At 40.2% G+C, this 123,489-nt stretch overlaps 7 protein-coding genes across 10 annotated transcripts; 4 read left to right on the top strand and 3 right to left on the bottom strand.

Annotated features, from left to right (window-relative positions):
* Positions 1-11,859: 11,859 nt before the first annotated feature.
* Positions 11,860-13,019, bottom strand: txnl4a (thioredoxin-like 4A). The gene is made up of 4 exons (XM_089023562.1): positions 12,887-13,019; positions 12,501-12,682; positions 12,214-12,317; positions 11,860-12,138 (listed from the first exon to the last, which is right to left on the bottom strand). Exons 2-4 carry the CDS (start codon positions 12,651-12,653, stop codon positions 11,967-11,969), a joined length of 429 nt encoding a protein of 142 aa, XP_088879688.1. The 5' UTR covers positions 12,654-12,682; positions 12,887-13,019; the 3' UTR covers positions 11,860-11,966.
* A 663-nt stretch (positions 13,020-13,682) lies between these two features.
* On the bottom strand, positions 13,683-22,357 carry LOC148882747 (E3 ubiquitin-protein ligase ZNRF2-like). Of its 2 annotated transcripts, XM_089023560.1 has the most exons (5): positions 22,092-22,357; positions 21,585-21,992; positions 19,340-19,435; positions 18,047-18,152; positions 13,683-14,541 (listed from the first exon to the last, which is right to left on the bottom strand). In XM_089023560.1, the coding sequence occupies exons 2-5, from the start codon at positions 21,910-21,912 to the stop codon at positions 14,484-14,486; spliced, it is 588 nt and encodes a 195-aa protein (XP_088879686.1). In that variant the 5' UTR covers positions 21,913-21,992; positions 22,092-22,357; the 3' UTR covers positions 13,683-14,483. The 2 variants fall into 2 exon arrangements, with proteins under 2 accessions (XP_088879686.1, XP_088879685.1); XM_089023559.1 differs by having other exon boundaries at positions 21,585-22,357.
* Positions 19,365-48,552, top strand: LOC148882745 (SH3 domain-binding protein 5-like). Its single transcript, XM_089023553.1, has 12 exons — positions 19,365-19,502; positions 28,566-28,655; positions 31,164-31,225; positions 33,932-34,218; positions 35,688-35,750; positions 39,101-39,229; positions 42,776-42,940; positions 43,182-43,312; positions 44,363-44,405; positions 45,993-46,188; positions 46,284-46,577; positions 47,979-48,552. The coding sequence occupies exons 4-12, from the start codon at positions 34,135-34,137 to the stop codon at positions 48,137-48,139; spliced, it is 1,266 nt and encodes a 421-aa protein (XP_088879679.1). The 5' UTR covers positions 19,365-19,502; positions 28,566-28,655; positions 31,164-31,225; positions 33,932-34,134; the 3' UTR covers positions 48,140-48,552.
* Positions 24,142-33,330, bottom strand: mturn (maturin, neural progenitor differentiation regulator homolog (Xenopus)). The gene is made up of 3 exons (XM_089023563.1): positions 32,796-33,330; positions 28,564-28,686; positions 24,142-26,778 (listed from the first exon to the last, which is right to left on the bottom strand). The coding sequence occupies exons 1-3, from the start codon at positions 32,952-32,954 to the stop codon at positions 26,671-26,673; spliced, it is 390 nt and encodes a 129-aa protein (XP_088879689.1). The 5' UTR covers positions 32,955-33,330; the 3' UTR covers positions 24,142-26,670.
* Positions 48,553-49,055: 503 nt separating the features above from the next.
* On the top strand, positions 49,056-55,190 carry LOC148882744 (digestive cysteine proteinase 2). Its single transcript, XM_089023218.1, has 11 exons — positions 49,056-49,214; positions 49,752-49,811; positions 49,899-49,991; positions 50,196-50,368; positions 50,611-50,872; positions 50,945-51,140; positions 52,002-52,195; positions 52,287-52,378; positions 54,212-54,373; positions 54,488-54,677; positions 54,774-55,190. The coding sequence occupies exons 1-11, from the start codon at positions 49,166-49,168 to the stop codon at positions 54,959-54,961; spliced, it is 1,659 nt and encodes a 552-aa protein (XP_088879344.1). The 5' UTR covers positions 49,056-49,165; the 3' UTR covers positions 54,962-55,190.
* Positions 55,191-55,365: 175 nt separating this feature from the next.
* dennd3a (DENN domain containing 3a) lies at positions 55,366-79,915 on the top strand. 2 transcript variants are annotated; one of them, XM_089023217.1, is made up of 30 exons: positions 55,373-55,577; positions 59,062-59,155; positions 60,204-60,359; positions 60,439-60,574; positions 60,646-60,761; positions 61,749-61,879; positions 61,950-62,061; positions 62,156-62,275; positions 64,115-64,213; positions 64,303-64,422; positions 64,514-64,629; positions 64,707-64,862; positions 66,698-66,794; positions 67,271-67,374; positions 67,581-67,786; positions 67,865-68,024; positions 68,092-68,248; positions 69,428-69,644; positions 71,432-71,511; positions 71,761-71,940; positions 72,010-72,180; positions 72,255-72,384; positions 73,178-73,285; positions 75,937-76,034; positions 77,135-77,289; positions 77,382-77,448; positions 78,078-78,150; positions 78,236-78,354; positions 78,468-78,605; positions 78,697-79,915. In XM_089023217.1, exons 2-30 carry the CDS (start codon positions 59,075-59,077, stop codon positions 78,889-78,891), a joined length of 3,798 nt encoding a protein of 1,265 aa, XP_088879343.1. In that variant the 5' UTR covers positions 55,373-55,577; positions 59,062-59,074; the 3' UTR covers positions 78,892-79,915. The 2 variants fall into 2 exon arrangements, 1 of the variants encoding a protein (XP_088879343.1); XR_016118611.1 differs by lacking the exons at positions 78,236-78,354; positions 78,468-78,605; positions 78,697-79,915 and having other exon boundaries at positions 55,366-55,577; positions 77,088-77,289; positions 78,078-78,147.
* Positions 79,916-82,368: 2,453 nt separating this feature from the next.
* slc45a4a (solute carrier family 45 member 4a) lies at positions 82,369-122,304 on the top strand. Of its 2 annotated transcripts, XM_089023099.1 has the most exons (16): positions 82,369-82,525; positions 83,581-83,637; positions 95,246-96,291; positions 107,044-107,232; positions 108,366-108,545; positions 108,863-109,053; positions 109,110-109,296; positions 110,322-110,759; positions 112,716-112,987; positions 113,063-113,224; positions 113,989-114,088; positions 114,495-114,575; positions 114,676-114,806; positions 117,361-117,429; positions 117,528-117,679; positions 118,013-122,304. In XM_089023099.1, exons 3-16 carry the CDS (start codon positions 95,985-95,987, stop codon positions 118,167-118,169), a joined length of 2,616 nt encoding a protein of 871 aa, XP_088879225.1. In that variant the 5' UTR covers positions 82,369-82,525; positions 83,581-83,637; positions 95,246-95,984; the 3' UTR covers positions 118,170-122,304. The 2 variants fall into 2 exon arrangements, with proteins under 2 accessions (XP_088879225.1, XP_088879226.1); XM_089023100.1 differs by lacking the exons at positions 82,369-82,525; positions 83,581-83,637 and adding an exon at positions 86,845-86,989.
* The last annotated feature ends 1,185 nt before the right edge of the window (positions 122,305-123,489 follow it).

Raw genomic sequence — 123,489 nt, 5'->3', positions numbered from 1 at the left:
CACACCCTGCCCACCACCTTTTCCAGCTACTCCTCCAAGCTACTTATTAGCTCATTCACAAATTTCTTCCTGAATTGAGAATGATGTAGAGGACCATTCCCGAATTGGTTGGGTTTTGTTTTTTCTTACAAGGGGTGCCAATAAAGCGCTGGTCAGACCTCTTGCAATGTTTCCACGAGGGGGCAGCATTTGGCTTTTGTCCATGTTAGCGCTTTGTTACAGCTTCAGGTGTTGTTAAAGCGCTATATACTGCTGCTGTTATGTGGTATTATTAGCTGTCTGGCTGGCTATCAAGCTATCTAGCTGGCTATCTATTAGCTATCTAGCTACGTACCTATCGAGATGGCTATCTATTTTCTATCTATTAGCCATCAGGCTGGCTAGCCAGCTATTTAGCTGGCTATCTATTAGCTATATAGCTAGTTGTCAGTTGGCTATCTATTAGCTATCTATTGACTATCTGCTAGCTAGCTAGCTTTCTATCTATTTGAGTTACTTCTGGGTTTAGAGCATTCATTGCACTCATTACAAAAATATACAAACGTTTCAAAATATCAGTGCTTCCTTGCATAGCTAGCTAGCTATTCGCTATCTATTAGCTACATAGCTAGCTTTCTATCTATTTGAGTTACTTCTGGGTTGAGTGAGCGTGTGGCTGCCGCTGCTCACCCATAGAAAAACTGATCCTGTGACTGTAAAGTGACCTTGAGAGTTTTGAAAGGCGCTTAGAAATGAAATGTATTATTATTATTATTATTATTATTATTATTATTATTATTATATGTATTGTATTTTGTACAACCACCCCCATTTCAAGCTCAGATAACTCTAGAATCATGTAATTTAGGAATTAACTTGTTTTTCTGATGCAAGAAGAGAGTCCAAAGTATCTTACGCTGCATTGAATGTTTATGTAGTCCTAAAACTCAATATTCAGTGGGTCATGCAATTTCAGTGAAAATGATAAAAAAAACCCTGGCACTGGAGTTTTTTTGCACATTGTCTGGCAGTGAATGAGTTAAAGAAAAACATACATCATGACCAAGATTAATTTCGTGGCATAGTAGAGCTACGAGTTCATCACAATGTTTTTTCGTCCGAAAAAAAGAAAAACCCCTATACATTTCTTTGAAGGTGTCGGACGGTTCGCTTCACATCCAAGAGGCTTCGTCAGCGAACTAAAATTTTGCTGGTATATCCCTAATCATTGATGGACCACTCCAGTACGACTGAGAGCTTACACAGACGTAAAAAAAACCCTATATTTGCTTTAGTGTATCATAAAGTAAGCTGAGCAGAATCTGGCCCCTGATCCTCAGATTTGACACCAGTGTTTTAAATCAACAACCAAAAAAAAAAAATTCTCCCTGGACCCAAACACACACACATTGTTTCTGACTGTATGTGTGCGAAAGTGAATCACGATGAGTCAGAGATGTATTTTTGCGCACCGTGTGGGTGACTGCGAGCTATCACCCTAGCATAGTCGCATCGCTGGGCCCTTGCTGATGACTTTTCTGTCGTTGGCGAACTATAAACTCCAACAATGTGACATTTATGAAGCAAGTCAGCATCAAATTGGTTGGAGTTGAAGTTGGAGTTCGCTGCACTTGCTTTCCTTAATTAACTCATTCACTGCCATTCATTGTCATTATAACTTGAATATTGAGTTTTAGGACTACACAAACACTCAATGCAGCGTAAGAAACATTAGACTCTCTTCTATCTGAACAAAAAAAGGTAATTCCTATATTATATGGGTTTGGAGTTATATGAGCTTGAAATGAGGGCGGCTGTCCAAAATACAGTGCAATACATACATCGTGGTTTAGATAGCGCTTTAACAAGAGACAAAGTATAGTGGGAAAAAAAATCGCTTCAATGGAACAAAGAAATGCTACCCCCTTGTGGAAAGAAAAAAAACATTGCCATAAGCCATGGCCAGCGCTTTATCGGCACCCAAGCATGAAAAAACAAAACCCCAAAAAATCAGGAATGGTGCTCTACGTCATATTTTCAATTCCCGAATAAATTCGGTAGCCAAAATGGAACTGTATAGTGCCACTTAGCAGTTTTTTTTGACAACGATACTAGTGCAGCGTGTTCTACCGGAAACAAATTCCTTGTGTGTTCTACATACTTGGCAATAAAGATGATTCTGATTCTGATTCTGATTCCGGTAATGGCAGTGGGTTAAAAAAAGACAGTCATGCTAGCTACCTACATAGCTATCTATTTTCTATCTGTTAGTTATCTATTAGCTACCTATTAGCTATCTATCATCGGTCTAGCTGGCTGGCTAGCTATCTAGCTAACTATCTATTAGCTATCTATCTATTTGAGTTACTTCCGGGTTGAGTGAACGCTGGCACGTGTGGCTGCCGCTGCTCACCCACGAAAAAAATATCCCGTGACTGTAAAGTGAACTTGAGAGTTTTGAAAGGTGCTTATAAATTAAATATATTGTTATTGTTATAACTTCTACTTCTGGGTTGAGTCTGGCTGCCACTGCTCACCCACAGAAAAAATTATCCAGTGACTGTAAAGTGACCTTGAGAGTTTTGAAAGGCGCTTATAAATTAAATGTATTATTATTATTATTATTATTATTAGTAGTAGTAGTAGTAGTAGTAGTAGTAGTAGTAGTAGTAGTAGTATTGTTATTATTATAACTTCTACTTCTGGGTTGAGTGAACACTGGCGCGTATGGCTGCCGCTGCTCACCCGCAGAAAAAAAAGTTCTTATCCTGTGACTGTAAAGTGTCCTTGAGTTTTGAAAGGCGCTTATAAATCAAATGTATTATTATTATTATTGTTATGAATGAATTCAAACAAAATGGCCGACTTCCTGTTTGTTTTCAGAGATGATGATAGACATCCGTTTTTTTTGCATTGCTAGCTTCAACTCCTGTTTTTTTATTTATTTTTTTTTAATTGAGTGTTGGGGCGGAAGGTCACAATAGTGACCCTTAGTGTCTGACCACTGCTTTCACATTGCAAAAAAAAAAATGGTTGCTTCTCACTGGAAAGAACCTTTTCAACATTCTACTTATGTTGGATGTTGCTAACGTGTAACGTTTCATTGGCACACATACCAAGAATTAGTAGCCGCATAATTTGTGCCTAAGGACGTGTACTAAATCCTGACATTGTGCTCCATTTGTCACATGTATGATCATCAATTTCACACGTCATTCTATTTATACAATCATTCAGATCAGTGTTTCCCCAAATTTTACAGCTCAAATTAGAATTGGGGGGTGGGAGGCGGGTCAACAACATCGAAGACGATACTGGCCGTGACAGTTATAGTGTCCACTTTTTATCTTTTATTAAACTAGAACAGACTAAGTCAGGAATGGATGGCCCAATTCTTTCTGAACTGGAGACTCCAGAAGTCTTTGAATGCACTTGTGACCGACTCCATACGCTTTGGACCAGATGTTGGCTTGAAAGTGCATTTATGGCACACACAGAGAGGTCAGTTTAATGTTTTTTCTTGTGTGTGTGTGAAAAAAACACGAACCCGGGGGCCTTTAAGTCAAACCCATTTGACCAACTGCGGTGAACAAATCCATCCGTTCCAGGTCGCACCGTGCTGTGAAACCCAATCTGTACACGTGATGGTCATGTGACTATTGGGGTGTCAAAAGTCATTGTGTTTTATGGGAGTACAGTGATACCTTGGTTTACGAACCCCTTGGCTTACGAACTTTTCGGTTGACGAACGTTAAATTTATGAAAATTTTACCTTGGCATACAAACTTTTTTCGGGATACACACAGAGTGCCACAATGAGTGATGTGTCGTTCGCGAACAAGCCCGTTCTCTTAACCACAAAATGGCAGCCAACTGTTTTTGTCCTCTATTCCCACCCCCAGTCTTTGGTTAAAGCCACATGATTGGTCAAGAACGCAGCAGTGAGGGGATGGGGGTTACAGACAGAAAGTGAGAGAGCAAGTGGATAGAAAATAGTGAAATTTGGACTCGTTTCAACTTTGATAGTTCAAAGGCAGAGTGTAGACTGCAAGGTTCAAATATCCCATCAATCAGGCTCCACAAATAACCCGCACGAGCCATCTGTACACTTGATGCAAAAAGTTATCAACCCAGATAAACAGAACACAATTGATGAGGAACTAGATAAAATTATCACAGAGACAGCACCTACAAGGGATCATTCCTCAAGATGGTGAAAGAAGAAGGTTACGTTCCTCATCAAGTGTTTAATGTTGATGAAACCGGCCACTCCATTCCATCAAGCCATCGACCATCACAAAGGTCATCATCAAAGGTAAATAAAACGACTTTATTACACAGTACAGTTTATTTCTTTAATTATAATACCATAGCACATTTATTATACATAAAATAAGGTATATTTTGTGTAGTTTTAAGACTTAAAAAATTAGAAAGTAGAAAATTATGTTTTATAGGTACCTGGGAACGGATTATTCTCATTTTAATGGTTTCCTATGGGAAATTATTTTTTGGGATACACACTTTTCGCCTTACACACTCTGTCTGGGAACCAATTAAGTTCATAAGCCAAGGTATCACTGTACAACTAAACAAACCCTGGTAAAAATATGAATATAAGTCAAATCCTAAAATCTTTTATTTTAGCAAGTGCGTTGCAATGTATGGAAACCAAAGTAAACGTGTCTATCTGAGGATACTGCAGAAGGGAGTTCCATTTGCATGAGATTAGCAGGGGAGTTGTGCCTCCAGAGATACTGTATATCGTCACAGCGCAGCACATGCATAATTATGCAATAATAATGCGATGCAATTTGCTAATTTGAGGTCCTTGTTTGCACAAAGTTCTGCATCAACACGTCGGAATCATTCGACGTAGGCAGGTTTCCTTTGTGTGGGGAAATGAGGCAAAATTATTTTTATATTGACTAATATGACGATATGCAAAAATATATCCACTCCAGTGCCAGGGTTTTTGTCATTGCCACTTGAATTCCAGGATCCACAGAATATTGAATTTTATGACTACATAAACATTCATGACAGCATAAGAAACTTTAGACTCTCATCTTTCATCAAAAAGGAAAGAGTTCATTCCTAAATTATATGGTTCTGGAGTTATATGAGCTGTGAAATGACGGTGGCTAAAAATAAAATGAAATCTATAGATATTAGTTTAGATAGCACTTTAACAACAGCTGAAGCTGGAACAAAGCGCAAACATGGAAAAAAAGGAACTGCTGCCCTGTGATGGAAGTGAAAAAAATCAGTCAGAGTTTTGACCAGCGCTTTATCGGAATGCAAGCTGGAAAAAACAAAACCCGAACAAATTCAGGAATGGCGCTGTGCGGCATATTTTCAATCCCCGAAAAAAGTAAACATTTTCAAACTTTTCTGCAAAAAACGGAAATACATTAAAGTCTCGTTATATCGATATCGGTTATATCGATAGTACTGCTTATTACGATACTATTTCTATGAACTCAAGGAGAAAATTACATGCCCGCAGGATCGGATATATCGATAGTCCGGTTATATCGATATTTTTTCCGACTCCAGAGAATATCGATATAACGAGACTACTGTATATGGAAATGTGTTGAAACTTTTTTTTAAAAAACAACTCTCTGTGCTTTTACTTAAAGGACAACCGATACAATGTTTTTTTTGTTTCCTAACTTACATCAGAAAAACTTTTTATAGCATCTAAAATACCCAAAACATGCAGGCTGATATTTTTAATCAAATGCAAAACACCAATAAAAATGACTTAAAGTGTCCCAAAACTACTTCAAAATGACCCTGGAAATTGCAAGTTTCAGAAGGTCCCGCCCCCTTGTTTGTTTGTCACGCCAGGACGTCTTTGCCTTGCTCTAGAATCAAAACAATGGCTTCAGATTCGAGGAAGATGCTTTCTTGTCACTCGTCCAGTTATGAATATCAGAATCAGAATCAGAATACCTCTATTCGTCCCGCAATGGGGAAATTTGAATATGATGCAAATAGTTCTGAGGAGGAAAGCATAAATGTTTGCAATTGATGAAAGAAGTACTTGCGTATCATTCGAGCCATCAGAACTCCAATGCAGTGTCCCAGAAAATGAACAAGATCAGAATCAGAATCATCTTTATTGCCAAGTATGTAAAACACACAAGGAATTTGTTTCCGGTCGAACACGCTGCACTAGTATCATTATCAAAAAAATGCAAAGAGGCACTATACAGTTCCATTTGGGCTACTGTTCAAAGAGTTAATGGCTTGGAGGAAGAAGCTGTTTAAATGTCTGCTGGATTTGGTGCGCATGGATCGGCGCCCAAACTCCGTTGAAAATGGGCTGATTTGTCTGCTGGGAATTTGTGTCAACGAGTATCAAATAGTAGTCTTGGTGCAACACACAACGATTCACCATCGTGTTATTTATGTGTTTTCCTTCTAATTTCGCCATCGACACAGATCAACACAAAGTTTTCAGACCAAACAAAGTAAAGTACTGTACTGTAAAATGCATTGTGTGTCGCTTTCTCGGTCAGGGGTGTTCCCTCCGTGACGTCACGGTAGGCATCGTCATCAACTCGAAAACAAGAATTTCTGAATAGTCAGCGTGAGTCTTAAAACGTAAAATATATTTATATGCAGTGGAATCTTTGTAAAATACGCTCAGTAGAAGTCATTTGAAGTGATTGTCTCCGGGCATGTTGTGTCCATAATTTGTAAAATGGCTTCAAATGACTTATACTGAGTGTATTTTACAAAGATTCCATCGCATATAGCTATATTTTACGTTTTAAGACTCGCGCTGAATATTCATGAAGTCTTGTTTTCGAGTTGATGACGTCACGGAGGGAACGCCCCTGACCGACAAAAAGACACATTGTAGCAGTCCTTCATCGCGTCAATGTATTTTTCTGTACTGTTTATCTGAAAACCTTGATGTTACATCCAAAAGCCGCCAGCAGAGGGAGTCCAAGCTCCATGAAAGGAATCTATCAGCCTGTGGAGACGGGCTGATTCATTCCTCACGGGACCTGGTCGCCATTTTTGGGTGCGACATTCTCCCCTGTCCGTTTGCCTCAAAATTACACGGAATAAATTCTTTAATCGATTGCAAACATGTATGCTTTCCTCTTCAGAACTATTTGAATCATATTCATAACTGGATGTGTAACAAGAAAGCATATTATCCCAATCTGAAGCCATTGTTTTTATTTTCCAGCAATGCAAGACGTCTTGCCGTGACGTCATGAACTGGGGGCGGGACTTTCTGAAAATGCCCAATTCGCAGCTCAATTTTTTGCAGATTTTGGACTAAGTCATTTTTATTGGTGTTTTGAATTTGAATAAAAATATCATACTGCGTGTTTTGGGTATTTTAGATGCTACAAAACGTTTTTTTCTGATGTCAGTTAAAAAACAAAAAAGTGACGTTGCTTGTCCTTTAAGAACCAGTTGTGAGTCCTTAACCCCCGCCTCCTGGTTAATTTACCTCAAAGTGAAGTTGCAGTATGCGGAGAGAGGTGTCACTATGATTTAAACACACACATGCTGAGCAAACATTACACCAGGTTTTCCTCCCATTTTCATCGGAGTCCAATTAGCACCTGCTTGCACTTCTCAGACAGGCCAGTCGAGCCTCCTGCAGCACGGGAGGTGCGATACTGACAATCGCTGCAGCTGAACTAACACAGTCACCGCTCACGCAGGCACACGCAGGCTCAAATTGGGGACAATTTTTTTTTTTTCCATTTCAAGCGCAGGGGCATGAAATCAGAATCACAAGTGAGGAGTTGCAAAAATAGTTTGGTATGTCAAGGCGAAATCGCATATACAAAAATGATGCGTTAAAGCAGGGGTGTCAAAGTAATTTTTTGCCGCGGGCCACATTGTAGCTATGGTTTCCTCTCGAGGGCCGTTATAAATTTGGGGAACCCATTAGAATGTTTAAATCCCTTCAAATATTACATATAGAGCACACAGCAAATTAATGAATAACTCGTTTTCAAATCTGAAGTCAAGAATAATGACTTTTATTGTGGTTGACATCCAAAAATATGAAATTTTGGCACAGATTTTAGCAATCATCATGGAATTTAACAAATTTGATTTGCTTTCGCGGGCCGAAAAAAATGATGTGGCGGGCCGGATTTGGCCCGCGGGCCTTGACTTTGACACCTGTGCGTTAAAGAAAACAAAAGCATTCTTAATTCATTCACTGCCTGACGGTGTACAAAAAAATGTATCCACTCGAGTGCCAGGGTTTTGGTCATTTTCACTCAAATTGCAGGACCCACACAATATTGAGTTTTAAAGGACAACCGATACCTGCGGACAAGTTGCATCCATAATTTGTAAAATGACTTCAAATGACTTCTACTGAGCTCATTTTAAAAAGATTCCACCGCGTATAACTATATTTTACGTTTTAAGACTCACGCTGAATATTCATGAAGTCTTGTTTTCGAGTTGATGACGTCACGGAGGGAACGCCCCTGACCGAGAAAACGACACACAATACATTTTTGGGTACTTTGTTTTCGTCTAAAAACACAGTGTTGGTCGCGAAATTAGAAGGAAAACGACATAAATACCGCAATGGTGAAGCGTTTGTTTTTCGCAGCCAAATGCGGTAACACGCATAGGTGTAAGTCTTGTGCATTTTCTGTGCGCTACATTGGAGTCCAGACGGCTCAAATTGATACGGAAGGACTTCTTTAATCGATTGCAAACATTTATGCTTCGTCTTCAGAACTATTTGAATCATATTCATAACTGGACGAGTAACAAGAAAGTATCTTCTTCGAATCTGAACTCTCTGAAGCCATTGTTTTGATTCTGGAGCAAGGCAGTGTGTGACCAATAGTGATGTCAAGAACAAGGCGGCGAGACTTTCTGAATCTGCCCAGTTTTAAAGCTCATTTTGTGGCAGTTTTGGGACACCTTAAGTCATTTTTATTGGTGTTTTTGCATTTGACTAAAAATATGAGCCTGTGTGTTTTGGGTATTTTAGATGCTATAAAACATTTTTCTGATGTCAGTTAGGAAACAAAAAAATGGTGTCGGTTGTCCTTTAAGACTACATAAACATTGATTTCAGTGTAAGAAACCTTAGACTCTCTTCTTTCATCAGAAAAAGTTAGTTACTAAATTATATGGCTCTGGAGTTATTTCTATTCTCCCACTCGGCATCACCAAGTGGGAGAATGACTCCCGGTTAAGAAAGGAAGCAATGCAAATCGGTTCGGTCACAGTACCTCGAGTGAACGGCAGACGGGTGGCATATTAAGCCAACTGCTAAGTGTGTCACTGAGAATGGAAAGATGGCATTTTATCTCCTCAAAACATCTTTTTAATCTCCTTCGACCGAGAGGCAAACATTCATAACCCCCCCCCCCCCCAACCGCTTCACAATATTATATTTGAACCCTTCACTGCGATTCCAGTTTATCTTTATTTGAAGGCATGAGCAAAACTAATGGCGCTTGAGATCGTTCCCTGGTATGTGCTTCTTACGTGAAGATTGGATCAAACAGCCTAAGAGATATGGCATTTATTTTTATTTTTTAATTTGTCAACTCTCCCTCCCGCCCTCCGTGTTGAGTTTAGTGTCCAACTATAGAAGCATGCCAACATGTTTCTCCCTAGAGTGCGCCTCTTTGCAGTTTTACGGCACCCCCCTATCAATTGAAAACAGATCACGGATTATCCCGGATTTTGAATGTCCACAGAAAGACTGAAGGCGCACTAAAACACGTTTCCGATTGACTCTGTGCATTTTTAACTGAGTAAAAAAACATAAATATCACACCGTTTTATGATGTACAGCGTGTAATTTTGGGTATCAAGATTCTTCTTTTCTTTTCGGCTTTTCCCTTCAAGGGTCCTCCATTTTTACAGGTTTGATCCACATGTTTGTTTTGGCCAAGCTTTTACGTCGGATGCCCTTCCTGACGCAACCCTCTGTGTTTATTCGGGCTTGGGACCGGCACAAGAAGACTTATGTTGCTTTGTGGCTACAGAACAAGCAACTCACTCAGTCACAAATATTTAAAAAATGCAGCATATTTCCCAAAATGGCGGCTTGTGACAACACTATTGCGCAATCATGTCAGCCATTTTGGGAATAGCGTCTTTTTTTCAACTTTGGGATGAGATGTATTGTATCTATGTAATTAGAATTGTTCGTGGCATTTGTTAGAGAAATCAATTCTTTACAATAAAAATTCGGTCATCAGGATCTGGACAAAACTCCAAATATATGTTCATAAGTATAAAAAAGTAGCATATTTCTAAAATGGCGGCCAGTGACAACACTATTGCACAATCATGTCAGCCTTTGTGGGAACATTGTCTTTTGGAGGAGGGCCTTAAACTTTGGCAGCCTTAATTCGAATGAGGTGTATCAATTTAAATTTTTAAATAAATAAACTACACCTGTCTGTCAAATGATGACGAAAATCACAGAGACGAAGACTGACATTTTATCATTATTACAAATCATAAATAGTTAAGCAGAGGAATAAACAAATACGTCAACAAATTAATTACGAAATAAATAAATAACATAAATACACACGGTCAAACGACAGTGAGGTGATCTTTAGCTAACATTTTGACGACAGTGAGGTTAAAATCTTAGCTAACAAGATTACACTGCTTTTCTAGTGTATGGCGTCCTCTAGTGGAATATTTGCGACAATGCACCTGGATTCGAGGTCAAACCTAATGCACACTGAAATGTAGTTTGTAGTCATCAGTTATTTAATTCATTTTGACGATTGTTTTGTTCCAAATTAAGTTCATTTTCATTCCATTTGGAAGCAGTTTTCACCCCAACTGCTTCACAATTTCATTTAAGTCATAATATGGATTTTTTTGTTTTGTTTCAAGCACTTTTGTTTTTAGTTCTTTTCTCTGGTAAAATATTTTCTTAGAATTTTGCTTCATTGCTAGGTTTGGTTAACTAGCATGGATTAGGAAAGAGATAACTCAAAGTGACAAACGTGAGCCACTTATGTTTTAAAGGACAACCGACACCATTTTTTTGTTCCCTAACTGACATAAAAAAAAGTTTTATAGCATCTAAAATACCCAAAACACTCAGGCTGATATTTTTAGTCAAATGCAAAATACCAATAAAAATGACTTAGTGTCCCAAAACTACTTCAAAATGACCCCAGAAAGTTTCAGAAGGTCCCGCCCCCTTGTTTGTGATGTCACGGCAGGACGTCTTGCCTTGCTCGAGAATCAAAACAATGGCCTCAGATTCGGAGAAGATGCTTTCTTGTTACTCATCCAGTTATGAATATGATTCAAATTGTTCTGAAGAGGAAAGCATAAATGTTTGCAATCGATTGAAGAAGTCCTTCCGTCTTATTTTGAGGCATCTGGACACCAATGTAGCGTCCAGAAAATTCACGAGATGCCGCCCAAGCTCTGTTGGAAATGGGTTGATTTGCCTGCTGGGAATTTGTGTCAACTAGTATCAAATAGTATTTCAATTCACCATCGCATTATTTATGTTTTTTCCTTCGAATTTCGCTATCAACACGGATCACCACGATGTTTTCAGACCAAGCAAATTACCCAAAATGCGTTGTGTGTCGCTTTCTCGGTCAGGGGCGTTCCCTCCGTGACGTCACTTAGGGCATCGTCATCAACTCGAAAACAACACTTCCTGAATATTCAGCACAAGTCTTACAACGTAAAATATATCTGTATGCCGTGGAATCTTTGTAAAATACGCTCATTAGAAGTCATTTGAAGTGATATTACAAACTATGGACACAACTTGTCCGGAGGCATCGGTTGTCCTTTAAGTGAATAACCTGTATCTGATTTGATGACAAATCAGCCTTTTTTTGTTAGGCACAAAAAAAAACCACATTGTTTCAGTTTAAATCAATGGAAAAACTTTATGAAACTAAACAAAATACGACATATGTGAAAAACGATAACCAAATGAGTCACACAAAGTACTACAAAAAAAAAAATCAATATCTGTATTTCGTGGAGTAATCCTTGGGTGATACCACCAGGCCTCGTCCTTTTCTTGCTCCTCTGTACACTGTCTCCACAATGTCTATCATCTCCTGCTTGTCCTCCATCGTCCAATTGATCTTGTTGTTGTTGCCGGTACCCAAATCAATCATAATGTGCTTGTTCCTTGAGAGGAGTGAGAATAAATGACTATGAGACAAAAAAGTTAGACAAAAGAACATCAGGGAATGAGGAATTTACCTAAAAAAGAACATGACGGTGCAGGGATCGTACAACTCGTACATCTTGTTGAAGTCAGGCACTTCTGTGATGTCCACCAGGTAGATGACGGCAAAGTTTTTCACCTGTTGGAGCAGAAAAAAAATGATTAGTGGTTAGGGCATTCGCTGATTTTACTTCCGTTATTGAAATACGTCCAATTTTTAAAAAGACGTTCCACAATGTATTTACAATCGCGCTTGTTATTGCTAATGAAGCTGTTTTTGACTCGAGCCGATTCGAACCGATGCCAGTTACATTTCACGAACCTTTTCGGCAATGCTGTACAGAACCTCGTCCATTTTCATACACGTCGGGTCCCAGTCGTGTCCGAAGCGGATGACGAGGACTCTGTCCTCCTCGGACAGGATGGCTTGGTCGACCTGCCAGCCATTGTGGAGATGCGGTAGCATGTACGACATTTTTAAACGTCGGCGTCCACTCCCCGTTCCTTAAATCAACAACCGTATCAGATGGATGCAACATATATTCTTTGTCATTTTTTTACAATCGGTTTGAAATGTACAATAATTTGGCGAAAAGGGAGATTGTTGAACTGTTAGCACGATAGCTAAAGAGTTATTGGGTTACCATTATGAATGTCTAAGACATCGAATCAAAATCTGTTAAAATACATTACAAATTACACACTTACCTTTGTATACTAGAAAAAAAGTGCTATCCCACAAAAGGAATTGTTTAAATGTTTACCGCAATTGCAGATTGACGCTTTCTGAGAACGTCGCTGCTCGTTTTTTGACGTAATCAGCAGGCGACGGAAGCACATCGCGGTGACGAGTTGTTTTGATTCTACGGTTTGTGCAAAAAAAATTACAAGTTTTTATTCCTCGTGGGAAAATGCATGTTGTTGATGTTGTTTTTCAAATGGGATAAAAAAAAAAGTATTAAAATAATTTCGATAAGAAAATGAATTATAACCTAGAAGTGCCTTGCTTTCACATTTGCTTAAAAAGTTAACTAGAATAATGCAAGTGTTTTTTACGTAAAGAAAATGACATAATAGACCGATCAAAAATGGGGATAATGTATTTGTTAAATGTTGCTCATAGTCGAGCAAGGAAGGAGCCATAAGGAAAAGAAACTCAGTCGAGTGCAAATGTTCACAAAACAGCCAGATAAAAATGTGTTGAAGTGCACCCAAGGTTTAGAAATGCTCCTTAAAACAAAATTATTGTCCGTCTGGCAGTGTTCTTACAAACTGTTGGTGGCTTTACTTGTTCTCTATTACAGAATTACCCCATGTAAAAAATAACTTTACTATTCCATTTGTTTTGGTCAGGCATAGAGTAGTAACTGGAAATGTATCCTCCGAGAGAATGAATATGAGCCCCATTAGTGTGATTTTTTTGTGATATTCTTTTTTTTAACTAAACTTATTTGACATTACATAGACACCGATTGAATAGCTTTCAACGCCACGTCACATTCCATAAAGAGACACAATAACAAAACATTTATTCTCTTGTGCAATTCATTACAGTACAAATAGAAATGACACTGAACAAAGATCCAATGGTTATAGGAAACGTTCCAGTCTATGACATAGCAGCATATTATTACACTCCTTTTTAAAGAGTATACAAATCACCATTTAAGATATGTCCGAGCCCATCGTCAATTCCACTTTCTACATGCTACATAATTGCATGGATGTGGTTCAGAATAGCCAAGCATGAGCTATTTCATGTTAAGACTATTTGGCCTATGACGTTTGTGTGAATATTGGGGAGGGGAGAAAATAAACTACTGCCATCAACACTAATCATCCCTTAAAGCTGATAGAGGCATCTTGTATTCTGTATGGCTGTTTTTTTCTTCTTCACATTGTTCAACCAGTCCAGAACAGGCAACGACAACAAGAAAAATCTATTGAAATGTCACATGGCTTTCCCATCGCAACACAGTTCCTTCCACCGGATCCCAGCTTCTTGGGAAAAGGCTCGAACCAGCACAGGGCCCGATGAACATTCACTTTGGAGACGCAAATGGACTCCCATCAGTAGTTTCCCCCCCTACCAACCCCCCCCTGCACATTCCACAACTCCCTGAACAAAAATAAAATAACATAAAATCCATCCAATATCCATCGACGTCCCTCTTGCGAGGCTGCACGAATAATCCGCTACAAAAATCATGTTTTACAATCCCTGATGAGCACTTCAACATAATTACAACACCGGAACATACAGTGTTAAGGTTGGGTACGGTAGATTGATTCACTGTACTCTTTGCTAGTCGGAGGGGTGCTCCGGACACGAGCGATTCACTTCGAACCACTCGTCTATACACCTGGTATACAAAGAAAAAGAGAGAAAAATATTACATTTGCAACATAATTCAGTAAAAAAGAAGCACAAATCTATTTTAGTAGCGACGGGACAAATTTGACTCCGAACCTCAGTTTACACAAACTCTGAAGTCTCTGTAAAAATAAGATTTTTAGTAGACCATATTTTCCGGTGTATAAGGCGCACCCAAAAGCCTTCATTTGATGACCCTGTGCCTTATACGCCGGTGTACCTTATATGTAAAGTAATATTGAGCCACAAAAGAGTCACAAATTTGTTCGATTTAAAGTCACAAATTTGCTAGATTCAAACTCGCAAATTTGCTAGATTTAATGTCACAAATTTGAGAGATTTAGAGTCACAAATTTGCTTGATTCAAATTCGCAAATTTGCTAGATTTAAAGTTGCAAATTTGCTAGATTTAAAGTCGCAAATTTGTTAGATTTAAAGGCACAAATTTGCTACATTTAAAGTCACGAATTTGCTAGATTCAAAGTCACAAATTTGCTAGATTTAAAGGCACACATTTGCTACATTTAAAGTCACAAATTTGCTAGATTTAAAGTCACAATTTTGCTAGATTTCAAGGCACAAATTTACTACATTTAAAGTCGCAAATTTGCTCGATTCAAAGTCACAAATTTGCTAGATTCAAAGTCACAAATTTGCTCGACTGAAACTCTCAAATTTGCTAGATTTAAAGTCACAAATTTGCTAGATTTAAAGTCGCAAATTTGCTAGATTCAAAGTCACAAATTTGCTATATTTAAAGTCGCAAATTTGCTAGATTCAAAGTCACAATTTTGCTAGATTTCAAGGCACAAATTTGCTACATTTAAAGTCGCAAATTTGATGGATTTAAAGTCGCAAATTTGCTAGATTCAAAGTCACAAATTTGCTAGATTTAGTCACAAATTTGCTCGACTGAAACTCAAATTTGCTAGATTCGAAGTCACAAATTTGCTAGATTTAAAGTCAGAAATTTGCTAGATTTAAAGTCACAAATTTGCTAGATTCAAAGTCGAAAAATTTGCGAGATTTAATGTCACAAATTTGCTAGATTTCAAGGGACAAATTTGTGCCTTATATTTGGAAAACCTTTTATATATTTATATATCATATTTAGAAAACTTATTTATTGAAGGTGCGCCTTATAAAAGCATAAAGTTTGAGACTACACCATTCATTGTGGGTGCGCCTTATACTCCGGTGCGCCTTATACACCGGGAAAATACAGTATTTCATCAGCTTTCGTGATTTAAAAAAAAAAACGTTTCTATTCCTGTCAAATGTCAGAACTTGTCAAATTCGTGGCAAATGGTACGTACGAGGTGGTGTGCCTTATATTTTGAAAATTTTTATCTATTTCTATTCAGTGATACCTTGGCTTACGAACTTAATTGGTTCCCAGGCAGAGTGTGTAAGGCGAAAAGTGTGTATCCTAAAAATCAATTTCCCATAGGAAACCATTAAAATGACAATAATCCATTCCCAGGTCCCCATAAAACATAATTTTCTACTTTCTAATTTTCTAAGCCTTAAAATTACACAAAATATACTTTATTTTATGTATCATAAATGTGCTATGGTATTATAATTAAAAAAATAAACTGTACTGTATAATAAAGTTATTTTATTTACCTTTGTGACGGTCGTTGCTGGCTTGATGGAATGGAATGGAACTGATTTGCATAAAATGTCTGTGGGTTGTACATCTTGGAAGTTGTGATATTGCGACAGATGCAAGCAGACACACTAGAAACATCATTAATAGCATTGATCATTAATAGCTGCTTCCCTTGCTTGTCTTTTCATTTCAAATTAAACAGATGGCTAGTGCGGGTTACTTGCGGAGCCTGATCAATGGGAATTTTAATCTTGCAGTCTACACTCTGCCTTTGAACTATCAAAGTTGAAACAAGTCCAAATTTCACTGTTTCCTATCCATTTTGTCACTCTCTCGCTATCGTCTGACTGTCTCTTTAATGTTTAACCCACCTCCCCTCACGCTGCGTTCTTGACCAATCACATGGCTTTAACCGAACACTGGGGGCGGGTAATAGAGGACAAAAAAAAATGTCTTTTCTTTTCGCAGAACGGGCTCGTTTGCGAACGACACATCACTCATTGTGGCAGCTCCGCGTGTATCTTGAAAAATAGTTTGTATGCCAAGGTAAAATGTTCATAAATTTAACATTCGTAAACCAAAAAGTTCGTAAGCCAAGGAATTCGTAAATCGAGGTATCACTGTATTTGGAAAACGTTTTTATTCATTGAAGGTGCACCTTATAATGTAACAACTTGTCAAATTTGTGGGAAATAGTACATAAGAGTTAAGCGGTTTGGAATCTGAATGTTCTGACTCAATGTTTGCTTGCAAAGGAAAATAACATTTTATGTGTCATAGCTTTCAGCTATTCGAAGACAAGTTGGTCCAAAGTTAAATATTACAGTCGTGAAGGATGGTTATGAAACGAGTGACCGAATGCTGCGTTTAACGGCAATATGGTAGAATAAGTATTCGGCAGCATGATGCCTTCGTGTTAGCTTGCTCGTTAGCTGTCTTAAAGGACAACCGACGTCTCCGGACAAGTTGTGTCCATAATTTGTAAAATGGCTTCAAATGACTTCTACTGAGCGTATTTTAATAAGAGTCCACGGCATATAGCTATATTTTACGTTTTAAGACTCGCGCTGAACATTCAGGAAGTCTTGTTTTTGAGTTGGTGACGAGTCCGTACGTGACGTCAGAAAAGGACCGCCTCCTCACCGTAAAAAAGACGCATTGTAGCGTCTTTCCATCATGTCAATGTATTTTGCTGTACTGTTTTTTTTTTAAACCATGTCTTACACCCAAAAGCCGCCAGCAGAGGGAGGCAAACTCCATGGAAGGAATGCATCAGCCTGTGGAAACGGGCTGATTCATTCCTGACCGGAGCTGGTCGCCATTTTTCTGCTTTTTTTTTGTGAGAGATTGTCCCCCAATGTTGCCTCAAAATGGCCCAAATACATTCTTTAATCGATTGCAAACATGTATGCTTTGCTCATCAGGACTATTTGAATCATATTCATAACTGGATGTGTAACAAGAAAGCATATTCTCCGAATCTGAAGCCATTGTTTTGATTCACAAGCAATGCAAGACGTCTTGGCGTGACGTCACGAAATGGGGGCGGGATTTTCTGAAAATGCCCAATTCGCAGCTCATTTTTTTTTTACAGATTTTGGACACTAAGTCATTTTTATTGGTGTTTTGCATTTGACTAAAATATCATACTGCATGTTTTGGGTATTTTAGATGCTATAAAACGTTTTTCTGGTGTCAGTTAAAAAAACAAAAAAGTGACGTCGGTTGTCCTTTAAGAAGAAGCATTTAAAGGTGACCAAGTAAGTCTTCATATCAACCCAATAGAAAACCCGTTAAAGAAGCTCTAGCGTTAAGTTGTGCCAACTCTGGATGCAGTATTTTGTGTGTGTGTGTGTATGTCTGTGTGTTAATAAATTACCCTTTATGGTAGATACAGAGGCAGGGGAGTCTGGCAATGGTGTCGCCTTGCTCCAGCTCCTCTAAGCAGATGGTACATTCCCCAGAATCTCTGGACAGGATGTCCTCTGAGATGACAAAAAATACGTAAAAATAAAAGCTACATATACACAAACCAAACAGAATCAAATGTCAGATGAGGGACTGGACCCTTGGTCTTTGTAACTTGTGAAAGAATTTCAACATCAGCATCCTTATAGTCTGGTGCGCATTATATATGGAATATACTTAAAAATATGAAAATACACAATTAATTGGTGGTGCGCCTTATACTCCGGTGCACCTTATACACAGATAAATACCATATATTACAACAGTATGTTTTTGGTCAAGTACAATCTGAAGGAGTGCCTCCATTCAGATGAGATGTACAGTGATACCTTGGCTTACGAACTTAATTGGTTCCCAGACAGAGTGTGTAAGGCGAAACGTGTGTATCCCAAAAAATAATTTCCCATAGGAAGCCATTAAAAAGAGAATAATCCGTTCCCAGATCGCCATAAAACATAATGTCCTACTTTCTAATTTTCTAAGCCTTAAAACTACACAAAATATACCTTATTGTATGTATAATAAATATGCTATGGTATTATAATTAAAGAAATAAACAGTACTGTATAATAAAGTCGTTTTATTTACCTTTGTGATGGTCGTTGATGGCTTGATGGAATGGAGTGGCCGGTTTCCTCAGCAATAAACACTTGATGAGGAACGTAACCTTTCACCGTCTTGATGAATGGTCCCTTGTGGGTCCTTTCTCTGTGATAATTTCATCTAGTTCCTCATCAATTGTGTTCCGTTTAGCTGGGTTGATAGCGTTTTGCCTCAAATGTGCAGATGTTTGTGGAGCCTGATTGATGGGATATTTTAACCTTGCAGTCGACACTCTGCCTTTGAACTATCAAAGTTGAAACTCTCTCACTGCCGTCTGCCTGTCTCTTTAATGTTTAAACTACCTCCCCTCACTGCTGCGTTCTTGACCAATCACATGGCTTTAACCGAAGATAAGCAGCGGGGAATAGAGGACAAAAACAGTCGGCTGCCATTTTGTTGTTAGAAGAACGGGCTCGTTCGCGAACGACACATCACTCATTGAGGCAGCTCCGTGTGTATCCCGAAAAAAGTTCGTTTGCCAAGGTAACATTTTCATAAATTTAACGTTCGTAAACCAGTTCGTAAGCCACGGGGTTCGTAAACCGAGGTATCACTGTATTCCTTCCCCCCTTTCCTAAAGGCATCATGGCGTCTCTCTTACTGTTGTAGGTGAGGCGCGATTTGCTGAAACACATGAGTAGATGTTTCTCGATTTCCTCCGACGCCATGAACTTGGAGCAAACGGGACAGTGGAAACCTGCACAGGAGAATAAACACAGAGAGCAAGATGAAGAGGACCCCCAGATGTGGTCTCCAAGTGACAGGTACAAAACAGATCATGTGATCGATTCGGTATGCAGCGCATGCTATGTACTCTTGGACTCGATTATCTGTCAGTCATTCTTTTCATTTCAATTGTAAAAAGTCAAAATTTACCTCGTAACACGTTATTGTGGAAAACACACTGCGTGTGAGCGAGCGGTTTAGTGTTTAATCAAGTCATAATTTGAAGCCCATATATGTGGACTCGGAGCAGCTTCTGCGCCAGATTAACCGGGCAAACGTCCATTCGCTTGAGTTTGATAAAATCCAAATCGGGAAATGGCGTCCTCGTGCATCATATGCGCACTGTGTGCCTCGAGTTAGGCTAGGGAAAAAAAAGAGGAACAGCATGTGGACGCCACGACAGAAGACCTGCTGCTCATTAACTCATTCACTGCCAGACAATGTGCAAAAAATGTGTCCACTCCAGTGCCAGGGTTTTTGTCATTGTCACTCAAATTCCAGGACCCACAGAATATTGAGTTTTAGGACTACTTAAACATTCATTTCAGCGTAAAAACACTTTACACTCTCTTCTTTCATCATAAAAAAAGAGTAACTTCCTAAATTATATGGATCTGGAGTTATCTGAGCTTGAAATGGGGGCAGCTGTACAAAATACTAAACAATAAATAACAATACACATTCATATTGATTTATATAGCGCTTTAGCAACAGCTGAAGTTGTAACAAAGCGCTAACATGGACAAATGGAAAATGCTGCCCCCTCGTGGAAGGGAAAAACATTGCCAGAGGTCTGACCAGCGCTTTATCGGCACCCTTGTAAGAAAAAACAAAACCCGAACAAATTTGGGAATGATGCTCGATGTCATTTTCAATTCACGAATACATTCGTGAATGAGCGAATAAGTAGCTGGGAGGAGTAGCTGGGAAAAGGTGGTGGGCAGAGTGCGCAGGGTTCCAGTAAGATTTTTAAATAAATTAGTTAATGGCAGTGAAGGAGTTAATGATTACACTTCCTCGTCGGGGAAAACACCATGGTGGGGTCGTATCAGGAGAAGTCATAATAAGGAAATGGAAGTACTGTAAAGGCTTTGTTTCAATTATATGTGATGGGGGGGAGGTGAGACACTGTTTTGAGTCAGTTATGTTTTGTCTCCTTTAGGACACACCCCGCCAGGGTGTGTGTGTGTGTGTGTGTGTGTGTGTGTGCGTGTGCGTGTGTGTGCGTGTGCAAATGTGTAACTAGCAGCTCTTATCTGCTGACCTACATTGCTCTTCCCTCTCGCGGTCGCCGCGAAAAACAGGCCGGTTTTGCAAGACGGTTAAAGCGAGTGGGGGTGGAGGGGAGGGAAGAAAACTCTTAAACAAAACAACCACCTGTGGCTGCAATCTAACAGCGGCGGCTGTTATACTGAAAGCGCCATATGTCCCGCTGGGGAAAATAGAAGCAAAGCAAGTAAGGTCTTGTTAAAAAAAATGCAGACGGGAAGCTAGCATTAACTTTTGATAGCGCACGTGCGGTAAAAGGAAGCCATATTGGAGGTGACGTGTTTGTCAGAGGAGAACAATGGATAGGGGCACAGCAGGTGGGTGTGGGTAATATGTGACATGTGGGCCCTGTGTGGAGTTATTTTCCATTTTTGGGTCATGGCATGGACTACCGTATTTTCTGGAATATAAAGCGCACCCTCAACGAATGACATGTAAAAATATTTTCCATACATAAGTCGCACCCACCGCATTATGAGGCGCATGGTCAGCTTTTGGAAAAAAAAAAATACTTTCTGCCTTAGAGTGCAGAAAATACGGTAAATCTTTTGCTGGGACACAAACCTGGACTGGTTTCGGCACATCATTGGGCGCAATAAAGACAAGCAGCCATTTTTACTTGCCTATAGTAAATATATCAGAACGGCTTTTGTGTCAAATTCCGTCCTTGCTTTAGACCCTATTGAGCATCCATTCACCCCTATAAACCTTTCAGTTACCCTCACTGGCGTTTTTAAATGGTGATCACCCTCGAGTATGGCGAAAATGTAGAGAAAGGGCACCCAAAAAAAAATCAAACTCAGAACTTTTTGCACAATATTTACAATCAAGGGAAGTGATCTTGAGTTTACCTGTCAGCAGGCGCGGGGACAGATGAGCCGGTAGGGACCCTATTAGTAGCCTGTGGCCCTCGGGGGTCATATGGCCGTCGTCGTCGCCATCTGTGCCGTCCAGACTTTGATTGAGAGCGTGCGAGCCCGGCCTGCCCCCGGCCGGTATACTGAGGCCTGAGCTGGTGGGGCCCCCGCCCGTGTACCTGATCCGGGGTCCCTCGGGTCCATTGGTATACCTAAAACCTGCGAATCTTTCCCCTCCGCCGGTATTCCCGGACGGCAGATCGGAACTGGAATAAGCTCTGGTCCTGCCGTCGTACACGGGACTGCTTTGTTTGGCCCCCATGCTGCTTTTTGTCGATTGTTTCGGTGATCAGAGCGAAGCTCGTCAAGCTCTTGAGTGGGGCTTAACACATGCTTACCGTCCTGACGGGGTGACAGCAACAAAGAAAACGCAAATCAAAGCGACATTGCCGCGTCGATACAACATCTTAAAGTTCCAGTGTTGAGCGTTAAAGTGCGCACCTGCTGACACGCAACTTTAATTTCCCAAAAGAGGCGTTTTTGTTGTTGTTTTTCTTTTTCCAGCTGGGCACAGAGCCCTCCCCCTTCGCTTAACCCCGAAACAAAACAAAGGTTGAGGGGGGGAAAAGGTAAAATCTTGTCAACTGAACACCATTTGTTGATCCTCTTCGGGCAAACGAGCGTATGATTAAGAGTTGTCACGCATTCCACGTAGTTGAAGTTTGTTTTTGTTCTCGACTGTGGACCGTCTGCAGAGAAAAATACAAGCAGGGATTGCCCTCCTCCTTTTTCCGGAATCTGACGCCAAGGGGTGACTTTGTTGCCTTCAAAGTAAAAGTGAACCTTCCAGCCGCGCGTAAAATCGCCATATAATTTAACATTTACTTTTTATTTTATAGTTTCACGATACCGTAATTAATATACTCAAGTGAGATGGATTCACTATTGTGCACTCGGTTGCATAAATCGCAAAAAGTTCTTATTTTGAAAGACGTAAACCCTTTTTCCTCATTTCCAACTTTTGCTTGACTCCCAGATCGGGCACCTGCGTCAGCTGGTGGCTCGTGACGTCAAATTCAGATCCATTGAGCCCCGCGGCCTGTTGCTGGTTCAGGACTTGTTGCCATTGTCAATCACAGGCTTTATATCGACAATTATATTTATATTTACTTGCAAATCCTCTGCCCCACGACATATTTTAGCACAATCTACGTGTCACTGTAATTCTCAATTTAGAACAGGCAGAATATGCATTCATATTCACCAACATGGGAAAATCTGAGTCTTTAATGAATGCCACATCGATGAGAAGGTTTCTTCAGCCGTCATCTGTACTTTTTGAAGGTGTCGGACGTTTCGCCTCCTATCCCCCCTGTCCCCCCGTGAATGCCACATCCATATTTTTGGAATGTCAGAGGCACTCAGTGAAGATATGAAAACTCTCCATTGAAAGACCTGAGTCAAGATTTGAACAAAAACTTGTGATTGTGAGGCAGACATGCTAACCGCTATTCGACCATGCAGTTTTTTTTCCAATGTAAAAAAAGCCAAAAATTGGGTTCACACACTTTATTAGAACAATTGCACACACGCACGTCTCAAAGGGGCAAACGCATTAAATATACATTGCGTGAAGAGCATCAAAAGGGGCCAAGGATGACACTAAAACAGGTTTAATAGAAACCATGAAATAGGCGGTGATTGGCAGGGTGGCTCTCGGCGGCAAATAACAACAGAAATCAGATTTGAAAAATCTGGGGAGTACAACTGGAGTCCATTTTGTGCCTTTATGTACAACAAATATTTTTTTCCGGGACCAAAAAATGTGCATATTGTACTCCCTCTATATTGGTTTTATTCTGCTGTTTACATCTGCGTTTGGTTAATGTTTGCAAAAGTTAGTTTTATATGAACGGCTTGTGCTGGGGGAGGCAAGGCAACAACGGGGAAGACCACAGTTAAAAGATCAAGATAAATAAGGGTTGTCATGTGACACTGCAACCAGGAAGCGCGTCAAATGCAGCATAGGGCCTTTTGTTGTGACAGTCACAAGATAGCAAAAAAAAGAGAGGGGGAGAAAAACAAACTTTTCTTATTGTGACGTAAAACTAGATATTCTCCTTATAAGCAAACATGACTTATGCTTTTTTAGAATCATACTTGAAAAATTTGAAGTTCACCTCAAATCGCCTAGTGTTAAAATCTCCAAGCTTCGCCTCATATCACGTGTTTATTTATTTATTTTCACTCTGGTGTTTACGCGTTGTCACCAGGCGAGCGGAGAAAATGGGTTAATGGTCACATTCGCCTCTCTGGAAGTTAAAGTCTTGCCGTAACCGCTACCGTTGCAGTGGAAGGTTAACCGAAAAAATGGTGAATGATTATGACGATTGCGCGTCGGCGCAGGTCACGTAAACCCTGTTATGTTATGTGCAGCGGGACTGAAAGGGACCAGGGTTCAACCAGGTGCAGCAGAGCGCGCGCCTTTAGAAAGCAAAGCAACATTCAAGAACATGTTGGTGCATTTTTTTGTGTAATTTGGCCCTGTGCATGTGTGTGTGTGTGTGTGTGTGTGTGTGTGTGTGTGTGTGTGTGTGTGTGTGTGTGTGTGTGTGTGTGTGTGTGTGTGTGTGTGTGTGTGTGTGTATGCCTGTATGCCTATTTTCGTGAGGCCCACTTAAAGGACAACCGATGTCACTTTTTTCTTTCTTAACTGACATCAGAAAAACGTTTTATAGCATCTAAAATACCCAAAACACTCAGTATGATATTTTTATTCAAATGCAAAACACCAATAAAAATGACTTAAAGTGTCCAAAATCTGCAAAAAATTGAGCTGCGAATTGGGCATTTTCAAAAAGTCCCGCCCCCAGTTTGTGACGTCACGCCAAGACATCTTGCATTGCTGGTGAATCAAACAATGGCTTCAGATTCAGAGAATATGCTTTCTTGTTACACATCCAGTTATGAATATGATTCAAATAGTTCTGAAGAGGAAAGCATACATGTTTGCAATCAATTAAAGAATTTATTCTGTGCCATTATAAAGCAACATTTAGGGGAAATGTCTCATCGAAAAAGAGGTACAACATGGGTACCTCCTGTGGCCACCTCCGTTTCCACAGGCTGATAAATTCCTTATATGGAGCTTGGACGCCCTCTTCTGGCGGCTTTTGGGTGCAACACAATGTCCCCAAACCAAACAAGTACAGCAAAATACATTGACGTGATGGAAGGACCGTGACAATGCGTCTTTTTTTTTCGGTCAGGGGCGTTCCTTTCGTGACGTCACATACGGACTCGTAACCAACTCAAAAACAAGACTTCCTGAATATTATAATATATAGATGCCTGACATGACGTCACGTCTGGAACGCCCCTGACCGAGAAAGCGACACACAATGCATTTTGGGTACTTTGGTCTGAAAACTTCGTGTTGATCCGTATTGATGGCGAAATTAGAAGAAAAACACATAAATAACGCGATGGTGAATCGTTGTGTGTTGCACCAAGACTACTATTTGATATTAGTTGACACAAATTCCCAACAGACAAATCAGCCCATTTCTAACAGAGCTTGGGTGCCATCTTGTGCATTTTCTGGGACACTACATTGGAGTCCAGACGCCTCAAAATAACACGGAAGGACTTCTTTAATCGATTGCAAACATTTATCCTTTCCTCTTCAGAACTATTTGAATCATATTCATAACTGGATGAGTAACAAGAAAGCATCTAATCCGAATCTGAAGGCATTGTTTTGATTCTAGAGCAAGGCGAATATGTCCTAGCGTGACAAGGTCCCGCACCTTCTGAAACTCGCAATTTTCAAGGTCATTTTGAAGTAGTTTTGGGACACTTTAACTCATTTTATTGGTGTTTTGCATTTGAATAAAAATATCAGCCTGTGTGTTTTGGGTATTTTAGATGCTATAAAACGTTTTTCTGATGTCAGTTAGGAAACAAAAAAAAATGGTGTCGGTTGTCCTTTAAATTTTATACCATACGTCAGGGGTGTCAAACTCATTTCACTTCGTGGGCCACATATGGCCTCGGTAGATGTCAAGTGGACCGGACCATTAAAATGATCTCATACATGCTATAAATAACCAATATATTGTGTCTTTCATTAGTTTTGGTGTAGAGAAGCACAAGAACATTAGGAAAATGATGACATTCAATGAACATTCCTTTTACACAACATTTCGTTTCATGAACAAATGCAATTTACTTTTATCATTCACATATATGCATTGCAACTGATCCCAAAGATTCTACAACGGCACAAAACTTTAACAATAAATTAGTATTGAAAAATATAGTAATGCACTTTAAGATTAAATGAGATTCATAAAGAAAGGAATTTTTAAACCATTGTTTTTGTTCCTGATATTTGGCATCTTTTGGCCTGTACAAGTGCATCAATACAAGGTGGCATGTCCTGACTAGCTGACACTTTTAGAATGTCATTTGCATGCTTGTTTGTGAGCTTTGAACACATTTTTTAATGATATTTATTACTGAGAAGATTTGTTCACAAAGGTAGGTTGTTCCAAACATGCACAAAACTTTAGCAGTTAGGGTTGTTAATTTGGGGTACCTTGGTAGTAGATGCTGATAAAATTTGTCCGGACCTACGGAGGCAAATTTGCCCTTCAAATCTGCATTTTGGCGAATGAGGGTGTTCAAACCTCGGTTGAAAAAAAGACAGCGGTTAAAAAAAAAACCACCGCTGTTTTCTTCTATGTTGCTTGAAACAGCACCACTCTGGCCCCCTAGTGGACAATCCTTGAATTGCACCTCGTTAAAAATATGAATTCCACTTCGTTTGTGCATTTTTTCCACTTTTAAATTATCCTGCTGGCCTGATCAAACCACCTAATGGGCCGGTTCCGGCCCGCGGGCTGTATGTTTGACACCCCTGCCGTACGTGGTGGGGACATTTTTGACAAGTGGGGACTTTTTGGTCGGTCCTCACAAGTGTATACATATGTATATATGCGTGTGTATATATGTATGTGTCAGTCAGTAGTGGGGCCCTTCCCCGGAATTGCTGGCCGGCATCCTCCCTCTTTTCTCATCACTGCTGGCTGACCCCCATCTGCTGATGGTCAGGTCCCGGCTCGCCTTCCACGTCGGCGTGGTAGTGCTCAAATGTCTCGTCTTCTATGTCAGGGAGCCCCAGCAGCTAGCGGGAAGAGATGGACAGTGTTTGAGTTGGGACACATTTGGGGGTGTACGGTGAGGACTGGTGTTACTAGAGTCAATATGCCTATGGTTTTTAAAGGACAACCGACGTCTCCGGACAAGTTGTGTCCATAATTTGTAAAATGGCTTCAAGCGACTTCTACTGAGCGTATTTTGGAAAGATTCCACCGCATATAGCTATATTTTACATTTTAAGACTAACGCTGAATATTCAGGAAGTCTTGTTTTTGAGTTGGTGACGAGTCCGTATGTGACGTCACTGAAGGAACGCCCCTGACCGAAAAAAGACACATTGTAGCAGTCCTTCCATCACGTCAATGTATTTTGCTGTACTTGTTTGGTCTGGCAACCTCGTTTTGCACCAAAAAGCCGCCAGAAGAGGGCGACCAAGCTCCCTGGAAGGAATTTATCAGTCTGTGGAAACGGGCTGACTAATTCCCTACACGGCTTTGTCGCTATTTTCCGCCTCCCTTGGGTGCGACATTTCCCACCCCTGATGCCTCAAAATGACACGGAATAAATTCTTTAATCGATTGCAAACATGTATGCTTTCTTCTTCAGAACTATTTGAATCATATTCATAACAGGATGTGTAACAAGAAAGCATATTATCCGAATCTGAAGCCATTGTTTTTATTCTCCAGCAATGCAAGACGTCTTGGCGTGATGTCACGAACTGGGGGCGGGACTTTCTGAAAATGCCCAATTCGCAGCTCAATTTTTTTTGCAGATTTTGGACACTTTAAGTCATTTTTATTGGTGTTTTGCATTTGAATAAAAATATCATACTGCGTGTTTTGGGTATTTTAGATGCTATAAAAAGTTTTTCTGATGTCAGTTAAAAAACAAAACAGTGACGTCGGTTGTCCTTTAAATTACTGTATTATCCGGTATATAAGGCGCACCCCAATGAATGGTGTATTTTCAAACGTTTTCCATATATACGGTACACTATAATAGCTATCTTTCTATCTATTTGAGTTACTTCCGGGTTGAGTGAACACTGGCGCGTATGGCTGCCGCTGCTCACCCGCAGAAAAAATATCCTATGACTATAAATTGTCCTTGAGAGTTTTGCAAGGCGCTTATAAATGAAATGTATTATTATTATTATTACTGTATCTATTAGCTAGCTAGCTAGCTTTCTATCTATTTGAGTTACTTCTGGGTTGAGTGAACGCTGGTACGTGTGGCTTCCGCTGCTCACCCGCAGAAAAAATATCCTGTGACTGTAAAGTGTCCTTGAGAGTTTTGAAAGGCGCTTATAAATGAAATGTATTATTATTAGTATTATTATAAGACAATGTTGGTGATTTATTTATTGAAAAATTTATTTGTTATTTATTTATAATACTAATACTAATAATAATAATCATAATACATTTTATTTTTCATTTCATTCATTTCATTTTACATTTCAAAACTCTCAAGGACCCATTACAGTCATGGGATATGACTTGTTTTTTTTCTGCGGGTTTTTTTCATTTATGTATTTATGTATTTATACACTATGTTTTTGACTGCTCTAGTTGTTGGATTTGATAGCTGTCCATGTTACAGCTTCGGCTGTTGTTAAAGCGCTATATAAATTAATATGTATTGTATTGTATTGAAATCAGCACATTCAACTCATCATGACGCCACTCTATGAATAATTCAATCTTGTTTATCTCTTCCAGTTTTGAGAGAGTTGCCAGCACAGCATTCTGAGCTCACTGCGCACGTGCGTGTGTGCATGCACGTTATCAACCACTGTTTATCTTACAGGCCTGAAAGACGTGAAGACCTTTTGCAGCACCTCCAGAAGGGTCTTCTTGCCACAGGATGAGATGTAATCCTGAGCCAGCTGTAAGAACGGTAGGCAATCCTCACTTTCGCTCCACACGTGCTGTAAACACACATCAAATTCATGAGAAATATAGGTGCCAACACCCTCCGTGTCAGAAAGAGAGATGTTTTTATGTTCCAGTGTTAATGTTGATGATAAAATTGGTGAAAATAAACCAAATTACAGTTTGTTTTTATCATACAGTAAAGTCTCGCTATATCGATATTCTCGGGAGTCGGAAAAAATATCGATATAACCGGACTTTCGATATATCCGATCCTGCGGCATGTAAATTTTCTCCTTGCGTTCATAGAAATAGTATCGTAATAAGCAGTACTATCGATATAACCGATATCACGAGACTTTACTGTATTTTACAAATGACCTACTCTATTACCTTGTGTTTATCCCGTTTATGCTTTAAAATAGTTTAAAAAGTGCTTTTAAAAAGTTGTTTTTCTAGACTTGGAACTGATTCAAATGTTTGACATTGATCATAATGGAATGTGTTGTTTCAGTTTTCAAACAAATCATTTTTTGAACAGGTTTTGGTACGGATTATGGTCGAAAGCCAATTTATCACTCCATTAGTGTCACGGTTTGCGAGGTGGTGATGGTGGGTGCGGATCCCAAAAAGCAGGCAGGAGGGAGCAGGAGGTTGTTTGACAAATTGTATTAAAATAAAGGTCAGCAGGAACAAAATGTAAAACATCAAAATGATCTGAATGGATAAAATACAAAGTAGCAAAAGAAGACCAAAAGTAAAAGTCTGCCAAGGTTAAACAAACATACACAATGCATGCAGCAAACAAGCAGCAAACAAACAATGAACCGGCCCCGGATGGTCGTGCCGGGTGTCCTTTTAAGTGTCAATGATTACATGACCAGCACTTGCGAGGCTGCAGGCAGGGCTGACGTCGCTACCCGCTGGTCGCCAATCTGATCGGGACGACCAGCACCTGTGCAGGTGTAGGCGGGGCCGACAGCGCCCCCCGTTGGTCGCCAACCAGATCATGACAATTAGTTTTCCCAACAATGGTACCAAAACTAAAATGCTCTGAATCAATTGGCCAAGCAACCTATCTAACTTGCCATCCATACAACGGAGCTAAACTAGCCAAGCTTCCAATGAATACAATTGCCGTTTCCAGCACGTCATTACTTTCTGAAGAGTGAATCATGAAGGTTTCGCAAGGTTGCTGTGTTTTCTCCGTGGCCCGTGCCAGTCGACTAAATAGCTTGGAGGCGATGTTTAAATAAAACAACCAAAAACGAGTAGATTTGAATATGTTGTCACATGGTTAATTGTGTTAAAGGTCGCCCAAAGTGTTTGATTTTAGTCAACTTCGCCACCTTTTATCTGACACACCCTGACCGCAAGAAAATTGCTTATGTCGTGGAGGCTCGGCGCTCCCCCATTGTGCAAACGGTACTTGAGCAAGGCTGCCGTTTGACTCACTCACAAGAGTGAGAAGTGAAACATCCACAAGGTCACATCCGGTGACCCGCTTGACCTCTTTCATAATTTGCGAACACTTTGACGTTTCCAGCGCCTTCCAGCAGGCATTGGGTGGCCAACCCCAACTCCGATTGGTTAAAGCAACAGTTTCATCTACATCGGTTTTTTTCAAAAGGCCTACAGAATGGATTATGAAGGCGTCCTGGTCGATTTCTGACCCTGGTAACAAATGATGGCTGAAATGTTATTGGTTCAATGTTTAAAGGACAACCGACGCCACCGACAAGTTGTATCCATAATTTGTAAAATCACTTCAAATGACTTCTATTGAGCGTATTTTACAAAGATTCCACGGCATATAGCTATATTTTACGTTTTAAGACTCGCACTGAATATTCAGGAAGTTTCGTTTTCGAGTTGATGACGATGCCTGACGTGACGTCACGTCAGGAACGCCTCTGACCGAGAAAGCGACACACAATGCATTTTGGGTACTTTGTTTGGTCTGAAAACATGGTGTTGATCCATGTTGAACGCTAAATTAGAAGGAAAAACACATAAATAATGCGATGGTCAATCGTTGTGTGCACCAAGACTACCAATTGCGGTAACACCATATAGAAGTGGACACAAGTTCCCAGAAGACATATCAGCCCATTTCCAACGGAGCTTGGGCGCCATCTTGTGCATTTTCTGGGATGCTACATTGGAGTCCAGATGGCTCGAATTCATACGGAAGGACTTTTTTAATCGATTGCAAACATTTTTGCTTTCCTCTTCAGGGCTATTTGAATCATATTCATAACTGGAAGAAAGCATCTTCTCCGAATCTGAAGCCATTGTTTTGATTCTAGAGCAAGGCAAGACGTCCTGGCGTGATGTCACAAACACTTTAAGTCATATTTATTGGTGTTTTGCATTTGACTAAAAATATCAGCCTGCGTGTTTTGGGTATTTTAGATGCTATAAAATGTTTTTTCTGATATCAATTAGGAAACAAAAAATGGTGTCGGTTGTCCTTTAAATATTTCTAATTGTTATTTATCGATATATAATTGTTATTTATTTCATCTTTTAGCCCAGCAGAGAAGGCCTTGCAGGCCCTGACGGCCCACCACTGTCACAACGCTATGTTGCCAGGCAAGGCTTCTTTCTCTGTCGACATATAACGGCAACCGCTGTGTCATTGAGTGTGTCATCGAGTGAAGAGGGCCTCATGGGTCATCTCCATCTGGACTCTGAGGTGGAGGGGGGGAGGCGGTCCGGCGGAAGCAAAACAGCGAGCATCGCTCATTATCATTCTCATTAATGTGAGAATGATAATGAGAATTATCATGTTTTTCTGGAAGCAATCTGTTATTTTTTCGGACCAATGAGGGGTGACCAATAGAGGGCGCTCGTGTGCCATGAACTTGACTAAGACATGAACAATTTAACTCATTTACTGCCATTCATAAATTTATTCGGGAATTGAAAATATGACGTAGAGCGCCATTCCTGAATTTGTTCGGGTTTTGTTTTTTCTTTTTTGGGTGTCGATAAAGTGCTGGCCATGGCCTCTGGCAATGTTTTTACCCTTCCACAAGGGGGCAGCATTTCTCTTATTTTCGCACATCATCTGGCACTGAAGGAGTTAAATAATAATAATAATAATAATAATAATAATAATAATAATAATAATAATAATAATAATAATAATAATAATAATAATCATCATCATCATCATCATCATACATTTCATTTATAAGCACCTTTCAAAACTCTCAAGGTCACTTTACAGTCACAGGAGACATTTTTCTGTGGGTGAGCAGCGGCAGCCACACGCGCCAGCGTTCACTCAATCCGGAAGTAACTCAAATAGATAGAAAGCTAGCTATCTAGCTAATAGATAGCGAATATCTAGCTCGCTATACAAGGAAACACTCATATTTTGAAACATTTGTATATTTTTGCAATGAGTGCAATGAATGCTCTCCAAATTTAGATACGGCCAATTTCCCAGGGATCAAAAAGGGAGATAAATTAAATCATGGAGTTCATTAAATTAATTTCATAGCACTGCCACAAATGTCGCCAAATGAAGCTGTCGTTACATCCCATCGGTCGTCACGTGTGGCTTATGGACAGGTTGAACTACAACATTTGGAGAAGATCGCCCTGAGATGTAAAATGGAAGAAAAACAAATGAAGCCAAAACATCCAACTCCTTCAAGACGGCACATTTTTGAGACGAGAAGCTCCTTGTGATGGAACGTCGATCTGAACAACCCAATATGAATAATCAGCAGCCCAAAGACAATATGGAGACTATATATTTTTCCAGGATTTGGTTTCGCTACAAGGCTTGGCTAACTTCATGTCGCACGGCCTAAGGCTTTATTTATGTCCCCGCCTCCTTGACCCAGCCTCAAAAATAGGCACATATGACGGATTTGTATCATAAATCCGGGAGTCGCCGCTGTTTGTCAGTGGCCTCTTTCAGCCTTGCATCAACCTTGCGGATGATGCGTTACATGACACTGCAGCGACCACAATGTGACATGTCATGAATGCACCCAAAGGGGGGGACTTTTATTCGAGTCTGGGTGCCATGACATCATCGAATTCCTTCCTCTGTGTCCACTGGGGGACCCCGCCTATACTCGGAACGCTCACGCGCACACATGCGTGTGCCGTGTCTAAATGGAAAGAGGGGGAGAGGCCGACTCACGAAAGTGTCGGTTCCACCGGGGCACAGCACGTAGAAGGAGACGCCGGGCTCGGCGTAGAAGTCCAACCGCCTCTCATCGTCCTCCTCGGCGAAGATGAGTTCGAACGGGTTCCCCGAGCACCACTTCTCGGCCGCTTCGACCAAATGCTTGAACTCCATCCTCGGTTAGGCCCCCTTCTCGCTGCCTCCTTCTGGCGCTCCTCGATGCGGATGTGGAAGAGAGACAAAGAGGAGGCGAGCGGGTGGTCGCATCAGCTGCGCCTCTTTTAATAAAAAAATAACATCGAATCAATCAGTAGGAGGAGAGCGCCATCCGCTCCGTTGTGGAAGCAATCCGGCGGGCGACTGAGTGGTGCACACGTAAAAGGGGACACTGGAGGGAAAAAAACGCGATGACGAACGTTGATCCAAGCCGGCGTCCATGTTGCGGCGTTCTGCAGTTTTTCCTCATTTGAGTAACGGTATATTTAATAATGGCAAATGCCGATTGATATTCATACCAAAATACACAACCGGTGACTCACGTGACACTGCATTGTACATAAATATACCTCTTGGACACTTCATTATGTACAGTTTTAGGCATACTGTGCAACGTTGTATATTCGCTGTGTATTTTTTAAATAAATGCTCCGTACTGTGTGTTAACTGTTCTAAATAAAAATAAACAAATAAAAACAGCACAGCATTCGGTCACATACACTCGTATTAGTTATCAACAAAGCCTCATTTCTTTGTAGTATTACATTTTAATTTAGATATGACATTTAAAAAATCGACACTACGCTTTACGGTGATATACTTTAAAACATTCTCACACGCATTAAAAAAAGCAACAACATCGATGAGGTCAACTCAACCGTCTTAATATTTCTCCCGTGCATTTTTAAGAATCGCCACTAGAGAGCGGGCGATACCAGATCTCGAAAGTTATTGGCGGTAAATCAAGTTTCACGTCTCTGCGCTCAAACCGGAAACGCGAGTCCAGTGCGTGCGTAAAATAATCTCATTGACATCCAAATGACATTTTTTAGTTTTATTTTGAAGATAAGAACCGGTGAAATTAATTTAAACGCGTCAGAACTCATCTGACTTTCCTCTCAACCCCGCCCCTTTTGTTGACTTCGGTCCCTCAGGTTGTGATCCTCGGCAGTGTGTCGGCTGGCTCCCCTGCGGCCAGACCGGCGTCCAGGGACCCCCTCCGGCAACACAAAGACCTTGAAGGGCCAAAAGAGCCTGAAGCAAGCCATGTGGCCGCTTATATTTGGAGGGTGAATAGTGAAGGGGCTTCATCACCACAACCCTGTAAAACCGGGGGTCTCGCTTTGTGGGAGTGACAATGGAGCCTTTGCAAAATGGGATTGAAAATGAGGAGGACTGCCAAGGTGCCGATGAGGAAGAGGAGGTCGACCCAAGAATTCAGGTGAGAGGATGCATGGGGTCAAGATGGAAAACTGATTTTTAAATGCCTCAGTGACAAATTGAAAGTGTCAAATAAAACAACTAAATCATCGTTTTGCTTTGTATGCTTGCTATTTAATCTCGATTTCATCCAATTATGATTTCACTCATTCAGTGCCAGACGTGTACAAAAATGTTTCCACTCCATTGCCAAAACCTTAGTTTCTCTTCTTTTATCAGAAAAAAAGTTAATTCCTAAATTCTATGGGTCTGGAGTTATATGAGCTTGAAATGAGGGCATCTGTTCAAAATACAATCCAATACTGTGCATAAAATAATGTATATTGTGTGTAGTTTTAAGGCTAATTTTGTTGAAAATTATGTTTTATGGGGACCTGGGAACTGATTATTCTCATTTTAATGGTTTCCTATGGGAAATTAATGTTATGAATACACACTTATCACCTTACATACACTTTCTGGGAACCAATTAAATTCGTAGGCCAAAGTATCACTGTATATACATAGTGGTTTATATAGGGCTTTAACAACAGCTGAAGCTGGAACAAAGCTCTAACATGGACAAAAAGGCCCCCGTGTGGACAGGAAAAAACATTGCCATAGGCCAGCGCTTTATCGGCACCCAAGTATGAAAAAACAAAACCCGAACAAATTTGGCAATGGCGCTCTAGGTCATATTTTCAATTTCCGAATAAATTTTTAAATGGCAGTGAATCATAATACTACTACTACTACTACTACTACTACTACTACTACTACTACTACTACTACTACTACTACTACTAATAATAATAATAATAAAAATAATAATAATCATAATAATACATTTCATTTGTAAGCGCCTTTCAAAACTCTCAAGGTCACTTAACAGTCATTGGATCAGTTTTTCTGTAGGTGAGCAGCGGCAGTCACGCGCCAGCGTTCACTAAACCCGGAATAACTCAAATAAATAAAAAACTAGCTATTCGATAGCCAATAGATAGCCAGCCAGATAGCTTGCTAACATATAGCCAATAGACTTTCAGCTAACCAGCTAACAAGCCATCAGCTAACCGATAGCCACCCAGCTTGCTAGATAGCTAAAAGGTAGCTAATAGCTAGCCAGCTAACTAGCGCGCTAACAGATAGCTAATAGATAGCCAGAGTTTAAAAGTTGTTTTCTAGACTTGAAACAGATTTTTTCTTACATTGATTATAATGAAAAGTGTTATTTCGGTTTTCAAACAAATCGTTTTTTGAACAAGTTTCTGGAACGGATTATGGTGGGGAAAACCGATTGAGTTTTATTCCAGGTCTTACACACTCTTTGTTCCGCTGTAGTACGACATTGAAGTGCATTGTGTCAACATTCTCTACTTCTGCTCCAATTGGGCGTTTCTGGACTCGGAATGCTCTGCTCCAGAAATGACTTTTAACCTTGATCCAATATGTCTTTGTCCCCCCCCCCCTGTTCGTGTTTACTGCAAACAGGGAGAGCTGGAGAAGTTAAACCAGTCCACAGATGACATCAACCGCTGGGAGAGTGAGTTGGAGGTAATGAACAGAACATTTTTTTTTCTTTCTCAGCGGTCACTGCGCTGTTTTCCACCCTTGCCTAAACCCCTTGACAGATCCTCCCTGCAAGGGGGAGACATTCTACTTCTTGTTCGGCTTGACGGTTTCGTCGCAACGTGAACTGTACCCCAAAATAGTTCCTCTGCAAGTGGAAAAATCCAGGGCCCCTACTAGCACGTATCCAGTTCCTTGTTAAAATAAGACTTTGCGGTGTGAATAAGTGCTAAGAGCGCACGCAGCGCGCTGGTAGATAGTAAACAATTATTCTAAAAAATAAAACTAACAAGCTGGTTATTAACCATCCCAAATGGAAGTTTAATGTCAAACTGAACGTACAGAAAAATGTTGTTGTGTCTTTAAAAAACAAAGCATACATTTTTGCTTTCGACAAATCCATTTAATTCAATGCTAATGGAGTGTCAGACAAGCATATATTCCTTATCCTCTGCATAGAACAACCAAGGTTGTTTAACACATTCACTGCCATACGATATGCAAATAATAATAATAATACATTTCATTTATAAGCGCCTTTCAAAACTCTCAAGGACACTTTACAGTCACATGATATTTTTTCTGCGGGTGAGCAGCGGCAACCACACGCGCCAGCCACTCAACCCGGAAGTAACAAAGTAAAAAAAAACAACAACAAATAAATAACGAATAATATGACAACACAAAGACACAGAGAGTCATTCATTCTTCAGCACTTTCTGGTGTCCATTCCAGTGACAGGTTGTTTGTCAAAAACATTGCCAGAGGCAATGGTCATCGCTTTATCGGCACCCAAGAAAGCAAAAACAAAACTCGAACAAATTCGGGAATGGCGCTCTTCGTCATATTTTCAATTCATTTTCAATGACGTAAAGCGCCATTCCCAAATTTGTTCTAGTTTTATTTTTCTTGTTTGGTTGCTGATAAAGCGCTGGCCATGGCCTCTGGCAATGTTTTCCCTTCCACAAGGAGGCAGCTTTTCCCTTTTTTCCATGTTAGCACTTTTTTCCAGCTTCAGCTGTTGTTAAAGCGCTATATAAACCAATAATAATGTATTGCATTGTATTTTGGACAGCCACCCTCATTTCAAGCTCATATAACTCCAGACCTATATCATTTAGGAATTAACACCTTCTTTCTTATGAAAGAAGAGTCTAAGGTTTCTTACGCTGCATTGAATGTTTATGTCGTCCTTAAACTCAATATTCTGTGGATCCTGGAATTTGAGTGAAAATGACAAAAACCCTGGCACTGGAGTGGACACATTTTTGCATCATGTCTGGCAGTGAATTAGTTAATCATGAGCCAACTGTATCTTGGTAAAAGAAAGAATATTCAGCACCTCTTTTGCATTGGCTCTTATCAGCCTGTCCAAATAATGATCCATTCTGCGTGTCCTGACAGTGACTCTGTTCTATTTGAGACACCAATGGGAATTCCAAGATCTGGCCTTGTTTCCCCATAAACTTCCCTTAACCTTCCTGTGAAAACAAACCAAAGACCCAACATGGATGTCCTGCCTTTTGACTTTCCAAGGCCGTTCTTCTCTAAAAAAAATCTGGCTGGACGGAATTACTCGCTAGCAAAACAGTCCGGAGATTGCAGTTTTTTGATTCGAGCTCGACTCACTTCCAAGATGCTGTAAATTCACATTCAAATTGCAACTGTAAAATATACACGTTGGGAAAACAAACTTAAAGGACAACCGACACCATTTTTTTGTTTCCTAACTGACATCAGAAAAACGTTTTATAGCATCTAAAATACACAAAACACGCAGGCTGATATTTTTAGTCAAATGCAAAACACAAATAAAAATGAGTTAAAGTGTCTCAAAACTGCTTCAAAATGAACTCGGAGATGCCGAGTTTCACGCCAGTACGTCTTGCCTTGCTCTAGAATCAAAACAATGGCCTCAGATTCGGAGAAGATGCTTTGTTGTTACTCATCCATTTTTGAATATAATTCCAATAGTTCTGAAGAGGAAAGCATAAATGTTTGCAATCGATTAAAGAAGTCCTCCCGTATCAATTCGAGCCATCAATGACAGCAATCAGCACCCAGAAAATGCAGAAGATGGCGCGCAAGCTCTTTTGGAAATGGGCTGATTTGTCTGCTGGGAATTTGTGTCAACTCGTATCAAATGGTAGTCTTGGTGCAACACGCAACCATTCACCATCGCGTTATTTATTTAGTTTTTCTTCAAATTTCGCCATCAACACGAAGTTTTCAGACCAAACAAAGTACCCAAAATGCATTGTGTGTCGCTTTTTTCGGTGAGGGTCGTTCCAGACGTGACGTGACGTCAGGCATCGTCATCAACTCGAAAACAAGACTTCCTGAATATTCAGCGTGAGTCTTAAAACGTAAAATATAGCTATATGCTGTGGCATCTTTGTAAAATTCGCTCAGTAGAAGTCATTTGAAGTGATTTTAAAATTATGGACACAACTTCTCCGGAGGTGTCGGTTGTCCTTTAAAGAGGATATTTGGCTTCCAAATGCGCTGGTTCATGTTACATGGGTGCCTGACCATGTTGATGCTTTTGTTTAATCGATACATCAATCACAAAATCGCAGATTTTTATCAGATTTCATCATCATGGGTTTGTTTAACCCAATTTTGGATAGATTGCAAAAGCTGATGTTGAAAATGCATTTTTTTTAGGGGGGGGGGGGCTTTTTGCCATTCAGCCAATTCCTCCGGAACACACGTGCTTTCCATGTCTCGGTAATGACTTGAATTATGAGAACCCCTCCGTCAGCACAATTGCACACAAAATGTTTGGAACAGACGCATATTGTGCATTCTTTTAGTGTATGAGAATCAGCTCAGTTGTCGAGGGGAGATCGGATTGAATTTGCTTTCAATTCAATCTAGTTTTTCCTCACTTTCATTTTCAAAGTAGTTAACAGCAGTCCCTTTGTCCAAATATGCTTAAGCAGGCCTAAAAATGGCCATACAGTGTATATAAAATGGCCGAAATGAACAACCTGGTGTTCGATATTTATGTTATGACAGAGGGAAGAGGTTCAATGTGTCTTTCTTTCTGTCACATAGAGAATTTTATATATCATACAGAGTCGAGATTCAGTTGCTGCCCGAGGGAAGTCGCTGGAAAAGGTGGTGGGCAGGGTGCGGAGGGTCCAGTCAGATTTTCCGTGCCCTGTTTCCAAGACTTGCTTTTAATCACAACCACACTTGGCCTCATGACAGCGCTCAGAAGGGATTTCGGATTCATTCTGACTCATCCTCACAGAATTTGGACAACTCTAAACATGACAACTTGGACCCATTTTACCAAAACTGTAATTTGCATGTGTGCGTATCCGCAGGAATTCCGCCAGCGCTTCCGCGCCGTGCTCGTGGAAGCCACCGTCAAGCTTGACGAGCAGGTGAAAAAGATTGGACGGGCAGTCGATGACTCAAAACCTTACTGGGAGGCCCGTAAAGTGGCCAGACAGGTACACACACACACACACACACACACACACACACACACACACACACACACACACACACACACACACACACACACACATACATATTCCTGTTTCAATGATTTTGTGAGGTCCGGATAACTCCAGATAAGGAGTTTAAAATATCATTTTACTTTTTGTGGTATGAACTTTTCCCTCTCATTAACTACACACTCACACACATAAACACACACACAGTGAGTAAAACGTGTGTGTCCAAGTGAAATGAAAATACACACAAAAAAAAACATTTTGGATGAATTTGTGAGGACCTTTCTGAAACTTTAACAGATGCATATATAGACCCTCTCGAAGCCTTTAGAATGAAAAACTTGTGAGGACCGGCCAAAAGGTCCTCACTTGTCAAATATTTCCTCACTACGTATGGTATAAAATGTTAGTGGTCCTCACAAGACTAGCCATACAAGGATGCATGCACACACACACACACACACACACACACACACACACACACACACACACACACACACACACACACACAAACACACACACACACACACAAACACACACACACACACACACACACACACACACACACACGCACACACACACACACACACACACACACACGCACACACACACACACACACATACTGAATGAGGGTGACTTAGAAAGTGTAAAGCTTACCCGAGGATTAAAAGCCTCAGCTCATATCTACTTAAAGGCGCACGAACGTGACACCTATTTTTAGACTAGCACTGTATGCTAAACATCTGTCCACCGTACGTGTTTTATAAAGAGGTCAAAGCAAAGCTTTGGTTCCAATGAGCTGATGTGTCCCGTATTAAAAGTGTCTGACCTTTGTGTGTCAAAACATAAATAGATGATGTGTTTGGACACACGTGCCGCAGCATTTGACACTGCCAAGGTTTTTGCAGATAAAGGCCTCAGGGTTAAACTGGCACATTTTTCTCCATCATAATTTATCGACGGGATCTTTTAATATTTAAGACATGACCCACTTCCAAGAGGATCCAAACGCTTCCCACTGTTGGACTTAATTTCCCCGCCCCCTCCCGAGAGCTTGCTGCAGCCCCCTTCCTGCACTCTCTGACATTCCAACAAATTTGGGAAAGTGGGGGAGTAGCAATGTTGAAATTCACTTTCAGCTTTCCTCTCTTCTCCCTGTCTTGTCTGTGTATTGTAACGTGGGATTTTCACCGCCACATTTTGGCACTGTCTAGCATGCAGGATTTTGCATTTAACTCATTTACTGCCAGGCGATGTGCAAAATGTGTCCAGTCCAGTGCCAGTGTTTTTGTCATTGTCACTCTAATTGTAGGACCCACAGAATTTCAATCTTAGGGGCCTCACTTTTCACTGCAGACAAACAAAAATTAGTTTGTATTGTATCAGATAAAACACGCAAAGTGCTGTGAAACATGAATTCCAGCTTTCTGTTTCTCTGATAAAGATGCCAATTCCATCCGTTTAAATTTTACCCCAATTATATGTCACACCAAAATACATACTAATATTAAAAAAAAGCCAGCTATTTGCATTTTGGTTGTGTATGAACGTTTGCTGTATCTATCTATTTGCTATCTATTAGCTCTCTAACCTGCTAGCTCGCTATCTATTAGTTATCTATTAGCTAGCTAGCTAGCTAACTTTCTATCTATTTGAGTTATTCCGTGTTGAGTGAACGCTGGCGCATGTGGCTGCCGCTGCTCACTCACAGAAAAACTGATTCTGTGACTGTAAAGTGACCTTGAGAGTTTTGAACTAAATAAATAAACAGACAAACCAATAAATTAATAAATATATAAATATGTAACAAAAATAATAAATAAATAAACAAATATGTATATGCATATAGAACAAAAGAAATAAAAATACTTATGTTAAATTACTTAAATAAATAAACAAACAAATAAAATAAATAAATGCATAAATACATGAATAAACTGAGAAGGTAGAGCAAAGGAGTCAAAACATATCAGGAGAGCACTCACTAACTGTGGGTACCCTCAGTGGTCATTCAACAAATGACCAAAAAAACAAAAATTCTGAAGATACAAAAAGGAGAGGAGTAGCAGTACCTTACATTGCATGAGTTTCTGAAAAACTACAAAGAGTCCTTTGGCAACACAAAATTCCTACTTATTTCAAACCGATAAACACATTAAGGCAAAAATTAGTGCATCCAAAAGATAGGCTGCCAAATGAATAACAAAGTAATGTAGTTTATTCGATACATTGTAAGAATGAAAATTGTAAAGAGCAATACATTGGGAAGACTCAACAAATTCTCCAAAAAAGACTATCAACGTCGCAGGGATAATACTAGTGGGCCTCAGTCGGCAGCATGTCTGGACATTAGGGATATACAAATAGGGCCGATACGACCAGTAAGACTTAAATTCGCTGACGAAGCCTCTTGGATAGGAGGCGAAACGTCCGACACCTTCAAAAAAATAAAATAAAATACAGATGACGGGTGAAGAAACCTTCTCATCGATAAACTGACAAGCAAATAAATAAATAACTATATACATATATGAAATTAAATACACAAATACATACGTAAATACAGTGAGACCTCAACTTACAAACACCTCAACAAACTTTTTGTCTTACAAACGTCAAATTTATGAAAATTAAACCTTATAATAAGCACTATTTTCATAATACACACCCACCACGGCTGGCGGAGTGATCTTCGGCCGAAGCACACGACCGAACAGCACCAGACGTTAAGTTACAAACAGTCCTTATGGATGGTGACTCTCCTTCCATAAGCCATCGACGACCATCAAAAAGGTAAATAAAACTTTATTTTACAGCACAGTTTATTTCTTTAATTAGTCGTCATGTAATGCGCCTCTCTTTCCAAACAGCAATTCCCTTTGACCTTCGACCTCCAACGCCATTCCATCAAGCCGTAAATGACCATCACAAATGTAAATAAAGTGACTTTATGATACAATGCAGTGTATTTCTTTCATTACAATACAATTGCACATTTATTATACATAGAATAAGGTATGTTGTGTGTAGTTTTAAGGCTTATTTAGTTGAAAAGTATATTTTATGGAAATCCGGGAACGGATTATTCCCATTTTAATGGTTTCCTATGGGAAATTTCTGTTTGAGAACCAATTAAGTTCGTAAGTTGAGGTCTCACTGTACCGACAAACATAAACAAATACATAAAGGGTATGACCAGAAGTAATGTTTCTCATGCATTTTGCCACAAAAATACGTTTTTAAACCTGGTCCAATAAAACTGCACATAATCATCCGCATTTTCGTTTCTTATTCAGGCAACCTGAAAGGGACAAAATATTCAAAACAAACAGTTCATGCTGCAGAATTTTGCATACGGCTGTGTGGGCTCTGTGTCACGATGAGCATAACACATTCATTGACAGCAATGGCTGCGTTGAAGGAGCACACTGACAATCACCCGAAAAACATTCTTTTTGTGCCTTTTCGTGGGCATGTGAAAAATTCCCACCATAAATCCATGACGAGATCATGCAACATGTCCGCTTGTCCACCTTCAGGCCCAGGTGGAAGCCCAGAAGGCCACCCAGGAGTTCCAGCGGGCGGTGGAGATCTTGCGGGCCGCCAAAGAGACCATCGCCCTTGCCGAGGAAAGGTTGCTCGAGGAGGACAGCCGCCAGTTTGACTCGGCCTGGCAGGAAATGCTCAACCATGCCACGCAGAGGGTGCGTACCGTTCTAAAACTTATGATCGGACATGCCATTTCTTAGAAAAATGTCCAGTCTTCCCGTTCCATCTATTTCTGTCAGTGTTAATGTGAGTATAAATGAGTTGTTTGTCTATATGTAAAGTCGCCGCCCCCGCGGCCTTCACTATCAACCACCATTTCTGTGGAATACATTCCAGCGGGTCACCAGTATGATATAAAAAGACACCCGCGTCTCAGTCACGTGCGCTTTCGTGCAGGTAATGGAAGCCGAGCAGAGCCGAACGCGCAGCGAGGCCGAGCACAAGTCGACGGCGGCCAACTACACGTCTTGCGTCGGCCACATGAAGCAACTTGAAAAAAAGCTCAAACGCTCCATCACTAAATCAAAGTTAGTGCAACCCTACTTGTTGTTTCCTCCCTTCTTCTTCCATTTAAAGGACAACCGACGTCACTTTTTTGTTTTTTAACTGACACCAGAAAAACGTTTTATAGCATCTAAAATACCCAAAACATGCAGTATGATATTTTTAGTCAAATGCAAAACACCAAGAAAAATGACTTAAAGTGTCCAAAATCTGCAAAAAATTGAGCTGTGAATTGGGCATTTTCAGAAAGTCCCGCCCTCATTTCGTGACGTCACGCCAAGATGTCTTGCATTGCTGGAGAATTAAAACAATGGCTTCAGAGTCGGAGAATATGCTTTCTTGTTACACATCCAGTTATGAATATGATTCAAATAGTCCTGAAGAGGAAAGCATACATGTTTGCAATCGATTAAATAATTTATTCCGTGTCATTTTGAGGCAAACGGGCGGGGGGAATGTCTCACCCAAAAAGAGGCAAAAAATGGCCACCGAGCTGTAAGGAATGAATCAGCCCGTTTCCACAGGCGGATAGATTCGTTCCATGGAGCTTGGACTCCCTCTGCTGGCGGCTTTTGGATGTACCATACGGTTAAAAAAAACAGTACAGCAAAATACATTGACGTGATGGAAAGACGCTATAATGCGTCTTTTTTACGTCAGGAGACGGTCCTTTTCTGACGTCACGTGAGGACTCGTCACCAACTCAAAAACAAGACTTCTTGAATGTTCAGCGCGAGTCTTAAAACGTAAAATATAGCTATATGCCGTGGAATCTTATTAGAATACACCCAGTAGAAGTCATTTGAAGCCATTTTACAAGTTATGGACACAACTGTCCGGAGACGTCGATTGTCCTTTAAAAACAAAACTAAAAAACTGGGGCCTTCATTTGTGTGCTAAATGAGGAAAAGCAATGTTGATGAAATCCAGATGTTTCTCCTGTCGATTCTTGTTGCGGTGTAACTCCCCTTTTGTAAGAGGCCAGGAATGTGAGTGGTCAGATTGGAGAATGTGCTTTTTTTTCCTCCCTCCCCCAATCTCATTCTCTGCCCGCTTTCTGTCTCCACCTGCAGGCCGTATTTTGAGTTGAAAGCCAAGTATTATCTCCAGCTTGAGGTGGGTGTTTATTTTTATGGGATGCACATTTTTCATTTGTAATTGACTCCATCCTGTGTAAACCGGACGCCATATTTGTTAGGTTAAAAAAAAAAAAATAACGGATTCATTGAGGCCTTCTTTATTTTTGTCAAACAATTATGGTAGTTCGAGTGAACGCTGGCGCGAATGGCTTCCGCTGTAAAGTGTCCTTGAGAGTTTTGAAAGGCGCTTAGAAATTATTATTATTATTATTATTATTATTATTATTATTATTATTATTATTATTATTATTATTATTATTATTATTGTTATATATATATAAATATATATATATATATAACAGTATATATATATATTTTATATATATATATATATATGTATATATATATATATATATATATATATATATATTATATTATATTATATTATATTATATTATATTATATTATGTATATTATAGATAAACTGATCCTGTGACTAAAGTGACATTGAGAGTTTTGAAAGGCACTTATAAATTAATTTGATTATTATTACTAGCTAGCTAGCTATTAGCGATCTAGTTGGCTATCTTTTGGCTATATGGCTAGCTAGCTAATTGAGTCAGGAAACATATTAGCTGTCTAATATTATATTAGCTAGCGAGCTAACTTTCTAACTTTTTGAGTTACTTCCAGGTTGAGTGAATGCTGGCACGTGTGGCTTAGAAATTAAATGGATTATTATTAAATATTTATACAGTATCTGTTTTATTTATTTATGTATTTATTTATTTATTTATTTATTTATTTATTTATTCATATATATATATATATATATATATGAAACATATTCATTTATTTATAGGATTTTTATCAATGTATTAAATATAGAAATAAATAAAGCGCTTTGTTCCAGCTTCAGGTGTTGTTAAAGCAATATATAAATCAATATGTATTGTATAGTATTGTAAATAAAATAAAATTGAATCATCAAGTAGCCAGCGAGCACATATAACAAAACGCTCCTTCTGAGTAAAAGTTAGGGAAGACAAATGACTGGACAATCATTCAATGCGTCGCTGTGCATTTCGGTTTAAATATTCACCTTTCTTCAAAACGGCCCTCCGTTGATGAACTTTGCTCATCACATTGAGATGTTTGCCACCTCCCGTTGACGTTCACTGTTAAAAAACCCTTCATTGTTAATACATTTTACAGCAGCAAAGTGATGAAAGTCAGAGGAAAGGAAAGAAAGAAGTACAAAAACAAAATATAGGACCTGCTGGAAAGGCAGCCATCTTGAAGTCAAAACATCAACAAAAATAATGACAACACAAAGGCACAGATTCAATCTTAAGTACGTTCTGAAGGATCAAAGCGTCCTTTTCACCAGTGAATCAGGAACGTCATGGTGGAATATGCACGTCTGCTACAATCCAAATGTTGAAAGCAAACACAAAGCTGTCGCATTTATTCACAAAAAGAGATTGTCTTGTGTCCCACGTAAATCCGCTTCAATTCCAAGCCGCGACCATTCCGCATACGCATCGCCATATAAATATTCATCCGCGTCATTGAAAAACTGCAACAATTCCAGCTAATAACACCAGTTGCAAATTCTTTTTAGCAACTGAAGCGTCACGTGGATGAGCGACAGGCCAAGCTGGTGGTGGCAAAAGCCGAGTACCGCGCCGCCCTTCGCAGCCTGGAGAACATCTCCGAAGAAATCCACGCCCAGCGCCGCTCCGTCGGAACTCGAGGGCGGGGCGTTGGCGCCGAGCTGGACAGCAACGACTTTGCCGTGGATTGCGACGGCCTGTCCAGTGAGTGCGGTCGTCGTAGCCCGCCGAAATCCCCAAAAAGTTTCCAGGTTAATCTCCAAAATCTGCTGCTTTTATTCCTCCCGTGGGTGTTCCAGTGGTGTCGGTGTCCATCGACGACGACTCGGAGGAAGACGCTCAATCCGCGCCATCCAGTCCATCCGCCTCGGCTCCCCTCGACGTGGCCTCACCGCCATCCCCGACCTCCTTGCTGCACATCCCCTCATCCCCCTCCTCGTCTTCATCTTCCTGCCCCGGCGCCATGGAGGAAAGCGGCCTGTTTTGCTCTCACGGCTCGGATTCGCCGTGCGGTTCTGCCCATGCCTCGCCTCTGCTGGGCCCTCGGAGCCAATGCAGTGGAGCCTCCTCTCCGGAATGTGACCAGGAGAGAGGTGTGTGTGTGTGTGTGTGTGTGTGTGTGTGTGCGTGTGTGTGTGTGTGTGTGTGTGTGTGTGTGTGTGTGTGTGTGTGTGTGTGTGTGTGTGTGTGTGTGTGTGTGTGTGTGTGTGTGTGTGTGTGTGTGTGTGTGTGTGTGTGTGTGTGTGTGTGTGTGTGTGTGTGTGTGTGTGCGTCTGTATCATCATTTTTATTACAAACGAGAAATGATATGCTCACAATTTTAAAAATATCACTTTGAATTAAAGGACAACCGACACCATTTTTTTGTTTCCTAACTGACATCAGAAAAACGTTTTATCGCATTTAAAATACTCAAAACACACAGGCTGATATTTTTAGTAAATGCTCCTCTCGAGGGCCGTTATGAATTTAGGGAACCCATTAGAATGTTTAAATCCCTTCAAATATTACATATAGGCACACAGCAAATTAATGATATCGTTTTCAAATCTGAAGTCAAAATAATGACTTTTATTGTGGTTGACATCCAAAAATATGAAATTTTGGCTCAGATTTTAGCAATCATCATGGAAAAAAGTTTGATTTGCTTTCGCGGGCCGAAAAAAATGTTTGGCCCGCGGGCCTTGACTTTGACACCTGTGACTTAAAGTGTCCAAAAACTGCCACAAAATGAGCTCGGAACTCGGAGCTCGGGCAGATTCAGAAAGTCCCGCCCCCTTATTTGTGACGTCACGCCAGCATACTCCTTCACAAACTGCCTTGCTCCAGAATCAAAACAATGGCTTCAGATTCGGAGAAGATGCTTTCTTGTTACTCATCCAGTAATGAATATGATTCAAATAGTTCTGAAGAGGAAGGCATAAATGTTTGCAATCGATTAAAGAAGTCTTTCTGTATCAATTCGATCCGTCTGGACTCCAATGTAGCGGCCAGAAAATGCACAAGATGGTGCATAGTTCCGTTGGAAATGGCCTGATTTGTCCTTCTAATTTCGCGATCAACACGGTGTTTTCAGACGAAACAAAGTACCCAAAATGCATTGTGTGTTGCTTTCTCGGTCAGGGGCGTTCCCTGCGTGACGTCACTTCAGGCATCGTCATCCACTTGAAAACAAGACTTCCTGAATATTCAGCGCGAGTCTTAAAACGTAAAATATAGCTATATGCGATGGAATCTTTGTAAAATGCGCTCAGTACAAGTCATTTGAAGTGATTTTACGAATGATGGACACAACTTGTCTGGCGGTGTCGGTTGTCCTTCAACTCAAACGATATGCAAAAATGTGTCCACTCCAGTGCCTGCCAACCTACCTGCATGCACGCACACACACACACACGAACCCACACACACACATACGTACATACATACAGTATATAAATGTGCTACTTAATAATCAGTTGCCATTTTTCCGTCTCTTTTTTGTTTGTTTGCAGGAGATCGAGCAGAGGGCGCCGAGGCCATTTTGGAAGGCAACGTCAGCAGTCTTAACTTGACCGTTGCGCAAAGCCAACCGGTCATCGTTGATAAAAAGTTAGAATGTGTGAGCAATGAACTCTCTTTCCCGTCAAACATTCCCATACTCAACAGCGTCTAACCCCGGGGATGACTGCAACCTCCGTGAAAGGTGCCATAAACATCAGTGTCGCCATCTGAATCCGTAATCCGTCGCCATCTGAATCCGATGTGCTGTGATGAAATAAACATCATATCAAAGTTGGTGCTCATCAGATAGCCGCATCTCCCATAATCCTCCTTGCTTCATGAGACCTCATCTTGTGAACTGCAATAACATGTCAAGACTGTTAAAAAAATGTAAATAGTCTCAAAATGACACAATCAACTAAAAAATGTTCTTTCATTGTGCTTGTATTTTTTTATGTTCAAATAACCTTCTGTAGTACAGGTTGCCCTATATTTATACTCTTCTATTCTTACATTTGTGAGTTTTAGTCATGTTTATGGCAAACTAACAAGCAATAAATGTGTGGTTCAGATGATAATCATTGATTGCACGTTTCGGACATTGTTTTGTTTCGCTTCCATCTTAAAACAGGTCACGTTCGTTCGGCATGTGATGACATCACAGTACGAAAAACAAAAAGTTTCAATTCCTGCAAGTGAGTAATTATAATTGCAATTTTTAAAAATTAAAATGAATCATTTTAAACAATGTCAATATTTAAATCAAAATATATACCAAATATATATATATATATATATATATATATATATATATATATATATATATATATATATATATATATATATATATATATATATATATGTATACTTTTTTATATACAAAGATGTCAAACAAATATGCAAAGTATGATTATGTAGTTTTTTTTTATTACCGTAATATTTGTTTTTTTAACTGGAAATTGATCACATGACTAAAAAAAAACAGTCACATGATGCACCGCCAAAATCCCGCCCCTCCCCTCCATCGGATTGGCCAACACTCTCGGACTCTCTTTTGATTGGATGATAATAGAGCAGAAGCTCAATTTTGTTGTTTACGTGTACAATTCAGGCACAGATTGTCGCACTATGCGTTTTATGTAAATGTCGCTTCCGAGTTTTTAGTTTTTATTTTTATTTTTAATCCAGTGCTGAAAACATGACGCGGTTCTGCTTCATCGCTATGGTTCTGCTGTGGAATGTTTATGGTAAGGAGAACGTAAACGTGTTCGCTCTTTGACGAATTAAGCTAATGTTTTGTTTTTTAACGCGAAAGTATGACAGCGATTTCATGAAAAACAACCTTATGATTAATTTGTTTGCATTTAAATTATTTGGTAGTAACGCTTAACAGCAGTGCTCATTACTTTATGCAAAACGGCGAAACAAATACAACTGAATTGGAACCAAATACTGCATAACACAACATCCCGCTTTGAAATCTTTTCATGAGAAATGTTCTTCCCATTTTAGCAGAAAACAATCAAGCTATCAATATGGTTTGACATCAGCCAACAACTATTGACACAACACACAATTCGACTGGCGACGTGTGAGACTGTTGGCTAATTATTTACACGAGATATTAATTCTTTGCCAATCTGCTCTCGAATGAATGAAAACAAGATTAACTTAATCTTATAGTCGTGTAATGGCATGCAAATGCACAGCAATTACACATTTCACAACGTTCACTTTCAATGTTGAATTGTTTCTGAGAAAAGGGTGTTTATCTTTGTTTACAGATTCTGAACCAAAAGCTCTCCCTTCCCTTCCCGATTTCGGGAGTGCTTATCATGTAAAAGGTAAGCAAAAAACAAAATCAAAACAATAACGATCGCCAGTTTGCTTTTGTCATCAGTATTTTATCTCATGCTAGTCTTTATTTACAGGAATGATTTCTTTGCCTTATGCTGAAATTCAGGAACCTTTTGAGGCTTGGTTCAACCTGAAGGCAAAGTCCAGTCGTATAGACTACTACCATGGTGAGAAACGCTTCTTCCTTCTCAGAGTTCCTCCTTACTCTTGTAGGATGTGAAACTGAAAAGCTTCTGTTTCCATTACATTCTAATTTATATAGCGCTGTCACAACAGCTGCCGTTGCAACAATGCATTTCACATAATAGTCAACATGAAGCAAAATAATAAACACAAGTTAATATAAACTCATATGTCATCATTGAATCCAGGACAAGTGTCAACATATCAACTGGGAGCCGAGCAGCCGTGGGGGGCTTCCTACAAGATTACACCTGAAACCACCGAAGACGAACTGAATGTGATGAAGTGCTTCCAGGTCAACGGAACCAAGGACGAACCCGTCACGACCCAAACGGCCTTGCCTGACGTCAACGGCTTCCAGGTTTTTATCATGGTTTCTGATTAGTGAGCAAACTTAGACTGTTTAAACAATCTATGCTAATTTCCAGTCGTTCGTCAATGGCTTTTTGTATTATAGCTTAGCATGAAGATCGAGGACTTGATAGAGACTGATTTGGTTTGAAGTTGTTGTGGACAAAGCCTGAATCTTTCCACCATGAGCAAAAAAAGGTGAAAATGATCTCGCACGGTGCTAGCGGGTAACTTGATTGATTTCCTCCACAGTTCCTCAGGATGGAGTACTATGGCGGCTCCCTGTGTGAAGTTTGGCAGAACGTGACCACCGTGGGCTACAAAAAGAACACCTACACGCTGTGGGTGACCCACTCAGAGAAGCGCGACAACGGCCGGGTGGATCCTCCCACGCCGCTTCACTATGAGATGATGGGTTACAACACGCTGCTGGGCTCCCATTTTGATAAATACCTGGTGGACTATAAGGAGTTCTCCTCCGATGTGGACCCTACGGTGTTTTCTCTTCCTGAAGGTTTGCTATTCAAACGAATAAAAAATTTACAACATATTCAGCTTAATGATGTTAAACAATAAATTCTGACAGGTATGAGCTGCGGAGGATTTCCCGGTCCGGGAGTGGAGCATTTCCTGTTGGCCAATCCCATGAAAGATCTCATCCACACGTCATCTTCGGGTCACTCGCAGCGCATCTTCAATCATTTCAAAGACAAATTTCAGCGTCACTACAGCGACCAGAAGGAGCATGAGCAGAGGGAGCATGCTTTTCTCCACAATCTCAGGTGGGTGGGGCATGAAGTGGTAGCGCTGGCCAGACCTCTGGCAATGTTCTTCACTTCCATAAGGGGGCGACATTTCCCGTTTGTCCATGTTAGCGCTTTGTTACAGCTTCAGCTGGTGTTAAAGCGCTATATAAATCAATATGTATGTACAGTGAGACCTCAACTTACAAACTTTTCGTCTTACAAACGTCAAATCTATGAAAATTAACCCTTATAATAAGCACTATTTTCATAATACACACCCACCACGGCTGGCGGAGTGATCTTCGGCGGAAGCACACGACCGAACAGCACCAACAGTTCTTATGGAAGGTGACTCTCCTTCCATAAGCCATCAACGACCATCAAAAAGGTAAATAAAACTTTATTGTACAGCACAGTTTATTTCTTTAATTACAGTCCTCATGTAATGCGCCTCTCTTTCCAAACAGCAATTCCCTTTGACCTTCGACTTCCAACGCCATTCCATCAAGCCATAAATGACCATAAATGACCATCACATGTAAATAAAGTGACTTTATGATACAATTCAGTGTATTTCTTTCATTGCAATACAATAGCACATTCATTATACATAGAATAAGGTATGTTGTGTGTAGTTTTAAGGCTTATTTAGTTGAAAAGTATATTTAATGGAAACCCGGGAACGGATTATTCCCATTTTAATGGTTTCCTATGGGAATTTTTTTTTTTTGAGATACACACTTTTCGCCTTACACTATCTGGGAACCAATTAAGTTCGTAAGTTGAGGTCTCACTGTATTGCATTGTATTCTGTAAATACACCCCCATTTTAAGATCATATAACTCCAGAACCATATAATTTAGGAATTAACTATTTTCTGTTCCGTGTCCCCGCAGATACGTCCACTCCAAGAACAGAGCGGGTCTGTCCTTCACGCTTGCGCTCAATTCCCTATCTGATCGCACCATGGCGGAGATGGCGGCCATGAAGGGACGCAAACAGAGAAAGACCCCCAACCGAGGACGTCCCTTCCCTTCCAACAAGTACAGGGGAATCAAAGTCCCTGAATCACTGGACTGGCGACTTTACGGTGCATCTACATCACCTGAAATGCACCTCTAATCCCCACAACCTTCAAATTACTGAACTTTGTCTTTTGTCTTCCATTTTTTTAACTGCAGGAGCTGTGACGCCAGTGAAGGACCAGGCCATTTGCGGCTCCTGCTGGAGCTTTGCCACCACGGGGGCTTTAGAGGGGGCTCTATTCTTGAAGGTGACTTCTCTCGCAGCTCACCGTTTGAATCTGGGGGAAAAAAATATATATAATAGAGAGCTAATAGCTAGCTAGCCAGCTAGTAGCTAATAGATAGCTAGCGAGCCAGCTAGATAGCTAATATATAGCTAGCGAGCCAGCTAGATAGCTAATATATAGCAAATAAAGTGCTAGCTAGGTAGCCAGCCAGATAGCTAGATAACTCGCTAGGCAGATAGCTGGACAGCTAGCTAGATAGCTGAATAGCTAGATAAATAAAAAGAAGTGAAGAAGGGAAACTTTTCACACACGCACCACTGTTACTTGTCAGTTACAGCATTTGTTTATTGAAACTCTATTGGGGAATAATTGTCTCATCGTTTGTATGGTTTTAACACAATATTATTTTTCATTGCCATCAGTTAAGTGGCCCATTTTTTTTCCCCACCGACCCTCGTCATTGCTATGAATGTATGTTACAAGTTAACATTTATGTTAGTAAATAATGCGCCGTAATCTTGAATCTGTAATTACCGATTGATAGAGATTCGACAGAATAAGAGGTTATCATATTTAAAACTTTCATGTTGTTATATGCTTGGTCACCATGTGTGACTCCCATACTCAATTGAAGCACAGACAACCTGGGGTCAATCTGAGGTCAACAGACACAGCAAGTTAAACTGTCATCTTCATCTAGGACAGGGGTCGGGAACCTATGACTCGCGAGCCATACATGGCTCTTTTGATGATTGCATATGGCTCGCTGATAAAACTAAATACTACATATTCTCGTTTTTTTCGCCGTTCATTTCCCGTTGGGGCTGCAGTTGGCGGAAAGCGCAATTTTGATTGGATGACACTGACCTAGGTTGGCCGAAAGCGCCATTTGGATTGGATGATACTGGCCGTCATGTTGAAACAGGTAAACGGCCCTTTAAATGAGCCCAACTCGTGCACTTCAGCTTGAATGCACCGGAGGATTCATTTGCCTTTGTGCAGAGAAAAGGTTCTGATTTTAATTTGCAATGAAACAATACCATCGATGAAACAGTCGAATGTCAGTGACATTTTAACAAGCCCCATGTTAACGTTAGCATCAAAATACTTCTGTGAGAAGTAGATTGCAGATGTTGAAGCTTACGAGCCGTGCGCAGGCTAGCTAGCAGTAACTTCGCCTCTGGATCGGCAAGTTCAATTTCATTCCGATCGTTTGCCTGGATTTTTACCAATCACGAGGAACGGAAAACCATTCGTGGGAACGGTGAGTTATTTTAAATAATACATTTTGATATTTTGTTGAAAAGTGGCCGCGCGCGTGCCTGTGTTTGTATGTGGGCGTGCGCGTGCGTGCGCATGCGTGCGGCTCTGACTTAAAAAACATTTCTAAATATTTTACTTTTATGGCTCTCTTAGTCAAAAACGTTCCCGACCCCTGATCTAGGAGATCTGGCCTTTGACAGAATTTAGGACTTGAGAAACTCCTTTATCACCGAAGCAATTTACGACTTGAAACTCATTAGCCAGGTTACAAATTTATCAGTTCATGAAAGAGACAATGTTTTATTGCTTAAAGCTGTCCGCGCTTAGAACGCCCAGGGGCGTGGTATTCTAATCAAGAAAACTGTTTTACTAATGTATTACTTAAATTTGCATATACTCTCAATAAATAGCTTGGTGGAGGGCTGCAGAATTCAGACGTCTGTCATGAATTGCTACGTCTCCTGTCGGCAGTAAAGACAATCTTTCTGGGTCCAAGCCTTCGTCCACAGTGTCCGATCGAACATCTCTGACACCGGTGCAATATGTTTTTTTTTTTAAATGACATTTATTTGAATAATTTTCTTCTCCCAGACTGGTTCCCTCCAAGTGCTCTCCCAGCAGATGCTGGTGGACTGCACGTGGGGCTTCGGCAACAACGGCTGCGACGGCGGCGAGGAATGGCGAGCGTACGAGTGGATTATGAAACACGGAGGGATCGCAACCACTGAGACCTACGGAGCTTATATGGGAATGGTCAGATAATCGTATTATTGTTTGAAACACTGGAGGGGGGCTTTGAATGGTGCATCTCAAATCATATTAGTATTACTCACCACATGTTGAATGAAAGATCTTCTGGACACACAGAACGGCTTCTGTCACGCCAACGCGTCTCAGCTGACGGCCCATGTCGAGAGCTACACCAACGTGACGTCAGGCGATGCTGAGGCGCTGAGGTTGGCGCTGTTCAAAAATGGCCCCGTGGCCATTAGCATCGACGCCGCGCACAGATCCTTTGTCTTCTACAGCCACGGCGTCTACTATGAACCGGCCTGCGGTACGACAATCCAATACTATTCTTCTATTATAAACCTGTGTGATTTACAGATATTACAAAATACAATTTTTATAACAAATTTTTGTTATTCTTAAGGTAACACTACCGACTCGTTGGACCACGCCGTGCTTGCTGTCGGTTACGGTATGTTAAACGGAGAGCCCTACTGGTTAGTAAAAAACTCGTGGTCCACCTATTGGGGCAACGACGGCTACATCCTCATGTCCACCAAAGACAACAACTGCGGCGTCACCACCGATGCCACTTATGTGACACTGGTCTAGAAACGTGCCCCAAGCATGAAAACAAATAATAATAATAATATCCACTACACATCATGTGCTTACAACAAAAGGGATCCACAGTGTTGGTGTTGGTTTGGATTTTAAACTACAATCTGATTCTTTTAATGTAATTTTGGGGGACTTTTTTAATCCACTGTTTGAGTTCCCAAGGAAGAATAAGCAACAACATGAATGTGTTGATGAATAAAAATGGTTTCACTGCGAATTATTTTGTTGTTTTACACGTTTATTGCTTGACAAGGGAAGGGGGAAAAATCAATTCTATCCGGTTACAGCAGATGGCGCAATTGTACCGCTATGCTCGATTTCGAGCCAGGAAACGAAGCCGGAAGTGATGTCAACGTTAAAACGCCTACACAGATGTAAACCGGAAATAATAGCCAATTTCATATTTTCGCGGGCGGTGTTTTTTTCTTTTATTTTTTTTCTTTAACGCTTGCGTCACTCAACGAAATTCACACGTTGTGCTGTGTGAGCGCGACAAACTTGTACTGCCACAACCACGTTTGGATCGCTCTCGTGCCGTGGAAGACGTCGAAATGTGCACATAAGTATGTGGAAGTAACAGCGCGTGTGCAGAAATGTTTCATTGAAGGTAAGTGATTTATTTTTTTCATTTATTTAGTTTTTTATACTCGTAACTTAGCACAGCTCCCGTGCCAATTATCCTTCCTTAACCGAAACGAATCGACGTTCGTCTTGTACATTTAGGAACAAAATAACGAAATAATGACTTCATCAAACGGAATTAACTTCACGACTCGACATTTCCAACATTTGGAAAACATGGACGTTGCTGTGATTTTTTGTATTCTTTACAGTTCTTTCACATACGCTGTGCGATGGAGACATTGTGCTGGTCATTATTTTATTGTCATTGCCCTTTTGAACGGAGTCGATGTAAAAATCAGATTGTCTAGACTTTTATTTTCTGGTAAAATAAAACTTTTGGTGTCAAGTTTATTCGTTGGTTTTAAACAGCTTCCTCGTGTGCGTTTTAACTTGGGTTAAAATCTTTGCAAACTGCAAGAAAAATAATAGTAAGAACAGCCATTTAGTCCGTGGCTCTGTTTGATCGGTTCCCCAAACAGTGTCAGATCCCAAGGGGGAAAAATATTTTTATGTTTTTAAACCTTTCCCCTTGATATTTAAAGGACAACCGACACCCCGGACAAGTTTTGTCCATAATTTGTAAAATGACTTCTACTGAGCGTATTTTAATAAGATTCCACCGCATATAGCTATATTTTGCGTTTTAAGACTCGCTCTGAATATTCAGGAAGTCTTGTTTTTGAATTGGTGATGAGTCCGTACGTGACGTCATGAAAGGACCGCCCCTGACCGTAAAAAAGATGCATTGTAGCATCCTTCCATCACATCAATGTATTTTGCTGTACATGTTTGGTCTGAGAACAGTGTTGCACCCAAAGCACCCAAAAGACGCCAGAAGAGGGCATCCAAGCTCCATATAAGGAATTTATCAGCCTGTGGAAGCGGAGGTGGCCACTGGAGGTCGCCATTTTGTGCCTCTTTTTTTTGGGGGTGAGAGATTTTCCCCCAATGTCGCATCAAAATGGCACATATAATTCTTTAATCGATTGCAAACATGTATGCTTTCCTCTTCAGAACTATTTGAATCATATTCATGACTGGATGTGTAACAGGAAAGCATATTCTCCGAATCTGAAGCCATTGTTTGGATTCTCCAGCAATGCAAGAAGTCTTGGCGTGACGTCACGAACTCGGGGCGGGACTTTCTGAAAATGCCCAAATCGCAGCTCAATTTTTTGCAGATTTTGGACACTTTAAGTCATTTTTATTGGTGTTTTGCATTTGACTAAAAATATCATACTGCGTGTTTTGGGTATTTTAGATGCTATCAAACGTTTTTCTGATGTCAGTTAAAAAACAAAAAAGTGACATCGGTTGTCCTTTAAGACTCGCACTGAATATTCAGGAAGTCTTGTTTTGGAGTTGATGACGATGCCTGATGTGACGTCACGCCAGGAACGCCTCTGACCGAGAAAGCGACACACAATGCATTTTAGGTACTTTGGTTGGTGTGAAAACATCGTGTTGATCTGTGTTGATGGCGAAATTAGAAGGAAAAACACATAAATAACGCCATGGTGAATCGTTTTGTGTCGCACCAACACTACAAATTACAGTAACACCATAAAAGTGGACACAAATTCCCAGCGGACAAATCAGCCCGTTTCCAACGGAGCTTGTGCGCCATCTTGTGCATTTTCTGGGACGCTACATTGCAGTCCAGACGGCTCGAATAGATACGGAAAGACTCTTTAATCGACTGCAAACATTTATGCTTTCCTCTTCAGAACTATTTGAATCATATTCATAACTGGATGAGTAACAAGACAGCATCTTCTCCGAATCTGAACTCTCTGAAGTCATTGTTTTGTGTCTGGAGTATGCTGGCGTGATGTCACGAACAAGGGGGCGGGACCTTCTGAAACTCGCCATTTCCGAGGTCATTTTGAAGCCGTGTTGAGACACTTTTAGTCATTTTTATTGGTGTTTTGCATTTGACTAAAAATATCTGCTTGCGTGTTTTGGGTATTTTAGATGCTATAAAACGTTTTTCTGATGTCAGTCAGGAAACAAAAAAAATGGTGTCGGTTGTCCTTTAACACTTTGTACTGTCCAAGGTCACATTTGACACATTTTGACCAATGATAGCAAAAAAGAAACATTGTACTGTTCATGTCCTTGGCTTTTCTAAAGTGAACCCAAAATACATAAAAAATGAAAATACAGTAAAGTCTCGTTATATCGATATTCAAGGGAGTCCGAAAAAATATCGATATAACCGGGACTATCGATATATCCGACCCTGTTTGCACGTAATTTTCTCCGTGCGTGCATAGAAATAGTATCGATATAACCGGGACTATCGATATATCCGATATCGATATAACGAGACTTTACTGTATTTAAACAGGCGTTAAACAGACTCAAATATAAATATGTTAAAAGTACAGATTAATTATTGTAATAATTTGACTTGTGACTTAACAGCTTGCTTTCACAGCGTTTTCAGTACAGTACTTTAAAATATTTGATGAGAAAATATGAGGCCAAACTTGTTTTGTCTCCATCACGCCCACTTTGCTTAGCTTCATTGCTATTGATGATTTTGTTGTTGTTGTTGTTTTTAATGAAAGCAAACGCAGCTAAAGCCATATAATCTAATCTGACAATTTTGCATTTAGTTTGACAAAGTACCCCCAATATGCTATAATGCCGCCTCACCATTTTTTTTTTTTTTTTACTAAAGAAGGATTTAAATAAAATGTGTGGGTTGGAAAGATGAAACTCACCATCCAGCGTCACCGAGGTAAACGTAAGAAACTGTTGTAACTTCCCTTAATTACGGAACATCAACACAAAAAAAAAAGGAAAATCTGGTCATTACCACTTGCTGATGTAGGCAACAAACCATTATTTGTTTCACAATCGTGTCTGCGTTTTGTTAAGGGCTTGTGTTTTGATGTCTTGTTTCCACTAACCCTTAAACTTTGTAGGCCTCATACTGGGGTTTTTAAGTGTTTGTTTCCATGACAACACTCCAGTGGAGGCCTGAACGTACAAAGAAAATTACTTTAAGATAAAGACAGACAAGGCAGAGAAGGCCCAAAAAACGATTTGACATGAAAACAATCAAAAGAGAAGTGATAATACGATATGCGTGTTAAAATATAATTTTACTTTCTATTTTTTGCTTGCAGCTGTAACTAATTTGAGTCAGATGTTTGACTCATACGACATAGCCAAACTTCTTTCGACTACATGTGACATTGAAGATATAGGGCAAAATCTGATGTCCAACACATAGTTTGCAAATTAGAAAAAAAAATCATATCCTGAGTCATCTTTCCACACTTGTCATCGTTGTTAAATTAAGCTTATTGCCGTGAATGAAGACAGTAAAATTGTTGACAGCATGGTGCAAAGGTGAGTCCAGGGAGATCCGTTAGCTTCACGGTGTGATCTAGTAAACTTTGACTCTTATTGTAATGTCATCTCCGTTTTTTTTTTTTTTTTTTTTTTCCTTTCAGTGCAGGTGTTGCAATGGGGGAAGTACCCTCAGGACTGTTGGAGGCATGCGTGGTGGTTGGGGCCTCCACTGATAAGCTCAGAGATGTGTACCAGGTATTCATATTTTTGGGGAATTTATATACTCATTCATTGCCAGACGTGTGCAAAAATATGTCCACTCTAGTGCCAGGGTTTTTGTCATTTTCACTCAAATTCTAGGACCCACGGATTATTGAGTTTTAGGACTACATAAGCATTCAATGCAGCGTAAGAAACCTGAGACTCTCTTCTTTCATATGAAAAAAGAGTTAATTCCTAAATGATATGAGTCTGGAGTTATATGATCTTGATATGGGGCGGATGTCCAAAATACAATGCAATACATACATATTGTTTTGCTTTAACAACAGCTGAAGCTGGAACGAAGCGCCAATGTCGAAAAAAATGCAAATGCTTCACCTCGCGGAAGGGAAAAAGTGTGGCCAGAGGTCTGGCCAGCGCTTTATCGGCACACCAGCAAGAAAAAAAAAGCTGTGTGTGTGTGGGTGCATTTGCGTGTGTGTGCGCGTGTGTATCATCATTTATAATAACTAAGAAATGATATCCTCACAATTTTAAAAGTATCACTTTGAATTAACTCATTCACTGTCAGACGCTATGCAAAAATGTGTCCACTCCAGTGCCAGGGTTTTTGTCATTTTCACTCAAATTCCAGGACCCTCAGAATATTGAGTTTTAGGGCTACATAAACATTCAATGCAGCGTAAGAAACCTTAGACTCTCTTCTTTCACCAGAAAAAAAAAAGAGTTAATTCAGAAATGAGTCTATGGGTCTGGAGTTATATGAGCTTGAAATGAGGGTGGTTGTTCAAAATACAGTGCAATACATACATATTTGTTTGTGTAGCGCTTTAACAACAGCTGAAGCTGGAACAAAGTGGAAAAAATGGAAATGCTGCCCCCTCGTGGGCAAAAAAAAATATTGACACAGGCCATGGCCAGTGCTTTGTCAGCACCCAAGCATGAAAAACAAAACAGGAACACATTCGGGAATGGCGCATTTGTAAATGGCAGTAAATGAGCTAATTTATTTTGTCGAGCTGCAATATTACTCTGCAACTCTTTTGTTTTTCTTTGTTTTTTTCTGGTGCTTGCGGATTAGCTTCACCAACAAAATAAGTTTGCGGAGTTTCCCATACTGGATGCAGAGGTACTGCAAGTCCATATCCCGCCTTTTGTTTCCAAGGAGGCCAATTCCGGCCATGTGATTGGTCCTTCCTTTAGCCGTGTGCAGCGGCGCAGAAGCTTCATCAAAAAGGTATGTGGAACATTGTGAGTAGATTTTTGTTTTATTATAAAGTTAGCAGCAATTTTGAACATTTTGACCGCTCTTGTAGAAGAGGCGGGACCGCGCTCCAGAGTCAATGCAAAACGGAGTAGCCGCCAATCATTCAGAGGTATCTTCGGCGACAGAGGACATTAGCGTGCCCAAGGATCTGGACCTTATCGCTTTACCCCAGCTCTGTTTTCCCGGTACATGATTCCCCTGGCATGTGCATGCCTTGAAAAGCAGATTATTTTCACTTTTTATTTCTGCTGGTCAGGTGGTCTGCAATTGGCCAATGAGCAGAGAGAAGACTCTTATCACTTCTTGGTGTTTACTGACCTGTTGGGGAACCGAAGTCACGGAGTTGTAGCGCAGTACTACAGAGCTGTCCAGGTACAGTGATACCTCGGTTTACGAACTTTTTGGTTTACGAACGTTAAATGTATTAAAATTTTACCTTGGCATACAAACTTTTTTCGGGATACACACAGAGCTGCCTCAATCAGTGATGTGTCGTCATCTATTTCCCGCCCCCAGTCTTCGGTTAAAGCCACGTGATTGGTCAAGAACGCAGCAGTGAGGGGGGGGGGGTTACAGATAGAGAGTGAAGCCGTTCTCCGAAAAGAAAATGGCTGCCGACTTTTTTGTCCTCTATTCCCCGCCTCCAGTCTTTGGTTAAAGCCACGTGATTGGTCAAGAACGCAGCAGCGAGAGGGGGGGGGGTTAAACATCAAAGAGACAGGCAGACGACAGTGAGAGAGTTTCAACTTTGTTCAAAGGCAGAGTGTAGACTGCAAGGTTAAAATATCCCATCAATCAGGCTCCACAAACAACCCGCACAAGCCATCGGTACACTTGATGCAAAAAGCTATCAACCCAGCTAAACAGAATGAGGAACTAGATAAAATTATCACATAGAAAGCACCTACAAGGTATAATTCCTCAAGATGGTGAAATAAGAAGGTTACGTTTCTCATCAAGTGTTTAATGCTGAGGAAACCGGACACTCCCTTCCATCAAGCCATCAACGACCATCACAAAGGTCAATAAAATGACTTTATTATACTGTACAGTTTATTTCTTTAATTATAATACCATAGCACACTTTATTATACATAAAATAAGGTATATGTTGTGTAGTTGTAAGGCTTAGAAAATTAGAACGTAGAAAATTGTCCTGGGAACGGATTATTCTTATTTTAATGGTTTCCTATGGGAAATTAATTTTTGGGATACACACTTTTTGCTTTACACACTCTGTTTGGGAACCAATTAAGTTCGTAAGCCAAGGTATCACAATACATTTGAGAAATCTCCCGAGACATCATTTGTTTTATGTGAACTTTCTCGCGTAATTGATTCTGATTGGCTGTTGCCCAGACCTACAAGGAAGCTACCGCCCAGAATGGCCATCGATGGATTTCATCGAAATGTCGTCTTTTCTCACCCTATGCCGTGTGCGTCATCTCCAAGTTCCCCTACTACAACGCTTTGAGGGACTGCCTGTCGTGGTAATACATTGCAGAGGTTGCCATTTTGAAAGCCCCCACCAACTCATGGATCATCTTTCCACTCTTTCAGTTTGCTCGCCCAGTTGCGCCCCGCGAGGCAAAACGACTTAGCGGAAACCATGAAGGAGTTTTCCGCCAAGTTGTCTCTCGTCCCTTTACCGCCTCCTGGTCAACTACATGTGGTCAGAAAACATTTACATTCACTTCACATTGCAAGTTCTGAATAAAACATGTAACTCCATTATTCTTTGGACTCAATCTGTTTCTGCACGTCAGTCTTTTAGCCTGCGTCCCCTCCTGGTGGTTCTTCCATCCAGGGAGGACCATGATGGCCCCATCGTCGACGTGGACTTGCACTTGCCTTTGCTGTGTTTCTCGCACACGACACTCCTCCAGGTAGCACCCAAATGGGTTTGGCGTTCCTCTTTTTACACTGCGATTGCTCAACATACAAAGTAGATTCGGCACATCTGTGTGTTTGTTGACACAAGTCTGGCCGGAGTTTGAACTGGAGTGGAGCACTCCCTCCTAACGGGGAAAGCTAGGAAATGGTCTAGTTACGCAAGTTTTATGTTCCCTTAATGTCCCAATCTGCTATTTCACCACAAATGTGGTATTATGCATAAAATGAAAACATTTGTTTATGTTAACATGAGGTGCGTTGTTTATTTTATTTGTTTTATTTTAATGTAATGCAATTTTTATTTTAATGCAATGTTTGTTTTAATTTAATTATACTTTTCTTTTTATTTCATTTTTATTGTGTTTTTATTTAATATCTATTCTTTTTATTCTTTTTTGATTTTATTTTCAAGCGCCTTTCAAAGCTCTCAAAGACATTTTAAGTAGTATTTTATTTGCATTTTATTTTAATTTAATGTAATTTTTATTTTAATGTGATGTTTATTTTAATTTAATTATACTTTTCTTTCTATTTCATTTTTTTATCCTTTGTATTTTTTTATTTGTTTAATTGTGATTTTATTTGTATTTGACTTTAATTTAATTATGTTCGTTTTATTTAATTGCTATTCTTTTTATTCTTTTTTAATTTTTTAATAATAATACATTTTATTTTCAAGCGCCTTTCAAAGCAATTAATTTAATTATACTTTTCTTTTTATTTAATTTTTATTGTATTTTTATTTAATATCTATTCTTTTTATCTTTTTTGATTTTTTTCTATAATAATACATTTTATTTTCAAGCACCTTTCAAAGCACTCAAACATTTTAATTAGTATTTTATTTTAATTTAATGTAATTTTTATTGTATTTTATTATTATATATTATTTTATTATTAATTTTAGATTTTTTTTTTTTTTTTATTTGTTTAATTGTGATTTTATTTGTATTTGACTTTAATTTAATTATGTTCGTTTTATTAAATTTTTATTTAATTTCTATTCATTTTATTGTTTTATTTTTTTAGAATACATTTTATTTTCAAGCGCCTTTCAAAGCTCTCAAGGACATCTTAATTTGTATTTTATTTGTATTTTATTTTAATTTAATTTTTATTTTAATGTGATGTTTATTTTATTTTAATGTAATTATACTTTTCGTTCTATTTCATTTTTATTGTATTTCTATTGTATTTTAATTTTTTATCCTTTGTATTCTTTTTATTTGTTTAATTATTTTATTTGTATTTCACTTTTTTTTAATTATAATGTTCTTTTTCTTTTTAGTAAATTTTTATTTAATTTCTATTCTTTTTATTCTTTTTTTTTAAACAATAATACATTTTATTTTCAAGTGCCTTTCAAAGCTCTCAAGGACATCTTAATTAGTATTTTATTTGTATTTTAATTTAATTTTTATTTTAACGTGATGTTTATTTTATTTTAATGTAATTATACTTTTCTTTCTATTTCATTTTTATTGTATTTCTATTGTATTTTAATTTTTTATCCTTTGTATTCTTTTTATTTGTTTAATTATTTTATTTGTATTTACTTTTTTTTAATTATAATGTTCTTTTTCTTTTTATTAAATTTTTATTTAATTTCTAATCTTTTTATTCTTTAAGTTTTTAATCATGATGATAATAATAATAATAATACATTTTATTTTCAAGCGCCTTTCAAAGCTGTCAATTACATTTTTATTTGTATTGTATTTATATTTCATTTTAATTTACATTTTTATTTAATTTTTATTTCATATTGTGTGTGTGTATATATATATATATATATATATATATAATTTTTTTTTAATTACATTTTATTTCAGATCTTGTCCTGTCTCCTCCAAGAACAACGTCTAGTCTTCTTCTCATCCGACTGGGCCAAACTCACTCTGATTGCCGAGTGCCTATTGCTTTATCTGAGGGTAAATAAACGGAGGAACGTGACTCCGCCGGCAGTGTTGGAATTGTTTCTCGTCTCTCTTATCTCACTTACTTTTCCTTCCCGCTGGAGCCCCTCACCTGGCAGCACCCTTATGTTCCCGTACTGTCTCGAGGAATGCTGGACTTCCTGATGGCGCCCACGGCCTTCCTGATGGGCTGCCACATCAGTCATTTTGAAGAAGTGGCTGCGGTGAGCGCATAGATTTGTCATCCGGATCACATGTGAATTCTATTATGGCAGACATTTTGAAGCTTAACGTCTTTTTGTTGTGCAATACCAGGAGACAGAAGATCTCATCCTGGTCAATATTGACGACGGTATCATTCAGTCATCCTGGGCCGATGTCATTGACCTCGCCGCTATTCCTCTGACCGCAGCTGAGTGTTTCATTTCAAGGTAACCACAAAAATCACGTCTTAACGTCCAAGTAGCTAGTCCCTAAAACGGTTCTGTGCGTGGGCGCATATATTCAGAGCCGAGTCGCTCCAGCTTCACTACGATTTGGAGCAGTGCCGCCTGGGATCGGCCACCGACGCCGTCGCTCTGCAAGCTAAGCGGCGAATCTGGCAAGGACGACTCAATAAGCAGATACAAAACATCTGCCTGGAGCTCTTGGTCAACATCTTCAGGCATGTGTGTACTTTATGTTGGATGTTTAGTCTGATCGAGTACAAACGAAAAAAAAAAGGATTTTCCATTATATAAGGCGCACCGGAGTCTTATGTGTACCCCCATTGAATTGTGCGATTTAAAACTTTTTCCATATATAAGGCACAACAGATTATAAGGCGCACCTTCAATGAATGAAAAACATTTTTCCCAAATATAATCAGGGATTAGAATTTCCCGCCGATCAGCGGATTTCTGACTTTTTCAGACCAAATGACCAGATAAAATGACCAGATATAACTCACAACTTGTGTTGGCGGAGAGCGCAACTTTGATTGGATGATACTGACGCCGGTTGGCGGAAAGCGCCATTTTGATGGGATGATCTTGATTTAGGTGCCGGTGATGTCGAAACAGGGAAACATCCCCTTTTGAATAAGCGGACGAGTAAAAACAAAATCACGTTGATTCGCCTTTGTGGAGAGAACAGGCTCTAATTTGATAGATTCTAGTTTGTAATGAAACAATACCATTGATGAAACAGTCGAATGTCAGTTGCACTATGACAAGCCCCATGCTAACGTTAGCATCAATATACTACTAGCTGCAGAAAGCAAGCGTGCAAGCTTATGAGTGTGCAGGCCAGCTTGCAGTAAACTTGCGTATGTACGTGGCAAGATGACTTTTATTCAGATAGTTTGGCTGGATTTTTAACAGAAACCCATTCATATTAATGGTATTATCATAGTGATTTTAAATAATACATTCTGACATTTTTTTAAAATCACATTAATATACAGTGAGACCTCAACTTACGAACTTAATTGGTTCCCAGACAGAGTGTGTAAGGCGAAAAGTGTTTATCTCAAAAAAAAATTCCCATAGGAAACCATTAAAATGGGAATAATCCGTTCCCGGGTTTCCATAAAATATACTTTTCAACTAAATAAGCCTTAAAAGTACACACAACATACCTTATTCTATGTATAATAAATGTGATATTGTATTGCAATGAAAGAAATACACTGCATTGTATCATAAAGTCACTTTATTTACATTTGTGATTTATGGCTTGATGGAATGGCGTTGGAGGTCGAATGTCAAAGGGAATTGCTGTTTGGAAAGAGAGGCGAATTACACGAGGACTGTAATTAAAGAAATAAACTGTGCTGTAAAATAAAGTTTTATTTACCTTTTTGATGGTCGTTGATGGCTTATGGAAGGAGAGTCACCTTCCATAAGGACTGTTGGAAATTTAACCTCTGGTGCTGTTCGGTCGTGTGCTTCCGCCGAAGATCACTCCGCCAGCCGTGGTGGGTATGTATTATGAAAATAGTGATTATTATAAGGTTTAATTTTCATAAATTTGACGTTTGTAAGTTGAGGTCTCACTGTATACACTTTTTTTATACATATAAAACAGTATATGCACCCCCCTCGCCTTTTTTCAGACTTTTTTTCTCATTTGTCATTCTCATCCCTGTATAATACTGTATATAATACATAAAACTTTTCCAAATATAAGGCACACCGCATTATAAGGCGCTATAGTAGAGTGAAATGGAGTCGGTGACTGATGACAGTAGTTGTGAGAACTGCTATGGCTCTATATTACTTCACATACAGTATAAGGTGCACCGGCATATAAGGCGCAGGGTTATCTTTCAAGAAAATGAAGGCTTTTGAGTGCGCTTATACACTGGAAAATACAGTACATGAAACTGAAACAATTATTCCATGGTCGGAGTTTTAGGGGGACATGAATTTTTTTTACATTATTTTTATATGTACTTTTATTACTTCCATATGCAAAATAAGAAAATGCTGAAAATATCCTCTCTGTGTATTCCATCAGAGGGGTGCAAGACTTTCTGAACCACGAACACAGAGTTTTTAACAGTGAGGAGTTTTTACGGAACAGGGAGCCAGCGGACCAGCCCTTCTACAAGAAGGTACGTTCTCAATTACGCTAGTCAAAGTCAGCTGTATTGTCAAATATGCTAATATGCATTACATACAGCATAGATTAAATTAATCTCGTACCCAGCGTGGAAGGCACTTAAAATATGGCTAAAAAAGACAGACAATTGACAACAGACAATACATGTAATTTTTTAATGTAAAGTGAGGTAGTGACGTATGTAAAGTGACATGGTGTAGTAATGCAAAAACAAACAAAAAAAGGTTGAAGTGAGGTCTTGCAGAAAAAAATACACAAAAAATAGAGTTCAGGATGATAGTACAGCGTGTATGTAGCGTGTACTCAGAGTTCGGTGAGTGTGGCAGTGGGAAGGGGCAGCGGGGGCAGGGCTGGGAGGGAGTTGAGTCTCTGGCAAGCATGTCGCATAATGACACTGAATGCAATTACTGACCTTTTCCTTCTGACTCCGCCGTTTATTATTTTTATTTTTGTGTGTTCTGTCCTCAGGTTTTAGACACTCACATTTTTCACTCATTCCTGCGAGACAGGCTCAACAGGAAACAGGACAGCTTCAGCCGCATGGAGCAGAGGACGCGCAACGTAGCGCACAGGTATGTTCTACCGCCATCTGAACACCGTGGGACAACAATAAGCGGGGATGCGGTTACAAACCCTGCGGGTATAATTAAGTCCCTGACAGACACAGGAAGTTGGAAAAAAAAATTAGTTGACTTTTCTGGAGAATATTTCTTCCGTTGTCAACTTCCTGACTGCGCGTTGGAGATAACATTTCAGCATCACGGTTATCGTCCTGCAGGAATCGTGGCGTGACGGACTCGCCCCGCCGTCCTCCCATGTCTGAGTTGTCCTGGAATGGCTACAGCAGCTACGCCAGTCCGGATAACCGACTGAGCAAGCGCCTGGGAGCCAGTATGCCCAACCTGGACCAGCCGTCCCACGAATCTCTCACAGCCATCAGCTCCGTCAGGCCATCTTCTCTCCGGAAGATGACCCCCGACATTGGTGGGTGCTTGCGCAGACGAGAAAACGGTTGTCACCTGCAATCAACCCACGAATCGTTCCTCCTTGAATACGTTGTAGGGTTGAAGTGTCCACAGAAAGCGCTGAGGGTTTTCCGCCTTCCTGAATTCCCCCCTCCTTTGGCGTATCACTATGTCCAAAACTATTATTCGGAAATGATTACAAATTTGGACAAGGCTATCAGCGCGACTTCACCCGAAGAATCGGCTTTGCTGGCCAGGTAAGGAGCAAATACGCAGAACTTTGTTGACATATTTGTACTTCTAACGGATCATTTGTTTCTCCAGGTATCATTACCTGCGCGGTTTGGTCAACACAGTGTCAAATAGACGTCTGGACGCTTTAGAGGACTTTCAGAGTCTTTATAAGACAGACTCCGACATCTTTCCTTTGCAGATGGTTAAATCTCTCGTGGACTCCCTTCCAGAGGCTGACCGTTTGCAGGTTTTTGATTTTATGCATTTTTTTGCAATTTATTACAGTTTCCAGGCGATGTAAAACGTCTCTGATATCGTTTGGTGATTAAAAACATAAATGATAAATTATAACTGAGGTCCAATAATTGTTTATAAAGTCACATTTCCAGGGACAGGTGCAAGTCTATTATGATTAGCGCATATTACTAAATGACATACTTATGTTAAAATAGCTAAAGAAACAAATATAGTCAAACCGCAATTCTTCAGAGGTTTTAACTTTGGTCGTCTGCCATCTTGCCTTCCCGATATCGAGCCATAATCACCTTGCATTTGTTTTGGTGCGTTTTAAAGTCATTGTCGAGGATATTTTGGGCTTTTCCGTGATCCGCAGGAAGCTGTCATATTATTTGTTATTTAGTTTTTTTTTGTTCTTTTGACTTAAAGACGGCGCCGCGAGAGTGGCTGCCTTTCCAGCAGCTCATGTATTTCGTTTTTCTACTTTCATTCCTTTCATCACTTTGCTGCTGTGAAATGTAAATTTCTCCACTGTGAGACTAATAAAGGCATATCCAATCCAATCCAATCCAAAGCTGCCGAAAGGGCTAATTATATATATATATATATATTATATATTAGGAATATTAATTTACCCATTGCATTATTTTTACATCGAATATGGCGGATTTTTGCAATCAGAACAGGAGTAAAACTCTAAAAGACATTAAAAACGGGCAGCAAACAAGCATATTCTAGATTTTTAAGAAACAATCAAATATTCTTACTAGTAGACACGAGTAAGAAATATTGTGTTAGTCTGTTCTCTTTGTCTTCTCTGTAATACCGTAGACTATCAAAATATCACAGAATTGTTTAGTAAGTAAAGAAAATTCATTTTTTTTTGTTTATGTTGGAATAAATTAGTGGACTTGAATTAAAATTGTTGATATTTTCGCAAAATAGATTTTAGTCAAATAATGTTTTTTTTTTCATTTGCAATTTAGAAATAACATGCTCCAATGAATGTATTTTTGTTTATTTTAATTAGTTTTATATACTTGGGCAACCTAGTTAAATCGGGTTCCATCCATTTTAGAATTTGGCCCCTTTTTAAAAAAAAATCCCAGATACATCCCTGCATTTCTATAACCTTTCCTCCCTAAATAACAAGTGACCGCATTTGTGACGATTAATGCGTTTGTCATAGGCGGATAAGCGGCCGGAACTGAAGCGCCTCATCGTCCGCCTCAAGCGGGACCAGGAGCGCGAGCGACACGACATCAAGCGCGAGGAAGGCACAGTAAAACGTTTCCAGCTGCCTAAAAAGTACATGCAGCTGGATGAGTTTGTCAAGTGTGTCCAGGAATCCGGGATGGTGAAAGACCAGGGAAGCATTTATAGGCTTTTTGAGGCACTCACTGTTGGTAAGTGCGACATAAAACCTCTCGTTAGTCCCTTTAGTCAATCCTCAAAGGTTTTTGTTGTGGCTTCCAACACTGCTGCCTTTCTATGAAAATTTAAGATTTCGCACACTCAAAAAATGTGAATATTAAGACTCCTCATTCAAATGTAGGTAAATAATGAAAGAAGCTACCAGTAGGGCGAATGACTTTCTACTGCAGCACACACCAGCACACTCATGTGTTTATTTTTTTATTATTATTAGAAAGGCAGACATTACGCAGAATCTGTGAATGCCAATTTTCTGCTCCTGCGATGAAGTCCTAAGCCATTTCTATAATTCATTCACTGCCAGACGATATGCAAAAAATGTGTCCACTCCAGTGCCAGGGTTTTTGTCACTCTCACTCAAATTACAGGACCCACACAATATTGAGTTTTAGGACTACATAAACATTCAATGCAGCCTAAGAAACCTTAGACGCTCTTATTTCATCAGAAAAAAAGAGTTAATTCCTAAGTTATATGGGTCTGGAGTTATCTGAGCTTGAAATGGGGGCGGTTGCACAAAATACAATACAAGACATACGTATTGATTTATATAGCGCTTCAATAACAGCTGAGGATGTAAAAAAGCGCTAACATGGATAAAAGGTAAATGCTGCTCTTACCAGTGTTCTGACCAGAGCTTTATCGGCACCCCGACCAGAGCTTTATCGGCACCCTCGCCCAAAAAAACCCGTCCGGAATGGCGCTCCACGTCATGCTTTTCAATTCCTGAATACATTCGGGAATGGCAGTGATTGAGATAAAAACAAATTCTGATCCATGGCAGAGGATCATCTTCTTTCTTGCCTTTACACCAGAAACACACGGGGCATTTTGTACATTGTAAAAAGCCGCTGCTGTGAACTCACGGCATTCCTGCGAGTGATTAGATAAGAGAAACCTGGAGAGGATAAATATTACTTGAGCGTGCGGCGAGCCAAAATCAGTTAAAGGACAACCGACACCATATTTTTGTTTCCCAACTGACATCAGAAAAACGTTTTATAGTATCTAAAATACCCAAAACACGCAGGCTGATATTTTTAGTCAAATGCAAAACACCAATAAAAATGACTTAAAGTGTCCCAAAACTGCCACAAAATGAGCTCGGAACTGGCAAGTTTCAGAAGGTCCCACCCCCTTGTTCGTGGCATCACACCAGGATACTCCTTCACAAACTGCCTTGCTCCAGAATCAAAACAATGACTTCAGAGAGTTCAGATTCGCAGAAGATGCTTTACTCATCCAGTTATGAATATGATTCAAAAAGTTCTGAAGAGGAAAGCATAAATGTTTTCAATCGATTAAAAAGTGTCAACTTGCACCTTCTTTATGCGTATTACCGCAATTGGCTGCGACACACAACGATTCACCATCGCGTCATTTATGTAGTTTTCCGTCTAATTTCGCAATAAACACGTGTTTTCAGATGAAAAAAAGTACCCAAAATGCATTGTGTGTCGCTTTCTCGGTCAGGGGCGTTCCCTCCGTGACGTCACTTAGGGGATCGTCATCAACTCAAAAACAAGACTTCATGAATACTCAGCGCGAGTCTTAAAACGTAAAATATAGTTATAAGCGGTGGAATCTTTGCAATTGCGCTCAGTAGAAGTCATTTGAAGTCATTTTACAAATTATGGACACAACTTGTCCGGAGGTGTCAGTTGTCCTTTAAGCTTCGTTCTAACACTTTTTCCTCTTTTTCTTTAGATATAATGTGGTTTCTTTTTTTTCTTCTTTTTTTGTGTTTCTTTCATTGCAGGGCATCAGAAGCAGGTTGGCCCCGAGTTGTTTCGCGTTTTCTACACCATCTGGAAAGACACCGAGGCTGAGGCACAGGAAGTGCGTATCAGTGACCTTTTGGAGACAAACGATTCATTTGTAAACACAATTGAAAACCAGTTCCCAGTTGTCTTCACAAAAAGGTCTCTGTGAGTCCTGGGTCCAAATAGACAAAACGATCACGAATTACAAAGGGGTCATTGTTGACAGCTTTGAACATTTCATCTGATATTTAACGTCTTTTTTTTTAACCTGCTAGCAATTAGTTATTGATCTATTGACTTCTTGTTTTTCTATTTGTTATTTCAGGTCTCCTTGCCTGCATCCGTGTTGGAACACATGGAAGCCAGCGAGTGCGTCTTCAAGCTGTCCTCCTCGGTTAAGACGAGCCGCGGCGTGGGCAAGATCGCCATGACCCAGCGACGACTTTTTCTGCTTACCGACGGCCGGCCCGGCTACGTGGAGGTAGCACAATACAGGGATTTAGAGGTAAAAGGAAAAAAAATGTGATGACATCACAACACTTTGATAGTTAGGTTGTAATAATTTTCACCACAGGAGGTAAAAGTGTCCTCGGCTCCTTTCCTGCTACTGCGAATCCCCAGCTTGAAGCTGCGCGTTCGAGGCAGGAAAGAGGCCTTTGAGGCCAATTTGAAAACAGAGACGGAACTCTGGAACTTGATGGTGAAAGAAATGTGGGCCGGTCGTGACATGGCCGACCAGCACAAGGTAGCTCCAAATGAGAGAATATTGGATGTGAAACAGGCTGAGTCATGTCGAGCGGCTATGTTGTTTGTTTCCAGGACCCCCAGTACATGCAGCAGGCCTTGACCAATGCCTTGCTCATGGACGCGGTCGTCGGCAGCCTTCAGAGCAGCAAGGCCACTTACGCCGCATCGAAGCTCGCTCACTTTGACCGGATCAAGATGGAAGGTAAATCAAAAACAAAATGGCATCCAGTTCATTTCACAGCGTAAAATAAGATTTAATAAAACCTAGCTTGATTGCTAAAAGTCAAGCTATTGTCATTGTCAAATCGTCTGGGATTGGATTAGCCTTTATTAGTCACGCAGTGGAGACATTTAGGTTTCACAGCAGAAAAGTTGAAAGGAAAGGAAGAAGTAGAAAAAACACCATCTTGAAGTCAAAAAACAAACAAAAAAAAACCTAAATAAATAACAAATAATGCGACATAACACAAAAGTCGCAGACAGTCATTCAATCTAAAGCACTTTCTGCACCCTCTTTGTTGCATGAAGCAGCTCTAGATGAAAGAGGAGATTACCAAAGGGTCCTTTTCAGCAGTGGATCAGGGACGTGATGGTGGAATGTGCACGTCCTCTACAAGCTAAATGTGGAAAGCAAACACAAAGCTGTAGCATCCATTGACCAAAAGAGACTGTCTCACATCTCCTGTCCCACGTAAATCCGCTTCAATTCCTAGCGGCGACAGTTCCATATGCGCATCAGCGTTGACGCCCCTTCTCATTGCGGGTTCCTCAAGCTGTCCAGCGATGACAGTCAAATGGCACCGACATTCTTCCCAAATTAAAAACAGTGCTGGCTATTCATTACCATCAAAGTGACAAAAGAAAACACAAAGACAACAAAACTCTGGCCTACTCGGGCGCCATCTTGGACTTCTTACATCTTGTCAGGTTTCTTAACAGTAATCTTAGTCGTGTTTTATTATTTTTTTTTTATGCCTCGTTTTTTGGCTCTCCAGTGCCCATGATGGTTCCCAGGACGACGGCCGAGACGCTCAAGCACAAAATCAATCCTTCGCAGGAACTGGCCGTGCCTCGCGCCATTGACGTTCTTCTTTACACGCCAGGTAACAAAACACTTCTGACCTTTGTCAACACATCACGTGTTCGCTCCCGTGTTGCTATGTCAATTAGTCTTATAAAAAAGACGTGAACGGTGCATGAACATAACTATCCAAGAGATTATGATTTTAAGTCATAACAATCATTCAAAAGTAAATATGGCGTGTATGTGAATATTTCAAAATGAAGCGTGACGCTAGCCTCTTTAGCTTATCTTTGGTGGCTAAATTTGCTTGTCTCCGTGGATAGCAAAATGGCCTCACATTCGTAGCACAATAGTTATTCTTCTAATATGTAGATTAATTTTTAACATTCTAAATAGATTCTTGAAAATGTTATTTTATTTATTTATTTATTTATTTATTTATTTGTGAGGACTTAACTCATTCACTGCCAGACGATGTGCAAAAATGTGTCCGCTCCATTGCCAGGGTTTTTGTCATTGTCACTCAAGTCAATTCCAGGACCCACAGAATATTGAGTTTCCTGACTATATAAACGTTCAATACAGCGTTAAAAACCTTAGACTCTCTTCTTATATCAGGAATAAAAAGTTAATTCCTAAATGATATGGGTCTGGAGTTATATGAGCTTGAAATGAGGGCGGCTGCCCAAAATACAATGTTATACATAATGGTTTAAATAGTGCTTTAATAACATTTGAAGCTGGAACATAGCACAGACATGGGGAAAAAAGGGAAATGCTACCCCTTGTGGAAAAGAAAAAAAACATTGCCAGAGGCCATGGCCAGCTCTTTATCAGCACCAACGCAAATCCCGAACAAATTCGGGAATGGCGCTCTGTCATATTTTCAATTCTCAAATACATTTGTGAATGGCAGCGAATGAGTTAATATGAGCAGGTCCCAATAGAAAAAATAACTTTTTCATGTCGCAAAGAAGGCAAACGCTCTTCAGAGGCCTTGCGGTGCCACTTGAGACGCCCGTCTGGTGGTAGGCTGACTCGGCGACTCGGTTCTTCCTGTCTCCTCTTTTTCCATCTGTGTGGGTAAAAAGAACAAGCGTGACCATTCAGACGATGGCCGTTAGCCTTTACTCTCGCTCTCGTTTGAATGTAGGTCATTGAGTTGAATTCCTGGCGCGCAGCTACAGCGCTCCCTCTTCTCCTGTCAAATAACTTCCTTTCATTCCTCCCATGTTTCGCCTTCTCTCCACATTTCTCACTCTCTCTCTTCTCCACCTTGTTTAAAAAAAAATATACACCCTTATACTGACTGTTAGCTTAAGCCAGCCGGTGTTGGACTACAGCAAGCGTTTCCAACTGTTCTTGAAGGAGGATGTTTCTACAATTTAAAATAGTCGCCGTTAGTTACACAAATAAGGTCATGGATCAATGTGGTTTGCCATTGTGGGTGTTTTCAGAATCAGAAAGTCTTTAATCGTCCCACAATGGGGGAAATTTGCTATCTATCTATCTGAAAGAGGTGGAAGAGGGGTTCAAAAAGATCAAACAAAGTATTGTATGCATATGAGAAAATGTGAGAAGACTGACATGTACAACTGCACAAAAATATTTCATAAAAACAACTGTACATCGTGCAAAGTATAAAAATACACAATAAAAGCAGATATCAACAAATTGTTTAGCATTTTTTAGAATGCATTATCATAATATTTCGTCATTTACAGTAAAGTCTCGTTATATCGGTTATATCGATAGTCCCGCTTATTACGATACTATTTCTATGCACGCACTGAGAAAATTACATGCGCGCAGGGTCGGATATATCGATAGTCCCGGTTATATCGATATTTTTCGGACTCCCGAGAATATCGATATAACGAGACTTTACTGTATTTAAAGAGTATGTTTAACCCTTTCTACTGTCATGTTGTTTGTTCCTTTGACGGACAATAAGGCCAGCGCAAAAAAAAACTTTTTTCCCCCCTGCATATTCTTAAATGGTTGATTTTGACACATAACTATATAATAATAATAATAATGATAATACATGTCATTTATAAGCGGCTTTCAAAACTCTCAAGATCACTTTAAAGTCACAGGATAACTTTTTCTGAAGGGTGAGCAGCGGCAGCCACACACGTCTGCGTTCACTCAACCCACTCATAGAAAGCTAACTAGCCAGCTAATAATAATAATAATAATAATAATAATACATGTCATTTATAAGTGCCTTTCAAAACTCTCAAGGTCACTTTACAGTCACAGGATAAGGATATCTCATAGATAGCTGGCTAGGTAGCTAGCGAGCCAGCTACATAGCTAATAGCTAGCAAATAGCTAGCCAGATAACTATGTGAGACAATCTGTTCAATCGTCTATGGATGCTACAGCTTTGTGTTTACTTTCAACATTTAGCTTGTAGCAGACGTGCACATTTCACCATGATGTCATTGATCCACTGGCGAAAAGGAGACTTTTAACCTCTAGAACTGCTTCATTCAACAAAGAGGGTGTATTTAAATCAAATGACTGTCTGTGTCTTTTGTGTTGTCACGTTATTTGTTATTTAGTTTATCAATATATATTGTATTATATTGTAACATAACTGTGACTGTAAAGTGTTCTTGAGAGTTTTGAAAGTCGCTTAGAAATACGTATTATTATTATTATTACAACAAGATTTCTAATTGATTATGGCGAAATTACAGTGTGCCTGTGTGGATGTTTCAGGTCAGTTGTGGGTGTCTGTGCGTGGCGGCAAGGTGATGGTGTTTGACGCCTCCAGCTGGTTCCTGACACACACTTGTCAAGTCGGCAACGCCAGACTGGTAAAGCGGCAAAAAAAACATACACTCTGCACCAAAAGTACAGCGGCCATAGAACAAATCATTTGTTTTTTTTTTTTTTTTGGCCTCCATGTGTACACTCGAGTTCTTCTCCAAATGTTATTCCAAATCTCAATAACCAACTTGACAGTTTCCTGTTAAAAGTAGCACCTAAGTGAGGTTTTACAAGGTGATCTTTGCTCAACCAACTTTAATGATATACTGTACTAGTCTTGAAGTGTGGAACATGGCTTCCATCTAGTGGAGACAATGAGGGAGTGAGAAATGGACCTGTTTATATTCCAAGCTTCATCTTTCCCTTCATTGTTTTATAATAATAATAATAATACATTTCATTTATAAGCGCCTTTCAAAACGCTCAAAGTCACTTTACAGTCTCAGGATCAGTTTTCTGCGGGTTAGAAGTGGCAGCCACATGCGCCAGCGTTCACTCAACCCAGAAGTAACTCAGATAGAAAGGTAGCTAGCTAGCTAACAGATAGCCAGCTAGACAGTTAGCTAACTAGCTCGATAGCCATATAGCTAATAAATAGCCAGCTACATAGCTAGCTAGCTAGATAGCTAATAGATAGCAAATAGATAGCCAGCTAGGTAGCTAGATAATAGGCAGCAAATAGATAGATAGCTAGATAGCAAATGGATAGCCAGCTAGGTAGCTAGCTAGATAGCAAATGGATAGCAAATAGATAGCAAGCTAGATAGCATTTTTATAGCATAGTTATATCCTTTGGTCCATTTTGAGCCCATCAAATCCACGGCCGCGTTTGAATCACTCTTACATAAAGATGACAGTTTAACAGGCTGTGTCTGTTCACCTCAGATTGACCCCAGATTTTCTGTGCTTCCATTGTGGGCCTTCTAAGCATGATTTTTTTTTTAATATGGTAACTTCTATTCTGTCCATTCGTTATCACTCAGTTTATTATGTATGTTTTTTTTTAATGAAAGATATCTACTTAGCTTTTTTTTTAACTCACCAGCTTAAGGCAAATAATTCAACTCCACTGAAATACTTACTCTCTGCTCTCAATCAAGATGCTGTCGATGCTTTCTTCCTCTTTGAGAATGACGTTTTGCTTCAGAACTGCATGCTGGCTGTGGACAAAGACCAAATGTGGATGGGCTCCGAGGATTCCGTCATCTACATCATTAGCATGGTGGCCATGGTTTGCAACAGGCAGCTGACAGATCACAGATCCGAAGTGACCGGGCTTGCTCTCGACACGGATAAATACAGGTGAGCTTATGCAGGCAACACAATCCTATTTTTTAAGAATTGTAAAAACATACAAACTATGGCTGCATCATGATGAATTTTTAATCTTTCAGTCAGAAGGTGGCGTACTCCTGCAGCGTCGAGGGAACCGTCATGGCATGGGATGTTTCCACATTGCAAGTCAGTTTTTATTCAAGAAAACATTGAGACACATTTTTTTTAACATTTATTTTTCTGTGGAAGAGTTCATAGTTAGATTTTCTACTACCTTTTAAGCAGTGTGAACATCTTTCAAGATTTTTTTATGATTGTTTTTAACTCATATGTCGATGTGCAAAAATGTGTCCACTCCAGTGCCAGGGTTTTTGTCATTTTCACTGAAATTGCAGGACCCACAGAATATTGAGTTTTAGCACTACATAAATATGCAATGCAGCGTAAGAAACCTTAGACTCTCTTCTTTTTATCAGAAAAAAAAAGATTTAATTCCTAAATTATATGGGTGTGGATTTATCTAAGCTTGAAATGGGGGCGGCTGTACAAAATACAATCATACATATTGATTTATATAGCACTTTAACAACAGCAGAAGCTGAAACAAAGTGCTAACTAGGACGAAAGGCAAATGCCGCCCCCTCGTGGAAGGAAAAAAGATTGTTGGTCTGACCAGTGCTTTATAAATTTGGGAATGGCAACGAATGAGTAAATGGAAGCGCTCCCACAAATTATGAGGGAAACCATCTCGCTGTGTGTCCTTGTTTGTTCCAAAAAAATCCTACGACAATTCAAGTCCTTTGTCAACCCCTCAGGTGAAGAAGAACTTTCGCCTGTCCTGTGACCGCCTGCACTCCGTATACTGCAGCGGCGTAACCCTGTGGTGCTGTAGGTGTCTCACTGTCGCTTTTATTTGCTCCCAAAAAAGCCACCAAAGAAACTCTTTCAACTCTCATTTTCTCATTTGTTGAAGGTTCCCGGGACAGCATTATGGAGGTGTGGAGAAACGGCTCTTTAAAGCACCGTCTCAACCTACCCGAGCAACACAAAGGCTCTGCAGCGACATTCAGCGCTGTACTGCTTTTACCTGAGGTAACACACATGTTTACAAATGACAGACATAGAAGCTGGTCGGCCTTCAACTTGTCCTGATTTGCAAGCAATTGTCATCGTAGGATATAATGTCATATGTGTGTGTGTTTCAGAGGGAGGAGGTGTGGAGCATATGCGTTGATTCCGCAGATGTATGCATTTGGCCCATGAAAGATGCCTCAAAGCCCTACCACCGAGTGGCACTACAGGACTGCACTGGATGTCACTGCATGATTAAAGTGAAAAACCAGGTTCGCACTTACTCTTTTTTTTTTTTTTTTTTTTTGCTTCAATTCAGCCAACTTGAAAATTAGCCAATATTATCACGGCTTCCTTTCGTAGGTGTGGGTCGGCGGAGTCGGCCGCTCCTCCAGCAAAGGGAAGGTCTACGTATTGGATGCGGAGCGGCGCCATGTCCTCAAGGAGCTACACGGCCACGGCGACAAGGTGACAACGCTTTGCTCGGCCGAGGACCGATACGTCCTCAGCGGCGCCGCCAAGCACGATGGGAAGATTGCCATCTGGAAGGTGGAGTAGGAAGTGTTGTTTACAATCACATGATGCCTTCAATGACGCACCCTAGTGTAGGAAAAATGGACACGATTTCAGCATCTGTCTACCTTATTCCCTCGGTATCGACCCTCGTGTTTATATGGAGGCTGTTGTAAGGCTTTTTATTCCTGCTTTGAGTTGTACGTGAGTGACAAAGTGGTCATAAAAGATGCTAAAAGACACAATAACCCTCGGTTGAACCCAGGAGGAGCTTACACAACTTATTTACCCGTTATATATGCCATAATATTTCATATACATATATTTTTGTTGCTGCCTATTAGTTGGCTCTTTTCACACGACTTTTTCCAGTTTTATCTGTTTTTATATATAAATGTTTAAAACATTAATGTCAAAGTGGCACACTAACTTCAACCAGGATTTAAGAGCTTTGGAGAAAGAATGGGAGCTATTGTTGCTATTCTGTCTGAATTGCATGGAAGGCAGCGACAAAAAAATATATATACGCAATATGACCTCCACTGGATAATCTTTCAAGATGTCGGCGCTGTAACAAGTGTAACAGATCTATCATATTGCCATATTTGCTTTCCTTTTTCTTTTTCACCAGCACTGTACAAAGTTCAACTTTTGTTAAAGTGCAACTCACTTCTGTAAAAAAGGGAACAAAAGTGGAATGTTGTTGAATGTTGAATGTGGTTGAATTTGACCCCGCTGAGGTCATGTCAGGGTTGAGGGGATTGTGTGTGAGCAGCAAAAATCAGATCCTCAATCCTTTACTTATATGAAGGAAATTGAATGAACTAAATACAAATAAAAATCACTTTCCAGTTATATGCCTTAAACATATGTATACCTCACTATTTAATCCATACTGGAAATCAATTGGGATGTTTTTATTTTTATTTATTTTTTATTGCAATGTAATGGCACTTTCAGCCGTGGCGGGCGAAATTTAACACATGCTGCTGTTGGATTTAATGTGATGCTTTGTATGAAAGTGTACAAAACACTTGAGATTTTTTAACAGTAAACGCATAATATGCAACACTTGAGCATTTGTTGTTTGTCCACCATATTCAATTCCCACTTTGTACCACAGGACGGCGCTGTTGGTACTTCTAAGTGGGGAAACAAAAAGTGACAACTTGCTGCTGGAGAAAATCTTGTATTCTGGGCTAGAGAATACCCCCTCATGATAAAGTTTATGATTATTTTATTTATTTATTTTTGATAATACACGTTTAAAAAAATGCAGGATCTATTTTAATTGTATTGCCTCTGAATGATCTTCACCTCTAACCTGGCAGCTTCGTTGGGTGCAGACCTGCCATTTTTGAGCAAGTGCTGGAATCCACGTTTTGAAAGGAAAGCAGTGATACATTGAGTTTTATTGGCTTTTCAGAGTCATCTTAGTTCACACCATTAAGCGGTTGGAGTGCATTTTGTTGTGCTTACCTGCTGCATGCACCACACACACACACACACACACACACACACACACACACACACACACACACACACACACACACACACACACAGACCCACCCACGTGTTGATGAGTGCTCATGCTCCCTCCAACACACAGAGCCATAATTATGTTTTGATGTAAGTATGTCACAGACATTATCAATTGATCTTTTTGAAATTGTACAGTAAAATGCATTTTTTTTCTCTTTTAGAACACAACAAAAACCTGATGTTTTTCTATACATTGGATCATTATTGCACTACACTAAACCACCAGAAGTCGTGAAATCCCACACCCCTTCGCTGGTCTGGTAAGATAAGCGTGGTTTCTGTTTCCCCTGCGACTCTCAAATCGGTTCCCATTAATCTACAGGGCATTACTCACATGAGGGGAAGCGCAGGTTTGCGGTAAGCGCATGCACAGTTTTGCAGTGTTTGAGCACCGTGGAGAGAGAGAAAAAAAGCCGACCTCAACAACGGCTTGCTCTGTTCAATGAGACAAGTCACTTATATTCAGCAAAATCAATGACAACCTGCAGGAGAAAGGAACTCGTTCCAACAATATGTCTTTTGTGCTATTGGTGCAAAATACAGTGAGACCTCAACTTACAAACACCTTATCTTACAAACTTTTCGTCTTACAAACGTCAAATTTATGAAAATTAAACCTTATAATAAGCACTATTTTCATAGTACACACCCACCACGGCTGGCGGAGTGATCTTCGGCGGAAGCACACGACCGAACAGCACCAGAGGTTAAGTTACCAACAGTCCTTATGGAAGGTGACTCTCCATCCATAAGCCATCAACAACCATCAAAAAGGTAAATACAACTTTATTTTACAGCACAGTTTATTTCTTTAGTTACAGTCGTCATTTAATGCGCCTCTCTTTCCAAACAGCAATTCCCTATGACCTTCACCCTCCAACGCCATTTCATCAAGCCATAAATGACCATCACAAATGTAAATAAAGTGACTTTATGATACAATGCAGTGTATTTATTTCATTAGAATACAATAGCACATTTATTATACGTAGAATAAGGTATGTTGTGTGTAGTTTTAAGGCTTATTTAGTTGAAAAGTAAATTTTATGGAAACCCGGGAACGGATTATTTCGATTTTAATGGTTTCCTATAGGAATTTTTTTTTAGATACACACTTTTCGCCTTACACACTCTGTCTGGGAACTAATTAAGTTCGTAAGTTGAGGTCTCACTGTATCGCATGCACTCCTTGACTTGACACAGCACAGGCCTTCTGTAGAGATTTGTAAAATTACTTTCTCCCCTGAAATATTAGCATTACAGGTGCAGCAAGAACTTCTAAAATCAGATGATAGAATCAAAATTCACAGCGACAAACTCAATTCCAGTGAAGTTGAAGTTTTACGTACATAAAAACATCAAATAATTAGCAAAACAGGTTCAAACTATACAGTAATTGAATAGACTGCAAAGACAAGATACAGTATATTAAAAGTCTCGGAATATTTGGTGAATTCATTAGGCTGTAAATTAAATGCTGAATTAAAATCGATTTTTGTGTTAATTCGCTTAGTTATTCATAATTTCTTAAATAGCTGGTTACAATATTAGACAATGACAAATGTTGAACTTGCATTGAAATGGGGAGCTCAAAGCGTTCTTTTGTGTTATCACGTGGGTTATTATTATATAGCAACTACTTCGCGGATTTTCATCTATCACGGCTGGTGCTGGTCCCCATTAACTGCGGAAAATGAGGGATTGCTGTACCTGTCGACGGAATGCCGAAAAATAACATGTAAACAATTCACAGTACTGTATTTTACATTTGGATTTTTTTCTCTGTTATCAAGCAGAAGGTTGATATAAATATATAAAAACGATATTTTGGTTGCTTATTTGCATCTATATTTGTCATACAACTTTGTTTTGGTGGCAATGACGCTCGCTCGTGTTCTTCCGCCAGCTGGCGTTAGGCTCCGCCCCGTTTTATGCAAACCACTCATGACGTCGACGGAAAACAACGTGACGTACGCTTCTTCCGACATTACTTTAAAGGCGCATTTGAAACCTTGCAGTTGCAGTCCTTGAGTCACGGCCGAGCCGGAACCTTCGTGACCCAAGTGCGTAGCAGGGGAGCTTGGCCGACTCACGGACACCACCACGGGGGGACGGCGGCTTGATAAGACCCGGCGAGGTGAGTCCGGTGTCCGGCTCGGTGAAGCCAGTCGGGCCGCGGGGCAGAGGGGCTCTCAAAAGAGTTAAGGAGGGTGGGGAGGGAGGGAAAGACGGGTGGAGGTTGTTATGAAGCATTTTTGTGGCAACCTCTTCTGAGCCTCCTGCCGGCGGCTGCAGCATCTCAGGTTGCTGGTGCAGTGGGCGGAGGAAAGATGGAGGGGCGAGTGGGGGAGAATTGACTGTGGCAAAACATTTTCAATGGGACAAGCCATATTTGACCTTTATTGTCTTTAATAACATTGAACTACAAATATGAGCTGTGTATGTAGCCTCATTCACTGCCTCTTCATGAGCAACTTAACCACACATAGGTAAGAAGCAACACTGTTGTTTTTAAATGTAAATGAGTGTAAACAATGGACATTCCAAGGTGATAAACGCATTCATTGCCAGACGATGTGCAAACGTGCCCACTCCAGTGCCAGGGTTTTTGTCATTGTCACTTGAATTCCAGGACCCACTGAATATTGAGTTTTCGGACTACGTAAACATTCAATGCAGTGTAAGAAACCTTAGATTCTCTGTTTTCATAAAAAAAAGTTAATTCCTCAATTATATAGGTTGTATGAGCTTGAAATGGGGCAGCTGACCAAAAAACGATGCAACCCATACATTTTGGTTTAGGTAGCGCTTTAACAACAACTGAAGTTGGAACAAAGCGCTAACATGGACTAAAGGGGAAATTATGCCCCCTTGTAGAAGGGAAAACATTGCCAGAGGCCATATCCAGTGCTTTATCGGCACCCAAACAAGAAAAAAACAAAACCTGAACAAAGGCGGGAATTGCGCTCTACGTCATATTTTCAATTCCCGAATAAATTCGTGAATGAGTTCATTGCATTTTCCTTTTCGTGTCGTGCGAATATAGTCAATAGGCTGCAGAGAATCGACGTTTGCGTGCAGCCAAGTGTTAGTGTGCCAACTTCTCTATTGCAGTGATTGCACTGCACATGGTTGGCAGTCCTGTGTTATCTCTTTGTCGTCTCAATTCCTTTTGTGCGTGTTTGCTTGCAGGTCCACGAAGAGAGCTTGCACGTTAAGGACATTAATGAAGCTTTCAAACCCTTTTTGGTGAGTTGACTTTTTTATTTATGCTGGCAAAAAAAAAGAAAAAATAGCCGTGGGTGCTTATATTTACACAACTGGCGAGAGGATGAATAATTTAATTTGATCAAACATAAACACATGATTTTTTTTTTACAATTAAAACCAGCTCAATATTATAATTTTTGGAACGTTACAACAGGTCATAATAGGCAGGTTCGGTGGATGATTCATCAGGTGACCACTTTGCGGGTACGATGTTCTCAATGTAAAAGCACGCATGTACACTGCTTTTTACTAGTGCAGCGTGTTCTACCGGAAACAAATTCCTTGTGTGTTCTACATACTTGGCAATAAAGATGATTCTGATTCTGATTCTGATTCTATTCATGACGTTGGTCAGCAGACTAAGAATACGAGGTTTTCAAGAAAACGGCTACAAATGACTCTTCCGTGTTGAACAAAACACAAACATGAGCGCCAAAACGATACTGAATAGATCCACTCAACTTTTGAAAATACGGCCTGGTTGGGCCTCAGACGGGGTCCGCGTTAGTCTCACTCGGATTCCAAGTTCATGCGCTTCTGCGGTTTTCGCTTGCAGATGTCTGCAAGCTGAAGTGGGAGCAATCCACTTCCTCTTGATGAAATATTTGCTGACTGTTAACTACTGCTTAGTCAGCGCTTCAATGTAGTGACAAGCAGCCTGATGCATCCTGGCACAAGTTGTCCCATGTGCGCAACACCGAGCGTGCGCGCGCATTCTTCGCCGAGAAAGTATTCGGTGCACTTGTAAACAGGTTGTTGACAAACATTTTACTTCCTGTTCTTTCATAATCTGCAAAAAGCAGACGAAATGAGCATTGGCATCTTAAACTACTAGTTCCGACATGTGTTTCGTGACGGTGGATAAACAACCATAATTATACTATTTTGCAATAGGCGACTGTTTGGCAATCATTTGCGACTTTGAACAAAGCCTGACAAAAATCTGCTGCCTTGCGAAATGCTCAGTTGTTCGCCTCTCAGTGAGATAGACGCTTACTCAGAAAAGTCAAGACAAAGACAACCGAAATGATCAAAATTCCAAGTGAAGAACATCGGCGATACTACTGAAAAGTCACAAGCATTGAATTTGTCCTTATCTGGGAATCGGATTGGATTAGATTAGCCTTTCTTAGTCTCGCAGTGAAGACATTGACATTTCACAGCAGCAAATTGATGAAAGGAAAGGAAGAAGTAGAAAAACAAAATACAGGAGCTGCTTTAAAGGCAGCCACTCTCACACCGCCATCTTGAAGTCAAAACAACAACAAAATCACTAAATAACAAATGATATGATACAACACAAATCATATTTTCATTGTGATTTTTAGTTGTCGTCCTTATTTGAAATGGACTGAAACAACCACGCTCATTTCTGGCTCGCTCGTTTTCAGGGTAGAAAAACAGGAAGGTTCACCCTACCCAAAATTCAACCTGTAACCAGCACTTCTGTTCACATGACTATTGACTGTCATCATCCGACTCTCATGACACCCGACACGTTCTGCACTGGACAAAAGTCAGCTTCCTTGAACCTTTTTCTTCTTCTTCTTTTTGACTTTACGCCATCTTGAAAATAAAATGACAAAATTGCCCCTTGCTGGTTGAAAATGGTTTCCGCATTTAACTCATTCACTGCCAGACGCTGTGCAAAAATGTGTTCACTCCAGTGCCTGGGTTTTTGTCATTGTCACTCGAATTGCAGGACCTACAGAATATTGATTTTTAGGATCATGTACACTTTCAATGCAGCGTTAGAAACCTGAGACTCTCTTCTTTCATCAGAAAAAAAGAGTTAATTCCTAAATTATATAGGTCTGGAGTTATATGAGCTTGAAATCAGGGCGGCTGTTCAAAATTCAATGAAATATGTACATACATATTGGTTTATACAGCACTTTAACAACAGCTGAACCGGGAACAAAGCGCTAACATGGACAAAAGGCAAATGCTGCTCCCTCGCGGAAGTGGAAAAAACATTCTAAGCAGCGCTTTATCTGCACCCAAGCATGAAAAAACAAAACCCGAACAAATTCGGGAATGGCGCTCTATGTCATATTTTCAATTCCAAAATAAATTTGTGAATGGCAGTGAATGACTTAAAGAACAACCAACGTCACTTTTTTGTTTTTTAACTGACACCAGACAAACGTTTTATAGCATCTAAAATACCCAAAACATGCAGTATGATATTTTTAGTCAAATGCAAAACACCAATAAAAATGACTTAAAGTGTCCAAAATCTGCAAAAAATTGAGCTGCGAATTGGGCATTTTCAGAAAGTCCCGCCCCCAGTTCGTGACGTCACGCCAAGACATCTTGCATTGCTTGTGAATCAAAACAATGGCTTCAGATTTGGAGAATATGCTTTCTTGTTACACATCCAGTTATGAATATGATTCAAATAGTTCTGAAGAGGAAAGCGTACATGTTTGCAATCGATTAAAGAATTATATGTGCCATTTTGAGGCAACATTGGGGGAAAATCTCTCACCCAAAAAAGAGGCACAAAATGGCGACCTCCAGTGGCCACCTCCGCTTCCACAGGCTGATAAATTCCTCATATGGAGCTTGGATGCCCTCTTCTGGCGGCGTTTGGGTGCAACACGGTTCTCATACCAAACATGTACAGCAAAATACATTGACATGATGGAAGTACTGCTACAATGTGTCTTTTTTTCGGTCAGGGGGGGTCCTTTCGTGACGTCACGTACGGACTCGTCACCAACTCAAAAACAAGACTTCCTGAATATTCAGAGCGAGTCTTAAAACGCAAAATATAGCTATATGCGGTGAAATCTTATTAAAATATGCTCAGTAGAAGTCATTTGAAACCATTTTACAAATTATGGACACAACTTGTCCGGAGACGTCGGTTGTCCTTTGAGGCTAACTCATCATTTGAGGACCTTTTTGAGGTTTTTGAGAATCGATGGAACACTGCATTTAATTGGTTGTACTGTTATAAAGACTACACACACATTCTGCAGTGCTTATCTAGTGTCAAGATAAACTATATCCAACTAGTGTTAAATGTTTGTGGACAAACCTGTATTAGGGTGGAAAAAAAGGTGTGTTTGACTGTGTGTGTCTGGTCTATCGCTTGCATTAACACCATTTATAGGCCTCTCTATCTCCTTTAGACCTCTCTCTCTCTCTCTTCCTCTCGCTCTCTCTTTCTCTCTCACACACAGTGGTGACTATAAAAGAAGTCTCACGAATCCTGCTCAAGTCAAAAGGCTTGAACTGCTGAGGATTAAACAGGTCCTTGTGCCTTTTTTTTTGCATTTGTGTGGACTCAGCAGGCAAAAACACTGATGTGATCCCAGTAAAGGTCAGTTAACAAGTACAAGATTTCTGGAGGCCTTTTATCACATGCATGTGGATGCAAGAGTGTGTTGTGTTTTGTTAGTTTGTTTTGATTGCTAATGTTTGGCACATTGATACCAAAGTGTTACAATCAACATTTCTTCTGGAAACGCTCTCTGGTTGTTTTAACTGCACAAGTAATAGTCTTGCGTTGCATATTTTTACTCCCATGCTTGATTTTTTTTTTCTCCTCGGGTTGGTATTGTTATTATTTCCCCCATAAAATGTGTTAATGGTAATGTATTTGTTCATTGTCAAGATTTAAAATAAATTTAAAAAAGCAATTATCATTTATTGTGATGGATCATATATTTTTGGGGAGTAAAATTATGATTCTTACATGCGCATATTAAAATGTTTTATTTTTGTTTTATCTTACATGCGGATATGTCGATATTTATAAAATTTCTATGTTTTCGGATATATTAGTCCCGTTATTCGATATTTTTTCGGATATTTATGTTTACGATTGCATGATGCAGCGCCTAGTTATGTTAAAATTGATGGTGGACCTGTCATTCATTTGATGAAGTCGTATTGTGTTCAGCAGTGTAGACGGACGAATGTATTGGGTTTGCAAGCGCGGAGTGTGAGATGCAGACGGTGAAGGCGCAGTGTCAAGTGCACAGGGTGTGACGTACACTAATGGAGTTAATCATTTAGATGCTCACTGATGCTTTTTTTCCCCCTCCTATTATTGACCATGTCGTACTGTACTGACTTTTATCGCCTTGCTAATGCTATTCCATGCTAAGAACAGCAAAAGAAAAAGAACAGTTGTGGACAAAGACATGTCAATATTTTTTTGCAGCTTGTAAAATGATGTGGCTGAGGCAAAGAGTAAAAAAAAAAAACTCATCAGTCACGTCAAGCTGTCAACTTAAAAAAGGAGAAAATATTTTTGCTTCTCCAAAGGCAGCAGTTTTACTTTGTTATATCGTTGTTTTAAATAAAAACCTTTAGTTTATAAAATGGATTATCTAGCCATCTAGTTATCTATCTATCGAGCTATCTAGCTAGCTATCTAGCTATCTATCGAGCTACCTAGCTATTTAGCTATCTATCCATCTAGCATTCTAGCTAGCTAACTCGCTATCCATATATATATATACAGTAAAGTCTCGTTATATCGATATTCAAGGGAGTTGCATGTAATTTTCTCCATGCGTGCATAGAAATAGTATCGATATAACCGGGACTATCGATATATCCGATATCGATATAACGAGACTTTATGAATAAAAATGGGTTTATATATCGATCTATCGATCTATCGATCGATCGATAGATCGATAGATAAACCCATTTTTATTTCCACATAAAAAAAATAAAAAATGACCCCTAACTTGGGCTGTTTTTCCAGCACATATTTGATTCAAACCACAACTTCTTGAACCCAGCCTGCAAGGTGCAAAATTCTATTTTTAGGAATCTTAAGAACACAATGTTGTTTCGATTAAAACCAGTTTGAAAGTATGCAAACATTTATGGTTGTGAATAGCGTTTTTTTTTCGGGCTTGTTTTACAGAACTGGTCACATTCCTTGACATTGTTTCCAATTGTTCTGAAGTTTAAGTTGAACTTGAAGCCAATTTAGGTGTTTCTTAGAATCAATAGTTTGCTTGTGGCTCTTTTTTATTCATTTAGTTTTTTAAGGCCAAGATGGCCTCCTTTTTGGACCATATGACTAAACTCTCTCAGTGGTTGCATCCATGAAATGAAATGATTGAAGAACTGGGTCAATTGTGTGTGTGTGTATATGAATCATTTTAGCTCATCATTTTTTAACCTTCTTCCATTTGTTTCACAGATTTATTTTCAATGAATATGTTTTGGTACAATGTAGTTTTGGTTTTGCTTCGGTCCGTCGATAAGATCGCCATTAATGAGTTAGCAGCTGCTATCATGAGCCCGGTGCAAATCTGCCTATTCTGTGACTCTTGTAGATTAAGTCTGGTTTCCGACGACCCTGCTGCTAGCCCCACCTGCCTTAAAGGCCGTTATGAATGATGCATGCGCGGAACAAGAACTGCAACCATTTTCAGAATCGGAATCAGAAAACCTTTATTCGTCCCACAATGGGGAAATTTGCATTTTGTTACGTTTAGCCGTAAAGAATGACCCAAATGGTGATGTAAATGGTTGATAATCCCAAAACTGACGGACAGAGTTATACTGTCCAAATACAAATGTGAATGATCTTGGTTTTTGGCTATGATGCTGTGGTTTTGGCCTGACTGGGACACTTTCCATGTTAGCTGTGATAAAACCATAAATCAAGCTAATTGATTCAAACTAGCTCTTATATAAAAAGTATAAATGCAACTTTCCCTTTTTTGTGGTGTGTTTATGTTCACTATCTTGCTAAATCATTATTCCCCCCCAGGCAGATTACAAGGTTGACTCTTAGCGGTGCTGTGGTAAAGCTAAAAATAAAGCAAATTGGTCTGTATTAGCTCATCTTCTAAATGTGGCCGTTCTCTTTATTGCCGTGGTGCTTTTTGATATAAAGGTAATTGTTTTTGCAGGCCTAGTGTGAGGCTAACTGTTTTGGCTCAATGTTATAATGCATTTAGATCCTAGCATCTCATTGCGGTCGCTCGATTGGCCATTTTGGCCGTGAACTAATTTCCTAACTGTTAGCTGTTGACTCTTGGGGTTCAGGTATGTTAGGGTTCAGGATTAGCTACATGAAGGCTTGTCATGTGTTTCTTGCTAAACTTGTCATGGAATGTGAATGCATTCGAACGGAGGATATATTATGTCATAATTTCTAACTGCCAGTATTGCGGTAATCCGTATGTTTTGAGTACGGGATTTGTCATTGACGCTGTCGCGCACGTTGGAGCGCATGTGCCGTCTCTTCACTTACTGCACTGCGGCCGCACTGCACCTAAATGCATTTCTTCCACTCTCGCTCTTCCATCTGCTTCCCGCTGCTGGGAATATGGATGTTTTTCCATGGGAATACAAAGGACAGAAAACGAACGTTATTTATCTTTCCATGCTGCGTGGATCTGTTAAGTCATCTCAAATTTGATCTTAACACTGCTGCTGTGCTTCAAGATCTGGACATTGCTGTTTTAAACTCCACTTTCTTACCTTTGTTGCACTAATGTCAGTTTCCGCCTGCGTAAAATTGCCCTTCCTTCCAGAAAGCTATAAAAATAACCCAACCTGTTATCGTTATCTTAACCTTTTAGTCAGCTTTAACCAAAGACCCCAGCGAATAGTATCATGGAGACTGTGTAGTGTAAATCAACTCCACAGTCTCCTCCTCCCTTAGGTTGATCTGCTCTGCTACTTTACATCGGAACTGGTCTCATTGTCGATCGTAAATTCTTGGGAACTCTATCCTAAATTCTTGGCATCCATCCATCCATCCATCCATCCATCCATCCGTTCTCTGTACCGCTTCGTCCTCATATTGGTCACGGAGGGTGTTGGAACCGATCCCAGCCATCTTTGGGCACTAGGCGGGGGACACCCCGAATTGGTTGCCAGACACCTAGGGACAGTTTTTGAGTGTTCAATCAGCCCGCCATGCATGTTTTTGGAACGCGGGAGGAAACCGGAGGACCCGGAGAAAACCACTTGACTACCGGGTCACTTTTCTCATCTATACCGATATGTTATATAGAACCCTGCCAGGTTTTGCTTCTGACTGCCTCACATTGTGCTGTGAGGGTGACGAATGAACGACTGACAGTGGTCCTCTGTGGCTTTCTGCGCCTTTACACTTGACTGCTTACTATTGACGAGCTTCCGTGTAATATGTAGTGGTTAAAACGCACTGTCCCGCACACTTTGATCTGGCTTAAGTATCACTGAGAGAATTCCAAGAAACGCCAAGCAGGGAATATCTATTCCAGTATCCAAGCATCGTTTGAAAGTAACTGAATTCTCCGGCAAGCAAAAGTTATCTTTCTTGAGTCCATTAAGTCCTTTGTGGCTTGTTTCATGGTTGCGTTATCTTCCAATTGAGAAACGTCATGCTGCCTAAAATGACTAAGACTTAAAAAAATGGAGACTCTCCACTTTCTCTACAGCTGCTGACTGTTGCCATTTATCTGCTCCCGGCTTGTGTCTTCCCTTGACAACATGTCTCTCCCATCAGCCACAAAAGTCTGTGGTAACACTTCCCCAGTTGCAATTTGTACTGCGGTGGCTATTTATTGGAAATGCAGTTAGCACGTTTGGCAAGGGGCATCGACCATAAAACAGGATGAGATGTCGGAGAACGATAACACGACGTTGGAGTTGGATTTCAGCTATTCATTGATACCTTGGGCTACGAGTGACGCAACATTTGTCTGTTGACAATTGTGCTAAAAAGAAGCTTCGAGTTGAAGTTTACTTTCTACCGAAATGTACAATGAATAGAATTACTGGTCGTCTTTTATCTTTAAATCAAACACATGACTATCCTCGGGGGAAAGTCTGCTCACGTAATCCGAAGAAATTCTGAAAAAAAAAACGTGCAAGTAAATAGAATAGATGAGCTGTGTTAGAAGTGGAGGAACAGACGTTGGGCACACCCCGCGGAGAAATGGACATGACCAGTAGCGGTCATCTCACCTCACTGAGCGCATGTGTGGTTTTGTGCATGCGGCCACATCGTTGACTCGGCTTATATGGAATTACACGTCAGCTCTTAAGGGGTTTTCGGGAGGACGCGGGTGGCTGACATTAACAACAATGAACCCACGTGAGAAAGAAAAAGGTGACTTGAGGATAAGGTCACGAGAGAGGAAGCGCACTCGGGGAACAAAAGCAGCCTGTCAGGCAGTGACGGGCCGTGCATGTCATACCTAGGCCTTCAGTAGCGCTAGCTGCGTCTGAATCAATCCGCAGCTGCCACTGTAAAAAAGTGTGGTGTGATTTACTACACGTCCTGTACTGTACGAGAGGGTACAACCGTTGCGGATTAGATCAACACAACAATAGATCCGCTTATGCAGCTCGCTCTCGATAAAGTCTGCTAGCTGTGGCCAGTATGCTCTTGTCACGAGCGGCTTGTAATAAAGGCAGACTAACCAATCATCGTTTGCGAAAACTGACGTTTACCAGCACTGGCAAGAAGGCGCTGGTGCCACTTGGGGTTGCCAACTCGAAATCTGATTGGTTACAGCAACAGTTTGATTGACACATTTGACGCGACAGGGCCTGCAGAACTGATTGTGAAAGCGTCCAGGTCGATTCATGACCCTGGTAACAAATGATGGCTGAAATGTGTTTGGTAAAATGCTTAAATACAAAAACACACATCTGGAAGGAGCACAACAAGGGAAAAGTAATGAAAGGAAGCTGAAAGACAATTTGGAATTATTCATGGACAAAATATAATTGACATCAATCTGTGAGTCAAATATTTTTACGCCAACAGAAGGCTTTGCATGCCTTGATGGTCCTCCACTGCTGCCAGGGCATTTGAACTGAGCAAACAAAACAATCAGCCATCAGTTTAAAAAAATAAATATAGACAAACACACGCATATATATTTATATCAACCCGCCATCTTGCTTTTTGAAAGTTCAAGGCCAGTCACAAGTGAGGACGACGGACTTCTCCTATGTCTCACAGACCCGCACCACATTTGTGAGTCTGAAAATACACAAGGTGGTCTATTTTAGTGAGTGATAATAACCTGTGCACCGCAGACCAGATTACCTGAGGCGCAGGACAAACTGCCCCGTCACGGCATTCGCTGTTTCAACTTCCTGTCTTCTGTTTTTTTTTTTCACTTGACCACATATTTTGCTCATCATTCTTTGGAGACTGAATTGTCGATTAGTGTGTATGGTTTATATAGACTTCTGTCATTCCAAAATGGACAAATCACTCACGATATTGCCAATTTGAAACTGCCCACAAAGTGTGTATACTATCGACGTGTTTTGGAAAGGACAGAGGCTGTTATGTAACCCCACTGCAGTCTGTGAGGTTGCAGAAATGCGCCTTTATGAAATATTAATGACCAACCGGAGTGCTTCATGAATCTTAATGGCGAGACGTGAGAGCCCCGGAGAGGAGAGGCGTCAATATTTTTGCTCCAGCTCTACTTACCTTTTAGGGTTGTTTATATTCTTTTGTTTTTCAATAGGCAAATACATTTGTTTTAAATAGGTTCAATATGCCAATGCTATTTGACTCACAATTTATTGTTAAAAATGTGCTGTGAAAGTGACTTTCATACAGAGATCCAGCAAAATTGCCACATTGGACCTGAAACGTTTCACCTTAGGACGTACCGTATTTTCCAGTGTATAAGGCGCACCCAAAAGACTTTTTTTTTTTTTTCAAAAGATGACCCTGTGCCTTATACACCTTATACGTGAAGTAATATTGAACAGGTCTCGCAATTACTGTCGGCAACCACCAACCAACTCCATTTGCCCCTGTAGAAGAAGTCATGCGTAACCCCAGCCTCCACTGTAGCACCTTATAATGTGGTACCTTATATTTGGAAAACGTTTATATATTTATATATTCTATTCGCAAAACTTTTTTTCATTCATTAAAGGTGCGCCTTATAGTCCACTGCACCTTATTTATGGAAAAACTTTGAAAACACGGCATTCATTGGGGGTGCGCATTATACGCCGGAAAATATGGCATTTCAACGGATTTCCACTTGAAGAAAAATAACTAATAAAAACCAAATGATAAATGATTGAAAATACGAATTTTGCTGGGTCTCCGTGTGAAAGACGCTATACTTATTATGACTTTTTAAAATTTTTTGAAGCACTTTGTGGTTTTACCGATGAAAAGTACTATATAAATAAAAATCACTCACTCACTCACTCACTCACTCACTCACTCACTCACTCACTCACTCACTTACTTACTTACTTACTTACTTACTGTAAATGTGTATCATTATCAGGTTGACTTCTACCAACAATATATCAACAAAAAAAAAAGAACACTGGAATGGATCAGACAATGTCAACGGAGTCCGTCATGGAACTACTTACTTCCACATGACCGCACGTCAGCGTCGTTCATCTCTTGATTTGATCTCCACTTTCAAATTTGTTCCTGCAAATACAAGCCATGCGTTTGTCATCTGGCAATTCTTCGAGACGCCTGATCGCAGTGGCACGCTTTTGATCTTTTCCCAAGTCCATTAGAGCATCTCGGAGAAAGGGTGGGGGCGGGGGTTAAACACATCATGTGTTAAACCCCCACACACCATATTATTATTATTATTTTATTTTTTTACAAATGGCCTCTTTTCATCAAGCGAGAATACACACGCCTGTGTGTTGTCAAAAGTGTGTGCCTTTCAGCATCAATACGGAGCATTTTAAACTGTTTTTTTTTTGCCAAATATGTTCGTGGATCAATGTGGCCCTTAATGCGGAATATATTTTTTTAATTATTTAAATTTAAATTTAGGCCAATGCAGTCGGTGTCTGCTCACAGTACTTGTGAAACCTGTTGTGATTCAATATTACTTCACATATAAGGTGCACCTGCGTAACTGTCCTGTTGTGTTTATTATTTTGCTTTGTGTTGACTATTATGTGAAGCGTTTTGTTACAGCTGCAGCTAGTGTGAAAGTGCTGTCTAAATTAGGTCAAATAATTATTTTTATTATTATTATTATTATTGTATTGTATTTTATAACATCAATTATCTTCCCACCTTCAAGTCTCATCTCAAAACTCACCTATTTAAAATAGCATTTTCTGTGTAGTTCTCTCTCGTTTCTATTTATAATTGTATTTTATTCATTGCATTCTATTTGTGATTGTATTTTATTTATTATAGTACCTATGCTTGTCTCTGACTGTAAAGTGTCCTTGAGAGCTTTGAAAGGTGCTTAAAATGTAATGTATTATTATTATTATTATTATTATTATTATTATTATTATTATTATTAAGGCGCAGGGCCATCTTTTGAACAAAATCACAGCTTTTGGGTGCGTCTTATACACCGGAAAATACGATAGTTTTCAAATCTGAAGTCAAAAATAATGACTGTTATTGTGGTTTACATATGACAATTTAAAATTTTGGTTCAGACTTTAGTGAGCATCATAGCACTTGACATGCTTGATTTGCTTTTGCGGGCCGAATAAAATGATGTGGCGGGCCAGATTTGGCCCCCGGGCCTTTTCTTTGACACCTGTGCTTTACATGTGTATAATTGGGATTAAAATAAGGTGACAAAAGTGAACGTAAACTCTTCCCTGTCCATCTTCCCTTCAGATTCATCAGTCAATCGATGGGGATTTCACGAGGAGCTCCGCCCACCGCCTGCCCACCCGCCGCCACCATCTGCGACCCCTCCTCCCACCCCGCCCACTCCCTCCAGCCCTCTATACACAAAATGACTCTGGAATTCACTGAATGGTTTTCTATATGGATTTTTACCCCCTGTAATAGACAAAAACAAAAGTAAGGTAAGAGAAAGGGAGATGACCTCCATGACCCATAAGCCATAAACACGTGACACACACATGCACACACAAACACACACACACACGTCCAGCCATGCACATATCACATCCATAAAAATCAAAATTGCACAAACATTGAATGTTTCTGTGAAAATTCAGCTGCTTCCAATTTTTGTTGAGGGTATTTTTATCAAATTGTGGTCAAGCTGATTTTGTCAGGGTATATTTTTTCCCTCTAATTTCTTTCGGGGGAAAACCACCAAGTGGTAAGGAAAGTGTGAGGAAAGCCACATTGCCCTGATTTTTTTAAATCAATTTCCTTGGATGCACACCCGAGGTACATCAAATAGAAATTAATTTTAAATTGATTAATGCATTTTTTTTTTTTTATCGCAGCACTTTAAAGCGTTTGGTTTTTCAGGCGTTCATCAAATAGCTGAAAGGAAATTTTTTAATACAGATTGTCACTTGTGATTTAGTTTAAAAGTAAGTTCGAGTGGGACGTTTTTCGAATCCGGATTAACCCCCAACCGCCCCCCAAAGCTCGTATGCCCCCGCCCGACATGCCTCCCCAGAGCACGGGCGCTGACGCCATGCAGGTGGGATCGCTGGCGGTCGGCGCGGAAACCCAAAGTCCAACGGACGAAGGCAAGGGCGGAGACGCGGATGGAGCGGGGACCTGCCCCGGCGGTGGGGGTGGCGGCGGCGGCGGCGGCGGTGAGGAGTTGGCCAGCGAGGCGTCCATCGAAGGCATACCTCTGAAGAAATGGGTGATGCACGGCGCCGTCATGTTCGGCCGGGAGTTCTGCTACGCCATGGAGACGGCACTTGTGACGCCCGTGCTGCTGCAAATTGGTGAGAACGCAACCGTTCACATACAAAATTGTCATCACACCTGTTTGCCCGTTTGTTGAAAATAAGCAGACTGAAATTATCGTCACTTAATCCGTTGAGAAAAAAAAATGTCTGTGCCACTGACTAAATGACGTAAATTCACACTTGAATCCAAATGCCCCTCCCAAAAAAATGCAGTTTTTTAAATGTCATTTTTTAACCCATTCACTGTCAGATGCTGTGCAAAAACTCCAGTGCCAGGGTTTTTGTCATTTTCACTCAAGTTGCAGGGCCCACAGAATATTGAGGTTTAGGACTACATAAACATTCGGTGCAGCATTAGAAATCTTAGACTCTCTTCTTTCATCAGAAAAAAAAAGTTAATTCCCAAGTTACATGGATCTGGAATTATCTGAGCTTGAAATGGGGGCAGCTGGACAAATTACAATACATTTTGATTTACTGTATATAGCGATATAAGCGAATTTATTCGGGAATTGAAAATATGACAGCGCCATTGTGGAATTTGTTTTGGTTTTGTTTATGCTGGGGTGCCGATAAAGCGCTGGCCATGACCTCTGACAATATATTTACCTTCCACGAGGGGGCAGCATTTCCCTTTTTGCATGTTATCGATTTGTTCTATCTTTAGCTGTTGTTAAAGCGCTATATCAACCAATATGTATGTATTGCATTGTATTTTGGACAACCACCCTCACTTCAAGCTCATATAACTCCAGATCCATATACAGTGAGACCTCAACTTACAAACACCTTAACTTACAAACTTTTCGTCTTACAAACGTCAAATTTATGAAAATTAAACCTTATAATAAATACTATTTTCATAATACACACCCACCACGGCTGGCGGAGTGATCTTCGGCGGAAGCACACGACCGAACAGCACCAAAAGTCCTTATGGAAGGTGACTCTCCTTCTATGAGCCATCAACGACCATCAAAAAGGTAAATAAAACTTTATTTTACAGCACAGTTTATTTCTTTAATTACAGTCCTCATGCAATTCCCTTTGACCTTCGACCTCCAACGCCATTCCATCAAGCCATAAATGACCATCACAAATGTAAATAAAGTGACTTTATGATACAATGCAGTGTATTTCTTTCATTGCAATACAATAGCACATTTATTATACATAGAATAAGGTATGTTGTGTGTAGTTTTAAGGCTTATTTGTTTGAAAAGTATATTTTATGGAAACCCGGGAACGGATTATTCCCATTTTAATGGTTTCCTATGGGAAATTTTTTTTTTGAGATACACACTTTTCGCCTTACACACTCTGTCTGGGAACCAATTAAGTTCGTAAATTGAGGTCTCGCTGTAATGTGGGAATTAACTGTTTTGGTGTAAATACCATCCCCTTTTGGAAACTAAAAGCTAGCTCTGACTAAACAAAATCTCCCGAAAGCCTTGCCGTTTCCCCATTGTGGGTTGATTAAGGGTTTTTTGATTCTGTGTATTTAACCTGCCCCTGAAATAATACTCCCCGGTGACAAGCCCTGTCGGCATGCGTGCCAGGTAGCCTCCGAATGATCTCGTCATGCTAGCCGGGAGGATAATCTTCTCAGATGACCTTGCAGACGGAGCGCCGTGGTTAACAGGATGGGGTTACGTAAATGACTTTCTCCATGTCATCCAGCCACTGATCGCCTTCATCTGAGTTTCAGTCACTCACAGGAAGAAGACTTTTTTGAAAAGGAAAGGAGAGGAAAGGGAAGCGAGATCAGACCCTCGCGGGCCCCCCGCGAGTCGTGTCGCAGTCAGCGTCTTTCGCACTTTTCGCACCTCGCCAGTCGACTGGGTTATTTTGAAACTACCTCCTCCTATTTATAGCGCTTACATAACCTCCGTGCCAACTTTCTGTGATGACTCTGGCCATTATTCGCCGCGCTCTTCAAGAGTTTTGGAGTCAACCCAAGCATGGCAACGTTGCCACCCGGGTGCTCCAAGAACCATTAACTCAGTCACTGCCATTCATGAATTTATACGGGAATTGCAAATATGATGTAGAGCGCCATTCCCGAATGTGTTCGCGGTTTTTTTTTTTTCATGCTTGGGTGCAGATGAAGCACTGGCCATAGCCTCTGGCAATGTTTTTTTCTTTTCCACTAGGGGCAGCATTTCACTTTTTTCCATGTTACCGCTTTGTTCCAGCTTCAGCTGTTAAAGTGCTATATAAACCAATATGTATTTATTTCATTGTATTTTGGACAGCCAGCCCCATTTCAAGCTCAGATAACTCCAGACCCATATAACTTGGGAATTAACTCTTTTTTTCAGGGGCTACCGATAAAGCGCTGGTCAGACCTCTTGCAATGTTTTTCTCTCCCGCAAGGGGGCGGCATTTGCATTTTGTGCATCTGGCCCCATTTCAAGATCATATAACTCCATACCCATACAACTTAAGAATTAACTCTTTTTTCTGATGAAAGAAGTGAGTCGAAGGTTTCTAACACTGTCTTAAATGTTTATGTAGTCCTAAAACTCGAAATTATGTGGGTCCTGGAATTTGAGTGATAATGACAAAAACCCTGGCACTGGAGTGGACACATTTTTGGACATCTGGCAGTGAATGAGTTAAAGGCAAACTCACCGGTGCAATTTTATGCCTTCTCGTTTTATAGCATCTAAAATACCCAAAACACGCAGTATGATATTTTTAGTCAAATGCAAAACACCAATAAAAATGACTTAAAGTGTCCAAAAACTACTTCAAATTGAACCCGGAAGTGGCCAGTTTTAGAAGGTCCCGCCCCCTTGTTCCTGGTGTAACGCCAAGACGTCTTGCCTTGCTCGAGAATCAAAACAATGACTTCAGATTCGGAGAATATGCTTTCTTGTTAACTCATCCAGTTCTGAATATGATTCAAATAGTTCTGAAGAGGAAAGCAGAAATGTTTGCAATCGATTAAAGAATTTATTCCGGTCATTTTGATGCATCTGGAGAGAAATGTAGTAACTCTTTCGTACTCACAGTACCCAAAAAAGGCAGATGAGGGCGACAAAGCTCCGTGGAAATTGTCTCCTGGGACGTTTTGTAAGCAAACATCAAATACACTGTAGAAGTCTTGGCGCAACACACAACGATTCACCATCACGTTATTTATGTGTTTTCCTTCTAATTTCGCCATCAACACGAAGTTTTCAGACCAAACAAAGTACCGCAAAATGCATTGAGGTGATGCAAGGTATGACCTTTCTCGGTGAGGGGCGTTCCTTCAGTGACGTAGGGTGAGGACTCGTCACCAACTCAAAAACAAGAATTCCGGAATATTCAGCGCGAGTCTTAAAACGTAAAATATAGCTATATGCGGTGGAATCTTTGTAAAATACGCTCAGTAGAAGTCATTTGAAGCCATTTTACAAACTATGGACACAACTTGTCACAAGACGTCGGTTGTCCTTTAATTGTTACATACGTGTACATCTTTAGGTGAAACATGTACACACTCGTTTATTCACTCAGTGAAGACATGAACAAAACATCCAAAACAAACACCTACGAGCTTGGGGGTTTTATCACTTTTTCGTGTTAGCTTTCGTAAAGTTGATACAAAAAAACATTGTCCGAAATAAGGTGGTTAATAATAAAAAGTTTGGAATAGTAAGCCCAAATTTGGTGTTGAACGGTCACCCAAAAATGGCCTTTGGGTTGTCTTGGAACGTCTGGTCATCTTTTATTTATTTTTTTTCTCCGCTCCTCCTCCGTCATAAAATGCAGACTAATTTGTGCACAAACACGCATGCATGAGTGCTTTATGTGCTAATAGTCCCAAGTCGGAGAGCTGTAATGGCGAGGGGTTTGGGGTTGGGGGGGGGGGGGGGGGGGGGGGGGGGGTTCTGCATTTTTTTTTTTGTTTAAGAACATACAAAACCATCTGCTCAGTCTCACTGATGCTTTTTGGCATAGGATAAGATAGTGACATGGCTAAAATGAGGTCCGGCTAGATCTGTTAATGAAAGAACAAATGGATACATTAGTCACAGAGTGTCATTCTCGTATATTGTAGAACGATTAACCATGTGGGTGTGGGGGGGTCATATAGTAGAGTCTCCAATAACCTCAGTTTTTACGTGTTGTTCAGACATGGACGAATTTGAATCAACAGCTGAGCCCAATTATTTTGCAAGGCATGCTGGAACCTATCCCAGCTGTCTTCGCCATTTCATATACAGTAAAGTCTCATTATATCGATATCTGTTATATCGATAGTACTGCTTATTACAATATTATTTCTATGAACTCAAGGAGAAAATTACATGCTCGCAGGATCGGATATGTCGATAGTCCGGTCATATCGATATTTTTTTCCGACTCCCTAGAATATCGATATAACGAGACTTTACTGTAATTTGGGTTAACTGACTGCCCCGCCCCTATTAAAAAAATCTTTACAAACCACTTCATGACAAATTTCTAAACTGAGCCAACTACTTTAACTTAACAGTCATCTGCAAATCATGGTTTGCTATTAATAATAATAATAATAATAATAATAATAATAATAATAATAATAATACATTTCATTTATCGGCGTGTTTCAAAACTCTCAAGGACACTTCACAGTCACAGGATATTTTATCTGCGGGTGAGTAGCGGCAGCCACACGCGCCAGCGTTCACTCAACCCAGAAGTAAAAAAATAAAAAAAAATAAAATCAAAATAACAAATAATGTGACAGCACAAAGCCACAGAGAGTCATTCATTCTTCAGCACTTTCTGTACCCTCTTTGTGACATGAAGCAGTTCTTGATGAAAGAGGAGATTATCAAAGCGTCTTTTACAGCAGTGGATCAAGGACGTCATGGTGGAATGGTCGCGTCCACGACAAGCTAAATGTTGAAAGCAAACACGCAGCTGCCACATCCATTATTGAGTAGACTAGAGGCTAGAAAATGACCATTTAGTTCTAAATGAAGCTCCCAAACTCACTTTGACTTATTCTCTGCCATTCTTGAATTTATTCGCGGATTGAAAAGCATGACGGGAGGACCATTCCTGAATTTGTTCAGGTTGGGTTGGGGTGTGCCGATAAAGCACCGGTCATACCTCTGGCAATGTTTTTCCCTTCCACGATGGGGCAGCATTTGCCTTTTGTACGGCCGCCCCCACTTCAGGCTCATATAACTCCAGACCCATATAATTTAGGAATTAACTTTTTTTTTCCTGATGAAAGAAGAGAGTTGAATGTTTATGTTATCCCAGAATTCAATATTCTGTGGGTCCTGGAATTTGAGTGACAATGACATGAGTGAACACATTTTTGCGCGGCGATGGCGTGTTATGATGGAAATTTCCTGCACGCGATCGTTCGACAGCAGCAGGGTTGACCCGCTGTCAATCACATGTGGCCCTTTGGTCGTGTGACTGCCGTGCGGCGTCTTGTTACCGCCGAATAAATGGCATTTGTCGTCTGGACATTCCCCCCCCCCTCAAAGTATTTTTGAACATCACACTAGACCAGGGGTTGGGAACCTATGGCTCGCAAGCCATATATGGCTCTCTTCTGCATTGGCTCGCCGATAAAACTAAATACATATTCTCGCTTTAGCTGTTCATTTCCTGTTTGGGTGGCAGTTGGCGGAAAGCGCAATTTTAATTTGATGATACTGACCGAGGTGGCCGTTGATGTCGAAACAGGTACACACCCCCTTTTAAATAAGCTTGACAAGTTAAAAAAAAAATGACGAGTATTGTCCACTTCAGGTTGAATGGATGGACCGAAGGATTCACCTTTGTGGAGAGATTCTAATTTACAATGAAACAATGAATGAAACAATACCATGAATGAAACAGTTCAATATCAGCAGCACTTTGACAAGCCTCATGCTAGCGTTAGCATCAATATACAGTAAAGTCTCGTTATATCGACATTCTCGGGAGTCGGAAAAAAAATCGATATAACCGGACTATCGATATATCCAATCCTGCGGCATGTAAATTTTCTCCTTGCGTTCATAGAAATAGTATCGTAATAAGCAGTACTATCGATATAACCGATATCGATATAACGAGACTTTACTGTACTTCTGTGAGAGACAGCAGAAAGCAAGCGTGCAAGCTAATGAGCAGTGTGCAGGCTAGATAGCAGTAACTTTGCGTATTGAAGATGACTTTCATTCCGATCGTTTGGCTGGATTTTTTTCACCAATCATGAGGAACAGAAAACTATTCATATTAATGGAGAGTATTATCACAGTTATTTTAAGTAATATATTCTGACATTTTGTTGAAATCACGTATTTGCGTGCGAGTGTGTGTGTACGTGTGTTTGTGTGTGAGTGTGGTTCTCACTGAAAAACATTTTTAAATATTTTACTTTTATGGCTCTCTTAGTCAAAAAGGTAGACTAGACACTGGCGATGACTCAGCGGATTTTTTGCTCTGGTGTGTCATCAACTGCAACTGTGCTTTGACGTTCCAATTGGGATCAAGTGAAATTTGTTTAAAAACAAATCATGGTTTTAAAGGACAACCGATGTCACTTTTTTTGTTTCTTAACTGACATCAGAAAAACGTTTTATAGCATCTAAAATACCCAAAACACGCAGTATGATATTTTTATTCAAATGCAAAACACCAATCAAAATGACTTAAAGCAGAGGTATCAAAGTCATTTTTTGCCGCGGGCCACATTGTAGTTATGGTTTCCTCTCGAGGGCCGTTATGAATTTGGGGAACCCATTAGAATGTTTAAATCCCTTCAAATATTACATATAGAGCACACAGCAAATTAATGAATAACTCGTTTTCAAATCTGAAGTCAAGAATAATGACTTTTATTGTGGTTGACATCCAAAAATATGAAAATTTGGCTCAGATTTTAGCAATCATTATGGAATTTAACAAGTTTGATTTGCTTCCGCGGGCCGAAAAAAATGATGTGGCGGGCCGGATTTGGCCCGCGGGCCTTGACTTTGACACCTGTGACTTAAAGTGTCCAAAATCTGCAAAAAATTGAGCTGCGAACTGGGCATTTTCAGAAAGTCCCGCCCCCAGTTTGTGACGTGACGCCAAGACGTCTTGCATTGCTGGAGAATCAAAACAATGGCTTCAGATTCGGAGAATATGCTTTCTTGTTACACATCCAGTTATGAATATGATTATAATAGTACTGAAGAGGAAAGCATACATGTTTGCAATCGATTAAATTATTTATTCCGTGCCATTTTGAGGCAACATTGAGGGGAAATGTCTCACCGAAAAAGAGGCACAAAATGGCGGCATCCTGTGGCCACCTCCGTTTCCACAGGCTGATAAATTAATTATATGGAGCGTGGACGCCCTCTTCTGGCGGCTTTTGGGTGCAACATGAGGTCCCCAGACCAAACAAGTACAGCAAAATACATTGACGTGATGGAAGGACCGCTACAATGCGTCTTTTTATTCGGTCAGGGGCGTTCCTTTAGTGACGTAACGTACGGACTCGTCACCAACTCAAACACAAGACTTCCTGAATATTCAGCACGAGTCTTAAAAGGTAAACTGTAGATATATGCGGTGGAATCTTATTAAAATCCGCTCAGTAGAAGTTATTTGAAGCCATTTTACAAATTATGGACATAACTTGTCCGCAGACGTCGGTTGTCCTTTAAATACAGTGCAGGGAACAAAGCGAGAAGAAGAAAACACAATCGTGAGCCTCATTCGAGGTCGTCTAAAAAAAGGCCTTGACTATTTATGCACACTTTGCCACTTTATTGAGCTTCCTCATCACGTAAGCAACATGAAGGAACAGAAAGCGGACTTTTTTTTGTGTAGTCAGCTTTTTGATTTTTTTTTTTCTTGGTGGGGGCACATAAATGACAGAGCTTCATTTTGGTTCCCACATCCATCACCATTCAGGAACATTTAGTTCTTCCTCACCCGTGATCTAACTCACCTTGTTTTTGACCCTGATCCTTTCTCTCATGTTGCCCTTCCCCGTTCTCTCGCTTTTCTCCCTGAAAAAAAAAGCTTCCTGCAAATTCTCTCAGTATTGTTTGTTTTTTGTTTTTTTTCTGTGCCTGTATGCACATTTGTACCTACAAGCCAAGTGTGGGAACTGAGGCATGTTATGGTTTACTATGCACTCTAATTGTTAATAGACTGACACAAAGTCCCCACGTGTACATGTGAATGTATATGTGTGTGTGCGAAAATATTTATAATGATAATAATACATTTCATTTTTAAGCGCCTTTCAAAACTCTCAAGGTCACTTTACAGTCACAGGATATGTTTTTTTTTTTGTGGGTGAGCAGCGGCAACCACACGCGCCAGCATTCACTCAACCCGGAAGTAACTCAAATAGATAGAAAGCTAGCTAGCCAGCTAATAGATCGCTAATGGATAGCCAACACATAGCTATCTAGATAGCTAGTCATCAAATACACAATGTTATTTTTAGTTATTCACGTTTATAGCGTAATATTTTGTAACATGTAAATTTTGTAATATGTTCCCATGCTCAGTTTTTTCTCAATATTGAATAATCTAACTTATTCTGTTTTCAGGAGAGATGTTTTGACACTGATGGTCAAATACAATTTACTCGTGAATATGTAAATGACTTCTATTCGCAAAATTATGTCCCGTTTTCTTTTTGATCGAGTTGTTAAATATTTTTTACAATAACCAATTACGTAATTACAAAATTCTAAAGTTCTATACTTTTAACATATTAGTACATTTTATTAATAACTTACAATTGTTACATCATTTATATTTCAAATAAATACATACATTTAAATTTAATAACAAATATTGGTAAACATTTTTATTCCAATCACATTCTTGTCTTTCAAATGTGTTGTAATTCGATTAGAATTAATAGCAAAATAACTGAGATTTATGTGCCAGAAAATATACTAAAATGAGGAAAAACTGTCAAATCCATATATATTTTTACAACTCAAACTAGACTAAATTATTTAATTATAAGTAAATATATATATTTTTATGAAAAATTACATTTGTCAAAAAATGTACATCAGTGCTTTTAAAGCAATTCTCAATTTAACGCATTCTAATTGTTTCACTGGAAGGAATCAACCAATAGTTGGATTGCATAAACAATTGTTTCTGTTATAGGAAATTAGTCGCAATGTACAAGTTAATTTCTTGGGATTAATTAACCAATTTTACATTTATACTCATATTATGAAAGCTTGTAAAACGATAGCGTGGAAATCCACTGTGTCATTGTGTGCTCACACTCATGTCAAAGTTTGTCAGACAAAAGAAAGAACGAGGGAAAGTTTTCCAAAGCGCACAACAGGAAACGCGGCGTGAGTTACGTCGCCGTAGTGGTGCGAACCAGGAAGCCGATGATGATGGAGTCTCTGTGGCGACGGGGTTCCCAAGACCTGGTCGCCGTGGCGGCGGGATTCAAGCCCTGTTTATGACTTGTGTCTCGCCGTCCGTCGCCTGAGAAACATGAAGGAACGGAAAGTGTGGTTTTTGAATGAGGGCTCGCTGCTGACTTGGCATTTTTTCTGCTGCTTCGGGTTGTCTTGGAAGGGGAGGAGTCAGCAAGTGCTATTACTCTTAAGTCATTTTCTGCTATTCTCAAATTTTCATTCAATAATTAAAAAGCATTACGTGGAGCACCATTCCCGAAATTGTTTGGGTTTTGGTTTTTCTACCATGAGGGGGCAGCATTTGCCTTTTGTCCATGATAGCACTTTGTTGCAGCTTCAGCTGTTGTTAAAGCGCTATAAAAATCAATACAGTAAAGTCTCGTTATATCGATATTCAAGGGAGTCCGAAAAAATATCGATATAACCGGGACTATCGATATATCCGACCCTGTTTGCATGTAATTTTCTCCGTGTGTGCATAGAAATAGTATCGATATAACCGGGACTATCGATATATCCGATATTGATATGACGAAACTTTACTGTATGTATGTGTCAGAGATGTTTCATCTGACACTGTGGACAAAGACTCGAACCCAGAAAAATTGTCTTTACTGCCGGCAGGAGACGCGGCCATTCATGAAAGACGCTTGAATTCTGCAGCCCTCTGCCAAGCTATTTATTTAGAGTATATGCAAATTTAAGTGATACATTAGTAAAACATAGTTTTCTTGATTAGAATACAACACCTCTTGAGTTCTAAGCACGAACAGCTGTAAGCAATAAAACATTGTATTTTCCATGAACTGATACATTTCTAACCTGGCTAATGAGCTCTTCCTGTGAAGGAGTTTCAAGTCGTAAATTGCTTCAGTGATAAAGGAGTTTCCCAAGTCCTCAATTCTGTCCAAGGACAGATCTCCCTGATGAAGATGACAGTTTAACAAGCTGTTGACCTCAGATTGACCTCAGGTTGTCTGTGCTTCAATTGTGTATTCGAGTCACACATGTTGACTAAGCATATAACAGCATGAAACTTTTAAATATGATAATTTCTTATTCTGTCTAATCTCTATCAGTATGTATTGTATTTTGTACATCCGCCCCAATTTCAAGCTCACATAACTCCAGACCCATATAATTTAGGAATTAACTTTTTTTTCTGATGAAAGAAGAGAGTCTAAGGTTTCTTATGCTGCATTGAATGTTTACGTAGTCCTAAAACTTAATATTCTGTGGGTACTGAGTGACAATGACAAAAACCCTGGCACTGGAGTGGACACATTTTTGCACATCGTCTGGCAGTGAATGAGTTAATATTGTTGTTATTTCCAAATTGCATCAACACGATGAGTTCTTCACCATCATAACCGCCTCCCGACCCTCATCCCATGTGTCCAACCAGGTCTTCCAGAGCAATACAACAGCCTGACATGGTTCCTCAGCCCCGTTCTGGGTCTCATATTCACCCCGCTGATCGGCTCCGCCAGCGACCGCTGCTCCCTGCGCTGGGGCCGGCGCAGGCCTTTCATCCTGGCCTTGTGCATCGGGACGCTGATTGGAGTGGCGCTCTTCCTCAACGGGTCGCTCATAGGTGAGCGGATCGCAACGCTTGCATGTTACAGTTCCTGTGCGGCCATTTTGTCGTAATACTGAAACAGATTCTGTATATACAGTAAAATGAGCCTATTTACAGTGAACGCATGTCTGTCTGCAATGGGGTTAAATCTGATTTAGCGAGACCTTTTTTTACACAGATGTCAAGTTTCGGCTCGAGGCACAGCGATTACATCACCATGAGGTCATTTCAAAGTTGAATGCTCCACGTCCGAGCAATTGATTGACCGATTTGATTGACACGGCACAGATATTGACATGCCTCACTGTGTAGTTCCGGTTGGAAAGCTGGAAGCATTTTCTCTGCTGTCCTGATTATTTTTTTTTCTTTTCAACAGACGTCTCTTATGGCGCACTGGTTTTATTTGTTACGGGTTTTATTGAACTCCCACAAGAAAGAATCCAGATGTCAAACTGTCAAATATTTGTAAAAAATGCACCTGTCAAGGCCTCAAAATGGAATTGTGCATATTCCCGCCGTAAACTAGTAATACGTTTCTTGGACAATCATAAATTTGACTCCTAGTGAACCCCGAACAATTGCCGATTCATATTCGTGCTCCTGCTGAGACTTGTGTTGACATGGGAACCCAAGAGCAAGCAGTTCACAAGAAACTACTTCCTGTTTGCTTCCCCCTTTCAACCAATGACGGCTCACTTCCTGTCTGGTGGGTAGTGAGTAGTGCCATTCCATTGTAACCCCCACACACACGCAAATACACACACTCGCACGCTGTCTGTGTGATCTCACAAACAAACATCACACATTTGTACTGTAAACATGTGACCAAGCTTTTCAATCTCAGTCTGTGTTATTTTGCTTCTCATAGACGCAGTTGCACACAAGTGTTTACATCGACACACAATGCACAATGTCACTATAATGCCTGAAAACACATTTATTAAAAAAACATACCTTCTCAATGGTTACTAAGAAGGGAAAAAATTAATAAACCTTGAACACCTGGATCAACATCCAATTTGGTGGGCATGTTGATTGTAACAGGACAGACAGGGAGAGCGTGGTCATCCGAGTTATAATAATAATAAGAATAATTTGTAGAAAAAAAATGTCTTCTCAACTTCCAAATTCCCATCTCGTCGTATTAGGACTTTCCCTTGGTGACGTTCCGGGTAGACAACCCATAGGAATTGTTCTCACCGTGCTGGGAGTGGTGGTGTTGGACTTCTGCGCTGACGCGACAGAGGGACCAATCAGAGCATACCTTTTAGACGTGGCCGACACCGAAGACCAAGACATGGCGCTCAACATCCACGCCGCCTCGGCAGGTAATGCACGGTCAGCAAAGGTCCCATTTAACTCATTCACTGGCAGACGATGTGCAGTGCCAGGGTTATTGTCATTTTCACTCAAATTGCAAGACCCACACTATATTGAGTTTTAGGATGACATAAAAATTCAATACAGCGTAAGAAACCTTAAAAAGTCTATCATCAGGAGAAAAGAGTTAATTCCCAAGTTGTATGAGTCTGGAGTTATCTGAGCTTGAAATGGGGGCAGATGTACAAAAGGGAAATGCTGCCCCCTCGTGGGAGGCAAAAACATTGTCAGAGGTCTAATCAGCGCATGATTTTTCCATTGGCAGGTCTTGGAGGCGCAGTGGGCTACGCCCTGGGGGGCCTCAACTGGACCCACACCTTCTTGGGAGCCATCTTCCAGTCTCAGGAGCAGATCCTGTTCTTCTTCGCTTCGCTCCTCTTCTCCGTGTCTGTGGTGCTGCACCTACTTAGCATCGACGAGCAGCCTTACATCCCCCTACATGAACGTCTGGACCAGGTAATTGAGTGTGCGTGTGCGTTACACGTGCGGAATCTAACACACGGTTTATGCAGGAGAGTCCGGTTCCAAGTCAGCCACATCCTTCAGCCAATGGCCGTGCGGGACTTCTCACTCCAAGATTGGAAATGATCGGCGAGGATGAAACCATGGACAGTTTTGACCTTTATGACACCTACTGGGATGATCTGTCCGCACCCGGGGACATGGATGGGAATTTCCTGGACGTGGAGCTTATCAGGAGTATGTTTAGCGCCCCTAATATCTCCCCATTCTCATTTTGTCCCCTGTTGATGTTTGAAAAACCATTTGTCACTCGTTTAAAGGATAACCGACGCTATTTTTTTTATTTCCTAACTGACATCAGTAAAACGTTTTATAGCATCTAAAATACCCAAAACACACAGGCTGATATTGTAGTCAAATGCTAAACACCCATAAAAATGACTTAAAGTGTCCCAAAACTGCCACAAAATGAACTTGAAACTGGCAAGATACAGAAAGTCCCGCCCCCTTTTCGTGACGTCATGCCAGGATACTCCTTCACAAACTGCCTTGCTCCAGAATCAAAACAATGGCTTCAGAGAGTTCAGATTCGGAGAAGATGCTTTCTTGTTACTCATCCAGTTATGAATATGATTCAAATAGTTCTGAAGAGGAAAGCATAAATGTTTGCAACCGATTAAATAAGTCCTTCCATATCAATTCGAGCCGCCTGCAAGCGATGAAACCGGTGAAGATCTGGACTCCAATGTAGCGCCCAGAAAATGCACAAGATGGCGCACAAACTCTGATGGAAATGGGCCGATTTGTCCGCTGGGAATTTGTGTAAACTTACACCTTCTTTCTGCGTGTTACCGCAATTGGCTGCGACACACAACGATTCACCATCGCGTCATTTATGTAGTTTTCCTTCTAATTTCGCGTTCAACATGGTGTTTTCAGACGAAAAAAAGTACCCAAAATGCATCGTGTGTCGCTTTCTCGGTCAGGGGCGTTCCCTCTGTGACGTCACTTAGGGCATCGTCATCAACTCGAAAACCATACTTCCTGAATATTCAGCGCGAGTCTTAAAATGTAAAATATAGCTATATGCAGTGGAATCTTTTTCAATTGCGCTCAGTAGAAGTAATTTGAAGTGATTTTACAAATTATGGATGCAACTTGTCCGGAGGTGTCTGTTGTCTTTTAAGGACTTGTCAAAAAGATATTTCCCAAAGGGAAAATCTGAGTGTCCTATTTTCACCCTGTCTTGGCTGTCATCGTAGGTAAAAGCGACAGCGTCCTCGCCATGACGGACGCCACCTTGGAGCACCTGGACCCCGACGCTTTGTTCCTCTGCCACATCGAGCCATCCATTTTCGCAGACCGCCTGTCGCCCTATCACGGCTCTCCCCCTTCCGCCGCTCACCTCCTGCACGCTAGCCGTAGTACGGCGCCTTGCGAACTCGGCAGCGACGCCGGGAGTCGGGATCTGCCGCGGCCCCAAAACGGCAGCCCTTCCCCAAACCAGCCCGGCAGTCCCACCAAGATCTGCCGCCTGTCGGCATTCTTACGGGAGATGGAGAATGACGAGAGACAGGAGGAGTTGCTCAACAACCAGCTGCAAGAGCAGTGCGCTCCGAACGGACACCTGTTGGCAGGCGTTGGCGCGAAAAACGGGTTGAGCGCCAAAGGACAAGTGCATCGGGCCGGAATGGTCAAAGGTACTTATGCTAAAGCTAATAATAGTAATAGTAAAAGCAATAGTAATAGTAATACGAATTCAAATACAGTAAAGTCTCGTTATATCGATATCGGATATATCGATAGTCCCGGTTATATCGATAATATTTCTATGCACGCACAGAGAAAATTACATGCAAACAGGGTCGGATATATCGATAGTCCCGGTTATATCGATATTTTTTCGGACTCCCTTGAATATCGATATAACAAGACTTTACTGTACTAATATAATAATAATACATGTAATTTATAAGCGCCTTTCAAAACTCTCAAGGACACTTTACAGTCACAGGATATTTTTTCTGTGGGTGAGCAGCGACAGTCACACGCGCCACAGTTCACTCAACCCGGAAGTAACATAAAATGATCATCGTTACATAATATAATAATAATAATAATAATAATGGAATGGCAGTAAATGACTTAAACTCAAAATTCATCCAACCTCATCTGTCCAATTTATCAATGCAATTTGTCCATTGAGCACAAGAGTTTACTTTACCAGATTTTGGTTCCAATACAGTCATTTAATATTACCCCAAATGCACAAAATTTGGTATTCACAATGCGTTTACTGTATGTGCTACATGCTAGCATCACTCACAAGCTTGAAGTGCTGCATCCGTGAGTGAAAATACAATCCACTATTTTATTATTTTTGCTGTGCGTTTTATGATCGTGTGACGACAGACTATTCATCAAATGACCAGATGCATGAATCAGCTCCAACACACACACACGCACACACACACACACACACACACACACACACACACACACACACACACACACACACACACACACACACACACACACACACACACACACACACCCACACACACACAAATGACATCCTGCTATCCACATTGTTACTTTTTACATTACTGACTTTTTTTGGGATGGCGGATTAGCAGCTAACATTGGGAGGATGGAGTACGTATACCGGGCTCCATTTTCTAAAGGCAGACGGATCGTCCTCTGCATTGCAATGCCATAACGGATATTTGCGTAATGAAATATCGCTACCAAGTTTCAACAGCACTCCCAGCAAACATGCTTCGACGGCAGTCTCGACACAGTTAGCTTTTGTTACCCCTCTGGTGACTTATGCCGCACATGCCTGATGCTATCTTAACCCAATATGTTTAATCTCGGTCTAATCAGACCGCAGGACAGTCATTCATATCCCTCATTTGCATGTCTTCAAATTGTTGGAGGGCATGCTTGATTTTCGAAGAAATATTCCTTCTGGGTCGATAGTTACGCCAGACCAACTTGATATGGTGTGCACTCTGGCCTGTGGTTAATTTATTAATTTTTATGACAGGAATTATATTTCTAAACTTTCTTATCGTAGCAAATTAATAAATGCGTCCACCTTTTTGACTGATACCGTTTGTCCGTATGTTTGTATGGCTATTCTTGTGAGGACCTCTATAATGATGATGATAATAATAATAATAATAATAATCCGTTTCATTTATAATGATTTTTTTTTATATATGTAGTGAGGACATTTTTGACAAGTGAGGACTTTAGGCCAGTCCTCAAAACACTGTGTGTGTTTGTATGACTGTTGTTGTGAGGACCACTGTTTTTATACCATACGTAGTGAGGACATTTTTGACAAGTGACGACCTTTAGGCCAGTCCTCACAAGGCTGTGTGTGTGTATGTTTGTATGACTATTCTTTTGAGGACCACCATGATTTTATACCATACATAGTGAGGACATTTTTGACAAATGAACACCTTCAGGCTAGTCCTCACAAGGCTATGTGTGTGTGTGTGTGTGTGTGTGTGTGTGTGTGTGTGTGTGTGTGTGTGTGTGTGTGTGTGTGTGTGTGTGTGTGTGAGGAAGAACATTTACAATATTAATGCATACAAGTTGATCTGTATGTACTGTATACAGCATCATGTTGATTTCCGTTTCAGCTGCCAGTACTGGCGCTCCCATGCGGCTTTCACGCCACCATCACACCTTCTACCGTCAGCCATCTTGCACCTTTTCCTACTATGGCCGCGTGGGCAGCCACCGCTACCGCTACCGAAGGGCCAACGCCGCCTTCCTCATCAAGCCTTCGCGCAGTATGAATGACCTGCACGAGGTGGAGGCGCGACATCGGCATCGGAGCCGCCGACGCGGCCGTCACCGAAGCGGCAACACCAATTCGTCCAACGGTGACGCCGAGAGCGAGGAAGGGGAGGTGAGGGATGAACCCGTGTCCGTCCCCGTCCTACTCGTCACGATGGCTAACGTTGCATAGCGCTCCTCTCATTAGGTGGAGACCACGGTGCGACTGCTCTGGCTCTCCATGTTGAAGATGCCGCCCGAGTTACTGCGACTGTGCGCCTGTCACCTGTTCACTTGGTTTTCCATCATTTCCGAAGCCGTTTTCTTCACCGACTTCATGGGACAAGTTATCTACCACGGCGATCCCATTGTGAGCGCACAAGCTATGCTACGAAAAATGGCGACTGACAAATAGTGAAAGCATTTCACGTTTTCAGGATTTTATCTCAACATTTTACATTCAGAAATACATAGAGTATTAAATAAAAAAAGGAAAAACAATATTTTAAGTCATTCACTGCCAGACGTGTGCAAAAATGTCAACTTCAGTGCCAGGGTTTTTGTCATTTTTCACTCTAATTGAAGGACCCACAGAATATTGAGTTTTAGGATGACGTAAACATTCAATGCAGCGTAATAAACCTTACTGTATTCTTTTATCAGAAAAAAAGAGATAATTCCTAAATTGTATGGGTCTGGAGTTATATGAGCTTAAAATGAGGGCAACTGTACAAAATACAATACAATTATTATTTATATAGCAATTTAACAACAGCTGAAGCTGGAACAAAACGCTAACATCGTAAAAAGGTAAATGCTGCCCCCCTGTGGAAAGGAAAAACCTTGCCAGAGCTCTGAGCAGCGCTTTATCGGCACCCAAACAAGAAAAACCAAAACCCGAATACATTCGAGAATGGCACTGAATGAGTTAAATAGCGACCAGTTGCAACTTGCTGATGAAGTACACGTTTTCGGGTTATTTTATTCAATTCATTCCATTGCAATCAATGTTTTTTCGTTGTGTTCTCGGAAACTTTCCGAAGACTTAACCACTCCATGTCCAGATTATAAATAAATGGCGGCGCTCGTGCATCAAAGCCCTTGCCATTTTCTGAGCGTGCTTTTCACTTGCAGGCTCCTGCTAACTCCACTGATCTGACCAACTATCACAGGGGCGTTCAGATGGGCTGTTGGGGCCTGGTCATATACGCCATGACCGCCGCCACGTGCTCAGGTAACCAAACATGCACAGAAAATGAGACCGCTGAGATGACTTACACCAGGGGTGTCAAAATCATTTTTTTGCCACGGGCCACATTGTAGTTATAGTTTCCTCCCGAGGGCCGTTATGAATTTGGGGAAGACATTAGAAAGTTTCATCCCCTCCACATATTACAAATAGAGTGCACAACAAATTAATGAATAACTAGTTTTAAAATCTGAAGTCAAAAATAATGAATGTTATTGTGGTTTACATCCAAAAATATGAAATTTTGGTTATGATTTTAGAAGGCATCATGGAATTTCACATGTTTGATTTGCTTTCGTGGGCCCAAAAAAAAAGATGTGGCGGACTGGATTTTGCCCCCGGGCCTTGACTTTGACACCTGTGCCTGACATGCTTCTCTCAATTCCCGCAGCTCTTCTTCAAAAATACCTTGACAACTTCGACTTGAGCATCAAGGTCATTTACATCTTGGGAACGCTCGGATTCTCCATAGGTAAGGACAACACCTCGTCATCAAAACCTAGCACTTGAAGACATTTTATTTCATTTTTTATGCCATTTTATGTATTTATTTTATTTTTTGTATATTACAGGAACTGCTGTTATGGCCATATTCCCCAACGTGTATGTTGCCATGGTGATGATAAGCAGCATGGGCTTCATCTCCATGAGTATCTCATATTGTCCCTACGCCCTGCTTGGACAGTACCACGAAATGAAACAGGTAACAAGGATTACGTATTTTTCACTGTATAAGACGCACCCGCAATGAATGGTATACAGTGATACCTCGGATTACGAACGTTAAATTTATGAAAATTTTACCTTGGCATACAAACTTTCGGGATACACATGGAGCTGCCTCAATGAGTTGTGTCGTTCGCGAACAAGCCTGTTCTTCTAGCAACAAAATGGCAGCTGTTTGTTTTTATTCCTTTATTCCCCACCCCCATTCTTCAGTTAAAGCCATGTGATTGGTCAAGAACGAAGCAGTGAGGGACGTGGGGTTTACAGATAGAGAGTGAAGCCGTTCTTCAAAAAGAAAAATGGCTGCCGACTTTTTTGTCATCTATTCCCCGCCCCCAGTCTTCAGTTAAAGCCATGTGATTGGTCAAGAACGCAGCAGTGAAGGGGGTGGTTTAAACATTAAAGAGACAGGCAGACGACAGTGAGAGAGTTTCAACTTTGATGGTTCAAAGGCAGAGTGTAGACTGCAAGGTTAAAATATCCCATCAATCAGGCTCCACAAAGAACCCGCCATCTGTACACTTGATGCAAAAAGCTATCAACCCAGCTAAACAGAACACAATTGATGAGGAACTAGATAAAATGATCACGGAGAAAGCACCTACAAGGGAGCATTCCTCAAGATGGTGAAAGAAGAAGGTTACTTTCCTCATCAAGTGTTTCAAGTGCTGAGGAAACCGGCCACACCATTCCATCAAGCCATCAACGACCATCACAAAGGTAAAAAAAACACTTCATTATACAGTACAGTTTATTTCTTTAATTATAATACCATAGCACATTTAGTATATATAAAATAAGGTATATTTTGTGTAGTTTTAAGGCTTAGAAAATTAGAAAGTAGAAAATTATGTTTTATGGGGACCTGGGAACGGATTATTGTCATTTTAATGGTTTCCTATGGGGAATTAATATTTGGGATACACACTTTTCGCCTTACACACACGCCAAGGTATCACTATATAAGGTTAGCTATAAGTACATTTTGGAAAATAACCCAATTCCACCTTTTTGCTACCGAATACTAAAATACAGTGATACCTCAACTTACGAACTTAATTGCTTCCCAGACAGAGTGTGTAAGGCAAAAAGTGTGTATCTCAACAAAAAAAAATCCCATAGGAAACCATTAAAATGGGACTAATCAGTTCCCGGGTTTCCATAAAATATACTTTTCAACTAAATAAGCCTGAAAACTAAACACAACCTACCTTATCCTATGTATAATAAATGTGCTATTGTATTGTAATGAAAGAAAGACACTGCACTGTATAATAAAGTCACTTTATTTACATTTGTGATGGCTCTTAATTGACACCTATTGCTTTCTGGCTAGTAAGGTCTTACGAAACTCCCATTATCATTCATCACGTTGATGATTCTCATAGCCTTTTCTGGATGGAACTGTTCAATAAAAGCCTGCACATCAACTGCTGAATGGCCTGCTTCTGCTTGTCCTCTTGAAGGCAAATCAAATTCTCTGTGTTAAAGACCTCATTATGGTCAGCAACAAGCTCCTCAATGTCATCTGCATTCACTTCGAGCCCGTAGGTGCTGGCAGAGATTTTATTACAACAAAAGGAGTCCGATGATTCCACGGACGCGGAATAAAACGCGACAAAAGAAGGCGGGCGGGGCGAATAAAATGGCACGCTCGCGATCGCAAACCGGAAAGCAACAAACTTACGCGATCGCGTCTAACAATCACCTCGTGCAAAGCAAACTGTTGGATTTTCCAGCACAAGACACAGCGATGAACTTTCGTCGTAATCACGTCACTGCACCTCACCAGTGACTCGTTGAAATGAAATGAAATTGAAGTGTAGCGAGCGGCGGCCCTGCCCCAGCTGTCAACTCGCACGTGACAATTTAGCGTGACTATTGACATGCTGTTCCGGTGTGTGTGAAAACACTAGCTCTGATTGGCTTACCATGACACATTGCCTCTACCCTTTAGCCAATCACAATCACTTCTATCGCATCTTGACAGGGGGTGCGTTCAAGTGTAGCAACACAGAAACGTTTGGGAAATGTTTGTTCCTGCTCATTCAGTTAGACAATGCTTTCCAAACAGCCTAGAGTCATAAGAAGTCGTGCGCTATTCTCGAACCTAAACAGAGCAGAGTAGGCGTGGACGGCTGGTAGTTTCTTCAATTTATTCATAGTAACGCACCACATTTGAACTGAGGCTGAACACGAGCCTGTGGTGTTTATTTTCCGGTCCCATAATAATAAAATTATCAGCAAAAAGCTCCAAGTAGGCGATCGACGTGTGCATTCAATGAGAAGGGGTATGGAAAGTAGCGCCGGCTGGAGTGCTGTTCGGTTATGTGCGTCCGCCGAAGATCACTCCGCCAGATCCGAAGGTCGTGTGCTTTTGTGTTCCAGCCGTGGTGGGTGTGTATTATGAAAATAGTGCTTATTATAAGGTTTACTTTTCATAAATTTGACTTTCGTAAGATGAAAAGTTCGTAATATAAGGTGTTCGTAAGTTGAGGTCTCACTGTACGTAAAAATGAATTTCATTGCAGTACACCAGTCACAGTCCCGGCAGTTCCCGTCGAGGATTTGGCGTCGACTGCGCCATCTTGTCTTGCCAAGTGGGGCCTCGTTTTATTCACTATTTTCATTCGTATCGATATACTTACAACATTCCGCATTATATATTCATGATGCCTTTGTAATTTTTGCCCTATAGGTTTACATCAGCCAAATTGTGGTGGCCTCGGCTTTAGGTTCCATCGTGGAAGTGGTCGGCAGTGTACGCGTCATTCCCGTCGTGGCTTCCGGGGGCTCCCTGTTGGGATTCCTCACAGCTTGCTTCCTGGTCATTTATCCCTCAAATAGCGGGTGAGACATTTTTTTTAAATCATAATTATCAAAGTCAGCTTTATTGTCAAATATCCTTGTATGCATGACATGCAGCACAGATGAAATTACTGTCCTCTCGGACCCAGCGTGCAAGGCACTTATAATGACTTTAACAAACATAATAAACACAAAAACGCCAATTTGCCAGGAGAGAGAGAGGAGCCGCTGCGTGTTCACGCGCCGCCATCTTGGGGAAAAAAAATAACAAAATTGCATAACTGTCAACCTTAGCTAATAGCTGCCCTTATAAATACGTCATTCCATTCCATAATTGTGAACGCGTCATCATTATTTTTGCTCTTTGATTGGCAGGGAGGCAGGGTCATCCAAAACCTCGGAAAAGCAGGCGTTGGCCGATCCCGATGAAAAAGCCAAGGAAAAAAACTGCTTCTTGAAACTCAATAAGATGGGCAACATCACCGTCACCACTACTTCCTGTCACATGGAGAATGAAGAATCTGCACTGTGATTGGCCAAGAGTTAAAAAAAGGTGCAATCATCATCATCATCATAATAATAAGAATCCTTCCGCTCTGGGATTGCGTCATCCCAATTGCAATGTGAGTACTGGTCAGGTTGGAAAAAAAAGAAAAGAAACAGGGGTGGTCTGCCTTTGAAGGGGGGTCTCGGGGGTTGATGCCTGGACGGGAAACCTCAGGGCTGCAATCGTTGATCACAAGAACAAAAAAAAAGTGCTTCTTCCTCACCGTGGACAGAAATGTTTTGTTCTGATGAAGCTTTAAGACTCTTTATGAACTTTCATACTTGAAAACAAGAGCCCAAAGCCTACTTGTGGTTGGGGGTTTCAAAAACAAAAGATAAGATTAGGAATGAGAATAATAAGTAAAAAAAGATGGACACGTGAAAAAATACACAGCCAATCAATATACAGGGCATTATTATCCCAAATGCACGACCTCTTGATCATTAGTTAAAAAAAATGCTGCATGTTAGCGGGCCAGAGTGTTTTTTTTCTCTCTCTTCCCTTCTCATTCGCGTTTATGAAATGCAAGTGAAATGAAAACTCAAAGATTTAGCAATTTAATTATTCAGGATTCTTTTATGTAACAGGTGGTATCGGTAACTATTTTGCCACTGAGATTTATTTACAATTTAAAATGTATTCATTTGTATTTTTTTTCCTTTCAGAGAATTTTTATATTTTGAATGAAAATGCCTATCTTTGGAAATTACCCACAAAATTTTAACTCACCCCCCCAAAAAAAATATTATTTTTATTCACCTTACATCCAGTGTTTATTCAACATTTTTTAAGATCCTTTTTTCAGTTGTGCTTTAAAGGACAACCGACGCCTCCAGACAAGTTGTGTCCATAATTTGTAAAATCACTTCAAATGACTTCTACTAAGCGTATTTTACAAAGATTCCACGGCATATAGCTATATTTTACATTTTAATACTCGCGCTGAATATTCAGAAAGTCTTGTTTTCGAGTTGATGACGATTCCTGACATGATGTCACGCCTGGAACGCCTCTGACAGAGAAAGCGACACACAATGCATTTTGGGTACTTTTTTCGTCTGAAAACTTCGTGTTGATGGCAAAATTAGAAGGAAAACACATAAATAACGCAATGGTGAATTGTGTGTTGCACCAAGACTACTTACTATTTTATACTAGTTGACACAAATTCCAAGCAGACGACTCAGTCCATTTCCAACAGAGCTTGGGCGCCATCTTGTGCATTTTCTGGGCTGCTACATTAGAGTCCCGACGGCTCGAATTGATACGGAAGGACTTCTTTAATCGATTGCAAACATTTATGCTTTCCTCTTCAGAACTATTTGAATCATATTCATAACTGAATGAGTAACAAGAAAGCATCTTCTCCGAATCTGAAGCCATTGGTTTGATTCTCGAGCAAGGCAAGACTTCCTGGCGTGACGTCACGAACAAGGGGGCGGGGCCTTCTGAAACGTGCAATTTCCGGGGTCATTTTAACTCATTTTTATTGGTGTTTTGCATTTGACTAAAAATATCAGCCTGCGTGTTTTGGGTATTTTAGATGCTATAAAACGTTTTTCTGATGTCAGTTAGGAAACAAAAAAATGGTGCCCGTTGTCCTTAAAAAATAAATAAACGTTTTTTGCCCCTTTTTACCCAAAGCTCAAACATTTCTTTTTTGTTAATTATCTGGAAAAACTAAATTAAGCAACACATTTTCAATCATTTATAAAATCCCAAATTCTCAAAATAATTTTTCTTGAAACTCCATTCGTCTTGATCGTTTTCTAATAAAAAAAATGCTCCAAAGCTTCTTTTATTTTATTTTTAAACCTGACACGTGCTTTATACGATGAACATTGCATCTTTTGTTCATCTGAATGCGAGTTTTAAAAACCAACAGATCAGGTTTACGATGTACATCTTATATATTGTAAAATCAGCTTTTTTTTCCTTCTTGACAATCTGAACATTGTTACTGAAAATGTTGGAACCTTTAAGTCACAGGTGTCAAAGTCAAGGCCCGCGGGCCAAATCCGGACCGCCACATCATTTTTTTCGGCCCGCGGAAGCAAATCAAACTTGTTAAATTCCATAATGATTACTAAAATCTGAGCCAAAATTTCATATTTTTGGATGTCAACCACAATAAAAGTCATTATTCTTGACTTCAGATTTGAAAACGAGTTATTCATTAATTTGCTGTGTGCTCTATATGTAATATTTGAAGGGATTTAAACATTCTAATGGGTTCCCCAAATTCATAACGGCCCTCGAGAGGAAACCATAACTACAATGTGGCCCGCGGCAAAAAAATGACTCTGACACCCCTGCTTTATGGGATCGACAGTCGTAACCCGATAGTTTGAAAATGCTCTGCATTGTTTAGTTTTTTGTTGTTGTTGTTTTTTTTTTTGGTTGCATTTCCTCGCTGTAGACTGAAATGCGAACGATGTTACTCGCCGCGTTCGTTCGCATGCCGGGAGGTTCAGTTAAGACTTTGAATTCCATCCAATGTCTTCTTTTTTTATATCGTATTAGGTCACATGTTGAAGAATGTTAAGCAGACCGACGACGTCGCCGCATAAATCTTTGCACATGAAAATGTAAAGTAAAAAAAATACATATATTTTTGTCTAGATCTGTTTCAGGATTGCAGTAGATCTCAAAAGTTTACACCCCCCTTTTTGAGTGGCAGGTTTTGGTGTCATAAAAAAGAATGAACCCAATCACATCAAAAGCTAATGTGAAAAGGTCGTCAGCCCATTGAGGCCAATAGTATTTAAAACACCTTTAATTAAACAACCCCAAATAGAGTTCAGATGTTCTAGTAGGCTTTTTTTTTTAATCAGAGGAAAATCCTGACATTTGACAGGGGGGGTGGACAATGTGTGTTCACAGGTCATATAGAGCCACAAAAGGCAATTGCTCTCACTTTTTTACTTCTCACCTTGTTTTCAACGGCCTTGCAAGTAAGTCATCATGCTTTCACTTTTATTTTAATGTAATTTGCTCAGTTTAAAATGCTTTGGTTATTTTTCTACTTGTTTTTTGTTGTCATTTGACCCTTAGGATTTTCATTGAGCTTTATTTTGTTAATTTATCTTACTTTTTTAAAATTAAAATGTACTTCCTCTAATGGGGTGATTGACACCCCTCACCCACACATTAGATTATTTTATTTCAACAAGATCACATTTGTAGCTCAATGTGACGTGAAGTCGACGAAGATGCCTCGGTTGAAATATAGATACCATACATAGATGTATAAAATTAAATGAAAATACTTTCCGAATGGGAAAGCAAGTGTTGTTATAAGCCTTGTCGTCAACAAACAGTTGTAAATATACAGACTACTTCTCTTTTTTTGCTGCTATGAAAATATATAGATATATTTTCGGCATTGGTTTCATTTAGTACATAAAGACAAATTCATATATATATATATATATATATATATATATATATATATATATCTATCTCTATCTATCTTTCTCTCTATTTCTCTCTATCTTTCTATATCTCTCTCTCTCTCTATCTCTATCTCTCTCTATCTCGTGTACATATGCTTGAGCCTTCATACAGTCTGGATGTACTACATAATGTATGCGCCTTAAAATGCCTTTTTCTGAAACAAAACGACAATGAACTGTCCCCCCCTCCCAACATTTTTTTTCCATAATTGATTTATATCTATTGAATTTTATTGTTTTCATTAGTTGATTTTTAATCCGTAAATAAATCATGGTTTGTGTGGAGGTTTTTCATGCTCCTTTCCTGACCATGAAGTCAGCAACTTGATTTATTTGTTTATTTTTTTGCATTAAAACACACCTTACATATTTGCGTTAATCAACCCCCCTCCTAGTGTGCTTTTTTTTTTGCGGGGGATGTTGCTGATGTCCGTGACCTAAAAATAATTGAAAAATAAGTTTTCATGTATGCTCTTTTATATTTTATCTAATTGTCTTAATATATTTAGATTTTTATATTGAAAAGCAAATGTTCTCCATCTTTATCTACTTTGATTGTTCATTATTTTTTTTCATGTAAAAAAAAAAAATAAATTATGCAGTTACTGTACAACCAATCCCAAAATGATTTCTTAGAATAAATTGATATATATTATTGCCATAAATTGTGTATTCTATTTTGGTTTACCTTGATTGCTGAAACACGGATGACACACCTTACCCAGTGTTTATAATGGATTTTTTTTTTTTTTTTTTTTTTTTTTTTCAATTTTAGAAGCTGCACTCTATCTTCAATAGATACTTCGGCTATGCATCGTGCAGTAAAGAAATCACTGATTGGCACATTCTCTTACTGGATTTAAACAGTTTTTAGCCGGTCTACATTGTCTGTTTCTCAAAGGCAATTTGCCATTTGCACTAATGTCTCTTGTCCACTGGAGGTCAGTCTGGCCTTCCTTTATTCGTTGTCCGATTGACACCGAAAAAGTGTCTTGGATGCTCCCTCAATCCAGATCCATCCTTTTTTCTATAATTATAACATAATTTAGGAATTAACTATTTTTTTCTAATGAAAGAAGACAGTCTTAGGCAGTGGTGTCAAACTCTGTTTCTTACCCTGCATTTGACGTTTATGTAGTCCTAAAACTAAATATTCTGTGGGTCCTGCAATTTGAGTGAAAATGACAAAAACCCTGGCACTGGAGTGGGCACGTTTTTGCATATCGTCTGGCAGTGATTGAGTTAATGATGGATGCAACATTTGTAATGTTTTATTTGCTATTGTGCTGACATTATGATTGCCAAATATAGTCCTTTGTGATCACTTTGGATGCCATCACGACTGCCCGGTGGAGTCGGACCCACCGCTCTGGAAATCCAGGCAAGGGATGGAGAGCGGATGGGTCCCCGGAGGTAGCAGATGGCCGAGTTGCTGACTCAGCACCGACTCTACGGTGCCACCCGCCCAGTAGACAAGCACGGGGACCTGCAAAAACTAATCTTTGATCCACTTAAAGGACAACCGACACCATTTTTTTGTTTCCTAACTGACATCAGAAAAACGTTTTATAGCATCTAAAATACCCAAAACACGCAGGCTGATATTTTTAGTCAAATGCAAAACACCAAGAAAAATGACTTATAAAGTGTCCCAAAACTACTTCAAAATGACCTCAGAAAGTTTCAGAATGTCCCGCCCCCTTGTTCGTGACGTCACGCCAGGATGTCTTGCCTTGCTCGAGAATCAAAACAATGGCTTCAGATTCGGAGAAGATGCTTTCTTTTTACTCATCCAGTTATGAATACGATTCAAATAGTTCTGAAGAGGAAAGCATAAATGTTTGCAATCG

The sequence above is a fragment of the Hippocampus bargibanti genome, linkage group LG20, assembly GCF_051943395.1.
Source record: "Hippocampus bargibanti isolate YZ-2025 linkage group LG20, ASM5194339v1, whole genome shotgun sequence".
Classification (NCBI taxonomy): Eukaryota; Metazoa; Chordata; class Actinopteri; order Syngnathiformes; family Syngnathidae; genus Hippocampus; species Hippocampus bargibanti.
This window is presented reverse-complemented; position numbering and strand designations above follow the sequence as displayed.

Coding starts and splice junctions, on each gene's coding strand:
- txnl4a (XM_089023562.1), bottom strand. CDS start 12,653: ATGTCGTACATGCTACCGCATCTCCACAATGGCTGGCAGGTCGACCAA. Junction 12,318..12,500: donor TGTACAGCATTGCCGAAAAG/GTTCGTGAAATG, acceptor CTGCTCCAACAG/GTGAAAAACTTTGCCGTCAT. Junction 12,139..12,213: donor ACCGTCATGTTCTTTTTTAG/GTAAATTCCTCA, acceptor ACTCCTCTCAAG/GAACAAGCACATTATGATTG.
- LOC148882747 (XM_089023559.1), bottom strand. CDS start 21,912: ATGGGGGCCAAACAAAGCAGTCCCGTGTACGACGGCAGGACCAGAGCT. Junction 19,436..21,584: donor GTCCCCGCGCCTGCTGACAG/GTAAACTCAAGA, acceptor TCTCCTGTGCAG/GTTTCCACTGTCCCGTTTGC. Junction 14,542..18,046: donor CTCTGTATCTACCATAAAGG/GTAATTTATTAA, acceptor TTTGTATACCAG/GTGTATAGACGAGTGGTTCG.
- mturn (XM_089023563.1), bottom strand. CDS start 32,954: ATGGAGTTCAAGCATTTGGTCGAAGCGGCCGAGAAGTGGTGCTCGGGG. Junction 28,687..32,795: donor CCGGTGGAACCGACACTTTC/GTGAGTCGGCCT, acceptor GTGTGTTTACAG/CACGTGTGGAGCGAAAGTGA. Junction 26,779..28,563: donor TCTTCACGTCTTTCAGGCCT/GTAAGATAAACA, acceptor TCTTCCCGCTAG/CTGCTGGGGCTCCCTGACAT.
- LOC148882745 (XM_089023553.1), top strand. CDS start 34,135: ATGGAGCCTTTGCAAAATGGGATTGAAAATGAGGAGGACTGCCAAGGT. Junction 46,189..46,283: donor GGATTGCGACGGCCTGTCCA/GTGAGTGCGGTC, acceptor TGGGTGTTCCAG/TGGTGTCGGTGTCCATCGAC. Junction 46,578..47,978: donor GGAATGTGACCAGGAGAGAG/GTGTGTGTGTGT, acceptor GTTTGTTTGCAG/GAGATCGAGCAGAGGGCGCC.
- LOC148882744 (XM_089023218.1), top strand. CDS start 49,166: ATGACGCGGTTCTGCTTCATCGCTATGGTTCTGCTGTGGAATGTTTAT. Junction 52,379..54,211: donor AGGGGGCTCTATTCTTGAAG/GTGACTTCTCTC, acceptor TTCTTCTCCCAG/ACTGGTTCCCTCCAAGTGCT. Junction 54,374..54,487: donor ACGGAGCTTATATGGGAATG/GTCAGATAATCG, acceptor CTGGACACACAG/AACGGCTTCTGTCACGCCAA.
- dennd3a (XM_089023217.1), top strand. CDS start 59,075: ATGGGGGAAGTACCCTCAGGACTGTTGGAGGCATGCGTGGTGGTTGGG. Junction 60,575..60,645: donor ACCCCAGCTCTGTTTTCCCG/GTACATGATTCC, acceptor TCTGCTGGTCAG/GTGGTCTGCAATTGGCCAAT. Junction 72,385..73,177: donor TGACCGGATCAAGATGGAAG/GTAAATCAAAAA, acceptor TTGGCTCTCCAG/TGCCCATGATGGTTCCCAGG.
- slc45a4a (XM_089023099.1), top strand. CDS start 95,985: ATGCCCCCGCCCGACATGCCTCCCCAGAGCACGGGCGCTGACGCCATG. Junction 96,292..107,043: donor GCCCGTGCTGCTGCAAATTG/GTGAGAACGCAA, acceptor GTGTCCAACCAG/GTCTTCCAGAGCAATACAAC. Junction 110,760..112,715: donor TCGGGCCGGAATGGTCAAAG/GTACTTATGCTA, acceptor TTTCCGTTTCAG/CTGCCAGTACTGGCGCTCCC.